Source organism: Schistocerca serialis, chromosome 2, assembly GCF_023864345.2.
Source record: "Schistocerca serialis cubense isolate TAMUIC-IGC-003099 chromosome 2, iqSchSeri2.2, whole genome shotgun sequence".
NCBI lineage: Eukaryota > Metazoa > Arthropoda > Insecta > Orthoptera > Acrididae > Schistocerca > Schistocerca serialis.
Window position 1 is genome coordinate 1,043,990,049 of NC_064639.1, and position 130,825 is coordinate 1,044,120,873.

General features: G+C 41.0%; 1 protein-coding gene across 7 annotated transcripts; it reads left to right on the plus strand.

The window, feature by feature from the left end:
• Positions 1 to 40,655: 40,655 nt before the first annotated feature.
• On the plus strand, positions 40,656 to 119,215 carry LOC126458472 (WD repeat domain phosphoinositide-interacting protein 2). 7 transcript variants are annotated; one of them, XM_050095551.1, is made up of 10 exons: positions 40,656 to 40,883; positions 41,383 to 41,465; positions 51,959 to 52,125; positions 85,778 to 85,972; positions 86,083 to 86,354; positions 94,736 to 94,909; positions 97,872 to 97,979; positions 106,522 to 106,643; positions 111,532 to 111,597; positions 118,181 to 119,215. In XM_050095551.1, the coding sequence occupies exons 1-10, from the start codon at positions 40,747 to 40,749 to the stop codon at positions 118,288 to 118,290; spliced, it is 1,434 nt and encodes a 477-aa protein (XP_049951508.1). In that variant the 5' UTR covers positions 40,656 to 40,746; the 3' UTR covers positions 118,291 to 119,215. The 7 variants fall into 7 exon arrangements, with proteins under 7 accessions (XP_049951508.1, XP_049951510.1, XP_049951509.1 ...); XM_050095553.1 differs by having other exon boundaries at positions 40,657 to 40,883; positions 111,532 to 111,588; XM_050095552.1 differs by having other exon boundaries at positions 40,657 to 40,883; positions 106,522 to 106,634.
• The last annotated feature ends 11,610 nt before the right edge of the window (positions 119,216 to 130,825 follow it).

Here is a 130,825-nt window from a genome sequence, read left to right on the forward strand (position 1 = left end):
TTCTACACTTCATGCAAACAGAGGATACTCATATGGAAGGGAAATACAAGGGAGGGCAAGCGGTATTGCAGTGTAGCGGACGTGCAAAGGAGTTAGAGGCGGCATGACATGCATAAGAAAACGTAAGTGGGTATTTTACAAACATAGCCATGTGAAACGTGCAATTTAGTCGTTACCCGTAGCTTTACTGTTAAGAAGACGTTCACAGATATTTACAGTAATTGCAGACACAACTGTACATAATACAGTCCATCGTTTGACATAATATTAGGGTCCTTCATTGTCAGCTTCTCCATACACAAAACACATTTAGAAAATGCTCCACTTTACATACTTTCATTTGCAGTAGCAGTGTCAGTTGGTTCACTTTCATCTTCGTTTGCGAAATCAATATTGCTCCCATCGCTGTGGCTATCACTTTTCGAGTCTAGACTGCTTCCCACTTTTATGATCGTCTCCAGAGCTTGGTCCAGTAAGCCTTCACCTGAAATATATTGGTCTTTATTTACGTGCTAACAGCGTATCTTTCAGTCTTCTTTCGTTATGGAAGCAATTTGTTCACCTATCAGTGTTAATAACATGTCCATTCTTAATTTCATATTACTTTCAGAAACGATGTTCTTGACTTTTGCCCTTATCAGCACTACAGGACTCAATTCCGACTGGTATGGAGGAAGTCGTAACACAATAAGACCACGGTTGGTTAAAGTCTACATCTACATCTACGTGATTACTCTGCTATTCACAATAAAGTGCCTGGCAGAGGGTTCAATGAACCACCTTCAAGCTCTCTCTCTACCGCTCCACTTTCGAACGGCACGCGGGAAAAATGAGCACTTAAATTTTTCTGTGCGAGCCCTGATTTCTCTTATTTTATCGTGATGATCATTTCTCCCTATGTAGGTGAGTGCCAACAGAATATTTTCGCAATCGGAGGAGAAAACTGATGATTGAAATTTCATGAGAAGATCCCGTCGCAACGAAATACGCCTTTGTTTTAATGATTGCCACTCCAATTCACGTATCATGTCTGTGATACTATCTCCCCTATTTCGCGATAATACAAAACGAGCTGCCCTTCTTTGTACTTTTTCGATGTCATTCTTCGGTCCCACCTGATGCGGATCCCACACCGCACAGCAATACTCCAGAATAGGGCGGACAAGCGTGGTGTAAGCAGTCTCTTTAGTAGACCTGTTGCACCTTCTAAGTGTTCTGCCAATGAATCGCAGTCTTTGATTTGCTCTACCCACAATATTATCTATGTGATCGTTCCAATTTAGGTTATTTGTAATTGTAATCCCTAAGTATTTAGTTGAATTTACAGCCTTCAGATTTGTGTGACTTATCGCGTAATCGAAATTTAGCTGATTTCTTTTTAGTACTCATGTGAATAACTTCACACTTTTCCTTATTAAAGATGAATATTGATCATCTGATGACTTTACAAGACGGTAAATGACAGCATCATCTGCAAACAATCTAAGATGGGAGATTGTCTCCTATGTCGTTAATATAGATTAGGAACAATAGAGGGCCTATAACACTTCCTTGGGGAACGCCAGATATTACTTCTGTTTTACTCGATGACTTTCCGTCTATTACTACGAACTGTGACCTATCTGACAGGAAATCACGAATCCAGTCGCAGGTCTGAGGCGATACTCTGTAGGCACGCGGTTTGGTTAGAAGATGATTGTGAGGAACGGTGTCGAAGGCCTTCTGGAAATCTAAAAATATGGAATCAATTTGACATCCCCTGTCGATAGCACTTATTACTTCATGAGTATAAAGAGCTAGTTGTGTTTCACAAGAACGATATTTTCTGAAACCGTGCTGACTATGTGTCAATATATCGTCTTCTTCGAGGTACTTCATAATGTTCGAATACAGTATATGTTCCAAAACCCAACTACAAATCGGCGGTAGTGATATAAGCCTGTAATTGAGCGGATTACTCGGAATTCCCTTTTTGGGTATTGGTGTGACTTGAGCAATTTTCCAGTCTTTAGGCGCGGATCTTTCTGTGAGTGAGTGGTTGTATATAATTGCTAAATATGGAGCATTTTATCAGCATACTCTGACAGGAACCTGACTGGTATACAGTAGTGTCAATTTTGTAATGATGTGGCATGATTTGTTCATTTTGATCAGTTAATACAACTGCGGTCTCAGCATGTCTTTCTGCAGAGGAATTCCCTTTCTGTTAACTGGGAAATCATCTTTCTCCTTATGGAGTCTGATGTTGGAGCACGAGTCAGTTGCTTATTGTGGTAGGGGGTGTTTCCTGTAACGAGGACAGTATTAGGTAGTAGATTAGGTATTAATCTCTCCTTGAGCCAATGTTTCACAATTTGAAAAGTGCATAACCTTGTGCAATCCCCTATTTTATGGCCAGATTTAAGCCTTACATAGGCATTCGGTACAAAACCACCTCCCGCCAGCACGGATGACATAATTCTTCTTCCTTTCGAAACAGGTTGAAACACACCCTGCAGAGAATTGTTATTCTATCCGTACGATGCTATGTGGCAGGTCTGAACATAAGCGCTTTAACATACTTTGTACTAATGGCATTTTCAACTTCGAATATGTTCTCCCAGTGTATTTTGTAGTGGAGAGCTCTGCCTGGCTCGATGGCAGCACGTACGACACTGGCGATCGTCTGAGCATAGTCTACTGCGCATATTGTTTACGGTGTACGCATCTGTTTGCACGAACTTTACCATGGACGAATTTCGTATGACTGTGTACCCTTTCAAGACAGCACCACCAGTACTGGTGTAGCAGGAAGTCGCTATGAAACTTACGCAGTGTAGCGGCAGCACCGTTTAGGATAGGGAAAGTCAGTTTTGTGCGATATTCGGAGCACAAGTTACAGCAAGGTGTGGGCCAGATTGCAGTGAGTTACCCAGACCAATGGTTGCGAAGTAGAATAGAGGCCACAGTGGTATAGAACTGCTGGAGAGGGCGCACACAGCAGTTTCCATGGCGCAAGTCACAGTCAGAAGGGGGCCACTGGCCAACCTAAGTGTTATGTATACATGACGTGAAGCGACGCACTTGACAAGACAGAGGCACACAGCCGAGTGTAAATAGCTGTTGTTTTCTAACGAGATTCATTCAAGTGTGGCAGCTCTCCTAGACAGCGGGGCGTATCACACCACTGGGCTACATGCAGCAACAGATGGGGCGACAGCATCCCAATCCACGGTGGGTCATTGGTTCGACCCTCTGTGGCCGACGCGGGCTCCACAGCCAGCCAGCGGCAGGCCACTCTTTGGCTTGCTACCGCAGGCAGTCATCTCGGCTCCAAACACACACTGGAGACTTCCAAGGCGAGGGCCGCAGATACAGACACTGGATAGTGGGCGCTTGTTGGTCGCCACGATCTCAGCCACACCGGCAAGGAGAAGGACGCAGCTGGCTGCCTGCTGCTCACATCGAGCAGCACAGAGTCGGCAGGGATGCAGAATGCCGAGTCAGTCGCGGCATCCTGACAACACCGCAACTCCACTGGCATACAAGGCTGGCACGACACAGCATTGCATTACACAGGCCGCTGGGGTGCTGCCTCAGCATTGTGGGGCCCAGTGACATGGACCGAGGTGAACGGAGCATTGTAGTGGAAACAAATAAATCATTTGGAAAGTTCTCGCCGAGTTTTAATACGGCACCTCCTGGTACCCATTCCCTACATTTGGTGTCAATAAGACACATTTGGCATCTGACGCCACAACAGCAGTTTACAAAGTGACGTGATATGCTTCGTTGAGCCGGGTGCTGTGGCCGAGCGGTTCTAGGCACTTCAGTCTGGAACCACCCTGGTGTTAGGGTCGCAGGTTCGAATCCTGCCTCGGGCATGGATGTGTGTGATCTCCTTAGGTTGGTCAGGTTTAATTAGTTCTAAGTCTAGGGGACTGATGACCTCAGATGTTAAGTCCCACAGTGCTTAGAGCCATTTGAACCATTTTTCACTTCATTGTTGTGTGACTGCATACTACGATCCTCGTGTTTCATCTAGCTACATACGTAAATATAGGGCTGTATTATATTTATTATCTCTGTAGTGATAGGTTCTTGGCTGGAACATTTATTATTGCCACAATCTAACATACACACTGAGGTGACAAAAGTCATGAGACAGCAGTATGCACTTATACAGATGGCTGTAGTATCTGTACACAGGGTATAAAAGGCCAATGCATTGGTGGACCTATCATTTGTACTCAGGTGATTTATGTGACAAGGTTTCCAACGTGATTATTGCTGCACGATGGGAATTAACCGAGTTTGAACGCGGAATAGTAGTTGGAGCTAGACGCATGGGACATTATGTTTTGGAAATCGTTGGGGAATTCAATATTCTGAGGTGCATAGCGTCAAGAGTGTGCCGAGAATACCAAATTTCAGAAATTACCTCTCACCACGGACAACGCGGTGGCCGACGACCTTCACTTAACAACTGGAAGCAGCGGCGTTTGCGTAGAGTTGTCAGTGCTAACAGACAAGCAACGCTGCGTAAAATAACAGCAGAAATCAGTGTGGTACGAACGACGAACGTATCTGTTAGAAGAGTGCGGCGAAATTTGACATTAATGGGCAGTGGTAGCAGTTGACCAACGGGAGATCCTTTTCTAGCAGCACACTGGCTGCAACGCCTCTCCTGGGCCGTGACCATATCAGTTGGACCCTATACGACGGGAAAACTGTGGCCTAGTCAGATGAGTCCCGATTTCATTTGGTAAGATCCGATGGTGGGGTTCGAGCGTGGCACAGACCCCACAAAGTCATGAATCCAAATTGTCAACAAGGTACAGTGCAAGATAGTGGTGGGTCCATAACGGCATGGGCTATGTTTATGTGGTACGGAGTGGGTCCTCTGGTCCAACCCAACCGATTATTGACTGGGAATGGTTTCGTTCGGCTACTTGGAGATCATTTGGAGCCTTTCATAGACTTCATGTTCCCAAACAACGATGGAATTTTGCGGATGACAATGCCCGATGTCACCAATTTGAAGAGCGTTCTGGACAATTTCGAGCGAATGATCCAGCCACCCAGTTTACCCAACAAGAACCCCATCAAACATTTATGAGAAATAATCGAGAGTTCTGTTTGTGCACAAAAAACTGCACCAGCAGCACTTTCGCCAATTGTGGACGGCTGTTCAGGCAGTATGACTTAGTATTTCTTTAGGGGACTTCCAGTCACTTGTTGAGTCCATGCCACGTTGAGTTGCTGCACTGCGTTGGGTAAAAGAAGGTCCGACACGATAGTGAGAGGTTCAAATGGCTCTGAGCACTATGGGACTCAATTGTTGAGGTCATTAGTCCCCTAGAACTTAGAACTAGTTAAACCTAACTAACCTAAGGACATCACAAACATCCATGCCCGAGGCAGGATTCGAACCTGCGACCGTAGCGGTCTTGCGGTTCCAGACTGCAGCGCCTTTAACCGCACGGATAGTGAGAGGTGTCACATGACTTTTGTCATCTCAGTCTACAGTCACGATACTCCAGATCATTTTGATATACGTCACGACCTCCTAATTGTCACAGCAGCGCTCCAAGCTGACAAAAAGCTACAGTTCTGAATACGATATCGGAGGAGCGCGAATAGTATCCTTTATAATGATTTGTAACATATTTACCGTAGGAAGCATATGCAGTGCCATAAAGATAGGAACTAACTGAAAAATGACATGACATGTTTTTTAGTTGCCTAACTACCCTGGGAGGTATTAAATTATGTATTACGGGACAGTTTATTTACGATTCTCTTGAAATCTGCAGATATTTACTGAAGATGTCTTTTTAATAACGAAAATAGGCTCATCAACAGCAGGATCTGATCTTTTGCAGAAAGACATTGTGTTGCTCCTCAACAGAGAAGATAGAGGAGATCCAAAGAAGAGCGGCGCGTTTCGTCACAGCGTTATTTGGTAAGTGTGATAGCGTTACGGAGATGTAGTGGCAGACTGTGCGAGAGAGGCGCTCTGCATCGCTGTGTAGCTTGCTGTCCAGGTTTCGAGAGGGTGCGTTTCTGGATGAGGCATCGAATATATTGCTTCCCCCTACTTATACCTCCCGAGTAGATCACGAATGTAAAATTAGAGAGATTCGAGCGCGCACGGAGGCTTTCCGGCAGCCGTTCTTCCCGCGAACCATACGCGACTGGAACAGGAAAGGGAGGTAATGACAGTGGCACGTAAAGTGCCCTCTGCCACACACCGTTGGGTGGCTTGCGGAGTATAAATGTAGATGTAGATGTAGAACAACGTGAAATTTTCTTCACTATACTACCAGTCAAATCAGTGAATGAGGGACGCTGGGTACTTGTATGGAATGCAATATCTACAATACTTAATATGCCAAATAAGTCGCCACAACTATAGCTGAAGCCAGGAAAACCACATAGACATGATGATAAAACGTCAAAAGCGATAAACCTAAGAAACCAATCCCACAATTGTTGATACATCTGCGCCACAAACGGCAATAATCTTCTACATATTCGCTTTTGCAGCAAAATTAATTACAGTTAGAATAATATTCGTGCAATAGAAAGTCGAACGAAGTGTATAATGCGTGAATCATTAGATTCCATACAAAATTGTTACATATCAAGAAAAGTGCCTATCATGCTAAGAACAGACAATAACAGAACTCAATGCTTCTCGTGCATCAAATAAGTGTTCAAATTCTTTTGCTTTCAGCTTTTTTTTTTCTTTATCGTATTTCAATGCCCCATATGGGGATGGCCGGCAGCACCATAGGCGCCGCTCTTCAGCTGAGAGATAGACAGTAGATACAGAACATGGAAACATTTAAAACAACATAAAGGAGGAAATACGGCGAAACAGATATATAAAAGGGGAAACGTAATGGAAGATAGCTTAAAAAAAGGAGCTGACTGTTAGAACGGCGATAAAAATCTAAAAACTGTACACAAAAAATTACACACTGCGACGACTAAAAGAAACACAAGGCGAAGTACTGCCGGAGCTTAAAAGAAGTGATGGGCGATGTAGCAAATAACAAACACTGACAGTAGCATTTGTACAAGTCGCGTACACGATTAAAATCACAGCTCTTGACGTCACGGGAGAACACCAAACACAACACTGACGTAGCACACCGACGACGATAAACAAACTAAGAGGATCTGCCAGGAGGATGGAGACGAGGGAGAAGGGAAAAAAGGGAGATGGGTGGTGCTAGAGGGGGGAGACAGGTGGGGGGGGCGTGCCGATGGGGGCCAGGGAGGGGAGGACATGGAAGGGAAACAGTCAAGGAGGGGGTGCAGAGACTCAGGGGAGAACGAGGAAAATCCGCTCTGGAATAAGGAGGGGAGAGGAAAAGGGGGAGCCCTTGGGAGGGGGGGAGGGGTGAACAAGGCCAGGCTACAGTTGGTAGGAAGGATAGATGTCACAGCAAAGTTTAACATCCGGGAGGAGGTGGTGCTGGAAATCGCCCTGATGGAGGAGATGGAAGGGTGTGGAGGTGGAGAGAGGGAGGGATACAGCGATAGAGGCATGGCAATGGGCGGGGAGTGGAGACGAAGGAGGAAACCAGGCGGTGGAGGGAATCAAGCCTGCAGACAGTGTAAAGGATGCAGAGATGTTGGAGGAAAAGGAGGAGGTGGGGGAAGGCAGGCAGATATGGAACGCAAGGCAGAGTTTTTGGCGTTCTAGAATTTGGAGGGCCTTATAAAAGTGTGAAGGGGGGGAGGTGGAAATTCAGGCAACACTTGCATAACAGAGGATAGGATGGATAAGGGATCTGTAGGTGTGGAGGCTGGTGGAAGAATGCAATTCCCATGTCCTGCCAGACAGGAGTTTCAGGAGGCGGGAATGGGCTTTCTGTTGGATGGTCAGGAGCTGAGGGGTCCAAGTGAGGTGACGGTCGAGGGTGAGGGCAAGGTATCTCAGGGTGGGGGTGAGCTGGATGAGACGACCATAAATGGTTAGGCAGAAATCATGGAGGCAGAAGGAGTGGGTGGTGCAGCCTGTGATGATTGTCTGCGTTTTGGAAGGGTTGATATGAAGGAACCACTGGTTACACCAAGTGGTGAACTGGTCAAGGTAGGTTTGGAAGGTGCATTGGGACCACTGAAGCGTAGGATAGAGAGCCAGGAAACTGGTGTCATCAGCATATTGGAGGTGGTGGAAAAGTTGGGGTGCTTTGGGCATATCTGTGGTGTACAGAAGATAGAGGAGGGGGGAGAGGACAGAGCCCTGGAGGGCGCCAGCAGTGGGATAAAAGATGTGGGAGTTGGTGTCATAGAGGATGACATAGGAAGGACGGCGTGAGAGGAAGGAAGCGACCAGATGGACAAAATTGATAGGCAGGGCATAGATTTGGAGTTTAAAGAGGAGACCGGGATGCCATATGCGGTCGTAGGGATTTTGGAGGTCGAGGTATGGCAGAGCAATGGGAGTTAAGTTGGAGGGAGAGAATGTGGATGAGGTTAAGGAGTTGGTCTTCAGTGGAGAAGGAGGGCCAGAAGCCACACTGGGTAAGGGGAGCAAACAGTGTTGATGAAAATGGTGATGGATACTTCAGGAGAGGAGGGATTCGAAGACCTTACTGAAGACAGAGGTGAGGCAGATGGGACAATAGGAGGAGGGGATGGAAGAGGGTTTGTTGGGTATGAGGAGTAAGAGGACGCAGGAAGCCTTCCACAGGTCGGGGTAGAAGCTGGTAGAGAGGATAATGTTGTATAAATTGTCAAGGACAGTCAGGAAGGAGAAGGGGCATTCTCTGAGGTGGTGGTAGGTGACACAATCACAACCAGGGGACACGTTGTGGTTTGACTGGAGGATAAGTTTAATGTCTTGTGCTGTGATGGGAGTGTTTATGTCAGAGTACTGTAGATTGGGAGCAAGTGGAGCCACCGAGGTATCAGTGTGGTCCATGACAGTGGAGAAAAGGGAATAATCAAAGTGGGGATCACCAGGGATGGAGAAGTCCTCAGAAAGGTGGGAATCAAAGTGGTTGGCCTTACTGAGGTTGTCGGGAAGGGGGCGGTCGTTATTGAGAAGGGGGCAACGGGGCGCGGAATGAGAACCAGTAAGGCGATGAGAGGCTGACCAGCACTTGGAGGAGTTTATAGGGAGGGTGGTGTTGAGTTGTGTACAGGGCTGGCACCAGTCCCAGCGTTTCTTTGCTGTAATAAGGTTCCGAATGTGTCACTGTATTTTCTGGTGGTGTTGGATTGTGTCCCTGTCAAGAGTTCACAGGAAGCAACGATAGAGGTGGTGGGATTCACGGAGGAGGAGGACAGCCTGTGGAGGGAGAGTGGGATGGTGGATGTGGATAATTTTAGTAGGAACATGGGCCTGCTCAGCATTACTAATGGCCTTCTGATGGAAGGACGAGGCATGGATGATGTCATCAGGATGGTGATAGGTAAGAGGGTGGCTTTTGACCTGGATGGCGATGGATTCCCAGTAGGAATCCCAGTTGGTGTGACGGTAGTCGTGGACTACCTTGAGAGAGAGTGTAGGGCAGGGAGTCAGAGGCGGGTGGTGAGCAGACACTATGATGAGAAGGACTGGGAGGTGGTCGCTTCCTGTGGGGTCAAAGATGTCGATGGCAATATGCCAAAGTTGGTTGTCAGAGGCAACAACAACATCAGGGGTGGTGTCACTTTCAGGATGCATGTGCTGGGGAAGGGGAATAAGGTCACCTTGGATCATGTGGAGGAACTCATACCACCATCAAAAGGTGGCAGGGGAGTGGCTATGGATGTTGACATTGGCAGTAATCACATAGGTGGAGAAGGTGCAGTCAATGTGGGAGATGAAGTCATAGGAGATAGGAGCAGTGGGGCGGACATAGATGGTGGCACAGGTAACGGTGAGAGAGGGGAAGAAGATGCTGAGGATAAGGTGTTCGGTGGGGTCATTGAGGAGGCGTTGTGACCAGATGGGAATGTGCTTAAGGTGGCTGATGGCAACTCCACCCTGCACTTGGGGACCAGGAGCAACAGTTCAGTGGAGGATGTAGGGAGATGTGCAGATAGTATGGTGGGATTGGAGAAAAGTTTTATTCAGGAGGAAGGTGTTGACCCGGTGGTGGGAGAGGGTGTTCATTAGTAGGTATTTATTGGTGCAGAAGGAGCAGATGTTCTAGAAGAGGATGTAACACTTGTGCTATGCCATGACAGGAAGAGGGGGGTGAAGAGAGGGGAGGGAAGAGGCTTGAACTAGAGTGTCGAGGTGGGTAAAGGTGAAGTAGGCTTGGTTGTGGGAGTAAGTGGCGAAGGTGTTGAGGAGAAAGATGGAGTGGGCAGCGAGGGAGATGTGTTGGAGGGTGTGGGCCATTGGAAAGGGTGAATGTTTTGGAGGACTATAGTGAAGAAACAGATGATGTCTCAGCCTTGGAGGTGGACAGAGTGAAATGTTGGGGTGGATGGGGGAATTGATGGGATGCACAGGGACAGTAAGCTCAGGGATGGCAGGAGTGTGTTTGGCTTTACACTTGTGGGAGTAGGTGGGATGGGAGCCATTGTAGTTGTTACAGGAAGGATGAGTGGTGAGGTTGGGGCAGTTTTTGAGAAAATTGGAGGCCTTGAAATGGGGACAGGTGGGGGGGGGGGGTTTGCAGTTGGGGGTCAGGTGGTCATTGTACATGAGGCAGCACTGGTGGCAGTAGGATTGGGGAGGGGATTTGGATTCAACAGGGTGGCAGCGGTGGAAAATCAAGGCTTCCTGGGTGAGGAGGTGGTTGATGGAGAGGGCAGACTCCAAAAAGACCCACATGAGATACGTGGGACCAGAGGCATTGTGGATACAGTGGGCAGAGTGGATTTCCAGATCAGGGTGTGGGTTCAGTTCAGCCAGCACCTCATCCTCCATGATCACTGGGCTAAGCTTGTTGATCACAGTGGTGTAGACTGGGGGGGGGTTCGATGGGGAGGCCAGGGCTGGTGAGGAGAGGAAGAAGAGAAGAAGGGTGTCAAGGACGCATGGGGGCTAGACATGATATGTGGGAGTTTACGGAGGAGGTCTGTATGAAAGGAGGGGGACTTTAAGAGGATGGAGTCCCTGCAGGGAATCAGTTGGCAGACAGGAGCACCAACGAGATACTTACACATACTTATCTCCATAGTAAGGGCACAGGCGTCGAGGAACTTGGGGTCCGGAGTTGACAGGACAAAGATGTGAAGGGTGAGGGCCAGGGTATGAGTGAAAGGAAGGGGGTTGCATCCATGGAGATGGCGGCAGGAGTGGGAGGAGGCAGTGTCTTTTTGTGGGAAATGGTGGGAGCAGAGTCGGCATTGATGCACTTCTGGGATTTTTTGGAGAAGGAAGGCTCGGAGGAGGGAAGAGGGATGGGGAGGAGAGAGAGGTGGCAGGCAGCAGATCCTGTTGAAACAGTGGAGGTGCTGGGAGATGTAGGTTCTAGAGTGGCAATGGTGGCCTGGTGTGATGTGATGCTGGTGGGGAAGGCAGATGATGAAGGGGGAAGCCGACCACATGAAGGGTTGCAGCAGAGGCGGCAGCAGAGATGTACGTGAGGGCGGGGGCAGGAGTGGGAGCTGTTGCAGGTGTGGAGGCTGGGGAAAGAGTGTAGATGTGGGGGTAAACAGCATGGGAAGAGATGGGGGCAGGGAGGCGAGGTTTAAGGGGGGAGGCCAGGGGCGGCACTCCAGGAAGTGATAGTGGAAGTGAGAGATGGGGAGGTGTAGATGACAGTGGAGGTTGGAAGGCTCATGATGGTTGGATGGGTGGGCAGACAGACGGATGGACAGCGACGACGTATGGCAGCAGATGGACGGATGGTGGTGATGGACAGCAGTGAATGGGAGCAGATGGATGGATGGCGATGGTGGACGGCGGTAGACAGACAGCGGCAGACAGACGGACGGCAATGGAAGGACAGCAGGTGGTGGTGAGTACTGGGCAGCGGCGTTGGCACCGGCGACCACTGGACACCGGTGGTGAGCACCGGGCGGCAGCAGCGAGCACCGGGTGGTATCTAACAGACAGGAAGGCAGGCAGATGGATGGACAGACGACAACAGTGGCAGGCGGTGGCGAGCACCAGGCAGTGGTGGCTGACAGACAGACAGCGGACAGCACCAGGCAGCGGTGACGACGGATGACAGTGGCCAGCCAGCAGGCAGGCAGGCAGGCAGATGGACGGACAGACAGGTGGACAGACGGCAACAGCAAGTGGCTCTTCCAAAGTGTAGACTGCACCCTGAGTGTAGCCCAGGCAGTGTAACTGAAAGTTATCATGGCAGGGTAGCCACAATAAAAGGTAATGCTGTAAGGAGTATATAAAAATGATTGAGAATGTATGCAAAACCTAGTTTACCGACATTTATTTTCCCAAAACAAAGATAGACATAAATTGCGCTAAACAAGTTATGACTGAATATCATAAACAACTAACAGTTGGTTTAAGACCACAATGGACAAGGATCCTTGGTGGCAGAAGTGAGTCAACTGCTCTGGCCCCAAAAATGTGGATGACGCAATCTGAATTGATCTGACACTGAGCGGACTTTGATTGTTCAAATCTACAGACGTTTATATAGGTGCAACTGAGAGTAAGTGGCGATTGAGATCTGTATGCCCTGACAAGGCCGGAGCAGCAGTGCATTACCCTGTTTGCTTGGTGCGGCAATGTAACTTGCAACTGGCGAGATGTGTACAGCGAAGGCGAGGCATAAGGCGACACCTGTGAATCGATCACGGCCACGAAACAAATGCAAAATCCCACCTCTAGCTATCAGGCAGACGGATCGCAATTTACTCTCTACCAGAGCCCTGAGATCATGGTAAATTTCAGTGTGTGACACACCCGTTCAATGGTCGTACCAAGCACCAATTTGGCTCACTTATACGACAGAGTGCACAAGGATACCAAACGTCAAGACTGGTAAACCAAAATCGAATAAGTGTGCCCTCGGCAGACAAGCAGTCCGAGACGTTTGAAGTCACACTGTCAGTATAGTAAGAACTTCACCACAGGCTCCCCAGACCAAACAACTCGCAAGTGAAGTCAGTCTCAGGACAGGTCCCAAGCACCAACCACACATCCAGAGCATCAACCAGAAGTACTCTTACAAGACCAAAGTCCAGCACTCGAGTGCCTCACACCTCTCCAGATAAAAAAAAAAAATATATATATATAAAAAAAATCGTTTTTCCGAAAAATGCACGAACGACACTGCCATCACCCTGTCTTGAGCCAATCACAGGGCTTTAGAGGTGCTAAATCTCCCCTCACACACGACAGCACAAACTCATGTCGAACCAGCTCAAGAGTTAAGAAACCTACGTCTCTGGAACAAATAAGAAAAAAGAAACCGCCAATTACTGGCATTTTTAAGTTTTCGCAGGGTAGAAGATGTTTTCCTCTGAAGTCATATCACTATCCACAGCAACAAGTGAACAGATACAATCTTAAAGATCTTTATCTAAATCGCCTGTGCCTTGGAGCATGTTAGTCCTAACTATGAGATGTAATAAAGATTCTATCTCTAAACGTTTCTCAGACGCCGGTGTTTCTTATACAACCGAGGCGCCCGATGTAAGTAAGTCGCAGGACTATTTGCAGTATCGGTGAACATGAAAACTTGCGAATTTTTATTGTATGTGACTCTACACACAATGCCTGGTTTACGACTCCACTGTGTAGACATGTCCCTTTGGTCCGTTGCCCCCAGCCCAGCCTTCGGCTGGCGCCAATGCAGGTACAGCAGTATTATCCGGCTGGAGGTCTGTCTCGGCTAGGGGCTGCTCTGTCTGTCTTGTACTGCTGTGGGCCTGTCCAGCAAGATTTCCTGAGGGATGGTCTTGCCGCCAATTGCTTTCAACTTCTAACATGCTGTTTCTGCGAGATAAGAACCTTAAAAATACCTCATGCTGTTAGCGCCCTACTGGGCTCCATCATTGTCTGCTCAGGCCGTTAAGTTTCTAGAGTCTCGCTCAAGGTGCATAATGTTGTAACAAAATCTTTAATAATTTTCCGTGTATACGAGAAATAGGTGAGAGAGTAACTTGTTGTCTCTCATAATCCTTCAACTTGGAATTGAGGGGATCCAACCGTCGAGATCTTGCTTTCAGCCTAGAGATTGGTATTATACAGATTTTCGAAAAGTACTTCTTCATGAATAAGTTATATCTTATATCACTGAATCACTGAGATTCGCTTGTTTCTGTACTTATTTCACAGTTATTCATGCCTCTCGATAATTTGCTGATGCTTGGGACGCAAAAATGTAACAACTATTTCGTTTATTAAGTAACAAAATATTTAAAAACAAGCTTTAATCTTACAGCTGGCTTTCTCGCCGCTAGAGGCTCTAGCGTAGTCCAAGCTGTCAAACTGTAATAATTTTCACAGCAGTGTGTGGCGTGACTCTGTACGTCAGACTGTTTTTCTAGTATGCAGATAATACGAGAGTTTGCTCAGGAACATAGGACATCGATTCTGGATTAGTGGTTATTGCATTGCTGTAGCTAGCTGTAATGTCAACCAGAGATGAACTCGATGGGTGAGATAGTATTCGTAATCTTTAATATACAGAGCTTCTATAAATGATTCATTCGTTTTCAGAGTTCTATATTTTCCAAAAGTATTAAATGTTCGGATACGAATGATGCATGAATAGAACCGTAAACTCACCGAATTTGTATTGCTACTACCAGATGACATTACAAGTGCAGTGCCTCGACAAAATGGTGACAAAGCAGGAAAGGATTTTTAGTGTATTAGAATGTACGATTCAGCGAAGAAGCAGCCCAAGGTTAACAGCCACAGTGTGAAAGTGTGGGGCAATGATCATCCACTTGAAATTATGGCTCAAGAACGAGATTTGGCGAAGGTGAATGTTTTCTGCGCAGTGTCACTGATGAAGCTGTATGGGCGGTTTTTCTACTGTAAGAAGACCGTGATGGGTACCAGTTACCTTTGTATGTTGCAGCTGTGATTTCTTCCACAACGGACCTGTGAGAGAATTTCATCTTCCAACAAGATGGGGCAAACCCTCACTTGAGCGTCGATGTTCGTGGCTACCTAAATGACGAACGACCACATCGCTGGATTGCGTGTGGTTTTGTAGATGATGTGGCTGTGTTTCCTTGGCCACGAGGTTGCCTGACCTAACCCCAAGTGACTATTTCCTTTGGATGTACTTTCCTTTGGATGTTTACGTCCCCCAATGCTAAGAACGCCAGAATAGCTCAGAGAACACATCAGTTCTACTGTGATTGCAATAGACAGAATGTAGCTACATAATGTATGGTAGGAACTTGACTACCGCTTGGACGCGAGTGGTATGACCACATGGCCAATCATCCCAAACGATATATATCGAACGTCGATCGGAAGTCGATCATGCGACCCCGGTGGCGGACGTTGTGATCAATTATCTGTGATCGACATTTTTTTCTGTTTTCCGTCGTTCCCTTACTTGCTCTAAATTACATACCTACGCGAATTATTTCTGAGTTTCTAGGGAAACCCAGACGATTTATGTCGTTAGTGAGTGGTATGTCTGGTGTTCTTGACGTTTCTTCGGCGGATACTCTCACATGGAAGAATATAGTTCCATGTTTATCCAGCGTAGAAAATTGTTCGCATTTGGCAAATATGGAGTACTACCAGAGGAGGAAAGAAGGCAATGTGTACACTGTGGTGGTGCGAAGTGTGGAAAACTTCGTAAGAACAGTTTCGGGTCTAGTTTAGCAGGGGATACAACCCGTCGGCTTTGAACAATGACGTCACTCCTTAGTCATAGATAGTAATGTCTTCACTTCGAGGCATAGATAATAAATGAGTTCTATGTTCCGGATAAGCGCTATCATTGTACATTAAAATAATTATTCATAATGATATTGAGGTAATTTGGAGTATTAGTTTGTTATTGTAGAACAATTTTTAGTGTCTTATTTTCATTTATAGAAATAGATTTGCCTGTTTGTGGGTATGTAATTTTCGTTACTGTCTGTCTAGACGAGCTTCGGTTATTCCTCGATATTTCCGTGTGGCAAGCTCACTTTTCCATTTACTTCTTTCACTGTATTTCACAATTTTGACTATTTCACAGTTTTATTCCACCAATATGTGTGTTTTCGTGTTGTGAAGTACGTAATAGAAATTTCTCAGCTGTCGATCTTCTTTCGTTTCCCAGCACTAGTATCAGTTCGACATTTTCGAATGTTTACTTGCTATATTACAGGCGAAACCCCCGACACTTCGCCTTTACACTGACGACACAACTATAATTTGTATCCCGTTCTTCATTTCGCCTTTACACTGACACTATATATGTCAATTGGTGAGCAAGATACAAATGTTGCGTATAGCTATATAGCTCAAGTAACGAATGGGATACTATTAACGTCCAAGGCAACACGAAAACTGTACCCCATAGTGAAGTACGGGATGCAAATTGTACATGTGTCGTCTTCTTCTCTCCGCCTTTCGTAGCGTCACAGCTGAACCTAAGACAGCCATGCATAACACCCACCCACCTCCCCAGGAGTCGGAACTCCCGCACCCATTAGAAGATACAGATGCTTCAGTAGCTGATAAGTGTTTTTTGGCTTTAAAAAAACATCTCACGAGATAGAATAAACTGATCCTACTTTATTAAGCAATCAATAAAAAAACTAAACTAAAACATTACAGCAAAAGCGAAAATGGTAAACTGAAAATAGAATAGATTACGAAGACAATACCAAAGTGACCAGGACAAGGCAGAGTGACCCAGAGAATCCCAGACTGTCCCAGAGAATCCCAGAGTGACCCAGAGAGCATCCCAGAGTGCCCCAGGGAGCTACAACACTAAGAAGCATCGCTTCTCGGCTTTTGACAAGATCAATGTGTAGTTCCCTTTCAACAAGTGAATCACAAAGGTTAAATAAACAATCAAAACATATAAAATGAAACAGGTTGCAAATTTAACGTACGTGTATTTCCATCTATTCGTTACCAGTGTACATATATCGAGGTCAATGGAAGTCTGGTATACATATATTACATACGTAGGTCCTTCTGTCATCAGTAATACTGATATGTACGTAAGAAAAGACTGTTAGTAATAGCGGAGACGAAATAAACAGCACATCTACAATTTGTATCCCGTGTTCCACTTAGGGTTTACTGAAGCGGAGGATACATCGTTCAGGTGAAGAACAGGACAGTAATGCTAGTCAAAACGAAGAAATCGCCTTACGACAAACTCGTATTCCGGACTGTACTTAAGCAACACACTTCGAATGAGCTTTTAATTTGTATCGGGTTTCATTTGCGTTTTAGTGATGCAGGGGATACATAGTTCAAGTGAACAACAGGACAGCAATGCTAGTTGAAATTAAGAAATCGATTACGCAGAAACTTGTATCCCGTACTGCACTTAAGCAATACAGTTCGAAAGACTTTCGAGATACAACTGACATACATGTAACGTGATGTATTCTTTGCTAGTAACATATTTCATTCATTTCTTTCCATTGTATTTTGCGGAGAAATACTAAGATACAAACACGCGATATCGTTAACGTGAAAATACCACTGGCCCTTATATATGTGAAGTACAGTTTTTCTCTCTGGCATTCCTTTGTTTCTGAACATTCTTCTCAGCTCTTTCATCTTTGTAATACATGCTCCCTGGCGAATTCTGACGTCATTGTTCAAAACCGACGGGTTGTATCCCCTGCTAAACTAGACCCACAGTTTCGATGCTGAAATACCGTTACAATTTCATTGCGGACAGCGCGGAAAACGAACGAGTGTCAGGAAGAATGGGTCTAGTGCAGCAGGGGATACAACCCGTCGGCTTTGAACAATGACGTCATTCTTTAGTCATAGATCGTAATGTCTTCACTTCGAGATATTGCTTAATAAAGTAGGATCAGTTTATTCTATCTCGTGAGATTTTTTTTTAAAGCCAAAAAAACACTATTGCTTAATAAAGTAGGATCAGTTTATTCTATCTCGTGAGATTTTTTTTTTAAAAGCCAAAAAACACTTATTAGCTACTGAAGGGAGCTACAACACTAAGAAGAATCGCTTCTCGGCTTTTGACAAGATCAATGTTTATCTCTCTCGCATTCCTTTGTTTCTCAACATTCTCCTCAGCTCTTTCATCTTTGTAATATATGGTCTCTGGCGACATGTGACGTCATTGTTCAAAGCCGACGGGTTGTATCCCCTGCTGCACTAGACCCGGAAGAATACATGGTTCGACTCTTCCAAATTATCCACCCAGACCACCGTAATGGACTTTCACATGACAACACCGACGACGAGTAAGGCAAGTCTTCTCCTTTGCAATTACAAGAATTTTTGTAACGCCCTACTTTTGTTGTTGCTGTAGTGACCAACGTAAACATACTCATAACACCCGCCACCAGAGTCACATGATCGATTTACGATCGCACGTTCAATATGTATCGTTTGGACCCAGCGACTTCGATAGGCATTCATTCTTGGAAATTACCTTTGTGGAGTACGGGAAATGCAAACTTGGCGAGTTTACCATTATATTCATGTATCAGTCATATTTGTGTATGTAGGCTAACAGCTCTGAAAACGAATAAATCATTTGTAGTAGCCCTGTATGCAGTGCTTACACATAATTTCTTGCCTTCTTCTTCCTGTTACTTAAACTATTAGTATTTGGAAACCTTGTAGATTTTATAACGGTAGTTGTTGTTATTGTTGTTGTACATCAGTGTCACTCATCCGTCACTTATTTCTTCAGTGTCACAGAGTGAGGTAGTGTAGAGGTAAGACACTGTGCGGTGTTACGCGCATCTTCACGGAATACTGTGTTATCATGAATTAATTTCAGCAGTCTTTCGAAGTATTGGCCCTAGCTCACCTTCGTAATATTAGGAGTCCAATGACAATCAATATTCAATGCCTCTGTTGTATGTTGTATCCTTATCCAACGATTATCATGCTGAATAATATTACGGAGCTGCTTTAGGTGCGTTATCCGCAACAAATACTCGCTGAATGCTTTAAAAACTGTTACTTGCTCAGTTCGTTCTATCAAATGGTTCAAATAGCTCTGAGCACTATGGGACTTGACATCTGTGGTCATCAGTCCCCTAGAACTTAGAACTACTTAAACCTAACTAACCTAAGGACATCACACACATCCATGCCCGAGGCAGGATTCGAACCTGCGACCGCAGTAGTCGCGCGGTTCTGGACTGAGCGCCTAGAACCGCTAGACCACCGCGGCCGGCTGTTCGTTCTATCATCAACAGGGATTAAAAAAGTTCGTATTAACATTTTTGCAGTTTCTTTTTCCACAGAAGTTACACTGCAGTGATTTTGTTCCACAGAATCTCCACAAACCAAGACACGAGGTTTTATTTACGAGGGCTGTCCACAAAGTACATTACGTTTTGGAATTAAAAATAAATAAAGTATTGGAAATTTTTTAAATTATGTACAGATGAAAGCCACACTTAAATACTACTTTTCTACATAGTTGCCATTTAAATTGAGGCACTTATCGCAGCGATGGACGACCTTGGAAATTCCTTCGTCGTAAAATTCGGCCGCCTGCGCCTTCAACCATGTGGTTACCTCCTCTTGAAGCTGTGCATCGTCATCAAAACGCTGCATAGCCAACCACTTCTCCATTGCTGGGAATAAGTGGAAGTCGCTCGGTGCCAGATCGGGACTGTACGGCGGATGAGGAAACAACTCCCACTTAAAAGATTCGAGAACTTCCACGAGTGGCATTTGCCGTGTGGGCCCGGGCGTTGTCGTGAATCAGCAAGATCTTTTGAGCCCAACATTCCCCTGCGCTTGTTTTGTATTGCTCTTCTGAGGTTGTGCAGAGTTTGGCAATACCTTTGAGAGTTTATTGTAGTGCATCTTTCCAGGAAATCCACAAAAATCACACCTTTTCTGTCCCAAAAGACAGTCGCCATCACCTTCCTTGCCGACATTGTCTGCATGCATTTCTTGGGTTTTGGGGGGGAATATGTGTGCCCCCACTGCATTGACTGCAATTTTGTCTCGCAGTTCACATGCTTAACCCATGTTTCGTGACCAGTAACGATGCGATCGAGTAATGAGTCGCCATCTTTGTCGTAAGCGTCCAAAAACGTCAACGCTGCAGCCATTCGCTAATTTTTGTGAATCTCTGTCAAGATTTCTGGTATCCATCTTGCACAAAACTTGTGGTAACCAAGCTTTTCGGTAGTGATTTCGTGCAACAAACTTCGTGAAATTTGTGGAAAACTCATAGAGAGTTCCGTTATTGTGAAATTACGGTTTTCACGGACCGCAGCATCGACTTTTTCGACAAGTTCGGCAGTCACTATGCTGGGTCTTCCACTTCGCTCTTCGTTGTGAACGTTAGTTCAGCCATTTTTAAATTTTATGACCCATTGACGCACTCCACCTTCAGTGATTATGTTGTCCCCATACACTTCACAAAGCTGCCAATAGATTTCTATCGGTGTACAGTTTTTTGCAGTCAGAAACCTTATTACAGCATGCACTTCACACTTCGCGGCATTTTCGATTAACGCTGACATTTCAAACTGTCACAGTAACTCAACCGAGTACAGCACGAACCTCTCACTAGCACGGCAGGATGTCGACTGAGCGGCGGAATGCCACGACACCAAGATGGCCGCACTAGCCCCGCCCCTAACGGACACAAACGAAAACGTAATGTACTTTGTGGATAGCCCTCATATATATTTGTTTCGCCTCAGTTATATACCATTCAGTCGTTTCATTGTAATAAAAAATATAATACAAAGATAATATCCGCTCCACATATAACTTCCCTTGAAATTGTGTATATGTGCTCTGTCATTAGGAAATAGTTACAACTAAATAGCACCCGATTGGAGCAGCATTTCAACTTCAACTCAAAGGCATACCAACATAACAGCATGGTAACGGAACATGGATACAAATTGATCATTAGATTTCATTTTCGTAACAGTTAAGTAATAATGCTGAACGATGGTTCAGTCGACCGAAGGCTACCTTCTCGCTCTCGCAGACTCGCGCCGTTCATTCATAGGAAGGCCAGCTTCCCAGACCGTGTTTGATTTACGCAGGATGGCCTTCTACCGGCCGTAGTCTCATTCCGTGAGCGTGAAACATAAGGAAACAAAGTGACAAATCAATACTCACACTTTACAGACATAAATAAAAATGTCAAATACATTTTATTCGTGGTGTTGAAGGAGGAGAATGTGGGCGACATTAGTCCACATTTTGTCACATTATTACTGGACTCATATCAGGGAAAACGGTGGTCCAAATCACCTTCCGGCCATCATCGTATTCCATGAACTCCCCAGATCACATAATATGAATGCCGGGATGGTTCGTTTGAAAGGGCACTACCAATTTCCTTCACCATCCTTCCACGGAGCTCTCTAATGACCTTGTCGTCGATGGGCATTAAACCCTTTTCATCCTACCTTTCTTTTTACTACCACACCTTAGTGCGGCAGAATGACCATCACGTTTAGCTGCAATTTGTAGGGTGCTGCAATGGACAGAATAGAACGAGCAAGAATGTGTTGACGCCGCTCGATGAAAAATATGTATACAATTAAGTAATGCATAGAGCGTAGGTTTTGCGTCGCGTACCAGTAAACGTTTTACTGAACCATAAAGCTACGCCTTTAATGACACCGATGTCGAAAGAGCGTTACTAGGACGTCAAATTCGTAACTTCCTGTCTTTCTTCTTTCCAGAAAATCGAAAAGAAAGATTTAAAAGATTTAATTATCTGCCGAGGATGCCTTAAAAATTCAGGAACTCAGAAGGGTTTATGAAGTATACTACCCGAATTAGTAAAATATGTAAATAACATGATACTGAACTCTCAGAGGGTAAGACAAAAGTGACAGGCCTATGGAGGTAAAGAACCAGCACAAACTAAATGAGTTTTACATGACCTGATTTTAGATCTAATGCATTCACTTCTTTATTTGGATTGCCAAGTTGATTATAGCAGTAATAAGTATTTAGTCTTGAGATTTGAAGGTATAACAAGTTGTCCTCCATGATACGTGTGTGAACAAGCTACTAAACTAAGTTCTAAAAACATTACCACTTTCAATACTGTAGCGCAGGCCAAGTGCGCATAGAAGAATCATTAGGGCGAATGTAGATTATGGAAATGGAGATTCTGAGAAGGAATTGAGAATACTCTAGAATAGACCTGTGAGAACTGAAACATCACAAGGACTCAGGGTAAAATAAGCAAGCATCACAATTAAATTATTTGGAATTAAATTCTAAATGTAACCTTTTTATGCGAAGTAGCGGTATCTCAATAAAGGTATCTGGATGGAACTGAAAAAAACTGTTGTAGCCACAGAAACTCCACTTACCACAGGTACGAGGGCTATTCATAAATTAATCTTTGATTGGCTATTAAAAAAGGAAAAAAATATATGCTTATTATATACATCTGTGCTTACATGTTGGCATTATTTCTCCACATAGCCACCAAAAAAATTAAAACGTTCGTCATTCCATGACAACAACTCCTTTATCTCTTCACAAAAAAAGTGTCGCCTGGAGTTTGAGCCATTTGTTGGCAGCATCCTTGAACTCATCGTCGGTCTTAAGATGCTGAGTAGCCAGCCAGATCTTCACCTTGGGGAGCAGATAATAGTAGCTTGGTGCTAATTCAGGACTAAAGGCAGGATGTTGAAAAATATCCCAGCCAAAGAGTCTGAGCTTCTCATTCGTTCTATTCGCAGTAAGGTTCGCGCACTGTCCTCGAGGAGAATGATTCCTTCTGTAGTACTCCTCCGCTGTTTGCTGTGGATAGACCGGAGTTTCGTAAGAGTCTCGCAATAAACCTTTGATGCCAAAGTATTCTTTAGCTTTCATTTCATGCAGTCGCTCATTAAGCCAGCACGGGGCCCGTGGCAAATGCTAAGAAAAGGCCCTTGGTTTGCTTTAGGCCTCAAAGTTTAGGATGTAAAGTAAACCAGCACTTTACCTTGGTCCCAAAACGATGTGTACATTTTATTGGACAGTTATCGTCAAACAAACATTACAAACATAAATTCTTTTTACACCATGAGAAAATATGAACGCTACCTTACTGCATCCACAATTTTCAATACAAATTCACTTCATCAAAGTTATGCAAAATAATGAAATTAGTATGAAGTTTGTACATTGATTGAAATGAACCATTTAACGATCAGAAACGAGATTTAAGAAAAGAATTGTATTTAACACCAATTAAAATGAATAAAAAAAGACCGCAATCATTCTGATAACAATTAAAAATTACTATTCTGTGAATACTCAACACGTGAGCTTTAGGTTGCGATCCTAAATCCTTAGCCATTATACTACGAAGCTACTGGGTAAACTCGTTATTTTTAATAATTTAGTGTCTCACGAGAAATTATTTTCATCACATTTTCACAAACGAGGATGCACTAGGGTGGATGGCTGCACACCGTTGAAACCTGGCAACCAATCCTATACCACTGTACAGACGGATTCAAAAAATCAGTCCCACCTCAGGTGTCTCAGTGGCACATAAAGCTTTACTTTATTCGAAAGTAAATGAATTATAATGATAACATTTTAGTATCATATCAAACACCTATAACTAATACGTACATTTTTACATACGTTGCACATAGAACCTACTTCTTTATGTAACTTGTTGGCATATACAAACAAAACAAATACGCTCACCCTATTCTTCAGAGCTTCTCATTTTCCTGTAGGCAAATTTCGCAATCACTAGATAAAATTATATTTCACTCTCTTAATATTTTCTACTGTCCTTAAACAGTAGTATTGTATCCTATTAGTTCACACTACCGGCAAAGAAACGATGACTCAAAAGAAACGCAAGAACCATGAAACAGCTTACAACACGTTATACAACAATAGTCTTATCAACAAGGAAACAACCTTCAGTCTAGCCGGCTCGTATCAAATGTTCTGGGAAAAAAAGTGAATACGCTATAGAACAAATGAATAACTGTAATGGTAGATTTACAAAAATAAATACGGTATCTAGTAGTTACTTCTTTATTGGTAATCAGCAGAACCCCATTCTTACTGATCGGGTTATTACGACCAGTTCCTTGCCGCGCGGGATTAGCCGAGCGGCCTTAGGCGCTGCAGTCATGGATTGTGCGGCTGGTCCCAGCGGAGGTTCGAGTCCTCCCTCGGGCATGGGTGTGTGTGTTTGTCCTTAGGTTAATTTAGGTCAAGTAGTGTGTAAGCTTAGGGACTGATGCCCTTGGCAGTTAAGTCCCATAAGATTTCACACACATTTGAACATCTTCTTCACGACCAGCTCCGACAATATTAGGGAATTCCGCTGTAAGTTTTGGGGTGTTGTCAACTTACAATACGCAACGTACGGTGTGGTCAGCACTCACTTTTAGAAATGAGCTAAGAATGTTACTGCTCATTCTAGATTTGGACACCACCGTCTTTTCATTGGCCGGTAGGTAGGACACCATTCATATCTACCTTGACAGGTTCTTTTTACACCCAGGCAAGTGTCACCCTAATTAGCAGAGCTCGTAACTCTTGCTACGGGCGCATCTTCAGAAAGTGTGGTAATTATTTACTGACGTCTCGCTCACACAATTTCAAGATGCTTCACAATTTCATCAGCCACATTTGAATCTCTTCCTCGACCACTTTTATCGAGCACATCCGCGCTTCCGGTCTTGAGTTTTCTGCGCCACTGTCTCATAACATTATCACTCATAACCATATCCGCATACACACGACATGATCGACGATAAATCTCGGTGGCATAGATCCCTCTTGCTTGCAGCAAGCGAATGACAGAATGTACCTCGCAATTGGCAGGAAACACAATAACATCTATGCACTTCTGTCGATTTCTAATTAGATACTTGCAAATGAAACAGACAGCTGATTGACGCAACTTGACGTTCAGAATATCCTTTTCCAATTATACAAGCGCCATAAAGCTACAGTCATTTGTTTCTTTTTAATAGCCAACTCAAGATTAATTTATTAATAGCCTTCGTAAAATAAGAATAGCATCTGTTGTCACGAGATTGCTCGAAAGATTCGAATAGGAGTTCAGTCATGTCTCTGAGCTGTGGTCAGATGACTACGTAACAAGTCGATGTAAGAGGCCACAGCAATCTTGGAAATATCCATAACGACTGTTTTTTAATTTCATAGTAGTGTTTTGTGACACCAGAATGAAAAATATTCCTACCATAGCACAAAAAAGGCGAATATACTCTGGGCACTATTAGGGACGTAAAAGAAAAGATCTAACTCTTCGACCTATCTGGCAGCTTCAAGGACAATTTCAGATAAATTGGATGTTTTATTCAAGAGAAAGATCTCACAAACTGAGCAAGTCAAGAACACATTGGCCCACCTCTGACCCTTACACCTTACCTCTGACCTTATTTGCCTTGGTATTGATTAACAGATTTGTCAGATGTCCTCCTGAGGGATACCGTACCGAATTCGACAGTTTTTTGGGAACACGATGTCCGTGAATAGCTGCAAATGGTCTACAAGTAGCTGAACATAGCCAATTCCAGCCAGTGAACGATTCAGTTGGACACGAGGACCCAGTCCATTCCGTTAAACAAAGCCACACAGTGTCCTGCTCAAAACTTGGGTCCATGGCTTTTGGGGTCTGCACCACTCTCGTACCCTACCGGCAGCTCTTACCAACAGAAATCGGGGCTCATCTAACCAGGCAACGGTTTTCCAGCCATCTGCAGTCCATCCAATATGCCCACTAGCCCAGGGACATTCAGAGGACCCAGTCCAGTCCATGCAAACACAGCCATACCATTATGGAGCCACCTCCAGCCTTCACAGTGCCTTGTTGACAACTTGGGTCCATGGTTTTGTGGGGTGTGCGCCACACTCGACTCATATCATCAGCTCTTACCAAGGGAAATCGAGACTCATCTGACCAGGCCACGGTTTCCTGGCCATCTAGGTCCAACCGATATGGTGACGAGGCCAGGAGAGAAGCTGCAAGCGATGTCGTGCTATTAACAAAGGCACTCTCGTTGGTCGTCTGCTGCCATAGCCAATTAACACCAAATTTCGCCGCACTGTCCTAATGGATTCTTTCGTCGTACGTCCCACATTGATTTCCGTGGTTATTTCACGCAATGTTGCTTGTTAGCCCGACAATTCTACGCAAACGCCACTGCTCTCGGTTGTTAAGTGATAGCCGTTGTCCATGGTGAGAGGTAATGCCTGAAATCTGATATTTTCGGCACGCTCTTGACAACGTGGATCTCGGAGTACTGAATGTCCTAACGATTTCCTAAATGTAATATCCTACGCGTCTAACTTCAACTACCATTCCGCGTTCAAAGTCTGTTAGGTCCCGTCGTGCGGCCATATTCGTGTCGGAAACTCATCTACATGAATCACTTGAGTACCAATGACAGCTCCGCCAATGCACTGCCGTTTTATAGCTTGTGTACGCAGTAATACCGCCATCCGTATATGTGCATTTCGCTGTTGTTGTGGTCTTCAGTCCTGAGACTGGTTTGATGCAGCTCTCCATGCTACTCTATCCTGTGCAAGCTTTTTCATCTCCCAGTACCTACTGCAACCTACATCCTTCTGAATCTGCTTAGTGTATTCATCTCTTGGTATCCCTCTACGATTTTTACCCTCCACGCTGCCCTCCAATACTAAATTGGTGATCCCTTGATGCCTCAGAACATGTCCTACCAACCGATCCCTTCTTCTGGTCAAGTTGTGCCACAAACTTCTCTTCTCCCCAATCCTATTCAATACTTCCTCATTAGTTATACTTTTGTCTCCTCGATGTAATGTCTTTCACTCTGAAGAAAAATTGCTGGTGAAAGAATTAAACATTTTGTCATCTTGCTCGATTATATTGCTGACTTTGAGTGAAACCTTGAGAGAAACATAGAAGCCTGCCTCCGCTACTGCCAATGTTGTGCTTCTTTTCTACAGGAAATCTTACAGTATCTAACAGTTAATATGTCTAGCATAAAGACAAAGAATAGGACGAAACACGTACTGGAAATCACAGCACTATACTGACCCATGAACAACGTACAGTTGATCTGGCTGGTGAATATTGGTCATGAATTGTACCTGTTGAAAGACGTTTTGAGTAAGAGCCTCCTAAACGCAACTGCAAAGAATAAACATCATGTCGGCCTGGATACGAAATATATCCTATTACGCAGCAACTGCAAACTGCCTTGTGTTCGGAACTCCATTGCCTTGTGCGTATTATTGTTCCATTTCATGTACGATACGTTCCAAAATTTGTGCATACACCCATTGTGGCAGCTTTCACAATAATATTCAACTGCAAGATTTTACTTTGCTGTACAGATGTATGTGAAACACTACATTTGTAAAATTTTCTTTGGTGGGGTATACTAACGTTTCTATTTGTAAAACATGTATCGTCTGTTCAGGAATGCATTCTCTGAAATTCTGCAGATATCAGGAATAAAATACAGTGAGTGAAAGGCATATAGAACTTGTGCAGAAAACAGACTGTACTTTTGGCACAGATGGCTAAAAATCGATGTACTGTTAGGACATTTCCCTATGCATCAAAGAATAGTTACACTCTGAGAAAAAAAGCAACACATCACGAAGGAATTTTCTGAATGGGGCCGAAATCGATAAATATGATGTGCACGCACAGACAAACAAATGATTACAATTTCAAAAAAAGTTTGGATGATTTATTCGAGAGACCGAGGGCCAAGAAAGGGAGGGAGTCAGTAACTGAGAAGGGAGTGAGCCAGGGTTGCTGTCTGTCTCTCATGTTATTTTAGTCTTTACATAGAGCAAGCAGTGGACGAAATTAAGGAGAAATTTGGAGGAGGAATTAAAGTGAAGGGAGAAGAAACAGAAATTTATAATTTCCCCATGACTTGAAATTCTACTGAGTTAGAATAGGAAATCAGACACTAAAGGTAGTACACGAATTTTTGTGTTTGGGCAACAAAGAAACTGACTGTAGCCGAAGTAAAGAACATATAAAATGCAGATTGACAATAAGAAGAAAAGCGTTAAAGTCGAATGTAAATTTGAGTGTTAGAAAGCCTAATATGAAGATATTTGCCTAGTGTGCAGCCTTTACGGAAGTGAAATGTGTGCGACAAACAGTTCAAACGTAAGCAGAATAGAAACTATTGAAATATAGTATTTCAGCACAATTCTGCAGATTAGAGCGTATATTGCGTACATAATGAAAAGGTACAAAATCGCATTTGAGGGAGGAAACAGCCTTATGGCACAGATGGCTAAAAATCGATGTATTGTTAGGACAGTTCCCAATGCATCAAGAAAGAGTTATACTCTGAGAAACAAAAAGAGCGACACACCACGGAGGTATTATCTGAAATCGGTAGATGTGATGTACTTGTACATACAACCACATGATTAAAATTTCAGAAAAATAGGATGATTTTTTCAAGAGATTCACAATCTGAGCAAGACAATAACATGTTGATCCACCTCTGGCCCTTATGCAAGCAGTTATTGGGCTTGGCATTAATTAACAGAGTTGTTGGATGTCTTCCTGAGGGACATCGTCTTAAATTTTGTCCAATTGGTGAGATAGATCGTCAGAATCCCGAGATGCTACGAGTGCCCTGCCCATGATGCTCCAAACATTCTCAATTGGGGAGAGGTCTGGCGACCTTGCCGGCCAAGGTAGGATTTCGCAGGCACAGAGACAAGCAATAGTAACTCTCGCCATGTACAAGCAGACATTATCTTGCTGAAGGGCAATAAAACGGGCATAGAATATAGTCGACGTAACACTGCTGCAAGGGTGCTCTGGATGACAACCAAAGGCGTCCTCTTATGAGAGGATCCTAGTTGTCAGGCCGTATGGCAGGCGACAGTCAGGTTGGTAGTCCACCGCTGTTCCCTTTAATGTGTGTCAGGGCGCTGATGACCTCGACGTTGAGCGCCCATAAGCCCCAACACACACACATCCAGGGCGACTCCAGGCACGTCTTCGTCCTGAAATCTCATTGACTGGAGTAGAACTGTCTTCAGTGATGAGTCCCGCTTCGAATTCAGCCCTGATGACCAGCGAGGATGTGTTTGGAGAAGCTCTGGATAGCGGTGCGATGCCAACCTGACTGTCGCCTGCCATACAGACCGACGACCAGAAGTGGTGAACTGGGGTGCCATTTCTTTTCATAGCAGGACCCCCTTGGCCGTCGTCTGCTGCACCCTTACAACACAGCGGTACGACGGCGATATTTTACGTCCCATTTTGTTGACCTTCATGGGAAGCAAATCCTGGGCTTACAGTTCAGCAAAATAACGCACATGTCGAGAATTTCCACTGCTTATCTTCGTCCTTACCAATACGTACCTTGGCCAGCAAGTTCGCCGGATCTCTCCCGGTTGAGAACATTTAGAGTATTATGCGCAGGGTCCTCGAACTATCTGGGGATTTTGACGATCTGACGCGTCAATTGCACAGAATTTGGAACGATACCCCTCAGGAGGACATCGAGCAACTCTATCCATCAATGCCAAGGCGAATAACTGATAACATAAGGGTCGGAGGTGGACCAGTGTGTTACTGACTTGCTCAATTTGTGAAGCTCTTTCGCTTGAATAAATCATCAGTTTTTTCTGAAATTATCATTTGTTTGTCTGTACATATAGATCACGTCTACCGTTTTCCGCCCCATTCATTCTCGCGGCAAACACTGATCGTTGCAGTTGATCAACGGATTCAGGTAACTGCCGAGTAACCAGGAATTTCACGAATAATATTGGACAGACACTGACACTGTGTGTTTTAATACACACTCATGCTCATAAATTAAGGATAATTGGAGAATGTGGTGCCACACAACGTAGCACTACACAAAACCGGCGCTAATAGCATATGCACATAGGGAACACACACGACACAAATCTGTAAGTCCACGGTATTGGTGATAAGTTGAGAAAACCGTCCCGAAACACGTGTTCCAAAACGCCACTGTTTCCTGCGCATGTACCCTTACATAAATATGGGATATAATCACGCCGCGCGGGATTAGCCGAGTGGTCTGAGGCGCTGCAGTCATGGACTGTGCGGCTGGTCCCGGCGGAGGTTCGAGTCCTCCCTCAGGCGTGGGTGTGTGTGTTTGTCCTTAGGATAATTTAGGTTAAGTAGTGTGTAAGCTTAGGGACTGATAACATTAGCAGTTAAGCCCCATAGGATTTCCCACACATTTGAACATTTTTGATATAATCACCATGCACAGGTACACAGGCCGCACAGTGGGTTGGCATACTCTGGATCAGGTGGTCGAGCAGCTGCTGGGGTATAGTATCCCATTCTTGTATCAGTGCCTGTCAGAGCTCGTGAAGTGTCGTAGGGGTTTGAAGACGAGCAGCGATACGTCGACCGAGATCATCCCAGACGTGCTCGATGGGATTTAGGTCTGGAGAACAGGTAGGCCACTCCATTCGCCCGATATCTTCTGTTTCAAGGTACTCCTCCACGATGGCAGCTCGGTGGGGCCGTGAGTTATCATCCATCAGGAGGAAGGTGGGAGTCATTGCTGCCCTGGAAAGGCGGACATAGTGGTGCAAAAAGATGTCCCGATACACTTGACCTGTTACAGTTCCCCTGTCAAAGACAATGCATGGGTGTACGTGCACCAATCATAATCCCACCGCACACCATCAAACCACGACCTCCATACAGGTCCGTTTCAAGGACATTAAGGGGTTGGCATCTGGTTCCTGGTTCACGCCAGATGGAAACCCAGCGAGAATCACTGTTCAGACTACACCTGGACTCGTCCGTGAACATAAGCTGGGACTACTGTTCCCATTGGAACAATAGTTCTGGACACCAGGCTTTACGGGCTCTCCTGTGACCAGGGGTGAGTGGAATGAACCTTGCAGGTCTCCTGGCAAATAAACCATGTCTGTTCAGTCTTCTGTAGATCGTGTGTCTGGAGACAACAGTTACAGTGGCTGTAGTAAGGTCCTGAGCAAAGTTACCTGCAGTACTCTGTGGCTGTCTGCGGACACTGATGGTGAGATATCGCTCTTCTTATGGTGTTGTACACGGTGGACGTCCCATACTGAAGCGGCTGGACACGTTTCCTGTCTGACTGAATCGTTGCCATAATCTTGAGATCACACTTTGTGGCACACAGAAGGCCCATGCTACGACCTGCTGTGTTTGGCCAGCCTCCAGTCGCCCTAGTATTCTACCCCTCATAACGTCATCAATATGTGCTCTTTGAGCCATTCTCAACACACAGTCACCAATAGCACGTCTGAAAACGTCTGTACACTTACTCACTGCACTGTAATCTCACGTGCACCAACATACCTCTGCGTATGTGGACTGCTGCCAGCGCCACCGTGCGACGACCGCAGGTCAAATGCACAGCATGGTCGTACCCCGAGGTGATTTAAATCCGCAAACCCCCCATCAGAGCGTTGTTTCACCATGTATCAGCATTATCCTTAATTTATGAGCATGAGTGTACTTTATGTATCATAGAAGAAAGCAAGTACGTTGAAGTTTATACAGATTCAGGGATTCTCTTTGCATTACCGATTTATCTGTTAATATCATCACATTTATAATAAAAATATTTTTTGTAACATATCTATTGCAGTATTTGTAGGTTGTGTAGACTGTCGTAAGCCACAGATGGAGGAATGTCAAACCTCCACTATCATTTAAATCGGTGCCTCAAAGAATACTGCGATGGCGAGGTGCCAAAGATATGAAGGAATTCTTGCTGTACGAAAATGATATACATAAAAGTTCCAGAAGATAACTGTATGCAAACTGATCGCAAATAGCTCATTGGTACAGAGCCCCCTCCCCTTCCCCCCCCCTCCCCCACATACACTTATACAAAAGTGTATGAGACTCTAGAGGTGACCAAAGGACATAAATTTTAACTGTATTTGTACAGTGGTGTGCAAAACTTAAAAACGAAAGTAACTTTCCCATGATGTATCACTGCCGACTAACATAGCTTGATGAAAGATGGACCACTCATAGAAAGAACCAGTATATTACAACATGTAACTACAGAAATACACAATGGCCCTTTTATTCAGTGACAATAATTAAACTGAAGTCACTGCGATTCATGATGATGCTCTGGACATTACAAAAGGTGTGGCGTGGTTCTTAATACAGCGTGTGTGATCACGGCGAATGGCAATGCATGCTTTGCAGTGTGAGCACATGCTTGCCACAAGACAGGCAAGGTGTTCTTATGGTAGGGTGCTCCATTCCTCCATCAACATGAGTGACAACTGCTGCATGGTCGTTGGTGCACGTGGACTTATATCTCCTCAACGCATCGCACAGCATGCTCAATGGGATTTAATCCCGGGGGAGTCGGGCAGGTCAATCCATTCGCCACATCTTTCGTTCCAAGAGCTCTTTCACATGTGTTGTTCGATGGGGTCGCTCATAGTCATCCATAGAAATGAAGTCCAGTCCAAATGCACCCCTGAAAAAACGCATCTATGGAAGGAGTCAAGTGCCAAGTCAAGTGTCACAAGAATGTTGACTGGTGAGTGTACCATGCGTAAAGATTTGAAAGTCAGTACACCGATGCAACATTATACCTCTGCACACCGTAACACCTAAACCACCAAAACAATCATGTCTGATGACACTGGATGCACCACTGCATGGCGAGAGATGGGAATATTTAATGCACTCAGGAACACTGTCGAACATGATCGTTATGATGGTGCAGGTGTCATGGTGTGTGAAGGCATAATGTTACGTGGGTGTACTGAACACAGTACAGTAACCAGTCAACGTTATTGTGACAATGTACTCTTTTCCCATGTGCGTAATTTTAGGTGTGCATTCGGACAGGACTTAACTCTTGTGGATGACAAAGAGTGACCTCATGGAACAGCACATGTGGAGAAGCGCTTGGCACTAGAGGATATTCGGCAAATGGATTGGCCTGCCTGTTTCCCCGACTTACACTACTGGCCATTAAAATTGCATCACCACGAAGATGACGTGCTACAGACGCGAAATTTAACCAACAGGAAGAAGATGCTGTGATATGCAAATGATTAGCTTTTCAGAGCATTCACACAAGGTTGGCGCCAGTGGCGTCACCTACAACGTGCTGACATGAGGAACGTTTCCAACCGATTTCTCATACACAAACAGCAGTTGACCGGCGTTGCCTGGTGAAACGTTGTTGTGATGCCTCGTGTAAGGAGGAGAAATGCGTACCATCACGTTTCCGACTTTGATAAAAGTCGGATTATAGCCTGTCGCGATTGCGGTTTATCGTATCGCGACATTGCTGCTCGTGTTGGTCGAGATCCAATGACTGTTAGCAGAATATGGAATCTGTGGGTTCAGGAGGGTAATACGGAACGCCGTGCTGGATCCCAACGGCACCGTATCACTAGCAGTCGAGATGACAGGCATATTATCCGCTTGGCTGTAACGGATCGTGCAGCCACGTCTCGATCCCTGAGTCAGCAGATGGGGACGTTTGCAAGACAACAACCATCTGCACGAACAGTTCGACGACGTTTGCAGCAGCACGGACTATCAGCTCGGAGACCATGGCTGTGGTTACCCGTGACGCTGCATCACAGACAGGAGCGCCTGCGATGGTGTACTCAACGACGAACCTGGGTGCACGAATGGTAAAACGTCATTTTTTCGGATGAAGCCAGGTTCTGTTTACAGCATCGCGATTTTCCCATCCGTGTTTGACGACATCGCGGTGAACGCACATTGGAAGCGTGTATTCATCATCGCCATACTGGCGTATCACCCGGCGTGATGGTATGGGGTGCCATTGGTTACACGTCTCGATCACCTCTTGTTCGCATTGACGGTACTTTGAACAGTGGACGTTACATTTCAGATGTGTTACGACCCGTGGGTCTACCCTTCATTCGATCCCTGCGAAACCCTACATTTCAGCAGGATAATGCACGACCGCTTGTTGCACGTCCTGTGCGGGCCTTTCTGGATACAGAAAATTTTCGAGTGCTGCCCTGGCTAGCACATTCTCCAGATCTCTCACCAACTGAAAACGTCTGGTCAATGGTGACCGAGCAACTGGCTCGTCACAATACGCCAGTCACTACTCTTGATGAACTGTGGTATCGTGTTGAAGCAACATGGGCAGCTGTACCTGTACACGCCATCCAAGCTGTTTGACTCAATGCCCAGGCGTATCAAGGCCGTTATTACGGCCAGAGGTGGTTGTTCTGGGTACTGATTTCTCAGGATCTATGCACCCAAATTACATGAAAATGTAATAACATGTCAGTTCTAGTATAATATATTTGTCCAATGAATACCCGTTTATGGTCTGCATTTCTTCTTGTTGTAGCAATTTTAATTGCCAGTAGTGTAGTTTAATTTTGTACTGGGAAACATTTTCGCTAGACGCCGCGGTTTGCGAGTTACTCGAAAACAAAGTAAAAAGAGACCTTTAAACACACCCCACCCCAGCGCTCACAGCCCACCGCTCAGTATTTCAGAATGTTGTTCAGGTGACTTCTTTCAAGCACTGCTCAAGAATTTCGACTACGCGATTTTTTTCCTCTAATTCACCTTTTCTAGTCTTTGTTGACTGGCCTACGTCATCAATGGACCAGTGGGCCAAACACAGACGCTGGGCAGCAACTGACTCGTGGCCTGTAATGTTGTCTAATGGATGGTGATTTTGTGACTTTTCCAATGATGCAAGGCATATAGTACTCTGGCGGCCAAATGAGGCAGTTACCCAGCATTGTGTAGAGGGTGTAGTTTGGGGCGGAGTGATTCTGTGCTAATTTGGGACTGTTGTTTTTCTTGTCATGACTTAGGCTCACTCGTTGAGGTTACAACGCACATGAATCGCTTATGGACACTCCCATCTCGCAAGTCGACAACTACTGTGTCCACGGGGCTACACACAATACATTCCTGGTTTGTGAAAAATTCGAGCACCCTATCGCTCTTATACTGACCAGATAAATCACTCAATTTTAATCTCTCAGAAAATGTCTGGGACTATTTGAAACAGTGGGTGCAACATATCAATAAAAATTCCCAGAATTTGTGTCCCTGCTGGGTCTAATCATTCATTGGCTTCGCCTGGATATGGCATGCCTGAAGAAATTTTTGGATTCTCTTCTTCGCCGAAATCAGGCCGTTATCAAGGCTAGAGGTGGTGTTACGTGTTGTGTTAGCAGCGTTATGCTTCTGTCCACAAATCAGCGCGGATTTAAAAAACATCGTTCGTACGAAATTCAGCTTGCCTATTTCTCACATCATATTCTGCGAACCATGGATGAAGGGCAAGAGGCAGATTCCATATTCCTAGATTTCCAGAAAGCGTTTGACACGGTACCCCACTGCATATTGTTGACGAAGATACAAGGATACGGAATAGGAAACCAGACATGTGAGTGGCTCGAGGTTCAAAATGGCTCTGAGCACTATGGGACACCTTCTGAGGTCATCAGTCCCCTAGAACCTAGAACTACTTAAACCTAACAAACCTAAGGACATCACAAACATCCGTGCCCGAGGCAGGATTCGAACCTGCGACCGTAGCGATCGCGCGGCTCCAGACTGTAGCGCCTAGAGCCGCTCGGCCACTTCAGCCGGCAGTGGCTCGAGGACTTCTTATGTAATACACTATTGGCCATTAAAATTGTTACACCAAGAAGAATTGCAGATGATAAACGCTTATTCATTGGACAAATATATTATACTAGAACTGACATGTGATTACATTTTCACGCAATTTGGGTGCATAGATCCTGAGAAATCAGTACCCAGAACAACCACCTCTGGCCATAATAACGGCCTTAATACGCCTGGGCATTGAGTCAAACAGAGCTTGGATGGCGTGTACAGGTACAGCAGCCCATGCAGCTTCAACACGATACCACAGTTCATCAAGAGTAGTGACTGGCGTATTGTGACGAGCCAGTTGCTCGGTCACCATTGACCAGACGTTTTAAATTGGTGAGAGATCTGGAGAATGTGCTGGCCAGGGCAGCAGTCGAACATTTTATGTATCCAGAAGAGCCCACACAGGACGTGCAACATGCGGTCGTGCATTATCCTGCTGAAATGTAGGGTTTCGCAGGGATCGAAGGAAGGGTAGACCCACGGGTCATAACACATCTGAAATGTAACGTCCACTGTTCAGAGTACCGTCAATGCGAACAAGAGGTGACCGAGACGTGTAACCAATAGCACCCCATACCATCACGCCGGGTGATACGCCAGTATGGCGATGACGAATACACGCTTCCAATGTGCATTCACCGCGATGTCGTCAAACACGGATGCCACCATCATGATGCTGTAAACAGAACCTGGCTTCATCCGAAAAAATGACGTTTTACCATTCGTGCACCCAGGTTCTTCGTTGAGTACACCATCGCAGGCGCTTCTGTCTGTGATGCAGCGTCAAGGGTAACCGCAGCCATGGTCTCCGAGCTGTAGTCCGTGCTGCTGCAAACGTCGTCGAACTGTTCGTGCAGATGGTTGTTGTCTTGCAGACGTCCCCAACTGTTGACTCAGGGATCGAGACGTGGCTGCACGATCCGTTACAGCCATGCGGATAAGATGCCTGTCATCTCGACTGGTAGTGATACGAGGTCGTTGGGATCCAGCACGGCGTTCCATATTACCCTCCTGAACCCACAGATTCCATATTCTGCTAACAGTCATTGGATCTCGCCCAACGCGAGCAGCGATGTCCCGATACGATAAACCGCAATCGCGATAGGCTACAATCCGACCTTTATCAAAGTTGAAACTTGATGGTACGCATTTCTCCTACTTATACGAGGCATCACAACAACGTTTCATCAGGCAACGCCGGTCAACTGCTGTTTGTGTATGAGAAATCGGTTGGAAACTTTCCTCATGTCAGCACGTTGTAGGTGTCGCCACCGGCGCCAACCTTGTGTGAATGCTCTGAAAAGCTAATCATTTGCATATCACAGCATCTACTTCCTGTCAGTTAAATTTCCCGTCTGTAGCACGTCATCTTAGTGGTGTAGCAACTTTAATGCCCAGTAGTGTAGAACCCAGCGCCTTGTCCTCGAAGCGAGTGTTCATTAGAAACAGGGTTATCGTCGTGAGTGTCCCAGGGGAGTGTGACAGGACCAGTCTTATTTTCTATATGCGTAAATGATCTGACGGACACGGTGAGCAGCAATCTGCGTTCGTTTTGCTGATGATGCTGTGGAGTACGGGTGGGTGCCGTCGTTGGGTGACAATAGGAGAATACAAGACGACACAGACAAAACTTTTAGTAGGTGTGATGAATGACAGCTTGCTCTAAATGTAGAAAAACATTAGTTAATGTAGGTGAATGGGAAAAACAGTCCCATAATGTTCGAATACACCGTCGAAAAAGTTCAAATAAAGGCAGCACATTTTGTATTATCGCGAAATATGGGAGAGAGTGTCACAGAAATGATACAGGATTTGGGATGGACATCATTAAAAGAAAGGCGTTTTTCGTTGTGACGGAACCTTTTCACGAAATTCCATCACCAACTTTCTCCTCTGAATGCGAAAATATTTTGTTGACACCGACTTACATAGTGAGGAACGATGACAAAGATAAAATAAGGGAAATCAGAGCTCGTACGGAAAGATATAGGTGTTCATTCTTCCCGCGCGCTATACGAGATTGGAAAAATAGAGAATTGTGAAGGTGGTTCGATGAACCCTCTGCCAGGCACTTAAATGTGATTTGCAGAGTATCCATGTAGATGTAGATGAGTAGTATACTGCGTGGCACAGTCACATCAGTTAAATATTTATGCATAACATTGTGGGCCAGTACGAAATGGAACGAGCACGTTAGGATTGCACTGGGGATGTATTCTTTACTACTCTTGGAGTGTTTGGGACACCCCCCAGCTCGAATTAAAGGAACATGTCGAAGCAATTCAGAGGCATGCTGCTAGATTTGTTACCCTGCCGGTAACGAGTGTTGCGGAGATGTTTCGTGAACTGAAGAAGAAATCTCTGATGGGAAGAAGGCGTTCTTTTCGCGGAACGCTATCAAGAAACTTTACATGTGAAGCTGACTGCAGAACATTTCGCGTACAGTTCGCGTAAGGACCACGAAGATAAGATAAGGTAAACTATGGCTCGTACGGAGGTACATAGGTTGTAATTTTTCCCTCGCTCTGCTTGCGAGTGGAACGGAAAGGAGTAGGAAATTTGTGGTAAGGACTATGGGACCAAACTGCTGGGCTTTCGCACTACTTAATCTAACTTACGCTAAGTGCAACACACACACCCATACCCGAGGGAGGACTCGAACCTCCGACGGGGGGAGCCGCGCATACCGTGACAAGACGCCCAAGACTGCACGGCTACACCGCACGGCGAGTGGAACGGGAAGAGAAATGATAGTAGTGGTACAAGGTAATCTCCGCCATTCACCACGCGATGGCTTGTGAAATGTGTATGTAGATGTATATTTTTTAAGGGGTGACTGATTTTTTTCACCGATGTGCTTACATTCTGTATATCTTGTTCATATTATCGTACAAAATGATGACAATATGAATAAATATTATCATTATTATTAACTAAAATGTGTCGGAAGCAATGCGTCGCTTACGTCGTAGGAAATTCATGTAAATAATTGTTGGAAAAGTGTGATTCTTCGTGATATTTAAACATGTCAGAGTGTTTGTCATTCAGCACTAATTCATAAAGAAGCTTCCCAACAAAAATTAAGTCTGAATATTTTTTTGCGGGCGCTACAATATAGTAAGTCTTGGTGGTGACAAGGGTCGAGCTACTGCGGATTCGAATACAAGAGCGCCAGAAATATTCGACACAGGACGAGGCAGGGTGCTCAGAAAGGCCACCATGGACCGTGAGCATTCAGACTCAAGGCACTCAGCACAGGTAGACGGATCAGGCGCTAACGACCCAACGTTCAAAGCGCCGTATAGCAAGGTCGTCTACAGCAGACAAAGCGTTAAGCAGCCAGCTACTACTGTCTGAGTGTATCCTGCTTCCAGTATAACAACTCCATTGTAATTCGTGCGGCAAATGAATGTCCCAACATCAGTCGCCTTCAGGTGTATTTTCCTGCTCTATGGCAACTGCTAACCTATAAACAAATAGGTCTTACTAAATTCTAAAATATGAAATTGTGTGCTCCATATTGATGAAACAGATGGAGCGAACTGCTTTAGTTTAAAGCGGGAAGGCAGGGTCGCACCCTAGTGATTAAAATACACGCTACAAGTATTTATTTTCCCTAGTTGTTTTATGTTAGGTTGAGCTCACGCCATTTTCGTGATTTGTTCCCCCCATTTATGGAAACCAAAGTAGTACATACAACTGACAACATTTGATATTTATATACATTTAGAATTATTAATAGCTGTTACCCCCCGTGCGTGTCAAAATGTTACCAACCCATTCATTAACATGCATGACAGAGGATTTTCTGAAGAATTCATCCTTCACCGATCCTGTTAGATAAACGAGTGACATGTTGCAATTCTGTTGCTTAATTTCGTCCAATTCACTACTAAATTCGACGAAAACATATCAACATAGTACAGAAAAAATGTTCTCGAAGAAGGATTTAAAATCGATTTATGTACCTTTTATTTTAAAAAAAATCTTTTGGATACTTTGATATTATTGCCCCTTTTATTTATTTCTGATTCCTTGCTTAAGCATTCGTGATGACTTTAAATCAATGAAGGTTAATGTCGGGATGATTCCTTTGAAACAGCCTATGCTTGTGCTTTCTCTGTCACGACCACGTCGTCCACAGATGCATTAAAGCCTAATCTTCCTCTTTACCCGCTAAACGTGTTGGTTTCTTTGTTGTTTTAATTCTTCAAGTTAAACGCGCTATTGAATCCAAATATGTTACAAAAGTGAATAAACACACGGTCAGTAGCTTTTACGAAACCTTTTCGTAGTGTTAGTTCGTATCCACTTAAACAATGCTTTGGAATTCGTGCATCTGAACATGTTACACACCTCCATAACAGGCAGGTACCAGTGATATACATTTACTTTATAATTTGTGTATTTCCGCAGCGGGAGACAAAGGGTGGTAGGGCGATTATTAAAAGGCCGTTAATTAAGAAAGCGATAACTTAAGTCGTAAAAACTAAGTGAGGATATGTACAGCTCCAAAACTTAAACTGGTTGTTTCCTAAAAAAGAAGGACCATAATGTGTTTCAATTAAAATGTTTGAAGGGTCACACTGCGCGTCGTCGAAATTCGTATGCACTAGAGACAATAGGAGAACATCAACACAAGATTGCAAATGTAAGGAGCTAAGCTTCATATAAATAAATAAATGAAGAATCAGACATAGGTGGCACAATAGGTTCGCTTTTTAATTTTTGACGCACAGGAGATATGAACGAACTAATTTACTAATGTACGCTGTAACATAGAATAGGATGTTGGGTCGTTAGGTGCGATTCCTACTCCTTTGCAGTACAATCTGTACAGTAACCCATGTTTAATCTTTCATATGTTGGTCGAAAATGTACTAAAACGGTTTAAACACTGCTCACTGTGCGCGCTTGCGCACTTTTACTGGCCCCGCCACTTGGTGCATTTCATGGACAATGTTGGATGCCCTGCTTCGCGTCATTTGTTGCTCAATGGTAAACAACTGCGCGGAGCCATTGTCAGCTGTTCGTTGTAGTCGATATGGAGTGATCAGACCAAGGTCGTTAATTTTACGCAATATTTATGCAAAATTTTGCTAAGAACGTGGATGTTTTGACGCAAGGCTTAAAAGCTGGCATATCAGGACTAATGAACCTCGCAAGCCAAGGAAGTGATCCTAATAGTGGGGTTTTCTTTGTTAATTTTAACCAAGACTGCACGTAAGTAATCAGTTACACTTCTGTCACTTAACGATATTTGGTTACGACAATTTTTGTCAAAGGCGCAATGCTGTGAAACGTTTTGTATATTCAGGACGAGATTTGTGTAGGAGACACCAAGTGCCTGTGTAAGACTGCAGCATTAACTACTAAACAGGAACTTGTGAAATTGGCGTTGACGTTTATTTTTGTTACTGTTTGCATCTGATTATTCGTATGCTGCTTTGTTATTACAAGTATGGTTTGTTTTCCGTAAAAAAAAAAAGAACGATTGGTCTTGCCCATGTTACATTCTAGTGAAAGTGAAAACATTAGAAGTAGGACAGTTGTGCAAACTGAACAAAGGGAAAAGGGATGACATCATATTTATGTTGCAATTCCTTAGTGACTATTATCAATAAGGTTCATTGAATTTTACGTCAAGGGTCATCATCTACTACATGTTATTGTTTTCATGTACTAGGGTTTCACAAAATAACTGTGAACACTTCTTTTCTAGGTCTCTAGCTGTTGGAACAAAAACTGGTTATCGCCTATTTTCTCTCAATTCGGTTGATCACTTAGAGCAGATATATGAAAATGGTAAGCAATCTAGTTCTTATTAATGTGTTTGAGCCCAGGATATAACTATGTTGGAAAACTTAACACTGTTACATTTCTCATTATGGATTCATTGCATCAGAAGTTCTCAAATTTGATACATTGTAGACAAAAAACAAGACACTGGAACTAACCAATGACAAGCCTCACAACTCTGTAGACTAACTTGGAAACATTAAACTGAATGTATTAGAATAGATTAATTATTCATACCATAGACCCTCAAAAGAGGGGATCCTCTGAGGTGTGGAACATGTCAGAGAAACACATTACAAAAATGTAATTAGAAAAACTTGAGTTTCATTACTTTTAATGATCCTCAGTCAATAAACATTAAAATTATGTACATGAATTAAAATTAAATTTCTAATATTTACAGGTTTAATACTTACATCTGCTTTCATTAAATCCATCATTCACACAGTAGCTAGTTACTTGGCTATTACAACCAAGTATTGTCAAAAATTAAAGTATAATAAATTTTCAATAAAATGGTCTACTGCACTTGTTGAGAAATTCTTGGATGGAATAGAAGGAGTTTGCCACTGAAAATTCTTTTAAATTATGTTTAAATTGTGCCTAGTCAGAAACTAAACTCTTAGTAGTTGCTGGTAATTTTTAGAAAATATGCGTTGCTGGATACTGGACTCCTTTCTGGGCAAGAGAAAGTGATTTTAAATCTTTATGTATATTGTTCTTATTCCTAGTATTGATAATGTGTACTAAGCAGTTAGTTGAAAAAATTATTTACAACAAACTTCATTAAGGAATAAACATACTGAGAAGTAGTGGTTAGTATGCCCAATTCTTTGAATAGGTTTCTACATGATGTTCTTGGGTTTACACTACACATTACTCTTATTATATGCTTCTGTTTGTGGAGTTACCCCAAAATATGATACCATATGACATAATAGAGTAAAAATAAGCAAAATATGCCAGTTTTTTATATTTATATCTCATATGTCTGACATCACTCGCATTGCAAACACAGGCTTGTTTAGGTGCTTTAGCAGTTCGTTAGTATGTCGCTCCCAACTAAATTTATTATTAAGTTGTAATCCCGAGAATTTTACACTCTCAACTTCTCCTACCTCCATGTCGTCATATTTTATACACACACTAGAAGGAAATCTCTTGGAAGTTCTGAACTGCATATAGTGGGTCTTTTCAAAGTTTAATGACAGTGAATTGGCTATGAACCACTTATTATTTTTAGTAAAAATTTGATTAGCTGCTCTTTCTAAATTTATATTTGATTTACTGTTTATTGCAATGTTTGTATCATCTCCAAATAAGACAAACTTGGCATCTGGTAATATAACAGATGACAGGTCATAGATATGCACAAGGAAAAGTACTTGGCCTAGTATGAAACCTTGGGGAACACCACATGTAATTTCTTCCCAGACAGATGATGTCTGATTGCCTACTGCTGAAGTGTTACATAATGACACCTTTGTTTTCTATTAGTAAGATATGACTGAAACCACTTTGCAGCACTACCAGTGATGCCATAATATTTTAATTTACTTAAAAGAATGCTGTGATTCACACAGTCAAAAGTCTTTGACCAGTCACAGAATATGCCAGTTGCCTCTAATTTGTTGTCTAATGAATTAAGAACATTTTCACTGTAAGTGTGAATAGCCTTCTCAATATCAGAACCCTGAAGAAACCCAAATTGTGACTTTGACAGTATGTTATTTGCACTAAGGTGCTTAAGTAGACACTTGAACATAACCTCTCAAAGATTTTTGAAAAAGCTGGCAAAAGTGAGATCGGTCGGTAATTTGACGGCATTTCTTTGTCCCCTTTCTTGTGGAGAGGCATAACTTCAGCATATTTAAGCCAGTCCGGAAATGTTCCTGTGATAAATGATTGAGTACACAAATAACTTGAGATATGACAAAGCTCACATGAACACACTTTTATTAATTTTGTTGATATGTTATCATAACCACTAGAATGCTTTGATTTCAAGTACTTTATGATGGATTCTGTTTCTGTGGGTGAAGTAAGTGTCAATTCCATTTTATTGAGTTTGCTTGTGTGCACTGGTCTCAGATATTCCATTGCATTATTTACTGAACCTGACAACCCCATGCTATCAGTAACAGAGACAAATTACTTGTTTAAATAGTTTGCAACACAACATGCATTTGTTACCAGGATTTCATATATTTTTAGAGCTATTTGTTCCTCTTCATTTCCGGTCCTATCTGTCTCTGACTTAACTATATCCCATATTGTTTTTATTTTATTGCTGGATGTATTTATCTTCTTCTCATAATGCAGGTATTTATATTTCTATATAACCTTCTTCAATATTTTGGAAATACGGAAGCGTTCGATCCCACCCGTCTGCTTTGACCCATGACGTCACAAATATAGCGGAAACGACCATAAACCACGATTCCAATATGGCGCATATAAAGTGGTTACGTACACATTACGAGGACGAAAATCAATCGAAAAACAAACACACACACGTTCCACAAAAAGCCTAATGACACTAACGGGACAAGCGCGGGAAATAGGGGGTTTTTGAATGGGGACAAACTAAATATAAACAAATTTAGACACCCACCCCCACACAAAACCACACAAGATGACGAAAAAAACGACATTACAAAACTCCCCAAATACCACTAAACACAATATCATCTGGAATCGGACACTTCCCTTGACCTATATAGCTCAAAAAACATCTTCCGATACCAATACCAACATTCACATCCACACCTTGGGATCGAACACTTCCCTTGACCTGTTATCCTTACGACATCTCCACATACAGCCGTCCCTGGTCCGAGACGCCAGAACTTTAAGTAAGCTTCATTTCTTCACAACATACTGAACACTTCACGACTTCATCCAAAAATCCAAATAATTGAAGAAATTTTATTAGAGACAACACACTGTCCCCCATCATAGCCGACAACCGAAAACTGTTGACCCTGTCAGTCATATCCATACCTACCAAAGACATAAAAAAAGCAATTTACCAAAATACACACACGACGCCACACTCGCAAACTAAACCAAAGACACCACCTAACACACCACCAGAGAGCACCACCGACCACATCAAAACGACACCTACAAACACGCCACTCTCCAAACTAAATTCCGCGCCGTCGTGACGTCACACACCACAACAGCCTTACGTCACGGGTCAAAGCCGACGGTTGGGATTGGACACTTCGGTCGACCCAATATTTTGCAGTAATAGTTTTAGAGTATTTATTTAAAATTCACAGTTGTGCATCATTATCTGGTTGTTGTTATCATGACTCTTTGTTGAGTAATATACAACTATTGAAGGTAACATTGTGTCAGAATGATATATGAAGAATATTCTTTTTGGCAGTGAAACTGTGCAATATTTTTCAGAGGGCACATGCCTTTATGACCAGTCTACAAATGTGAATTTCTGCACCAATGTTGGGACTGAAATCTTCTAAGTTGAGAAAACAGACCATTGCAATATTTCATGAGTTGCAACGTCGTTGTGTAGTAGAGCTCGTGTTATGTTGGAAGTGACAGGCAACATTAAGAAAAGTAGAAATTTTTATTTTATGTTTTGATTGTCATTTTTGTGTTTCATGTTCCTCGTATTGTCATTTAAAAGCTTAGCTCAGTATTTTTGCTCTTTTCTTGTATGATGTATTTATTGCTTTATCTCATGCCAAAAATGGGTTTTGCAGTATCATCTGTAACCCTAGATTCATTACAAGTATCTGATCAGGTATTAAGGACTGCTACTTCAGATAACTTTTTTTTTTTTTTTTTTTTAAATATAGATGTTGAACCCGTGTGGCTTGGGGACTATGTGGGTAAGTGTCAGACTAAATCGAAAAGTCTGGTTTTCGATTCCTGGTTGGCCTTTTTTTTGCAGTTAACAAGACTTTTGCCACTGGAATTGTCTTCTTATGTCCCAACATATTTTGAATCCCAAGAACAACTTTATGTTGATCCCCATAACATCTGAGTGGCACAGTTCTTTGGTTGACGGGAGGCAGGTCATACCACTTCCATCAGGACTGGAGAGTAAAACATTTTGATGATGCCATTCTTCATGTTGGTGAGGGTTTTACGTATGTTTAAGCTGACAAGGGTTGCATAATATTTTGAAGATGCTTCAAAAGTGCTGGGGACATTCTTTTGAATGAGTATATGCATTAATGCACTTTTTCTCCCTGTTACTGGTATATGAGGTAGGTAGCCCGGCAATATTTCTTTAACATTTAATTTACCATCTGTTAAATAGTGATATTTTCATGTTGCAGTATCTTGTGTGATAAACATAGTGTTAAAATTTACAAAATGACTGCAAAGTAAATCATGGAAGATGAACCAGTAAAAAAAATCTGGATTTGGTGTACTATTTTAAGCTAACATTCACACACAACCATAAACTATATTGTGTAACCAGAGGAGGTGTTGCATAATTTTTTTTGTCAACTTATTTTATGAGACTCATTCATAACCAGTTTAGTACAAGTAGTGTAGTTAGCCAGTCACTTCTAGTTCACTGATTGATTGATTGATTCATTCGTTCATCATTCTCCATAGATCCTACCGAGAAAATATGACATTATTAACAATAAACAATCAGTACGCTACTCAATGCTATATGTGCTCATGCTGCTTAAATTTAATTTAATAAATTAGAAAGAAACCTACTATTACTCTCCTGTATTAAATCAAATAAGTTCTGTTCATATACTTTTGGCAAATAAATATTTGAGTACATCAATATTTTTCAAATAAAATAGTTACCTATGTATACTGATGCAATGCCAATGAGGTGCAAGCTGGTGCTATACAAGACTTACTTCACACCCGTTCTAATTTATGGCTCAGAGACTTGGACTATGACTAGAAGAGAGGAGAGTAGGATACAATTCAGTGAAATGAAGTTTCTGAGAAGTATGCTAGGGAAGACAGGAGAGGCAGTGAAAAATGAAGATGTTAGGAAGGAAACTGGAGTGGAGAAGTTGACTGAGAAAATTGAAAAGAATAGATTAAAATGGTTTGTGCATGTCAAGAGGATGGGAGAGGGACGAATACCAAGAATGATGGAGTTCAAGATTGAGGGCAAGAGGCCAAGAGGAAGACCGAGAACAAGATGGATTGATACAATAAAGATGAGTTTAAGGAGGAGAAACTTGCTATGGAACCACAGTTTGGAAGAAGAATGGTGAAGACAGAGTAAAGCGGTGAAGTACCAACCCAACCAGATATTGGATAGAGGGGAAACGAAGATGATGATGAGTGGTGCAGAGTCTAGTTTACAGTACATGAATACTTATCATACAGCTTTACAATGAACGCTGCTACTTACCTTGTTGCAAATTTTCAGTCTTTGAGTCTAGACAGTCAGATAATTTGTAAGAGCAATGACTGATGTAAGGGGGGGGGGGGTTAATTTTCTTTTGAAGTGCTAGGGATTCTCCATTTCTTGTTTTATGTTAGGCGGGAGCTTGTTGACTACGTTAACACCACAGTGCATAACCCAGTCTGTACCCTAAACGCAAGGCCAATTCTGTGTGAAACATATTTCTGTGTTTTGTATTGTGATTGTGTAGCTCATAGTTCAGCTGAAACTAATTCTATCATCCACAAAAAGATAATATTTTTGAATAATAAATTTGTTAGAGAGTGAGTGTAAGAGTTCAAAGAGCTTTAATGAAGCTTCTACAAGATATTGAATAAAACAACAAATATACTTGTACTAGTTACTTGCTGTTTATTTCCACAGTGCATTTTGGAAGTTTAAACATCAATCAGGTGGATTTATGTGTGTTAATGTGGTATGTGTGTATTGTGTTATGACTTTGGAGTAACCTCTTGCACTGTCTCCAGTGATTGCTGGCTCCATTTTCTGTCATGTTACATCACATAAACCATCATACTTGTTGTGTTTCTTATGTGATGTACCATGCTAGAGAAATGAGCTTATGACCTCTGGAGACAGTGCCACAAGTTACTCCAGTCTCGTTACACAATACCCACATGCTGCTTTAATCCACTTAAGTCCACCGGATGATGGCGGTGGAAACCTTCAAAATACAATGAGGAAAAAAATAAAGTGTGACCGGTTACGTAAACTTATTGTTTTGTTCGATGTCAATAATAGTCATGGTTCATAGTAAAGCCTAACCAAAAGTGTTCACATTGAAAGTTCTCAAAGTTGTAAGATTATCTGTGTTTTGTGATATATAAAAGCAGAACAATTCAAGCATGAATTAGGGGAGAAAACCTCCTGCCACATACTACCTATTACCAATATTACCTATATTACCAATTAAAAACCATCTCAGGGGTTCCCCGGCCCACCTTCCTCGTACAACAACAGTGCTGGGAATTTGTAATGTTATTCATTATGGACACCTAGAGACGATATTGATCGTGTGGATACAGTTGTGTACGGTCTGGATTATCTCAGCCCTGCCAGTTGTCTCCAAAAAAGGGCAGAATGAGTAAGTGTGCGTGCGTGCGTGCGTGCGTGTGTGTGTGTGTGTGTGTGTGTGTGTGTGTGTGTGTGTTCACTCGAAGGAGTGTGCTATAAGGTAACAGGCTGAAAATTTATGTCTTAAAAGATGAGAAATTATGTTTGTGCACTTTCCTGCATAGAGAAACTGCAGGGACTATTGAAAATTAGAAGCCATTTTGAATAAGGTTACCTGAAGCAATCCAGGTGTGTTAGAGAAACTGTCAAATATACTCATCTAAACAACCAAGCAATAACAAACACTGAAATAAGCTGCTAAAATAAAGTTTTGCTACACCTTGTGATATACATAGCTTGTAGTTTTTTTGCTTGGTAACATTTTTCTCAGTATTCTTTTGACCACAGGAAATCACTACATACAACCATCTACGTATAAGGGGCAAAAAGAATGTTTGCATTCTTGGTGCAGTTCAGTAGAGTGTACAGTCTTTTCGATATGCCTTGAAGATTCATGTCAGTGTTGACCATCTCAAAGTTGTCACTTTATGGAAAGGAGGGTTGTCAGCCCAACAGTTCCTAGCTCACTTCACATAGACGACATGACATCATTCAGACATTTAGCTCGTATTGTGAGAGACAAAATATTGACTGACTGCCCTGTAGTCATCACTTGCAGTCCCCAAGATCAGCTAATGACTGCTACATACAAATTATGGCTGGTAGGTATGCCAAGGAGAACACAACAGAAATATGTGGTGCCTTTTTTGGAGACTACTGGGAGGGCTGAGATGATCCAGACAGTACACAACTGTATCCACACGATCAGCATGGCCTCTAGGTGCCCAGCACTGTTGTTGTACGAGGATGGTGGGCCAGGGAACACCTGAGGTGGAACCTGGATCAGTGGTATCAGTTGTCTTTGTAGATTAGTGCAGGATTTGTCTAAACCCTGATGATTGTTGTAAAAGTGTGGAGCCAGCCCCAGGTATCAAATGCATGTATCTGGTGTTGTTCCACAGGTTTAGTAAGGGGTTGGGTATGTGGTATTTTGGCTGGCATCCTGTCTGGTCTTTGGTTGCCTATCACTGCTTGTGAGGGTGATGTGAGGGCTGTGTAGAGTTAGGACAGGATCCTCCAATCTGTTGTCTAGCTGGCCCACAAATCATCATTCCAGAAATGGGTCCATCTTTGAAGTCAGTAATGCATGAGCACACCCCCATGCCCACCTCATGAATGCTTTCTTGCAGGAGACATGAGGCAAGAATCAAATGAATGGAATGACCAGTGGTATCTGCTGACATCAAACTGGTAGGGCGTGCTTGGGACCAGCTGAAATTTGGAGTGCATCGTAGGAGGAACTCTCCTCTCACACTGAATGACCTGAGGAAGGCCACTGTCAAAGAGCAGGACAGGCTTGAAGGGCAATGTAATGACCACATTGTGGCCAGTGTGCCAAGGAGGATTCAAGCATATTACAATACAGTGTATTAAGCAACACTGTATTGAATATTGCCAACAACAGATTATGATTTCACTGAAGTGCACTTTCAAACAGACTGGCTTTATTTTGGTTATTGTTATGCTTTTGTTTCGTTATGAAGATTTTTTTTCCCCCTTCCATGAAGCTCATTCTTTCATTCTGTGCTCCTCATGGACAAACACCAATGTGAAATTATATGTTTAGGTGGTGCAAAACTTATTTGAGCAATTTATATTAAGCATAGTGCATAGTGAGTATTTTAGCTGTGTGATCTTGTTATAAGTTGTTGTTTTGATTTTGCTCTGTGAGACGTATTAACAATGAAACATATACTTCACGAAGTATTCTTTGTGTGTTTTATAATGTAGCCAGTCATTATAGTAGGGTTAGATTTTGGAATTTTGCTATTACTGCCAGTACTGCAGAGTACATTTAGCATACAGTTACACACTTGTGTGATTCTTATTTTAAACAATGCTAATGTTAATCTCCACAGCATGTATTTGGAAATACAAATGTAAGCCATCTGACAATGTGCGCTAGAAATAGCAATAGCCAAAAAAATTGCTTAAAGAAATCAAAGATTAAAATAGTAAAATATGTATTCACTACTCATTGAAAGTTATCTAAATGTCCATATAATTAGACTGGGAAATCTGCAAAAAGAATTTAATTAATAGTAGTTAAATGAAGGTTAAAATTTAATGTTCCACTGGAATCATGTTAATTAGGGACAGATTATTAGTTGAGATTGGAATACGCCCTAGGAAAAATGTGGTCTTCTCCATGTTTAATCTTCTTGAAGACCCGAAACTGGATGGCTAGATGTTGATTAGATCCCCCCCACCCCTTCTTTCAAATAAGAACCACGTGTCATAATTGCCGAGCCGACCAACTCAATACCTGTCACTTCAGGGTAGTCTTAACTTTACTGAAATGTACAAGAGGATGCTATAATGTAATGCCTTCAAATTAAAAAAAAAATTAAGGTAAATGTTATTAGCATTCCACATCTTTATTCTTCATGTCTTCATAACTATTTCTCTATCGTCCTGGTGACACACACATCTTTCCTAAGAGGAGACCAGTTTCTTGATATCACCACTGTAGAATGTTTGACTTTGTTGATGCAACACGAACAATGCCTCTGCTTGCACCACTTCAGCACTATCAAAATGATGTCATCATCAAAGGAGTTCTTCATGTTCTGGAAACAGCAGAAGCTTGGATGGGGCCAAGTCAAGACTGTATGGAGGATGAATGATGACAGTGAAAGCATTGGACCATTGCAGATGTCGCAGTGTTCGTGTGTGGCCTGGCTTTGTCATGCTGAAGGAGATAGTGCTCCATGTGGAATGAACTCTTCGAATTTGAAACTTGATTGCTGTGTGCTGTTTCTCATGCACTGACATAGTTACGTTACACACTACCGTGTTACACAGTAATTCAGAGCCCTTTAGTGGCAGAGGGCTGCAAATGTGTAGACATGAAGAATAAAGATGTAGAATGTTAACAAATTTTCTTATTTAGAAAAAGCATGAAGAGTTTTCACATAAATTTGGAGGCATTATGTTTCAGCATGCCCTCTTAGTACGACTGTGACATCTGTGTTTGATATTTGTGATGAATTGAACACTAGGAATTAGGAAACCCAACTTACTGAAAGAAAAGACACCACAAGCATTTGACATGAATCAGAGAAACATTGAGAGTTGGGCAGCAGATCTGCTTAGTAGTCGATAAATTAGCTGACGCTCTACTGACTTATGGAGAATACATTAAGAGCAGCAGAACTCACCCAGAACTACAATTCAGTAACTACAAATCCACAGTTTTTCATTAAAAAAAAAGGATTTGACACTTACCTTTGTGGTCAATAACATGAAGATAAAGCACTGCCCACTATCTTCCGAGACCATAGTCACAAAATGAAGTACCTAAAGTGAATTATACACATCGTACTAGATGGACATTTCAAGGATGTGATATTACCTCGAGGCCATTTAGGCTGGTTTGAAGTCCCCTTGCTCCTCAATTGATTTGAACAACTTTGAGACTCCCACTGAAATGGTGTAAAGCTCCTATGTGGAAAAACTGCTTAGCAACCATATGAGATCTGATGCCCCCCCCCCCCTCCTCTCCAAACACACACACACACACACACACACACACACACACACACACACACACACACACAAGATTACATTACACATAGTCAACAGGAACCCTAATAGAGCACACTGGACTGTGGAATTGCTTAGTTTTCTATTACCATACACAATTGAGGTGTATATAGCAAACTTATGCTACCATAGATTTTAAGTAGTATGGTGCAGTGCTTTGTGGACCCAAAAGTTGACAACAGTGTGAAATAAAATGAAATGCTTTTGTTCATATTACTTAGTTCTGTAGTGAAAAAGTTGTGGTCAACAGTTTAGTTTTTTTACCAACAGATATATCTTTCTTTTACGTCTTTTGTGTATGTTGTGCAAATGTTTTATTGTTTGATAATTATTGCTCCCCTTGTTGGAACAGATGCTGAAGACATTTGCATTGTTGAACGGCTCTTCAGTAGTAGCCTGGTTGCGGTTGTCAGCTTGTCGTCCCCCAGGAAGTTGAAAGTGTGCCATTTCAAGAAGGGAACTGAAATCTGCAACTACAGTTACTCAAATACCATTCTTGCAGTGAAGTTAAACCGCTCTGTAAGTATTCATTTAATGCACCCTGTGCCAACAAACCAGTATTATTCTGTTGCTTTAATAGCAACTTATTACTCTTCTTTTCCTGAACTCATAATTTAATAAGATGCTCAGGAGCCCTCTCATTGATGCTATATTTGTCACAGGAAGTACCAATCTGGTAACTGTTTTGATTTCCACACTCTTCTTACATATATAATGGCATTTCATTCACTAAGTGAGTGGATCCTACAGAGAAATGTATTATATAACTGTTAGATCTGGATTTATATCGTGTACGTAGAATTTTGAAAGGTCAGCCTTGGTCTTAGATTCCATGTGATTCTTTTGGAAGAAGTTGCAAGTAATTTGTGAATAGGATTGACAATGGAGATGTTAGGGCAAAAGCTATCTGCACCGTATGATGCGGCTATTCATATATGTAATTTGGAAATACGTGTAAGAAGATAAATAGAACAATGCATCAGCCATATTATTTGTGATTTCTAATATCCTGTCATTATTAACAAGTGCTTCACAAATAGTCATGTTTTTATGCACAAGTTCAAATCAGTTTCTAACTATGGGTTAACAATAGACATACCGAGCAAGGTGCCGCAATCATTAGCACACAGGACTTGCATTCAGGACAACATTTCAAATGCTCACCTGGATATCTAGATTTAGATTTTCTACAGTATTCCTGAATCACTCTAAGCAAATTGTAGGATGGTTCCTTTGAAAGGAGCATGGCCAATTTCCTCCCCCATCTATTCATAATCAGAGCTTGTGCTTCGTCTCTAATAACTTTCCTTCTGTTTTGAGCAATAGACATGTATGAAAGAATGGAGTGTGAAATCTGAGCTCTCAGAGTTCTGTGCAAGTTCTTGCCATGGTCTGTAGTTTGACAATATAACACATCCATGCTATATCTTTCTGACGTGATATCTTCTGCCATGACAGAGGATCAATGTGTATTGTTTTATATTCTTAGCTCACATTTTGGATGTCTCTCTTGAAGGGGTCATCATGAAAGCAATGTAACAGATTCATTTGTTTACCAGTTGCCCTGTGCTTGAGGAAGGGCTCTGTTTATGCTTATAGCAGCAAGCAACAGTATCAATGTGGTGCTGAGTCCTTCACAACCATCAGGCTGCTGAGAATCAGTAATGTTTTATTCAAGTTCCTCATCTTTGTACTTGAGTGTGGCATTTGCAGCCGCTTAGGATATACCTGGAAATAATGTCAAGACTTTCCTGAATTTCATGTCTCTCTTAACTAGGAAGAAGTAGTAACAGCTTTTAGAGGGCCCATTCACATTCACTGGAATAATCATTTGAAGGGGTGGAAGGCTGCCGATGGTGGGTGCTAGATTCTGTTGCACTGACAAAATAGAGTGAACAATATAAATAAAAATTGTGGATTATTTCTTCATTAAGGCATGAATATGAACTGTAATGTTTTGGGTGTTAAATGATGTGTGGGGTGTATTTAAAGTTTTTATCACCTAAAAAAAAGTTACATAATTAAGTTTTTGTTTGTTTACAGGTACATGTATGCATTCCTGGCACACATTAAAATCCACATGCTGCTAAAAGAGCCAAAACAAAATAGTGCACACCATTGATAAAGTAGAGGTTGACTGTTTTCTTTTGGCTTGGCTCCTCTAAAAGCATGGTAGTGTGGCACAGAGATATCGATATGTATCAGGACTGCAAAATAATAATAATAATAATAATAATAATAATAATAATAATAAAAAACCTTGTGGAGGCCTGGGAAAAGAATAGGCCTCCGGTATGTTCTGCCAGTCGTAAAAGGCGACGAAAAGAACAAACCACTAATAGGGCTAACCCCCCTTTTAGTGTGATTAGTTGGTTAAGGACAGAACTAATGAAGCCTCGGACAAGCGCTGTCATGGTCGGGGACGACGCTTGAACCCTAGGCCCGTCCACAATGGTAACGACACTGCTAGCCACACGGAAAAGGATTTAAATCCAAATAGAGGTGTTTTGCAGGATATGCTTCCTGCAACCACTCTAGAAGGAAAACAAAGACAGAGGATGAGATGGTCAGATGAAGTTAACCGGCACCTCATGTTCTGTTATTACCAAGCAACAAACTTAGGAACCGACACAACTGGATACAGATCACAAGTATACACAAAATTTGTTACCAGATACCCAGAATTAAAATTTTTAACAGGACAACAACTAGCTGATCAGATCTGTGTAATAATAAAAAATGACAGGATACCCCAGTCAGAATTAGAAAACATCAAACAACGAGTACAACAAATACTGGAACAAAATAATGTGCAATCAGTAGAAGAAGAAAATACAGTAATGGACACAAACATCCCAGAGCAAACAAACAAAGAACACCACACATCAATTAAACAATCAGAGGAAAACGACATCTTAAGACGGCCACCAGAACAAGCACAAATAGAACATGAAGTGACACACATGTTAGATATAGAAGAAAAATTTCAGCTAATGTATATAGAATACAAAGACACAAATACAGACATTAGACCATTCTTGCATAGACCACCAAATAACCCACAAGTCGAAACAACAATAACAACTATCAACACAATCATACACAACAAAATAAATGAAAATACAACTATGGAAGAGTTACAACTACTGGTTTATGTAGGAGCACTCACTACACTAAATATACACACTAGGCAGAGATCAGAACAAACCAACACACAGAAGAAACCCACAAAACCAGCATGGCAACAAAGGCTACAGATCAGAATAGAAAAACTGAGAAAAGACATCGGACAGCTAACACAATTTATAAGAAATGAAATATCAGACAAAAAACGAAAAAGATTAGGTAAAATCTCACAACAAGAAGCGGTAGAGCAATTAGATGAAAAGAAGCAGAAATTACAAGCATTGGCCAAACGACATAGAAGATACAAAAAAAGTGAAAATAGAAGGAAACAAAACCAAACATTCAACACAAAGCAAAAGAAATTTTATCAGACAATAGATAACACACAAATTAAAATAGACAACCCACCAAACATAACAGACATGGAACACTTCTGGAGCAACATATGGTCAAACCCTGTACAACATAACAGGCATGCACGGTGGATACAAGCAGAAACAGACACATACAAGATGATACCACAAATGCCCGAAGTGATAATTTTGCAACATGAAGTCACCCAAGCAATTAATTCTACTCACAATTGGAAAGCCCCTGGAAAAGATAAAGTAGCAAACTTCTGGCTAAAGAAGTTCACCTCAACACATTCACATCTAACTAAATTATTTAACAGTTACATTGCAGACCCATACACATTCCCTGATACACTTACACATGGAATAACTTATCTGAAACCTAAAGATCAAGCAGACACAGCAAAACCAGCAAAATATCACCCCATAACATGCCTACGAACAATATACAAAATATTAACTTCAGTCATTACACAGAAATTAATGACACATACAACAAAGAACAAAATTATAAATGAAGAACAAAAAGGCTGTTGCAAAGGAGCACGAGGATGTAAAGAGCAACTGATAATAGATGCAGAGGTGACATATCAAGCTAAAACTAAACAAAGGTCACTACACTGCACATACATTGATTACCAAAAAGCTTTTGATAGTGTACCCCACTCATGGTTACTACAAATATTGGAAATATACAAAGTAGATCCTAAATTGATACAGTTCCTAAACATAGTAATGAAAAACTGGAAAACCACACTTAATATCCAAACAAATTCAAATAATATCACATCACAGCCAATACAGATTAAGCGTGGAATATACCAAGGAGACTCATTAAGTCCTTTCTGGTTCTGCCTTGCTCTGAACCCACTATCCAACATATTAAATAATACAAATTATTGATACAATATTACTGGAACATACCCACACAAAATCACACAATTGCTATACATGGATGATCTAAAACTGCTGGCAGCAACAAAACAACAACTCAGTCAATTACTAAAGATAACAGAAGTATTCAGCAATGATATAAATATGGCTTTTGGAACAGACAAATGTAAGAAAAATAGTATAGTCAAGGGAAAACACACTAAACAAGAAGATTACATATTGGATAACCACAGCGACTGCATAGAAGCGATGGAAAAAACAGATGCCTGTAAATATCTAGGATACAGACAAAAAATAGGAATAGATAATACAAATATTAAAGAAGAACTAAAAGAAAAAATAGACAAAGACTAACAAAAATGCTGAAAACAGAATTGACAGCAAGAAACAAGACAAAAGCTATAAATACTTATGCTATACCAATATTGACCTACTCATTTGGAGTAGTGAAATGGAGTAACACAGACCTAGAAGCACTCAATACACTTACACGATCACAATGCCACAAATATAGAATACATCACATAAATTCAGCAACATAAATATTCACATTAAGCAGAAAGGAAGGAGGAAGGGGATTTATCGACATAAAAAACCTACATTATGGATAGGTAGACAATTTAAGAAAATTCTTTATAGAACGAGCAGAAACTAGCAAAATACACAAAGCAATCACTCATATAAATACATCGGCTACACCACTGCAATTTCATAACCACTTCTACAACCCTTTAGATCACATAACAACAGATATGAAGAAAGTAAATTGGAAGAAGAAAACACTACATGGCAAGCACCCGTATCATCTAACACAGCCACACATCGATCAAGACGCATCCAACACATGCCTAAGAAAGGGGAATATATACAGTGAGATGGAAGGATTCATGATTGCAATACAGGATCAAACAATAAACACCAGATATTACAGCAAGCATATTATTAAAGATCCCAATACCACAACAGTTAAATGCAGACTTTGCAAACAACAAATAGAAACAGTAGACCACATCACAAGCAGATGTACAATACTAGCAAATACAGAATACCCCAGAAGACATGACAATGTAGCAAAAATTATACATCAACAGCTTGCCTTACAACATAAACTTATAAAACAACACGTTCCCACATAAGTATGCACCACAAAATGTACTGGAGAATGATGAATATAAATTATACTGGAACAGAACCATTATAACAGATAAAACAACACCATATAACAAACCTGACATCATACTCACCAATAAAAAGAAGAAATTAACACAACTAATCGAAATATCCATACCCAATACAACAAATATACAAAAGAAAACAGGAGAAAAAATTGAAAAATACATCCAACTGGCTGAGGAAATCAAGGACATATGGCATCAGGATAAAGTTGACATTATACCAATTATACTATCAACTACAGGAGTCATACCACACAATATCCACCAGTACATCAACGCAATACAGCTACATCCAAACTTATATATACAACTACAGAAATCTGTAATTATTGATACATGTTCAATTATCCGAAAGTTCCTAAATGCAATGTAACATATACCGTACAGTTAAAAGGAAGTCACGCTTGATCAAGGTCTGCGTCACTTTCCATTTTTGACCAGACATAACGTCTGAGGAAAGAAAGAATAATAATAATAATAATAAATTATTATTGTTGTTGTTATCTAGCTTTATTTTTTGAGGTAATAGTTGAAACCTTATGACTACACCTCGTGTTTACAACATAAGGATAACTGGGGAAAATGTTGACCATTGCAGACCTTACTAATTGTAAAACGAGTCTGCAAAGTCATAATTCATTTTAAATAGTGTGATGTGGCAGCACAGCCTGGTAGTCTATGCATGTCTGGCAGCCTTTGGCTTGGTGTTCCATATCTCAATCAGTGTCCAGTGTGTATGGTGGTATGCTAGGTTTTCCCCCCGTGTCAGTCCTAGATGGCTCCAGTGGAGTAGGTCCATCATGGGTTTTTGCACTGTGCGGCAAATGACTATACAGAACTCATTTCTCTTAGTACTTAACAGAACGAAATTGTGCACTAGGGACAGGCAGTGGCAAATCACTAAAAACAAATACAGAAAGTACCAGACACAATGTGAAAGCCTTGTGCATCACCCATGCATGATATACCGTGAGAGTTGATGTGTAACATGCTCTTACCTAGATTAGGGGCTAAGGTATTGAAGAAATAGGGAAATTCCCTAATGTATCATACATCCCTTAATATGTGTAGCTATTTCTTCACTGTTATTGAGTATTGAATCGAAGACTATCTGTAGAAGTGATAAAGTGTCCTCATTTTCATGGGGCATTGTGGGTTTGGAGCTAAAGTGACAAACACACTTTGTTGTCCCGACATTTATAGTTATTGCACTGTTTTGTTGAGATTGTTACGTCTAGGTCATAATATGACCAAAAGTGACTTGTGGTGTATCAAAAATGGAAGAGCGTGCTACACGTGTAGGTATGGAATTAGTGCATCGTGCAAATAATGGCTAGTACATCATTCTCAACATGTGCACAGTTATTTTAGCGCTAGGTTAAGGTTTATGTACTGTATGTTACTAGCCGTTCCAGGCCATCGGGATTGTGCTGTGATACATGACACCCATTCCATATTGTGACATGTTTGCTGCCATTATCAGAGGCCAACTTGGAAAATAATTTGCCCAAAAGGATGCTGAGTGCAGTAGCCTCCTTAGTTTGGTATATACTCAGTCACATACTGGTTATCACATGAGTAGAACATCTTCCTCAGTTGGTTGAGAGGGTGGCAAATAGTCGCTCCATGTGGAAGAAATCTCGTATAATGTAACGATCAGTCACCTGGAATAGTCAGATGGAAAAAAGTAAATAAACTGTTTCAGAAGTAATTGCCATAACTTTTCATACATTTATCCCATTGTGAGACAAGGTGGTCAATGCCTTCATGCAACAACTTTTGATGTTGCCTAAGGGACCATGATTGTACCGAGGTGTGCACCTCTTTGTCTGAAACTAGTTCACAGCCACAACTTTCTTTCATCAGGGCTCCAAAAATATGGAATGGGGAGAGATTGGGACTGTATACAGGAAGTGTAAGGGCTTCACGATGAAAGGTCTGCAGCATACTCGAAACAACCTTGGCAACATTTGGGCCTGCAGCATACTCAAAACAACCTTGGCAACAAGTCGACCTGCAGCGTTCTTGAAACAATCTCAGCCACATGTTGGCCTGCCCATATGCTGCCAAGGTTGCTTTGAGTACGTTGCATATGTTTTGCTGTGAAGCCCTTGCACATCCTCCATACAGGCTCACTCTCTCACCATGCAATTTCCATACTTTTGGAGTGCAGAAGAGAGCCATTTATGGCTGTTGACTTGCTTTAGAGAGAGAGATGCATGCCTGGACACAGTTGTGGTTCCATAGTCTGACCTGCCCTTTGCTCTGTTGACTACAGTAATTGTAGTAATAAAGGAATTGGAAAACTTCACAAACTACTGATGTTGCATGTGTTTGTACACTAAATGCATATTAGTATGAGCAAGTGTAGGTAGAATAATCAAGGTTTGTCATTTCTGTTTAACTTCGTGCTCATTGAAATTATTTGGCTGTTTGACTAAGTGGTAGGTTCTCCTTCCTGTGAGACATAGTTGGGTTGTAACTTGAAAATGTGTGTGTTGAAATAATATTGTGATGCAGGCTTCTTTCTTCACAGCATTTTTTAAATTGATGTCAAACTTGTTTTAACTCCAGGTATCACCCACTGTAACTTTAGGACACTTTCAATTTATAGGCTAAACATATGGCTCCATTGAGCATCCACAACAGACACCGTATTACGTGAAAATCCATAACCACACAACACACACTCCAACTACTTGTTGACGATTACAAAGACATATGAAATTCACATAAAAAGAGATGTATGTTAAGTCTTTATAATTGATGTTTCTTTAAACCAAAGAGATGGAGCCAATTGATGTTTCACAAACAAGAGCTTTTTTCCTATCCATTTTAACTTTTTGAATAATTATGGGAAGCAATAACTATGATTATACTACTGAAGTTAAATATTCATAACTTTTAATTGTGGTTTATCAGCTACTTTCATACTCCACAGAAAAAAGATGTGTGTTAAACATCTCCATTAGAGTAGGCAAGTGCAACATTTTTCCATGAAGTCATTGACCAATATGTTGTACAGTGGGATAAATGTATTAGCAGTTGTGGCAATTAGTTTGGACATAGTAAATGTATTAGCAGTTGTGGCAATTACTTTGGACATAGTAAATAGATTAATTACATTTTTTTCGACTGCTTAATTTTTGCTTGACTATCCCTTATAATGAATTTTTCCCTGTAAAGACTTATAATTATTTGATTCTATGAGGCAGGTAGTTTATCAGTAGCCACAAAGTGGTGCCCATTATAGCCAATGCCTTTTTTCCCCTTAAATGATCCATCTCTGTCTGAAAAGAGACATTTATGGTGGTTGCACCTAAGGCCAGCACCCTGAAGCATCTGGAATAATACACATAAATTTATTAAATGCTCTTTCCTTGTTGCCACTATAATAATAAAATAGTCCAAGAAATGAGTAATTTCTACAAAGTACCAGTTGCCCCTGTGGGCTCGTGGTTCTTTTGTGAGTACATGCCTATCAAGCATAGGGGCCTGAGCCATTGCAGTAGTCTTTCCTTTTCTGTACTGCAATTTCTGCCGCTGTCCTATTCTCTTACTTGCAGTACACTTGGCAGCCACCTTAATAACTATCAGTTTTCTACCGGGGTCCTGCTTTGCATCATTACTGTTCCCCTTTATCCTCTTTCACACTTTTCTTCAACTTCTTGTTGATCACCATCATGATTTGACCTGCACTTTGCTACCAATTTTTCCAAACTGCTTGCTGCAGAAGGAACTGCACCCTATGTACCACACAGGTATCAGTCTGAGCATGGGCATCTGGGCACCCATCTCTTAGCAATTCACCATGAAAACCAGCATGGTAGCTCTATCTGCTCTTACACTGCACTTATCAGTACCACTGAGTTTAATTCCCCACGCCAAACCAGAGAAGCAACATCTTCCTCATGTGTCATCCAGTAAAAAGCACATTCTGGAGAATTCTCCTCTGAGACCGTATAGCTCTATATTGCAACACTGGGTAGTGTATAAAGGAGATGTAGGATGTAGGTCATAGGGTGTCCGCCAAACTTGATCTTAAAATGGGTATACCAGGTGAGGTTTCAAAGTGATGAGTACATTGGACTCATGTTCAGGAGGACAGTAGTTCAAATCTGTATCCAGCCACCCAGATGTATGTTTCCCATGATTTCCCTAAACGCTAAAGCCAAAAGTTGGTATTGTTCCTTTGAAGGAACACAGCCAATTTCCTTCCTGGTCCTTGGAAACATTGAGCTTGTGCTACATCTCTAATGACATCAGTGTTGATGGGACATTATACCCTAATCTTCCTTCCTTTCTTTATTGTTTCTTTATGAAAAAAACGTCTCACTAGACTTGAACGCTTCAAAAGACACAAGGGAAAACAAGAAATCTTAAGGTAAGGGCAATTCCAGTGACTTCTTTGGCACCGGAAGCCACTCACTGTCTGACTCTGAACCCATTTTCATAGATACCGTACCATATCAACTGGTGATTCTAGGGCCTCACCTAATACTCCGAAATCTTCCCTTCTCCCCAGGGCTCCCACAGAGTTATTGTGTAATGGAACTTTATCGGCTATTACCACCATCTCTCTGAACTGCAACATTTATTTTCAGCCTGTTTGGCAGTCTGCCTAGCTGTACAAAAAACATTGTTCTGTGGGGGGTCACTAGTCTACTCAAAAACATTACTGTGCCTACTGTAGAAACTGTGCCAGCCATGGGAAGGCATTAAGAGGAGTCTTTACAATTGTTCACATGGATGTTTGTAATGAATGGGTGCCTCTTCATACAGCCTTAGAAGAAATAGCTGTGCAGGCTCCTATGACAACTGTTGACACCCGGTGAATATTTATTTACCTCCTGACGGTGGAGAAGCAAAGGCTGTATGGAAATGATTGTCTAATAGAACAACTACTTTCTGATTTCAACATGTTACCTAAAAGTGAATCCCCTACCCACTTTAGTGCATTTCACAACTGCTTCCTGGCCACAGGCCTCAAGATTTGCTCTTCCAGTTTTATTACTTTGCTAGAATGATGCATGTACAACAATATAGGTAACTGTGGCTACTTTATGATGATGCTGATGCTTCTGGGGCACTATCAATCAGACCACCCACCATGCAGGACACTTTGGAGCATGAAATGGCTGAGATGTACCTCCAACATAACTTTCACAGTGTCCTATTCAGGAATCATCAACATTGTTCACAGATACATATCTGCTGTCATCATTTATATTGCTCAAATGGCAGCCCCCTCTCCAGTGACAGGTGCTATGGGGGTCTGTAGAAATTGTGGTGACAATTTGGAACTGTGGAAGAACTTCTGTATGGTACAAGCATCATCCTCAACTGCCAACTTCATAAACTTTACTATCTGTGCATGGTTGTGAGACAGTAACTTAATCTCAGTTGCTAAGCCAAGCAAAACCCAACTTCCATTGACAGCTACAGACGACGAGTCTTCCTAACTTACTTGAGACGGTGGTTGCTTATTGATTGGTGCTGAGCCATTTGATCATGACCCCTGTTGTCCACGTATCATTGAGGATTTTGGGGCGATTGGCGTTTGTAAATGGCAGTCCCACAGGCTTTTGCCAAGCTCCAGCACTATATCTTGACCAAGCTCAAAGATTTGTTTATATGAGTACTTATTGATTTTTTTTTTTTTTATCTGCAATTTTTTTCACCTTGATTGTTTTGGGTTAGCATGTACATCTCACAGCTCACCACAGATCCAAGAGAAAGGCATACCTTGGTGTTTTGTGTTACTCCTTTCCTTACAGCCATCAGTGGGCTTGTGGACTCATTTGGTTCAGTACTTACACAGCTCTTTTTGTTGACTCCAAGAAGCCATATGGAGAGTCTTTTCTTGGGCACTCTATCAAGCTTGCAATCTCCTCGTGTCAGAATGTGGGTCTTGCATTTTTGTCACTGCATCATGGTCCACCTAGACCTGCAGCTCTACTTGGGGAACCAGTACCTTCAAGAAATCCCATAGTTGTATTTTTTTAAAAAACAAGAGCACTCTGTGTAATCAAAAACAAAAGCCTCAGTTGTTTGGGTAAGCAGTTACTCTGAGTAGTCAGCAGATGATTGACGACTGACTAATGCTACCCTCACCATCAACAGTGCTCTGGTGGTAGAGCAGTTGTGGAAGGTTTCCTTGCCACTGCATGCAGAGTCCACATGTGCCCCTTTGATAGTGCATGCCCCACTTGCCAGCCCAGTCATTCTCCTTCTACATTGCATGTCTTGTCTTTAATGTCTTTTCCAAATATTTCCTCTGTCCTTAGTTTTTTTTACCCCCTTTGACTTGCTTTGCCGTCCCCTTTGTCTGGTTTGAAGTGTTGTTCTTTGTTTTTCATTGTTTTACATGTGTTCCATATTAGCTGAGGTTTTGGCATAGGGATGGATTATGCCTCTTGCCACCGACAGAATAAAGGAAGAATAGAGTTAATGATGAGGTCCTTAGAGACAGAGCACAAGCTCAAATTGAAAGAACAATACAGAAGGAAATTGGCATTGTCTTCTGGAAAGGCACCACCTTGGCACTTGCAAAACTTAAATTTGGGTGGCTGGATAGGGATCTGAATTCTCTCCTCCCAAATGTGAATCCTGTGTCTGACCTCTGCTCTGAGAGGGAGGGGTAGGTGGGGGACGGTAAAGTGTGGTTGTGGGAGCCTACAGGGACAAGATAGTAAGAGGATAGGGCAGCTAGGTGAAGTCGGGAGGTTAAACAAAGGGTTGGGGGAAGGGGGGAGGGATGAGGGAGTGGGAAAGGAGAGAAGTAAAAAGACTGTGGTCCATTGGTGAAATAGAAGTCTGTGTAGTGTTGAAGTTTGACCAGGGAAACAGATAGGTGTGTGAAAGGCAGTGACTAGCGAATATTGAGGCCAGGAGGGTTATGGGAACACAGGATATATTGCAGGAAGAGTTCCCACTGCGCAATTAGAAAAGTTGGTATTGGTGCGAAGGATCCAGATGGTCCAGACTATGAAGCAGTCATTGAAATCAAGAATGCTTTAATGGGCAGTGCGCTCAGCAACACGATGGTCCAGCTGTTTCTTGATCACTGTTTGCCAAGAAACAGCAGGACCACCCTGTTGCTGAGAGCATCCCTCAACACGATGTTTCTCATTTCATTGACTGCTTCACAGACTGTGCTATCTGGATTTTTCCCACCAACACCAGCTTTTCTTAATTGTTCTGCCTGCAATATATCCTGCATTTCTAAAACCCTCCTGACCTCAACCTCTGTTAATCATTCTTCTTTCTCATCTCTCTGCTTCCCTGTTCCTGTTCCAACACTACACAGCTGTCTATTCCACCAACACTTCCTCCATCTTTTTACATTTTACTTCTCTCCTTTCTTCTCTATACCCCCTCCCTGCCCATGCACTCTGTCTAACCTCCCAACTGCATGTAGCTGCCCTACCCTCTCTCCATCTCGTCCGTGTACGATCCTAAAAGCAGCACTTTACTGTCCCCCACCCAGTACACCGCCATGTGCCCTCTCTCTGCCCCATCCTACTTCTTACCCCCAACACCCTGTTGCCTCTTCCAACACTCGCTGCTGCTCACAATCTGGCCTCAGTTTCCAGAGACTGTGGTCATATGTGTGTGTTGCATTTGTGTGTATGCAAGTGCGTGTGTGTGAGTTGTCTACTTTTGATGAAGACCTTGTTGGCCCAAAGCTGACTTTCTGACAGTTTTTTTGTTGTGCCTATCTGTGACTCAGCATCCCTGCTATACGGTGAGAGTCAACTATCCTTTTTGTAATGTTGTTAAAAATGTATATTTATTGTAACCTTCAGAAAGCAACAATTCAATTAAACATTTAACCCATTGAGCCACTAATATTTTTCACAATGGTCGACCCTATATTTACCACTTAAACTATGAAAATCAGCATATTTTGTCTTTTCTCAAAATATAATTTTTTATAGGAATTCTTTATAAATCATTCTGTACTATTTATTGATGTGACGAGGAATGACGATATCCTTAGAACTTTTTATTGATGTGGAATATCCAGAAATCTTGGGTATGTGCAACACCACAAGACATTTCTCACACCCATCACTTTTCTTCTTCCTTGCTTTGTGCCCTACACAATTTCTGGCAGTTGTCTTCTTGCTGGAAGTGGGGGGTGGGGGAAAAAACTAACAAAATGTGCCCAATTTGCTGTTTGCAGTCATACAGGGGAAATTCCAGATTGGGGCCACCAATGTCCTCAGCCAACTGAATTCTAAACTGATTAAATAAGATTTTTTCCTGTCAATTTGTTTAGTAGGACATGTGAATTGAAAATCCCAGTGTCCATCAGGTAAATGAAAATTTTCTTATATCCTTTGGCACATCTGACATTTTTATTCAGTAGACTTCTGAGTTCCTCATCTTACAGAAACTTTTTATGGTACGGCATTGCTTGCTACTACATAGTTGGACTTTACTGCACAATATGGAAAATTAACTGTATGGAAGTATAGAAACACAGAAAACACGAACCGAATGCAAACTATACACGTAAGATACTCTTCACAATAAAGCTACACAGACACTACCCGGAAATTATTGAATAATCACAAAACTTGCTGTGGTCAATAACGAAAACAAACCCATGCCAAAGGCTTGCACTTTAGGACAGTTATCTTTGCACGAAAACTACACAAGTAAAAGTGAAACCTTCAATATATAGGTCATAATAGACACTAATTTACTTATTTAAGCTATAATATTGCCTTAATAAATTGTTTTTCCACGAGAAAACACCTATATTTATGAGCGCACTGAGGAAACAAACACGCCTGCTCCTGTACCAATCACCCTCCCCGGCTGAAGAAGAGCACCCCCTGCTTTGGCACCCCCTGGTAATGCCCTGTGGGGGAGTGCCATTTCGATGGGTGAAGAGTTTTCTAATTGACCAACTTACTACAGACTTTGATTTTTCTCCTCAGTGTCATTTCCTCTACCCACTTCAGCATCTGGCCCTCCTGGAGGTGGCTATACAACAGGCTTTCCTATGCCGGCATCACCTTCTAAGAATATTTTTTGACATCAAGAAGACCTAGGATACTACTTGGAGGCACCTTATTCTGGAGCAGTTTCATGAATAGGGTTTCCATGGTCGTCTTCCTCTCCCCATGATATTTTAGATACCGAGTCAGTGACGTGCTGTCTGATTGTGTTGAGCAGGAGAACAGTGTCCCTCAAGGTAGCGATTCAAGTGTGACTGTCTTTGCCGTAGCTATTAATAGGATTACATCCATAATGACAAGTCCTGTCCAGTGCTCTCCGTTTGTAGATGTCTTCTCTGTGTTTCATTCTTCTTCAAGCTTCGCAACGACAGTACATCAGTTACAACTAACTCTGCGACATTCGGATGAATGAGTGCAGAAGAGTCGTTTTAAGTTTTCCACCGAGAAGTTTGTGTGTGTTCTTTTTAACCGTTCCCGATCCATTTTAAACTATCCTTTGTTGAGGATGACGGACATTGCTCTTACTTTTAAAGACACAGTGAGGTTTCTGGGCCTCATATTTGATTCTAAACTTACATGGCTACCACATCTAAGGACCTTAAAAAAAATGGTCACTTAAGGCTTTAAGTATTTTAAAATGTCTTAGCCACAATACATGGGGAGCAGACAGGACTTCTCTGCTCCAGTTTTATGGGGCATTTGTGTGATCTCGGCTCGATTATGGGTGCATAGTGTGTGCGTCTGTGAGACCCTCTTATTTAAAGATGTTGGATGTGGTGCACCAGGAAGGGATTCGGTTGGCCACTGGGGCATTCAGAACAAGCCCATACCACTCCTCTGTGCAGAGGCCGGTGAAGCGCCACTTCACATCAGGCGATGTATGAAACACTGTCCAGACACCCACCTACCATACCATTGCTCAGCCTCCACTGGGAAGTCTTTTTCATAACCAGCAACAGGCAATGAGACCCTATGGGATTCCTGCACAGGATTGCCTTCTAGAGATGGGTGTGGCCAGTTTTCATATTTTACATCACGGTGGGAGCAGATTTCCACTTGGGCTTCTCCGGAGGCCCAGACTTTTTTTAGACTTGACGAATTTTAAGACAGATCTTATGTCAGATTTTACATTTCAGTCACTGTTTTTTAACATTTTTGCATCACAGTTTCGCAATAGTTTACACTGATGGCTCCAAGCAAGGGAGTTCCTTCGACTGCTCTGTTGTGCTCCCCAACCATGTCACCAGGATTCGCCTTCCTGATGAGTATACTGTTTTCTTAACAGAGTTCTATGCGGTCCTGAAGGTACAACAACAGATGCGCCGTATTTGGGGCAGATGGTTTCTCATTTGCTCCGAATCCCCTAGTGCCTTACAATCATTCAGAACCAGTAACCTGCTGAGGAGTTGGTCCATCTGATATATGACCAACTGTACTTACTCCAACAGCAGAGTAAGCAGGTGTCATTCTGTTGGGTGCCAGGTCACGTAGGGATTTGGGGAAATGAACTGGCTGATCTGGCTGCCAAGGAGGCCTGCAGAGAACAGAATGTGGCACAGCGCCCTATTCCCTTGCAGGCTGTCGTTTCTGAACTACACAGGAAGTGCAGGCAGTTGTGGGATTGGGAATGGCTGGTGGTGATGGCCAATAAGCAGCCGTTGATGAAGTCAACAACCCGGCTGTGGCATTCCTCCTGCCAGTTGCTTAGGTGGGATGAAGTGACTCTCATGTGTCTTAGACTTGGGCGCCGCCCCCTCACACATTTATACTATGCCGAGATGATCCCCTGTTTTGTGATGCTTGTGGCATGCACATTTCTATCTGCCATATTTTAACGGAGTGCATTTTATATTCTGATGCAAAGGCAGAACCAAATGTTGGTGGGGATCTACTCTCTATTTTAGCTGATGATAAGACGAGTGTGACTAAGGTTTTAAAGTTTTGTGATGTGTGTGGACTCTGGCCTGAACTTTTAGGCTGGAGGTTTTAGTGTGTTGCAGAGTGGCTGGCTTCTCCTTTTTATTCTTGTGGTCAGCCAGTCACGCCCATCTGCTATATTGTTTTAGTTCCTTATACCACTTTCTTCCTGTATCATTAATGTTTTATCACTGACGCAATACTTCGTCCCATGGTTCTGTGCGGGCACGCTCATAGTTTTCCAACTTTTGTTACCTGTGTTTTATCTTCCTGTTTTGTGTATTTTACTGACAATTGTCTCAATCTGTTTTCGCTCGGGCGCTAAAGACCTTGCAGTCTATGTCCATTCTGCCCTTGGCCATGCCACCTACTCCATTGTCTTCCTCTGGATCCGAAGTATGTGGGATCCCATATAGTGAACTGGCTGACCATTTGGCTTGAGAGGCAGATACTTACCCCAAATTCCCATTCATGATTCCAAGTGCAGATATATTGGATACACATCAAAACTCTTTTTGCCCAAAAGTGGAATGACATGTGGTGCACTACTGCTCTCAGTAATAAACTCTGCACAATCACGGAGACTACTGCAGTTTCGTGCTCTTCCCTCTGCTCCTCTCGGAAGGAGTCCACTGTCTTATGCCGTCTATGCATCGGTCATACTTGGCTCAGTTATTGTTTTTTATTGTGTAACAAGCCACCCCCACAATGTGGCTGTGGAGCCAGACTGACGTGAAAGTGGTTTTTATTTTCAATTATAATGTTTTACTTTACTGCTGGAGAAGGGGCAGGGTGATTGTGTTTGGGGCTTCTCTTCACGTTTTCTAGGTCTGAGACCCATGACCACTCTCCCATGCAAAGTCCGCCCGTTTATCCCTCTGTTTTTCCAGTTTTTAGATTTGGCCTATTCTTTTATGCCTTCTACTCTGTGTGTTTTAACTTCCTCGCTTTATAGTTTGACCTCTCTGACTGGATCCTTCCACTTTCAGCAGACCCTCTATCTTACGCAAGTAACTTTTGAATCATGAGACTGATGACCTCACCATTTAGTCTCGTAATCCCCCCTCAGTCAGCCAGCCAACCAACCAACCAACCAACCAATCAATCAGTTGTGCACAAACACCATATAAATTTGCATCTTCATGTTTTCGTGGCGTGAAGATTGTTCCGTAAAATGTCGGGCATACAGCCGCATAAATTCAACTTCTTCTTCTAATATTTGGCTGAATACCATCCAGTCATATTCAGAGTGAGCCGAGGTGACTAACACTCCAGCACCTGCTCCGTCCATGCAGTTGTTCGGTCCTCAGGTTTGAAAGGCCAGAGCAAGTGCTGGAGCGTTAGTCAGCTCGTCTCACTCTGAAGATGGCTGGACGGTATTCATCCAAAATATTAGAATAAGAAGCTGAATTTATGCGACTGCACACCCGAAAGTTCATGGAACAACCACATAAATTTGCTTAGAATTATCTATTCTTAATCAAAACGGGCATCAATTAAAAATAAATTATACCATCTTGAAGTTGAAGGATAGCCTTTGAATAGTGCAGTTGTATGCATTACAGAGAACTGATGTAGAGACAGTGAAATACTGCATATATATAGTTATCATCTTATGAATGTGCAAGTTGTTATTGTAGAACCACCTTAGAGCGTGAGGGACCACATATTTATGTTAGACGTGGCACACATTTTTAAGCTAGAAAATAATGTGGTCATAATTAGTGTAGCAACTATATTATGTTAAGCATTCTGTACATGTTACCACTCACCTAAAGATAATATGAACACCTTTTCAACACATTTACTGAAATCCAGCTACTCAGCCCCCAAAACTAACATACTAAGCTGTGGAGGCATAAGCATTAACAGAGGTGTTTAGGATGAAGTTAATAACAATGTACTAAACATTTTGAACACCTTTGGCATGGCACAAATGGTAAATACTACTTTGAGAGTATAAAAAATTCAGCATGGTCTTGGACCTCATAAATACGGATACTGACAGGGAAAATTGTAAAGTATTTATAAAAGATCTTGGCTTCTCTCATCATTACTGTAGGATAGTAAAGCTAAAGACAGGTTCGATAAAACCAGCACAATTGCAGCCCTCAAAATAATCCTCTCGGAATGTAAAATACATTCTTTTTCTGGGGCAATGACAAATCAAACCTGGATGAAGTGTATATGGAAAACACTGTGGATACTAAGTTCTATAAATTCTACCTGTTGATTAAATTAATTTTTAAGGAAACATTTCCAAAAGGAACCACTTCAACGGCAGCAGCTAAGGAAAATAGATGGATAGCTGAAGTTTCTTTGTTTTTTACAAAAGTGCTACACTAATCTACAGTCCTTGATTAGTATGTAGGTATAAAAAGATATACAGTAGGATGCTGTTTGCTGCAAAAGAAAGAAAGAAAAAGAAAAAAAGAAAACCTCGTCCAGTGACTAAATAATGTATAATGCAACAAATAAAAGCATAGTAGTATGGGATGCCGTAAAACATGAAATTGGAAAAGGCAGACACAAGTTTAATAACATAGTATTGAAAATTACAGACCAGTTTCACTATTCTCTGCATTCTCAGTGACAATCAAATGAATCCAGAAAGATAGATTGAGTTTCATGAATAAATACATCCATTTAACCAAGCACAATTTGATTTCCAAAGTGGACAAAGTACAAGAGCAGCCATGACAGAGTTTACAAAAATGGTACTTGAAACTCTTTACAAGAATGATCATGTTACAGGCATATTATGAGACTTGTCCAAACGGATGCTCATAAAATACTGGTCAACAAGCTGTAAGCTTTAGGTGCAAGAGGAATAGCAAACGAGTGTTCCCAGTCTTACCTGGAAAGCAGTATGTAAAAGATATAGTTCATGTGATTGTTTGATTTTTGTAAAATAGTTAGGTGTCTCTCAGAGTAGTGTGTGGTGTCCAGTTCTGTTCTTTATATATGTGAATGACTTTATGAACAGAATAAGGCATGAAGACAAAGTTCTATTTGCCGATGACAGCATCATCATAATCTCTGATAAAATACCAGCACTCCAATTAGGGAAAGCAAATGATAACACCAAGGAAGTTTACAATTGGGCAGTATGTACTAAATGCACATTGAACTTAAAGAAAACTGACTGTATACACTTCAGCATAAAGAGGGAAAATAACTATTGCATTAAGCATATAGATTGTGTTACAGAGAAAGTTTTGTAGGAATGAGTTTTGAATCTCATTCAACATGGAATGAACAAACAAAGACAATGGCAAAAAGAATATCAGCATGTTATGTTCTTAGGGTTTGTGTCATCAGTTTGTAATAGGCAATGTTTTCTGGTGGCATAATATTCCTATGTGCATTCAGTTCATAGCTGTGGCCTGAAGAGGTGGAAAAAATCAGGCAAAAAATTGCAGATAAAGGTTTGTTGGAAAGCTTGATCTCCGTTCTTATGATGGATGTCAAATACAGCGAGCCCATTTGGATGTTATTGAATGTACTTAATCAGCATCTAATGTAACAAGGTTCTTTATACCTTCTGAAGAAGAAAATTTTACAGTTGTTGAAGCCTAGTCCAAGGGTTGCAATAAACCTTTATTTCCAACTGGTTGCCTGATTTTTTTTTTTTCCAGCCTTTCCAGGCTTACTGACACACAGTTGATGGAATTACAGCCATCTTTAAGATCATCGCTACGGGATTCTTTTCTGGGGATCAAAGGCACAGAACATGAATACAATTTTTAAACTGTATAAAAGGACCATAAGAGTAATAACTAGAAGTAGCAGTCAGCCCATTTTAAACAATTATTTAAAAAACTGAGCAGCCGTACTGCATCTAGTGAGCACATATACCTATCTATTGTCCAAATCAGGGAAAACATAACCAAATATTTTCCTGATAGGTCTATACATAATTACAGAACTTCGAACTGCTTGCAGTTACCAAAGAAAAACAAACAAAAATTGCAAACAGCATTTTATATCAAGGAATAAAATTGTGTAATAAATTACCTAAGGAGATGAAAAATATTACTTAAATAACGACATAGAAAGGGTAGACTGCACTGAGTCACAGACAGGCACAGTGAAAAAAATGGCTAAAATATTAAGCTTTCAGACAAAGTGTTTCTTCTGAAACAGAAAACACACACACACACACACACACACACACACACACACACACACACACACACACTCACTCACGTTCACACTCTTTCACACAAGCATAACTCATAAACATGTGGTCACTGTCTCTGGGCACTGGAGTCCAACTTTGTCTGAAAGCTTAATATTTTAGCAGTGTTTTCATTGTACCTATCAGCGACTTACAAGGTGTACAACTTTGCTTCCGCTGTTTGCCGATAGGTGGTGACAACGGCAAGTAGCGGTCGAAAGAAACAGATCGCAGATGTCAGGCAGTTAGCTTGGACCTCGGTCAGCATAACCTCACTCAAACATTAGTGGATTTGTGTCTCCATCTTAAAGTTGTTCTTGATTGAAAATGTCAGTTTACGAGCCTAATTCTTGTCATTTGTGGGAGGTGTTATTGTTTTGTTTCAGTATGAAGAAAACAGTGGCTGAGTCTCATAGAATGTTCTCAAGTACGTATGGTAAGGTCGCTATTAGTGAAAGAACCTTCAAGAACGTAGACCAGCATAGTGGTGGAAGAGAGAATGCTTTCGAAGATGCAGAATTGGAGACATTGCTGAGTGAAGACTCACATCAAACTCAAGAAGAATTGGCATGATTAGTGGGAGTGACACAGCAAACCATTTCAAAACGTCTCAAGGCTATGGGCATGATTTAGAAAGAAGGAACTTGGGTCCTGTGTGAGCTGAAACCAAGAGATGTAGAAAGGCATTTGTGTGTTTGTGAACAGTTGTTTCAGAGGCAAAAACAGGAGGGATTTCTGCATCGCATTGTAACCGGGGATGAAAAATGGGTTCATTATTATAACCCTAAATGCAAAAAATCATGGGGATATCCTGGCCATGCCTCCACGTCGACAGCCAAACCGAATATTCACGGCTCCAAGATCGTGCTCTGCATTTGGTGGGAGCAGCTTGGCGTCATGTACTATGAGGTGTTAAAACGAAGTGAAACAATCACAGGTGCTCCTTATCGAACAGAATTAATGCATTTGAGCAGAGTATTAAAAGACAAATGGCCACAATACAACAAAAGACACGATAAAGTGATTTTGCAGCATGACGATGCTTGAGTCCATGTTGCAAAAGAGGTCAAAATGTACTTGGAAAAGTTAAAATGAGAAGTCCTACCCCACCCGCTGTATTCTCCAGACATTGCCCCCTCTGACTATCACCTGTTTAGAACAATGGCACATGGCCTGGCTGACCAACACTTCCGATCTCATGAAGATGTCACAAATTGGATCGATTCGTGGATGGCTTCAAAAGATGAAAAAATTTTTCAACGCGGGATTCGTACTCTGCCCGAAAGATGGGAGAAAGCAGTGACCAGCGATGGAAAATACTTTGAATGATACATGTGTAACAAATTTGTTTCATTAAAGCCTCAAATGTTGAGTAAAAAACGGCGGAAGCAAAGTTGTACGCCTTGTAATACCTCCTCTCTGTAGTGAGTAGTAACCTGTCCTTTACCTATTATTATTCCAGCCATGACTTTCCATTGTTAGACTGCTAAAATACATCTGTTAAAGAAAAGTGACTAAAACATTCTTCATAAGCAATGCTTACTAAACAATTAAAGATTACATACATGACTCACTGTAGTGCTAAATAGCAGATGGGGATAACTAAAACTCTGTCACTTTAAAATACATGTTGATGAAGTAATACTTTTACTAGAAAATCGTGTCAAAATCTATAGTGCATGATTGTACGTCTTGTCATTCTCCTGAGCTTAACATCTCATTCATCATGAGGGGATGTTTACTCAGTTTTTCAGGTGGACTGAAGGAGGGACGTGACATGCGTGGGGTATAGTTGGATGTTTATGGGCATGGAGTCATTTTACAAACAGACTGGAAGGAGTCCAAAGGGCAAAATAGCATGTTTGTAGTCCACAAGTCCCCGGCAGGATGTGTATGCAGTGAGATAGTACAAAACCATTTGTTATGTCATATGTTATCTGGTGCAAATTTTGTGTAAATCGTACAACATTGTACAATTTGGGGCCACCCGAATGATGCATTACAGTTGTTATAAACTGACCTCGTGTATGAATGCTTGGTCTCATGGTGATATTAATTTATAAAATCTTCTCAGCCTTCCAGCTGTGGCAGGTGGTTAAAATCCCCCAAGCTTTCAGTCGAGCTCTCCTTAACCATTGTCAAGTGGTAAATGACTGCTGTGTCATTGCTGTTATAAAGCCATGCTGCTGGCTGTCATGTTGCTGGTGTTCTCTTCCTTGCCAACTATGGTACTGTTTATGTCCTGTATACATCGCACCCACTTTAACCTCGCAGTGGCTTGGTCCCAGCCTATACTGAGATGCAAACTGCCATCTTTGTTGATGGTGTTTTCCCATCTATTTATTTCTACCTCTTATTTTATGAATTTATCCCAAAATCCCTTTGACAAGTGTTTTGCTGAATAAAATGCAGTGTCAATTTTCTAAAATGTGTCCTGCCATTGCTAATTTTTCAGGACAGCACAGGGATAAGCACCTCTCATATTCTGTCCGGTGTCACTCCACTGTGCATACTGTTTGGTGGACACAGAAGTAGCCACATTGACATGGTATTTTGTACATGCGCATTCTGAGCCCTCTATCATTGTTCACAGGCCTCGTGAGCAGTCGTATTCTTGCTGCTGGGGGGCCTGAACACTGAGACGTTGTTATCTTCAGGACCCGGCTAATCTTTCCTGACACTGTGCCACAGAAAGGCAAAAATGCAAGTTTCGTGTTCTTTTCTTTGGTGGTGTTTTTCATGCATCTCTCACCAGAAATGGCCTGTGATACTTGGCAGTGACTGGAGCCATTTTTGCTGAAGACTTTTTGGAACTGGTTTAGTTCAGTGGCAGATTTTCAGTGTCTGAGAAGATTTTAGCATGATGGATGAGGGTGTTAAAAATGCTACATTTTTGTGCAGGATGGTGGTGACTTAAGTGCATGCCGGTACTGATCCTTGTTTGTGGATTTCCTGTACACAGAATGAACTATCATTAGTATGACAGACAGAGATACTGACGCAGATGTCGTCTTGCCACTGAAGAAAGGTTTTAACTTCTTACTAGTGCCTTGGAGTATCCTTATCTGTAATATTATAAGAGGGGTTGAACAAGTTATCCGCAAGGTGCCTAATGAGAGTGCAGACAAAATTCGTTGTGAGACTTGCTGGATTATTTCAAAATCTAAATCATCACCATCTAACTTGGCTTGAGCTGAACGTAATGGACTTCACACACTCTGCGGCAACCCTCTCATAGTGGTTATGCCAGCTGACAAGGGCAATGCACAAGTCATTCTGAACAAAGCTGATGCTAAAATTCAGCTGTTTCTGTAGGAGGTTACCTATTGGAAACTGCAAAGCACCCAACGCCAAGAGTAATGAGGAAGACCTCCTGAAACAGTCATCATTGAAAGGCATTGAGCCCATCTACGCTTTATGAGCTACCAAAGATCCACAAAACATATTCTCCTCTTCACCCTACTGTGAACACTACTGGGTCAGATGCAAAACATCTGGTCAGCCTCCGTACACCATGTGTTAGTCCGTGTGTGCATCGCATCAGGAGCAATGATTTTATCATCCAAATTGAACTCCTGCGTCTTGTGCAAGGTGATATAATGGTCAGTTTTGATGTAGTCCCCCTGTTTACGCATGTTCTTGTCAAGACTACATAGATTTTCTCTCCCAGTTATTTGATAGTAAAATTGTGGAATTGTCTAAGAACATGTTGACATCATCATATTTCGTATATGGCGTCCAGTATTTTCATCAGTGATGCCATCCGTAGCCAAACTTTTTATAGAGAAATTTCAAGACATCACTTTGAGCACAGCTTCAGATAAGCCAAGTTTCTTTTGTTGTTACGTTGATGGCACTTTTATCATCTGTCCCCACAGACATGAGAAAACGGAAGAATATTTAGAAGACCGGAATGGCATTCACGATCTCATTAGGATTACGATGGAAGTTGGTGTAGGTGGTGTATTGCCCTTCTTTGATGTCCTCGTTAATTGGAAAACCAATGGCCACCTCAGCCATGGTGTGTACAGGAAACCTACACACTCGGATCTGTATCTGGACACTCTTAGCCACCACCATCTGGCACAAAAATGTGGTGTTTTGAACACCCTCACCCACCATGCTAAAGTCGTCTCAGACACTGAAAAATGTGTCACTAGAACTAAGCCACTTTCGAAAAGTCTTTCCAGAAAATGGTTACGGTCACCACTAGGTATCACAGGCTATTTCTGGTGAGACACGCAGATAAAACACCACCAAAGAAGAGAATGGAAACTTGCATTTTTTCCCTTTCTGTGGCACAATGTCAGAAAGATTAGTAGGCTTGTTCAGTCATTGTTCAGGCCCCAGGCAAAAATACAACAGCTCATGAGGCCTGAGAAGGATGATGTAGGGCTTCGAATGCTTGGACAGCACAAAATACTGTTTCAATGTGCCTGCTACTAAGTTGGCCAAACAGTAAGCACTGTTGAGCAACACTGGATGGAACACTAGAAGTGCTTATGCCTAACTACCCTGAAAAATTAGCTTTGGCAGAACACGCATTAGAAAATCAACACTGAATTATATTTGACAAAACATCTGTCATTATGAGAACAAAGGGATTTTGGGATAGCATCATAAAGGCAGGGTAGGAATAAAAATATGTGAAAACACCGTCAACAAGGATGGCAATCTGCAGCCGAGCACAGTCTGGAACCTGGCCATCATGAGGTTGAAGCATGTGTGATGGATGCGGAGTGTAAACATTACCACAGTTGGCAAGGAACAGAGTACCAGTGACATCATAGCCAGCAGCGTGGCTGTATAACGGCAAGGCCGCTGTGACACAGCAATTATTTACCACATGACAATGGCCAAGGAGAGTTTCATTGAAAGCTCATGTGGTTTCAACCACCTGACGCTGCTGGAAGCCTGACAATATACTATTTATCCAACCACATGTTTGCAGGAGACTATAGTTGCTCTGTCCAGCTATTCTGATTTAGGTTTTTGTAAATCTTCTCAAAGAAATGGCAGGATAGTTCCTGATCATCAGTCCCAGCCTCATAAAAACATATTTTCCATATATATATATATATATATATATATATATATATATATATATATATATCCTTCATGAAATTCTCCCCACTCCACCAAGAGCGTCTTTCCGCCGTCCACCTAACCTTCGTAACCTCTTAGTTCATCCCTATGAAATCCCCAAACCACCTTCCCTACCCTCTGGCTCCTACCCTTGTAACCGCCCCCGGTGTAAAACCTGTCCCATGCACCCTCCCACCACCACCTACTCCAGTCCTGTAACCCGGAAGGTGTACACGATCAAAGGTAGAGCCACGCGTGAAAGCACTCACGTGATCTACCAACTGACCTGCCTACACTGTGACGCATTCTATGTGGGAATGACCAGCAACAAAATGTCCATTCGCATGAATGGACACAGGCAGACAGTGTTTGTTGGTAATGAGGATCACCCTGTGGCTAAACATGCCTTGGTGCACGGCCAGCACATCTTGGCACAGTGTTACACCGTCCGGGTTATCTGGATACTTCCCACTAACACCAACCTATCCGAACTCCGGAGATGGGAACTTGCTCTTCAATATATCCTCTCTTCCCGTTATCCACCAGGCCTCAATCTCCGCTAATTTCAAGTTGCCGCCACTCATACCTCACCTGTCATTCAACAACATCTTTACCTCTGCACTTCTGCCTCGACTGACATCTCTGCCCAAACTCTTTGTCTTTAAATATGTCTGCTTGTGTCTGTATATGTGTGGGTGGATATGTTTGTGTGTGCGAGTGTATACCCGTCCTTTTTTCCCCCTAAGGTAAGTCTTTCCGCTCCCGGGATTGGAATGACTCCTTACCCTCTCCCTTAAAACCCACATCCTTTCGCCTTTCCCTCTCCTTCCCTCTTTCCTGACGAGGCAACAGTTTGTTGCGAAAGCTTGAATTTTGTGTGTATGTTTGTGTTTGTTTGTGTGTCTGTCGACCTGCCAGCACTTTCATTTGGTAAGTCACATCATCTTTGTTTATATATATATATATCAAAAAACATCATCTTTGTATATATAATATATATATATATATATATATATATATATATATATATATATATATATATATATATATATAATAGAGGGAAACATTCCACGTGGGAAAAATATATCTAAAAAGAAAGATGATGAAACTTACCAAACAAAAGCGCTGGCAGGTCGATAGACACACAAACAAACACAAACATACACACAAAATTCAAGCTTTCGCAACAAACTGTTGCCTCATCAGGAAAGAGGGAAGGAGAGGGAAAGACGAAAGGAAGTGGGTTTTAAGGGAGAGGATAAGGAGTCATTCCAATCCCGGGAGCGGAAAGACTTACCTTAGGGGGAAAAAAGGACGGGTATACACTCGCACACACACACATATCCATCCACACATATACAGACACAAGCAGACATATTTAAAGACAAAGAGTTTGGGCAGAGATGTCAGTCGAGGCAGAAGTGCAGAGGCAAAGATGTTGTTGAATGACAGGTGAGGTATGAGTGGCGGCAACTTGAAATTAGCGGAGATTGAGGCCTGGTGGATAACGGGAAGAGAGGATATATTGAAGAGCAAGTTCCCATCTCCGGAGTTCGGATAGGTTGGTGTTAGTGGGAAGTATCCAGATAACCCGGATGGTGTAACACTGTGCCAAGATGTGCTGGCCGTGCACCAAGGCATGTTTAGCCACAGGGTGATCCTCATTACCAACAAACACTGTCTGCCTGTGTCCATTCATGCGAATGGACAGTTTGTTGCTGGTCATTCCCACATAGAACGCTTCACAGTGTAGGCAGGTCAGTTGGTAAATCACGTGGGTGCTTTCACACGTGGCTCTGCCTTTGATCGTGTACACCTTCCGGGTTACAGGACTGGAATAGGTGGTGGTGGGAGGGTGCATGGGACAGGTTTTACACCGGGGGCGGTTACAGGGGTAGGAGCCAGAGGGTAGGGAAGGTGGTTTGGGGATTTCATAGGGATGAACTAAGAGGTTGCGAAGGTTAGGTGGACGGCGGAAAGACACTCTTGGTGGAGTGGGGAGGATTTCATGAAGGATGGATCTCATTTCAGGGCAGGATTTGAGGAAGTCGTATCCCTGCTGGAGAGCCACATTCAGAATCTGATCCAGTCCCGGAAAGTATCCTGTCACAAGTGGGGCACTTTTGGGGTTCTTCTGTGGAAGGTTCCGGGTTTGAGGAGATGAGGATGTGGCTCTGGTTATTTGCTTCTGTACCAGGTCGGGAGGGTAGTTACGGGATGCAAAAGCTGTTTTCAGGTTGTTGGTGTAATAGTTCAAGGATTCCGGACTGGAGCAGATTCGTTTGCCACGAAGACCTAGGCTGTAGGGAAGGGACCGTTTGATGTGGAATGGGTGGCAGCTGTCATAATGGAGGTACTGTTGCTTGTTGGTGGGTTTAATGTGGACGGACGTGTGAAGCTGGCCATTGGACAGGTGGAGGTCAACGTCAAGGAAAGTGGCATGGGATTTGGAGTAGGACCAGGTGAATCTGATGGAACCAAAGGAGTTGAGGTTGGAGAGGAAATTCTGGAGTTCTTCTTCACTGTGAGTCCAGATCACGAAAATGTCATCAATAAATCTGTACCAAACTTCGGGTTGGCAGGCCTGGGTAACCAGGAAGGCTTCCTCTAAGCGACCCATGAATAGGTTGGCATACGAGGGGGCCATCCTGGTACCCATGGCTGTTCCCTTTAATTGTTGGTATGTCTGGCCTTCAAAAGTGAAGAAGTTGTGGGTCAGGATGAAGCTGGCTAAGGTAATGAGGAAAGAGGTTTTAGGTAGGGCGGCAGGTGATCGGCGTGAAAGGAAGTGCTCCATCGCAGTGAGGCCCTGGACATGCGGAATATTTGTGTATAAGGAAGTGGCATCAATGGTTACAAGGATGGTTTCCGGGGGTAACAGACTGGGTAGGGATTCCAGGCGTTTGAGAAAGTGGTTGGTGTCTTTGATGAAGGATGGGAGACTGCATGTAATGGGTTGAAGGTGTTGATCTACGTAGGCAGAGATGCGTTCGGTGGGGGCTTGGTAACCAGCTACAATGGGACGGCCGGGATGATTGGGTTTGTGAATTTTGGGAAGAAGGTAGAAGGTAGGGGTGCGGGGTGTTGGTGGGGTCAGGAGGTTGATGGAGTCGGGTGAAAGGTTTTGTAGGGGGCCTAAGGTTCTGAGGATTACTTGAAGCTCCGCCTGGACATCAGGAATGGGATTGCCTTGGCAAACTTTGTAAGTAGTGTTGTCTGAAAGCTGACGCAGTCCCTCAGCCACATACTCCCGACGATCAAGTACCACAGTTGTGGAACCCTTGTCCGCCGGAAGAATGACGATGGATCGGTCAGCCTTCAGATCACGGATAGCCTGGGCTTCAGCAGTGGTGATGTTGGGAGTAGGATTAAGGTTTTTTAAAAAGGATTGAGAGGCAAGGCTGGAAGTCAGAAATTCCTGGAAGGTTAGGAGAGGGTGATTTTGAGGAAGAGGAGGTGGGTCCCGCTGTGACGGAGGACGGAACTGTTCCAGGCATGGTTCAATTTGGATAGTGTCTTGGGGAGTCCTTGTAACCATTGATGCCACTTCCTTATACACAAATATTCCGCATGTCCAGGGCCTCCTAAGGATCCAACTCCCCAAGACACTATCCAAATTGAACCATGCCTGGAACAGTTCCGTCCTCCGTCACAGCGGGACCCACCTCCTCTTCCTCAAAATCACCCTCTCCTAACCTTCCAGGAATTTCTGACTTCCAGCCTTGCCTCTCAATCCTTTATAAAAAACCTTAATCCTACTCCCAACATCACCACTGCTGAAGCCCAGGCTATCCGTGATCTGAAGGCTGACCGATCCATCGTCATTCTTCCGGCGGACAAGGGTTCCACAACTGTGGTACTTGATCGTCGGGAGTATGTGGCTGAGGGACTGCGTCAGCTTTCAGACAACACTACTTACAAAGTTTGCCAAGGCAATCCCATTCCTGATGTCCAGGCGGAGCTTCAAGGAATCCTCAGAACCTTAGGCCCCCTACAAAACCTTTCACCCGACTCCATCAACCTCCTGACCCCACCAACACCCCGCACCCCTACCTTCTACCTTCTTCCCAAAATTCACAAACCCAATCATCCCGGCCGTCCCATTGTAGCTGGTTACCAAGCCCCCACCGAACGCATCTCTGCCTACGTAGATCAACACCTTCAACCCATTACATGCAGTCTCCCATCCTTCATCAAAGACACCAACCACTTTCTCAAACGCCTGGAATCCCTACCCAGTCTGTTACCCCCGGAAACCATCCTTGTAACCATTGATGCCACTTCCTTATACACAAATATTCCGCATGTCCAGGGCCTCGCTGCGATGGAGCACTTCCTTTCACGCCGATCACCTGCCGCCCTACCTAAAACCTCTTTCCTCATTACCTTAGCCAGCTTCATCCTGACCCACAACTTCTTCACTTTTGAAGGCCAGACATACCAACAATTAAAGGGAACAGCCATGGGTACCAGGATGGCCCCCTCGTATGCCAACCTATTCATGGGTCGCTTAGAGGAAGCCTTCCTGGTTACCCAGGCCTGCCAACCCGAAGTTTGGTACAGATTTATTGATGACATTTTCGTGATCTGGACTCACAGTGAAGAAGAACTCCAGAATTTCCTCTCCAACCTCAACTCCTTTGGTTCCATCAGATTCACCTGGTCCTACTCCAAATCCCATGCCACTTTCCTTGACGTTGACCTCCACCTGTCCAATGGCCAGCTTCACACGTCCGTCCACATTAAACCCACCAACAAGCAACAGTACCTCCATTATGACAGCTGCCACCCATTCCACATCAAACGGTCCCTTCCCTACAGCCTAGGTCTTCGTGGCAAACGAATCTGCTCCAGTCCGGAATCCTTGAACTATTACACCAACAACCTGAAAACAGCTTTTGCATCCCGTAACTACCCTCCCGACCTGGTACAGAAGCAAATAACCAGAGCCACATCCTCATCTCCTCAAACCCGGAACCTTCCACAGAAGAACCCCAAAAGTGCCCCACTTGTGACAGGATACTTTCCGGGACTGGATCAGATTCTGAATGTGGCTCTCCAGCAGGGATACGACTTCCTCAAATCCTGCCCTGAAATGAGATCCATCCTTCATGAAATCCTCCCCACTCCACCAAGAGTGTCTTTCCGCCGTCCACCTAACCTTCGCAACCTCTTAGTTCATCCCTATGAAATCCCCAAACCACCTTCCCTACCCTCTGGCTCCTACCCCTGTAACCGCCCCCGGTGTAAAACCTGTCCCATGCACCCTCCCACCACCACCTATTCCAGTCCTGTAACCCGGAAGGTGTACACGATCAAAGGCAGAGCCACGTGTGAAAGCACCCACGTGATTTACCAACTGACCTGCCTACACTGTGAAGCGTTCTATGTGGGAATGACCAGCAACAAACTGTCCATTCGCATGAATGGACACAGGCAGACAGTGTTTGTTGGTAATGAGGATCACCCTGTGGCTAAACATGCCTTGGTGCACGGCCAGCACATCTTGGCACAGTGTTACACCATCCGGGTTATCTGGATACTTCCCACTAACACCAACCTATCCGAACTCCGGAGATGGGAACTTGCTCTTCAATATATCCTCTCTTCCCGTTATCCACCAGGCCTCAATCTCCGCTAATTTCAAGTTGCCGCCACTCATACCTCACCTGTCATTCAACAACATCTTTGCCTCTGCACTTCTGCCTCGACTGACATCTCTGCCCAAACTCTTTGTCTTTAAATATGTCTGCTTGTGTCTGTATATGTGTGGATGGATATGTGTGTGTGTGTGCGAGTGTATACCCGTCCTTTTTTCCCCCTAAGGTAAGTCTTTCCGCTCCCGGGATTGGAATGACTCCTTATCCTCTCCCTTAAAACCCACTTCCTTTCGTCTTTCCCTCTCCTTCCCTCTTTCCTGATGAGGCAACAGTTTGTTGCGAAAGCTTGAATTTTGTGTGTATGTTTGTGTTTGTTTGTGTGTCTATCGACCTGCCAGCGCTTTTGTTTGGTAAGTTTCATCATCTTTCTTTTTATATATATATATATATATATATATATATATATATATATACCGTCCGGGTTATCTGGATACTTCCCACTAACACCAACCTATCCGAACTCCGGAGATGGGAACTTGCTCTTATATATATATATATATATATATATATAAAATGAAAGTGCTGGCAGGTCGACAGACACACAAACATACACACAAAATTCAAGCTTTCGCAACAAACTGTTGCCTCATCAGGAAAGAGGGAAGGAGAGGGAAAGACGGAAGGATGTGGGTTTTAAGGGAGAGGGTAAGGAGTCATTCCAATCCCGGGAGCGGAAAGACTTACCTTAGGGGGAAAAAAGGACGGGTATACACTCGCACACACATATCCATCCACACATATACAGACACAAGCATATATATGAGCTATTTGTTCCCATTGTGTTATGTAGTACGAGGGTTGACTGAAAATTAATGCCTCCACTTTCGTAACTCTTCAACAGTTGGCAGCATTGGTATGTGGCAGGTACTGACTTGTTCCGTAGCCTCTTCTCTACAGCTCCAGTTGGCAGGAAGCCTTAGCATTGAACAGTTATGTTGTTACAATGTAAAGAATGGAACCCTGTGCAGACCATTGGTAAATGCGATTTAAGCAATGTGCAGTCATTGAATTCTTGACAGCATAAGGTGTCACTCCAAAGGGGATTCAGCAGAGAATGAAAGCAGTATATGGTGATTGTGTTGATGTGAGTACTGTGCATCGTTGCGTGAGTAAGCTTAAAGATGTTGAGGCGGTAACATCTGACTTGCGTGACAAACAAAGAGTTGGACATCCTGTGACAGCAACCACCAAGTTTCACAAGCAAAATGTTGACAGACTGACTATCGTATCACTCAGAGAGAAATTGCACGCACGATCGGCATTTCACAAGAACATACGGGTCACATTATTGCTTTGCTTGGCCATCTGAAGATCTGTGCACGATGTGTACCCCGGATGCTGACTCCTGAAATGAAAGTGCACAGTCATGAAATTTACCAGGAACTCCTCTCGCATTACGAGAATGAAGGTGACATCTTTCTCCATTCAGTTGTGACAGGAGATGAAACATGGATACACTATTATGACCCGAAGACGAAACGTCAGTCTATGAAATATCAACACACTCAGCCCAGAAAAAGAAATTCAAGACGCAGCCCTCAGCTGGAAAAATCTTGGCCACAGTGTTCTGGGATGCAGATGGTGTTATCCATGTTGATTTCCTTGATCGTGGAACAGCAATAAATTCAGAGCATTACATCACAATGCTGCGAACTCTGAAACGACGGCTAACAAAGGTCCGAAAGGAAAAGGGAAATGTTTTCCTGCAGCATGACAATACCATACCACACACATCACGTGCCACCACAGCAGAACTTCAGAGACTGAATCTCACCACCATAAAGCATCCTCCATACAGTCCAGATTTAGCACCGTCTGACTTCCTCTGTTGCTGATAATGAAAGACGATTTGCAGGGTTATCATTATGCTTCTGGTGAAGACATTGAGAGAACTGTGAGACTGTGGTTGCGTAAAAAGTGTGTCGACTTCTTTCGTGATGGCTTCAAAAAACTTGTTCATTGTTGGCAGAAATATATCCAGTTGGCTGGTGATTATGTGGAAAAGTGAATATTGGTAATTAAAGATCACATTTGAAGGATTATTTCTGCATTTGGTTTATTAAAATATTCCCATCCAAACCCAATTAACGAAGGTGGAGGCATTGCTTTTCATTCAACCCTCGTAAATTCTTTGAGATGCGTAGCTGTGTACTTCATATGGAAATTATTTTAAAATTATGTTGGTTTGTTTCATTGGAAGTTGCATAAATATTACGATAGTTGAAATTACAAAGCAAAAACTGTATACAGAAATGAAGAACAGCAACCAATTGCCAACAGATTAAATTTGAATGCTGTATAAGAATTCACAGTTTTTGAGTTTGACGCAGTAATTTCATTGGGGCAAATCTATACCAAATTATAAGTTGAAACCCAGCATTTGATTACTCCCATTACTGTCTTTATCAAGTGTAAAAGTGGATTCTGGTATCCTCCATGTACAAATAGAGGTCTCAGGAGCTTCTGGAATCCATACTGTTTCCAACCCTTATTCTGTTGTTATATCCTTGAAGCTTCCAACCGGTTTTCTGTGCACAGAGGACTCTATGCCAATCAGTCAGTAACTTGCAGCTATGATGACAACAGCTATGAGTTGGGATTCTAATTCAGTTTTGTGTCCCGTAAACACTGAGTAGGTTTTATGGAAATGGAATTACATTCTGCACATAATTTCACAGGAAATATCGGTATTTAGCTTGTCTGATTATTCCCTTGATTCTTCTTACTTTATGTAAAAATCATTTTTTGTTTTTTACAGTGTTGCATGATATTTTAATTTACTAAGAAAGGATTTTTTCATTGGTTGTAGCGACTTGTGGTATGCCTTGAAGAATCTCTGTATATACATAATATTCGTGATATGAAGGTACTACACACAATACGAGATACTCCACCTAACCCTTCTGGGCTATGCACGCTCTCTGTTAACAGTGACTGCTGTTATTTGGCATATCCAGGTTCGAATACAATTGGAGAGGTTCAAATTTTTGATACCATCAATTTGGTGAGTTTATCCTGTTATTTCTGCTGTTATTTCTGCTATTGTTGATATTTTTGCTTTTTAATTGCTTAGAAGTACAGCAGACTTAATTGACACATTTTGTCTGTTGCCAGCATGCAAAGACCATGATTCCAGCTCATGACAGCCCACTAGCAGCATTAGCATTTAGTACATCAGGTACCAAAGTGGCAACTGCATCCGAGAAAGGGACTGTCATTAGAGTTTTTTTAGTGAACGATGGGACAAAGCTCTATGAATTTCGGCGTGGAGTGAAACGCTGTGTCAGCATATCAAGTCTTGCTTTTTCAATAGATTCCAACTTCCTCTGCTGTTCCAGCAATACTGAAACTGTTCATGTGTTCAAGCTGGAAGAACCACGAGAAGAGTTAGTATTTACTTTGTTAAGGTATTGTTTTATAATTTTAAAGATAATTGTAACTCACTGGAAAACCACTCTTTTCAGAGGTAGGTGTGATAAGCTAGTTACTGTTAATATATTTGTCTTACATAAATAGCCTATTATCTCACAGTAATTGAGATCGTGGTGAATATTCATTTGGTTTTGCCTATCAATTGTGTTGTTCACAGTATTTCTTGCATAAACAAATATTATTACTTGGTGTAGAAGAAGAATTGTTACAGTTATTGATGTACTGTTGCTTCTTTATTATGTAACTACAACTTATCGATATGGCATTTTGGAGCATTATTAGGCATGAAACAGATTCTGTTTGGCAGTTGAAATTTAACTTTCTGATGACAGCAGCTGTGAGACATACGATGTTTTATTCAAATCATTGGTCACTAAACACAGTGATTTTTTCCTAACAGTAGCAGAAAACACTTCCTCCTTGTGTGGGATGGTGTCATTTTTAACAGCAAAAACTGTGGATCACATTAAAATTAATGCAGTGGGAATGAAACTGAATTCAGAGTGAGGAAATGTGAAATGTGAAGTCCTGGTAAGTTAGATAGCTGGTCCACTTCTGTTCTTTACGTACATAAACTGTTTGTCATGGACATTAGATAACTGTTGCATATCTGTGATATTTGCCATTGGCAAAGATACTGATAAAGAGCCAATACACATCCATACCAGAAGTAGCCAAGTGGAACAGACTTAAAACTGACTGGCAACAAAAAGTTTAATGCACAATGTTACAAAAACTGATACTGTGCAGTTCCTTGGGGGAAAAAATGGCTTTTGGATGCCAAAACTTTAGATCAATGAATGAAACTCCATATGTGAGGCATGCTGTTGGATGGCAATCTGATGTGTCACCGTCATGCGGAGAATGCCAACAGAATTTCTAGCTCACTGTTGTTCTGTGCCATCGTCTCGTGAGACAATTGAGCTAAAGTAAAATAAAATAAAGTATTTCTAATGAAATGTGCAGTAAGAATCTTTGTGACATCAATAACCAAACATCAAACAATGGAAAATCCAAGATGGAGCGTAAAAATATTATGAGAAGGAAAGTTGCTACTCACCATACAGTGGAGATGCTGAGTCGCAGATAGGCACAACGAAAACAACACTCACAATTAAAGCTTTCAGCCATTAAGGCCTTCGTCAACACACACACACACACACACACACACACACACACACACACACACACACACACACTCACTCTCTGCAGTCTAAGGCAACTGAAACCACACTGTGCTGTGTGAGAGTTTTGTGTGTGTGTGTGTGTGTGTGTGTGTGTGTGTGTGTGTGTGTGTCTAGTGTTGACAAAGGCCTTAATGGCTGAAAGCTTTAATTGTGATAGTCTTTTTGTTGTGCCTAGCTGCAACTTTCCTTCTCATAATGTTGTTACAATAACCAAACATTTTTCACAAGTCTTTTTAGGGATTCTTATACTTGTGTCCCAGTACCCTTATTCCGTAATGGTGTTTCTGATTAGCAATAAGATTGAATGAGGGATGAATTGTGAAATTCACAACAGAATACAGGAAATAAAAATATTTTCTGTATAGAATGTGCATCCCTGAGTAGGCTTCAGGATGGAATTTTATATTCTGGTGGAAAACCCTAATAGACACATCAGGCAAGAAATGAAATATCTTGATAATTAAAATTAAACTAAAAGAATTCCTTACTTAATAGTCACTTTTACTTTTTTTAGAATATTTGGACTCAAGAATGTTCATTTTAAACAGATTTTTAACTTTTTCAGTATTTAGGCAGCTGATAGCATTCGTTATATGTAGGGACAGGGAAAAATCATTTTAGTTTATAGCCAACCTTGGTGGTATTTTCTTACAAAATTTGGTTTTATTTTTCGTCAAATTCGAGGTTATTTTTTGAAAATTTTTTGCCAAACTTATTGTTATTTTTGTGAAATTTGGTGGTATTTTTTCCAAATTTGATGTTATTTTTCGCTAAATTCAGTGGTACTTATGACTAAATTTGGCGTTACTTTTTGCCAAATTTGATGTTTTTATGCCAAACCTAGTGTTATTTCTCAAATTTGATGTACATTTTTGCTCAATTGGAGCTATTTTGTCAGTTCAATGTTTATATTTTTGGCAATTTAACTGTTATTTGTGCCAAATTTGATGTTACTTTTGTTGCAAAATCCTGTTATTTTTTGGCAAGTTTATTGTTACTTTTTTTAATCAAATTTGGCGTTATTTTTTGCCACATTCAGTATCATTGATTGCCATGTTCATTTTTTTTTTGTTTGCCAAATGAGGCGTTATTTTTTGCCAAATGTGTCATTATTTTTTGTCAAATTCATTCATATTTTTGTCGAATTTATTATTGTTTTTTTTTTCAAATTCATTGTTCATTTTTGCTTCAGTGGGTGTTATTTTTTGGCAAATTTGAGGTTAAAATTTTGCCAGGTTTGATGTTACTTTTTTGCCAAATTTGATGTTACTTTTTTGCCAAATTTGATGTTACTTTTTTGCCAAATTTGATGTTACTTTTTTGCCAAATTTGATGTTACTTTTTTGCCAAATTTGATGTTACTTTTTTGCCAAATTTGATGTTACTTTTTTGCCAAATTTGATGTTACTTTTTTGCTAAATTTGATGCTACTTTTTGGCCAAATTTGATGCTACTTTTTGGCAAAATTTGATGCTACTTTTTGGCAAAATTTGATTTTATTTTTGGCAAATTTGAGTATCCTTTTTGTCAAATTTAGTGTTTCTTTGTTCAAGTTTGGTGTTTTTACTCAAATTCAGTATTGTTTTTTTCTAAATTCAATGTTTTTGGCCAAATTTTGCATTATTTGTGCTAATTTTGGTGCTATTGTCGTCACCACATAAAAGTTTGTTAAGCAGGAAATGAACTGTCAGCTTAATGTTGTACTTGAACCTAAACCTTCAGGAAATTAGAAATCAAAATGCTGTTTTAACATTCAGCAACTATCAGTTACGGATATTAGTAAACACCGGTCCTGAGATTTGTAACATTTTTATATGGTAAAATTACAAATATTGCAATAGCTTGTAAAAATTGCTTATTTCATGTTATTTTGCTATAAACTGCTTATTTTGCATTATTTTTTGCGTTATCATTTTCACAAAATTTTCCAGTCCCTTGTTACATTCGGTAAAATTACTTAAATTCCCGGTATGCAATAGCAGCTGAGTAGCGAAAGTGGAGAAGCAGTGGCTTTTATAGAAGCAGTCTGTAATGGTTGCTTCTCTTAACATAAATCTTCACTCATTCCACATCCTTAAGGAGTGTCCATGATGAGGTTCACAGAAAACAGTGAATGAATGTTGCAAGACCTCAAGTTTTTATGTGATTCACAATGCACTGTTTTAACTTGTTGTTGTTATGGGCATATAGCATTCTTTTCCTGATTCAGTAAGGTAAATGTTGACATGTTTGCATCCATCTCCATTATGCTTCATTAAATGACATTGTGTTGACTTTAATGTACTATATATTTAAAGCAATAATTTTGCATTTGTGATCATGAAACTGATATTTCAAATATAGTGTCCTTGAAACTCTTCAAAAGATAAATTTTACAGTGACTGTGTGGAACTAAAGCTTAAAAAACAAATTGATATTGGTAATTAGTTACAGTGACTCATTAACATGTTACTGTGTATTTCATGGTGTTAACTTACACCATTAGGTAATTCTCAGTATGTTAATTTGCATCCATTTGAGTGATGACATTATACACACTTATTTCTCACCATTACATGCACTCAAACATATAGTAACCTCACTTCAGAGTTCAGCTTTTATAACACTGGCACATCTAACAATAACTGCCAAGGTATGACTAAAATGGACACTAATTTTGCATATAAGTGTTTATTTGCTTGAAAGTGAGCAGGGTAATTAAGAAAAAATTAATTAGTGATTTGAAAGAAAATTTTTGTCAATTTAAAAATCAGTAATGGGGAAAGAACAAATGGGCTGTCAGATTGACGCGTGTGAGGTCTAAGGTTGAAACTCATCAGGATAATTAATAAAAGCCTAGTGATTCGAGGGAAAAATTGAAAAATTTCGCGAACAGTTGTTGCTAGCTAATGTAAATGAAGTGTCAGAAGTCCATCTCTTCAAGGCCTCTTATTTTGCAAATAAAAAGTTACATTGGGGTGATATTTAACTGCCAAAAGGTTTCCTTTGAGTGAAGTACTATGTTTAGAGTATTTCAAGAATAGCAGACAGTAGGAAGTCAAATGAGGTATCAAAAAATTACTTTTCAAGGCTAGCTATTTTGTCCTTAAAAAGGCACATTGGTGTGGTACTTAACTGTCAGAATGCTTGCCTTTGAATCGAGTAGTAAATTTAGAACATTTTGAGAACAGGGGATGCAAGGAAAGCTAATGAGGTGTCAATAAGATCATGAACAAAACAAGTAATCTGCCAGGTTTTTTGTGAAATGATTTACCAAAAAGTAAGAAATAAAATAGAGAAACATTTGATGTGCCTTTGAATAATGCTCAGAATCATGTACAGCAGATGTTATGCATCAGATAATTCTTTCATCTGTTTTATTTCTTACTTTTAGACAAATCATTTCACAAAACATTTGACTGATTTCAGTGTTTTTAAGTACTTGATAATGGCCATATGCCAAATCAGCTGATAGTGCACAGTTGAATGATGAAATAGACAAAGGTAGCAAAAATGGTTTTAACACTTAAAAGATCTACTGTAGCTGTGGACAAACACAAAAGATAATTGATAGTAGTGGTATAACCATTTTTTCCTGCTCCTTCAAATTTGAAAAAAGAAATGTTACTGAATTAAAGTATTGCTAAAGTTATTCATTGTTAATTAAGAAAGTAAGTGGAATAAAGGAGGTTAGGCATAAGTGGTTCTTTGAACTAAATAAGTGATAACAAAACTGTGAGGAACACATTCATGTAATGTCTACTTGTAACACTAACTTTATTTTCTGTGGTTTCTACAGATTGCAGTTATACATATTTTAGTTGTTTATTTCATGATAAATCTATGTAAGATCTGAAATTTTAATGGCAATGACTGATACGTTTTTATTGGGTGGATACAGAATTATGCAGCTCTAATTTCCAGGTGCTCAGGAGACAGGATTCAGTGAGACATTGAAAAAGAACTGTTGCGCTCTTCTCTCTCTGGAAAACATTTCCTTTGTGCAGATAAAAAGTTCTCAGTTAACTTAACATGTCAAATTTGGATAAAATCCAAAGCTTTTGATGGCTACCCCAATAATTGTCATTAGGGCTAAGTATGACTTTCATGAAACAGATAAGGTCCGCACTTTTATGCCATAAGGATAGTATCTGATTGGCTAGAATTTGCCAAGGAGATGGAGCAAGCTGAAGTGGCACTCTCTGAGTATCCGTGCAGAGCAGCCTGTTCCATCTCTGTGACATAATGGAGCCAGTCAGATGAAGTCCTCAAGTCCTCTCACTTTGCAGCAGTTTCCCATTAAGGCTCACTATCTAATTAAATACAATAAGAAGGAATGCTGGGATTGCTGTATCTTCTTCTTGGAAATATATCTCTTCAGGCGTGGGCCAACCAGCAACTGTTCCAGATCTCTTCCCCCATGGCGGTATTTGTACTGATGTATGTATGCATAAAAGATAAATTGAAGACGTCTCACTGTCTTTCATCCCTAGTGTTGCCAGATTATATAATGAATCTTTCACTGATTGGCAACTCTTCAGGCTCTTGACTCATTACACGACATGGCCTCCAACCCTGTTCTGGTTCATGATCAGATGACCCAACATCTGTCTGTTACACAGACTGCATCTACTCAGGAGCATCAACCGTATGTGGCTAGATGGCTTTCCCTTCACAGTGGGAAGGTAGGTTCATCATCCCAATCTTTAAACCAGGTAAAAACCCCCTCACCCATTGACAGATACCAACCAGTCAGCCTCACCAACACGCTCTTCAAACTGCTTGAATAGATGGTAGTGCGATAATTATACTGGGCTCTTGACTTGCAGGGCCTTTTATTCCATTATCAATGTCGTTTCTGGAAGGGATGCTCCACAACCTCCCATCTGATTAGGCAGGGAACAGCAATCCACCAGGCTTTTTCTAAGCGACAACACTTCATTGTGGTCTTTCTTCGTCTACATAAGGCGTATGTCACTACTTGGTGCCATAACATTTTACTTACCCTCCATCACTGGGGATTGGGGCTACCAACCAATTTTTATTGGTCAGTTTTTTTATTCCACTGGTTGCTTTGGGTTGGAGTGTGTATATCATTTGGCTCTCCGTGGATCCAAGAGAGTGGTGTCCTGCAGGATTTTGTGCTGAGTTTCTCATTTTTCTTCTTCTTCTTCTTCTTCTTCTTTTTCTTCCTCTTCACCACCACCACCACCACCACCATCAGTGGATTAGTGGTAGCTGTTGGACCATTGTTCACCCTCACACTGTATGTTGATGAATTTTGCGTTTGATATAGCTCGCAATCTGCAGCCTTGGCTGAAAGTCAGCTCCGAAGTGCCATCTGCAGGGCCTCCACCTGAACCCTTTTCCATGGATAGCAGTTCTCTCCCACAAAAACAGACATACATTGATGTCATATCACATTCCACCCTTACTCAGGACTCTACTTTAGTACCCAGCACTAGGAAGTTGTTTTGCACTCCTGATTTTTGGGCCTGCTCTTGGATAAAAATCTATCATGGCTGCCTGTATTTGTCAGCTAAATATTAGCTGCATGCAAAAGCTTAATATTATCTGCTTCCTTGCCCACATCTCTTGGTTTGCAGATTACATTACTCTCCTCTGTATTTACTGTGTTGTGGTCTTGTTGTGATTGGATTCTTGGTTGCCAGGTCCATGAGTCAGCAGCAAGTACAGATTTGAAATTATTGGACCCAGTCTGTCGATGAGAAGTAAGACTGACAAGTGACATCTTCTGGACTAGATCCATAGAAAGTATCATTGCTGAAGTGGGGATCTTTCTCCCTCTTCAGTTCTGACAGTACTAGCTCTTGGTCACTTATGTAATCACCATCTGACAATTTGCTAATCATCCAACTTACTGAATTATTTTTTCAATGCAAGGGGCATTAACCCTCTGATACTTGTCCTTGTTTAGGATTACCAGCTGAAGTGCACGTTGAGGCTGTCTGCCAGGAGCTTCACCTAACCCCCTTAGAATGTGCCCCCTCCACTGCTCCCCCACCCCAGTTAGTACCCAGTTCACTATTTCAAAAGTTTGTCATCCTGTAATCCTTTTGGCATCTATTCCTCTCAGTTCTGATGAGTGTCAGGGTACTTCTGTCATTTACATTGGCGGCTCTAAAACCATGGACAGGGCGGGATATGCTTTTCATCTCTCACCAGTCAGGAACCTATTGCCAGAAACAAGTGGTGTTTGTACAGTGGAGCTGACAGCCATTAGCAGAACCATACATTTTATTAAGCAGACCTCCTGTGACTGTGTTTTAATTTTCGGTGCTTCAGTGAACAGTCTCCAGGCTGTTAATTGCTGTTACTCTTGTCACCCTGTGATAGCTTCTATTCATGAATTTCTCTCTGACATTAGTTGAACTGCCTACTCAGTTGTCATTCTCTAGGTCCCAAGTCCAGTGGGTACCCCAGGGAGTGAATGGGCCAATCATTTAACTAGAGAAACAGTTAGTGCCCAATACTTGTTTTGATGATACAAATAAAGTCCTTACCCAGACAGGGAACAACATCCAGTGGGCTGCTGTCCCTTCTAGTAAATGTTGCAGTATAAGGAGACTACGGCTGCATGGTGCTCCTCCTCCTCCTCCTCCTCCTCCTCCTCCTCCTGGAAGGAATCCGCCCTCTTATACTGTCTCCATACTTGTCATACCAGATTCAGGCAACCAACTTTTTTTTTATCCGATTACTGCATCACAAAAATGCAACAATTTTTTGTGGACAGTTGTAGAGGGGCTTGATAAAGTGTCATAATATGCACTTTAAATTTCTTCAAGCTGCATTTAGAAGATATGAGAAATCTTATTTAGTCCTATATTCTCAGAGTTTCTTAAAGTTATTCTGTGTCAAAGCTGTAAATATTTTACATTTGTAAGTCAGATTTTTCTTAAAGTTACAATTAAAATATGTATTTCTTGCCAAACATTGTGATTCTTCTCAGTTAAGTTACCATGACAATTAAATCTGTTATACTAATACTGAATAGTGCATGAGTAATCAAATGAGAGACTAATGGATTTCCGATGAATTCACTGTTTTTCCTATCATAAGATATTGTCACCAGTCTCTGAAGCAACTATAATTGTGTGAGTAGTTGGTTTAATTTGTTTTGACTTGCTTTTCCCCCCTTGTGTGCTTAGATTGCGACGTGTGCCATCAGAAAATCAAGGCTGGATGGGTTACCTGTCAAAGGCTGTGTCAGCATCTGCCAATTATCTACCGTCGCAAGTAACAACCGTGTTCAGCCAAGGTCGAGCATTTGCCACCGTTCATCTTCCTTTCCAGGGACTCAGAAATGTTTGTGCCATCACAGTGTATGTATATATTTAGAAAATTTTAATGAACTGGTGTTAAATTCATTTTTTCTCAAATTATTTGCTGAAATTTGGTTGCTTATGTGGTTAAAGAAAATATTTGTAGTGCACTGTTTCTGTTGTGAACTGACAATGTAGGTGGAATGTTTACTGTCGGAGAGTTTCTGGAGAAAAAAGGAATAATTAGTGCTACTTCACAGATGAGGTTTCTTTAAATAATAATAATCATCATTACTGCATGTGCTGGTAAACTATTTTCTATCGTAGATTACAATGAAAAAACTAGGTTAGTTAGTCACCTGAAATGTGTTTACAAATATGGTTGTCTAGAAAGGAAATCAGTCTGTATTTGATAAGCCTTTTGTATCCCAGAGTTAATGATTAAGAATGAAATTTCTGAAGCCTTTACTTTGCTAACTATGGTATTGAAAATTACTACAGTAATACTTCATTCATTTGCTCACAGTCTGTACAACTACTGCAGTGATTTCTGTTTTTGTATGCTTTTAACCCTCCTAGCCACATGTCACTCAGTTCAATCGATAAAACATAAACACAATTTTCATTTCTGCAGAACTTGCAATATGTGATTTCCTGAATGTGATGCAATGAATCTTTCATAAAATTGACCTTCAGCTTAATTTGAAATTATATAAAAGATAATTTGAGCTAAGACATTTTGTAATAATATCGTGTTTCGTGGTCGACAGCACAACAATGTTCTCACAAGCCACTATTACAGAAGTAGTTCTGGGATGAAGGTGGGAAGAGTAACAGCAGAACATTGAGAGTGACAAACGGTGGTTGGTATTGACAGCAAGTGTGTCACTTCAGATAGTATTATATATTTGTTTCCATTGATGTGGTGTCGTGGCAACACTGATGATGACAATATTGGAGCAATGTTTCTGTTTGTGTAGGAAATTAAGAATAGACAGACACTGAATAAAATTTTTGTTTGTTTTTGAAACCTCAGCATCATGTAAAACATCACATGAAGCTGTGGACGTGTAACTGTACAAACTTCATCACCTAAATACATACATGGGAGTTTTGAATTTTGGTATCTGCTATTGAATGCTCAACTAAATGCTGGAAAATAGACATAAGTAAATCAGTGTCTCCCCCACATTTGGGATCATGTGGCACACCCATTTCATAAAGAGGTCACATGAATATATTCAATATGGAAGGTTCGTGTTTTAAGAATGAGCCTTGACTGAACGGAAGGAAAGAATTTTGCGTTATCTTGCACTTTTTCCGAAGCCTATTTACATAATATACGATGTTGGTCAGTCTTGGGCCTGCCTACAGTTGAATGTTATTTCATTTAACAAATTTTACTTGTAGTAGTTTCCACTCCCCAGTGCTACGGACTGATACTGATTTTCAGTCAGTTCGGAGTTGAAGGTGTGTTAGACACAATACTACATTTAAATTTTTGCAGCACTGTTCAGCTGTTGCGGCATGGGCATTTGGAGTGCATTGAGTACTCTTTCGTTTATGTTGGACTAAATTAATTTTGTATGCTCCAAAATTTTCATTTGTATATGTCTTGCTCTTATTGTGTAAAAATGTGGTAAAAGTTATAATTTATGTGATATTTTTGTCACAGTTGCACTGATCTTGTCTTTTCTCAGAGTGTTTTAAGTAACTATTCTTTGAAAAAATTGTAATGGTAGTTCTGAAAATAAATTTCACAAATTCATTATGTGTTGGACTTTTGTTCAAGAAATCAAAACACAGTGAAAATAGAAACACATCTATTTTACCAAGGATTCCATAGCTGTTGAGACATTTATTATACTTTTAACAAGTGTTTTTAGTACTGCTCTTGTAGAACTCTTGTGTTCTATATCTCGACAGAAATGGAAACTACTTTCCTCATCACAATTCCTTCTGTAATGTTTTGTAACTAGCTCCCTGTTTATAGCTTGGAACAAGTTGATTTTGGTGGAGTCAAGATGAACAGTAAGGAATGGTAGTGAACCTTACATGGCCAACTGTCTCCAGAAGAACTGCTGCTACTGTTGCTCTTGTGTAGGCCCTTGAGTTGACTTGAAGAAGCAAAATACACAACTGAAGTAGTCTTGTCCCTGCCTCTCTCTCTCTCTCTCTCTCTCTCTCTCTCTCTCTCTCTCTCTCTCTCTCTCTCTCTCTCTCTCGTCACTTCAGGAAGTAAGTAAAAGTTGAACAATCAAATTATTTTGTATCCCAAAACACAATGTGAACTGGCTATCAGACAGGGTCACTTTGAAACTCCGTGTGGTTGGTGACAGATCCAACTTTAATACACTGGAGGTTGATTGATTTCCTGTTTGTAATGAAGGAGATGTTGCTGACTGACACTTTAAAAAAATGTGATAGGGAATAATGTTTCAAGGCACTCACCTTTTCTCTGCTTTTTCAGTAATCTAGCACATGGCTGTCATCTTGGTAGTCAATTGTACTCGGTGTCTCTATAGTCAGTGCCATTGGCACTCCTCCACAAACTCATTCATCACAAGACAACTGGTACCATCATCAAACTAATTATTGTGACATCATGTCTGGGCCATATACCTGAGCAAGCTTTATAAGACTTCTCCACAAATTATGCCATGTACTCATTTGTAATGGACAGTCACCAAAGCCTCTTTCATTCAGGAGTGCAGCAAATATATATCACACATTGTGATGCTGTGTGGTGCACACACTGTCAAAATTGCCGGTTTCATCATAACTCCATTATAAGTGCCATAATGCTTCCATCAGATGATATGCAACCTGTGAACTGCAGACAGTAAAATTTCCTCTTGTATTTATTACTGTTGGACATATGTGCAACTTATTTCAGAACTACCCTTCATCTATAGATTTTGTGTTTGATAAATGAATTCAGCAAGTGCCATATGTTCTCTTTCTTATTATGTTGCAATACGTTTCAGTATATTAATATTCAATTAATGGTTTTATTCAACAGCATACAAAAAGTCCTGAGGTTGCTTGTTGCTTCTGCTGATGGTTATTTGTATGTTTACAATCTGGACCCAAATGAAGGTGGTGACTGTACTCTATTGAAGCAACACAGGTCAGTATTATTAGTCCACTATTCATGTTTTGGATGTTAATTACAGCAAAAAGGCAGTCAGTTATGTCATAAATGGATAACTGCATCATGTTACATTCTGTTTTTATTATAGTGTTCTGCAGATATTGATCATATTGCTGTTGTGCACTCACCCCCAAAAGGCACCACATATTTTTCATCTTACTGATTAACAGCATCTGTTGTTTTAGAATATTTCATTACTATTTAGCAGACAGAAAAATACGCGGTAGCACAATGACATAAGAATATAGCATTGTTTAACAACAGTAAGTACATAATGTTATTAGAAGTATTTAATGAAATTCTTATGTGCAGTGCAGAAAGATATTCATTCATGAAAAGTTAGGTTCTGTGGATGGGATGTGAAATAAGTTACCTACAGACCCTATTTACATCCTCTGTTCAGAGATTGCTTTCTGGCCTGAAACAGTTTTGTAAGTTTTATCTCCCTCCTTCCCAGCCCGCTTTTCTTGTGGTGATAGAAGAATAAGTTGCTGAAGATAGTGAAAAATAAGATGTAGTTTCCCAATCCTACTAATCATCCATGGTACTGACACATGCCTATCCCACATGTTTGTGATGTGTGTGCTGATAGTTTCATTACATATTTTAACTGAATACCTTTTCAATTTTGATGAGAGAAGATCTGTAAGTGTGTCTGGGTATTTTTGCTCTTATTTTAAATGTTTATTATTATTATTATTATTATTATTATTATTATTTAAAAAAAAAAAAGAGGTGAAGATGTGGCTGTTTTCAGAGTAGTTGATTTCCTGCTAATAAAGTAATCCAGAAAGAATTCCCATAATTATCAGTATGAGAAGATGAGCACTAGTCATAATTTGTCTTTAATATACTCCACAGAAAGACCTAGCAGTGGTTGCTTCTGTCTGTTGATGTATAATGCCACTCACTCCATATCTCTAAATGCTGTCCTTCATGATGATGCTTGCAGAACATGATGTGTGAATGAATGAATTTCCCCAAATCATTAAGCTGTAGGTTTTAGCTAATTTTGATGGGTTGAATCAACTAGTTTGTACAAAATCAGTCAGATACAGTAATCTGAAGTACTGTATCAGATTCTGATAGGTCATATTAACTGTTTTTGTTGTATTCTCCTTAGCTGCTTTTATGTCGTCTTGTCTCTGTAAAGCTGTACCATGGGAAACAAGAAGAGGATGTTGGTTGGTGGCCAGTATCCTTGCTCTATAACATAAACTGCTCGCAATTAATAACTGGGTTCTTTATTCATAAACAAAGAGATATTTAACTCAAGTTCAGTGTGCTGTGGTACAAGCTCTCTTCTGTATAGTCCAATGCAGTTGAAGCAGAAGTTTGTTATGTTCACTATGAGGTTGTTATGTGCTGCCTGTCTCAGTGCTGGAGGCTAAGTCTGCAGATCCATTTCAGTGACACGCTGGAACTCCACGGCATACAACCTCCAACTAACTCGGCGTAACTAACTAAACTGACTGGCTTAGTAACTGGCTAAACTGGCCCTTTGGTCTGTGCAGCAATCCTAAATACTGGCAGCTGAGAGGGCGTTGGCGGCATGTTTCCAGCAAGTCTTGTCATTGGCCTCTATTGATACTCTTGTAACCTCTATGCCGCATGGTGTGCTGGCGCCAGTTATGCCAGCACAGTTTTTTGCTATTAACCAAAATTTAGCTTTAAATGCACCTCTTACGTGTGTGTGTGTGTGTGTGTGTGTGTGTGTGTGTGTGTGTGTGTGTGTGTGTGTGTGTCGAGGGGGGGGGGGGGGGGGTTGCGCGTGCATATCCAATACCTTCTTTATTTTATCATAGCATTTATGTGGAATTATTTGACTGTCATATTTAATTTATACTAAAAGCTGTGTAACTGGACTGTGTAGTTCTCCTCTCCACCATCACGGCTCTGCTACATACAGCGGACTCAGACTGATGTAACCTATTGCATAATAGAACCCAAAGGAGCCATCAAAACCATGAGTAGTTCACACGTAATGCCAAACATCAGCATTGCAGTGCATCATATGCCGCTGATACTAGATTAAATTGTCATAGTCATGTATTATAAAACTTCACTCTTTCCACTCCACCCCACCCCCACCTCCATAGCTAACTTGCAAATTTGCCACATGGAACTGGGCTCATGTTGCCAATGCCAAAATATTGGGGTAAATATACCATTTTCAATCATTGCCACTCCCATGATAATACTCCTCCCATACAAATTGCCATTTTTCTGTAGCAATCTAGATCTTCATGAAGTATGTATTTCTTTATGAACTTGTACGGGGAGACACATTATAGTGACACCATGTTGACCTGAAATAGAGTTGGAGTGCTAAAATACACTTGAAGATGAAAAAAAGCACCATGAAGGAATTTTGCAAATGAGGTGGAAATTGGTAGATGTGATGCACGTGTGCAAACAAGCAAATGATTATGATTTCAAAGAAAATAGGATGATTTATTCAACAGAGAGAGCTTCACAAATTGAGCAAGCCAATAATGCATTGATCTGCCTCTTGCCCTTGTGCAAGTAGTTATTTGCCTTGGCATTGATTGATAAAGTTGTTGGATGTCCTCCTGAGGGATATCATCCCAAATTCTGTCCAATTGGTGCATTAGATCATCAAAATCCCAAGCTCGTTGGAGGACCCTCCCCATAATGCTCCAAAAATTCTGAGTTAGGGATTTGCTGACCTTGCTGGCGAAGGTAGGGCTTAGCAAGCTCAAGCAGTAAAATTGTCACGGTGTGAGGGTGGGTAGTATCTTGCTGAAATGTAAACCCAGGATAGCTTGCCATGAAGAGCAACAAAACGAGGCATAGAATATCGCCAATGTACCATTGCTGTAAGGGTGCCATGGATGACAACCAAAGGGGTCCTGATATGAAAAGATATGCCACATTATTCCTGATTGTCGGGCTGTATGGTTGGTGACAGTGGAGGTGGTATCCAACCGCTGTACAGAGCATCTCCAGACAAGTGTTCGTTTGTCATAGGGGCTGAATTTGAGGTGGGACTCATCAATGAAGACAATTCTACTCCACTCAGTGAGATTTCAGGCCAAAAACGTGCCTGGAGATGCCCTGGACAGTGATGGGATACCAACCTGAATGTTGCCTGCCATACAGCCTAACAACCAGGAGAAATGGTTGTAACGTGCCATTTGGACAGAATTTTGCATGATATCCCTCAGGAAGACATCCAAAAACTCTTTTCAATCAATGTCAAGCTGAATAACTGCTTGCACAAGGGCCAAAGGTGGACAAATGTGTTATTGATGTGCTCAATTTGAGAAGCTCTTTCTCTTGAATAAATCATCCAGTTGTTTCTCAGTATATGTACATCATATTTACCAATTTCTATCCCATTCGGATAATTCTTTTATGGTGTGTTGTTTTTTCTTGTCTTAGAATGTATAGTGAAAAGGAGGTAAGGTATCAGTCAGTATCCGACTGCCCAAGAACAGTACTGTCATTCGTGTGAAGTAATTTAACAGAGAAAATTGCATCCAAGATGCATCTGCAATCATGTTGAGATCAAATCTTTACTTGCAAGCTAGAATCAAACAGTGGCACAAACTAAAACATAGTATAAGCATCAGCTATTGAAACCAGAGCTTCATTCATTCAGCAAAGGAAAGAAAAAGTAGTGAGCAGGAATGAAAATAATAGGCTCAGTAGGAAAGTAATTCAGAACGTGTACTAGAGGACAAGATCAGGACAGTCAACAGTGAAATTCTAGCAGCACATGAGCTTCGAAAATTGAGAAGTTTCGTAACTAATGTCTATTTGAAAGCAACCAATTTTGTCTTTACACTCGAACCAGTTTCTTACTCGTAATAATCAGCACATGTTTGAAGAGATTACATGCAAACATGTCAGTCATATAAATTGTGCATTTGGATGGATACCAAATGTCAGGCTTTCCATGGATTTTTTAATGAGGGCATTACTGAAGGCTGTAAACTTCTGGCTCCTAATCTGCTTCTTATATATTGAGGATTCCCACTTAGTTTTAGAACAAGGCAGTTGACCGGACGTTAAACACTTTGTATTAAAGGCTGATATTTCTGTTTCAATGATTATCTAATACACACAGCATCCTTTTTCTTGCTTGGCCTCTTGAGATTTGTAATTATATTTTTTCATTTATATGGATGTCAAACTGAACCAAAATCAAATAAACAAATTAACAATAGGCAGACTTGAAGTACAACAAAGGAGTGAGTTTCTCCGAACTCAACACATTCTTTGTCTGGAATGTGTCAGCTAGTTTCTCCAGTGCAGCAGAAAATCATATGCTGAAATGATATTGTCTCTAAATCATATGGAATAGCATTTCATTGCATCTCTTCCCCTCTTACGTACACAAGACTCTATGAGCATCACACACTGCTTTGCTATGTAGTTCGTAACTTTGACAACCCCTGCTGTGAAACTTTTTCTGCTGCCTAGGTGTTCTCCGTAATTAGCAATATCTTGAGACCAGGTACATCAGAGGGCAAACTATGCGGACACTGCGATAATCTGGGTCATACACATACTAATATGCAACTGTTGTATACATTTGCATGTACACCTATACTCAGCCAGAAAACTGAAGAAGCATAGCTGGGGCTATTTGATGTACCACAATCACCTTCGCTGGTGACCACAGAGTTGAGCACCCCACAAACCAACTAACCGCAATCAGCTTCCCTCCCCTATCCTGTTTGTCATGAATAATATGTGGGAAGGAAAACTGTTGGTAAAGCTACCATGAAAGTTGATTGTCTCTGGTGTTACTGTCATTGTCATTTCATGAGATATTTTGAGGTGGAAGTAATATTTTATGGGGGAAGTAATATTTTGCTTCGCCCTTCTTTAGCAGAACACGCTACGTGATGCGCAAAATTTATGTTGTAGCATGTGCCTTTGGATGCAGATGAGCATCCTATGATGCTGCCACACTTGCCAAATGAGCCTTTGTGGATACACATTGCTTTTCCTTAGATGGCCCTTTATTCTCATTTGAGAAAATCCCAGACTGTCAAACAATTTGTACTTGGTGACCAGTCAAACCGTTTTGTAAACTCTCCCCCTTTTGTTGGGAAAATTACACATTTCCTAATGATTTTTCTGACATGCCACTTGAAATTGCTTTCAACACGCATTCCTAGATGTGTTAGAGTTGTGATTGTTTCAGTGGTTGTTTCTTAAAGACTTATTTTGAGACACATTTTTCAAATTGTGTTCCAGCACTGTCAACTTATTTAATTCCATCTGTTTTTAATGTTTTTTGTGTTCTGCACTCTGTTCATTTACAGTTTGCATGGTTTGGGTGATATTAGCTAAAACAGTTGGTGCACACTATTTGTCAAACAGTCAAGAACAGTAAAATTTGTGAACCAACATGAACAGAAGTGTGTCATGTTACTACACTGCCATTTTCACATTATGACACTTTGTTCTAATAAAACACTCAATAATAGCATTTAAAGCTACAACTAGTAATAAGTAATGAAAGAAGGTTTAAATAAATATAGCCTAAAAGGAAAACTCCCAACTACATTTAAGTATAACTCATAGCCAAAGGAAGTAATTTCATATATTCATTCGACCACCTTGAGTTTTTCATTGCCCATAGACCATCACCAAGTTAAAGAGAGACAGACGATCCAAATAAGTGTTCACCACATTTTGTCACAATACCCCATTCTTGCTGTCCCTTTTACTTGTCACTTGCACATTTGCACGACAGCCTCCACCCCCTCCTCCCCCGCCCGTCACACACACAGGTGCCATACATGCACAACAAGAAGATGAATAACACAATTATTTTGCATCAGGATTCAGAGAAAGAATATATATTGCATTTTATGCTGATGGAATGAACATCTACTCTTGACTACTTTGTATGGTTTGCCACCGACCAAAATCTTCAATCCTTAGTGTGAAGTAGATTTCAGATTTTGAATAATTTTAGCTTTGAAAGTTCCTGACAAATTTAAACCTGTGCTGGACTAGGACCCAAACATAGAACATTGCCTTTGCAGGATTGTTCATACTGAACTATCCACAACACACAACCCCTCCCCGCAACTTCAGGCCTTGCAGAACTTCTGGGCAAGGTACCAGTTATAAGTTCCAGCCAGGCACACAATTTTAATTTGATAGGAAGTTTCAAAACACTGGGCACTGCTGCAGGATTAAAAACTCCATATTCAATTTTAGCATGGTGTAATGAATTTTTTATTTATTTTACCTTGGTTCGTGAGACTTGTGTTAAAATTTACTTCATCATCAGCAATATGAAACTCTGCAAAAATTTCTGTCTCAAAGTTAAGAAAATTTATGAAATCATTTAAACTGCATCAGTTGATTGCCTGGCAACTGGCATAATTTAGTTTTGTAAATCCTTAAAGGGTAATCAATAACTGCAAAATAAAATTTTGATTAAAAAGAAAATGAACAACTTTGATAGCAATGGTTGTGGTCTTACATTTTGGTATTTCTGAATGTTTTCAGTGTTGAAAGGACTATGATACATTCAGTTAATTTTGCATTAAAAAGAAAATGAACAACTTTGATAACAATGGTTGTGGTCTTACATTTTGGTATTTCTGAATGTTTTCAGTGTTGAAAGGACTATGATACATTCAGTTAATTTTGCATTGTTTCTACCTCTGTGTGTCCTCCTCCATTTTCCACCTCTCTTGGACTGGGCCAATATCACAACTTAAATATTCTTTTTGCTATTTTCTTCCTAATCTGTCTGAAAGAATCCTGGAAGTTTTTCATACCTGCAATGAAATGGTTACTTTAATAGAGCATTTTGCATTGTTTAGTGTGTTGTGGTGACTAATCTTCTTGCATGACAGATATAATTGAGTATATTAACTTTATAGATTTCACTGTAATGAATTCTTTGTTTGAATTGAGTTGTGTTACTTACATTTTATGTTTGGTTACTAATTTAGTTTCCAGAAACTACTCACGCCAGAAAAATGCAAATCTTGGTTTTCTGTTAGCTGTAGTATTTGATTGTGTGTCATTTCTTATATGTAATTTTAATAATATTTTGTAGAACACTAGAAGCATGATTATCAGGTTATTGTACATGAAATGTTGGAATTGGTAGTGGACCTCCAGATACTCTACTTGTTGCAAATGATCTGTCATTAATCAGTATGAGCGTCATTTGATGCTGTATATTTCACCCAAGAAGAATAAGAGCATTACTGCCACTTTTGTTGAAGTTTGACATTATAGGCCGAAGAAACTCCTCAAAGGCATTTTACAGGTGTGATTTTGGTGACCCTTCTCCCTGCTAAAAAATTGCAGACATTTTAAACTATTGCAGTCAGCTAGGAAGAAATCTGGTGAGTATGGTAGATGTGGAAGTGTTTTGTTATGCAGGCGGTGCATCTTTTGGCCTGGTTTTTCCTTCAAAACACAATATCTTGTATAATTCCATTTTCATTGACCAGTCTTACTTTAATACATCAGATTTCAATACATTTCATTTGGTTTTTGTGCTTCTTAGCTTTTTCTATCATCAGATTTCAGTGAAAAATAATCATTCTCTTTTATTTCACTCATGTCAAGGTTGGTACTGAGACAGTTAGTGCAGTTGTAACCGCAGTGGAGTTGCATTGAGAAAGAGCAGGGTTCGTATTTCTATGCAGCCTTCCAGGTGAAAGCTCTCTGGAGTTTCACTAAATTATTCATGTAAATGCAGGGATGATTCCTTTGAAGGGGCCACAGCTGATTTTCTTTCACATTGTTGTCCCTTTTTAGATTGTACTCCATAACAGATCACTTTGTCACCAGGACTTTAATCTGTTTTTCAGATGTGAGCCGGGGTTTAACATTTTATTTGCTGATTAGGAAATCTAATTGTTGTATTGAGTGCAAGTAATTGTCATATAATACATATTTCACGCACATAATAATGAAAACAGTCAATTTTTGACCAAATAATGTAATTGGATAGGTAAAAAAATCTACTCAGCAAGTGGCAGCGGAATACACACATAATTATAACCATATTTCATGCACAGATATAGGATGCTCTCATATCCAAGAGGACATATGCTCTGCATTATCCTCTTGAGCAATCCACATACAAATGTTCCAATTCTACCATGAGATGGGAAACCTGAAATAAAGTATACCTGGTATCACTAATTTCATAGTGACAGTGTATCATTTTTTTTTATTTACAGCATCAAGTGAAAATGAATTCCTTTCTGCTAGTCTTTGATGTCTTTTTTGTGTTGTAAAACATCACAAAGATTATGAAGGAATTCTTGACTCAACAGTTATATCAGCATTTATATGGTTGTGAACATGGGCCATCACTTTACTAACACCATTTGGAATACAGGTCTCCTATTTTGAGACAGTATTGATGGCATTTGGAATTATGGAAATAATAGAATTCTAGAATCAATATTTCATGTGCAATGAGCTGATCACACATTACAGTGTTTTGTGTAATTTCCATTAACAGCTAAATGTATTGCAAAACTCATGGTTTCAGACTGGATGGGAAACTGGAGCAGCCAGCAGAACAGGCAGCTGGTGCAACTTGTATAAGCCCTGAGAATGCTCACTCTGCTTCCAAACCTGTTACTAATGCGTCTGCACCACCAGGTGATCACTGTCAGTTATAGCAACACTCAGCAAAGTGCTTATTATCTGTCAACATCCTTTGACTTTCTTGGCATTTCTTAACGTCCTTTAACACTGCTCTGTCTTTCTGTGTGTGTGTGTGTGTGTGTGTGTGTGTGTGAGCATGCTCCCATGGCGAGAGCCATTGTTATTCCATAAAATCTTCTGGGCAGTAGATCATACCATACCGTAAAGTGAACCACCTTTTTTACTCATTACAGTGGTGGTCAGAACATTATTTCACCTTACAATATGATGTGATCTGTGACCCAGAAGGATTTTATGAAACTGTGTGTGTGTTATTACATTAATATTTGTTTAATCATAAGTTTATTTACATTGCCAAAATAAACGTAACAGCAAGAATCTGTTTCATAGCTGATAGAGTAGGCACCTCTGTCAGCTACAGACTTGCTGCACACAACATATTGTGTTGTTAGACTTATTATTAAACAAGTACAAAAATTTGTTCCTCAGTTGGCAATTTCATGTGAATAGATTGATGAATTGAAGAAATTATTAGGTATTGATGAAATACCAGTGGAACACTTTCAGTTGTTATGCCAAAGGATAAACCAAGAACCATAAAAGCTCATGAATGAAATTTATGAAATTGAGGAAGTTCTTTCAGATTTTGAAAAATAAAATATAACTATTGCACATCTGAAGAAAGCAACAGTAATTAGGCATGAAAGTTATTACACAATGAGTCTAGCATCACATGTGCAAGAAACACTCACAAGACTAGATGATCGAAGAATGCAATGGAAAATTGAATGTAGGTTAACAGAGGACCAGCTTGATTTTGGGAGAAGGAATTTCAGCACTGTGTTAATTAATAGAGCATAGATTTAGGAAAAATGCGGAAACATACATGGCATTTGTTGGTTTGGAAAGGTCTTTTAAAAGTGAGGAATGAAATAAAAATGATTTCTATTCTTAGGCAGTGTGGTATCAGATACAGGGATAGAAGATAATCCATACTCTGTATTCAATGCATACAGTCATTATTGTTAGAAAAATAGAAGAAGCCAAAGAAGCTGCTAACTGTAATAAAAGAAACATAAGGTAACGATACACGCAGAAGGTGGATATTTTGAATGGCTAAATGTTAAAACTGGAAAGATTCAGACAAGGACTGCAAAAAGCAAAAGAAATTTCTGCTACATCCAAAAGTATAAACTTTGGAAAACAAATATTCATGATAAGCTATATCTGGAGTACAGCTCTGTGTGGGTGTGAAACATGAACAATTGAGAAAACAGGAAAGAAATGGTTATAAGCGTTTGACATCTGACTGTAATTTTAGTATGGTGCATAAAAAACTAAAAACTTGGGTTGTGATGTTGTGACATACTCCTTTGTGGTAGAACACTATTAAAGAAAGTGTTAATGTTGTGGATTACACTAGCACTCTGGGAGATAATTAATCAGAAAATGTATCCAAACAGTGGAAATGGGTAGACAGAGAAAATGCAAGAGTCAGAGATAAAGCGGAGAGAACCAGTGACAACTTAATCAAAAAATAAGGAAGAATTATTTTATCCATGTGTTTGTGGGAGCTGCTTCATTTAGAAAGTGTTCTATAGTGCCAGGATCATATCTAAAATATGCTGACAAGGCTACAAAATAAAAATAACTTTTGTGTTGCCTACAGCCTTGAGCAGGTACTCTTTTATTGGACACCTCTATGTGATCTTGTGTTTTATTTTGTGAGCTTGTGTGCTAATTTTGCTGTTTTTGGCTACTTACACACCTTCTCATTTTGTCTCCTGGCTTAGTAGACTCTGTTCCAGAACTTCCAACCCCAGATAAATCCAAGGTGGTCCCTGGGAACCGAATCTTGAGCTTATGTGCCAGTTGCCAACAACATTGTTATATTACTAAGGGAGTCTACATTTCCATCCTGCATACTTTCACCCTGGAAATGTCTGGTTATCACCATGCTAAAAAATATTAGTTTTTTTTCTTCCTTGCTGTAACAACTGATAAATTGTTAGTGCAGTCTGGAAGCTACACTTTGGAGTAAAGTGTAACAGTTAAGGTTTCAAGAGATTGTTGTTAATTTGTACACAAATTTTGCAGGATAACACTTAATATAGTATGTGATAAAGAATATTCCTACTTATTTTATTTTTAATAGTATGAACATGTTGAGAGCAAATATGATGGAAAAATGCCCATGATAATTCTTTGAACCATTACAGCTTATATCACAGACACAATTGTGTAGAAAATAATAATCACAATTATATAAAACTCCCATAGTGAGATGTTTATTGTTCCTTTTGATTTGCTGAAATAAGCATCAACACAGCATTTTTGTACTCTACTCATTCTGACAGACATATTCTCAAAACTTCTTAATAAGAATATCGAATTTTTCAGAGGCCATATCCTTATGGCATTTAATAATAAGACAGTTACAGAAAGAAAAATGCTGTAATTTCTCTATAATGTTTAAAATAGGACTAGAGGTATTATTAAAATATGTGTGTAAATATCCATTAACATGTCAATCTTAGTCTGAGGAGATACTTGAAGGAATGTTAATGCCCATTACGTACACGCTGGACAGTTTCTTCGCAGACTGCATTTTTCAGTAATAAGTACAAATATTTGATTTGTTTTTGAGGAGAATCGAGAAGCAAGATTTCGAAACCATGTCTGTTGTAAAATTGTTGATGCCTACTTTACTGATTAAAAATATGAAGTGTAATTTTATCAAAAGTATCTTCAAAAAAGTTATTATTTTGATAGTCAGGAGTTATAATCCTCCAAGTGCTGCAACTAAGATGCTGTTTGTTTACTTATCATATGCAGTTGGAGTCGGCCTATGGACTGAGGTGAGAAGTTGTCGGCTGGACAGGGTCGAGGGAGAAAGAGTTGGGAGGTGGGAAGAGAGATTGGAAAGAGAGATTGGAAAGAGATAGCTAGCAGTTCTTTTGTTGTGCCTGTCTGTGACTCAATGTCTCCACTGCGAGTGAGTAGCAGTCTATCCTTTTCATAATATTGTCATATCATAAAGCAGCTTAGTGTTTCACAAAATGCAAATAGCAACATGCCCAATATACAAAAAGGAGTATGTGAATAATACCTGACAATTCTTTAAAAATCAAATCTTATTCAGCTATTAGAAGCATTGAGTTGTTGACAGGCACATAAAAAGAATGAATACTTTACTAGCTTTCAGACTGGCTGAAAACACGCAATACCAGGATGGCACAGGTGGATAGGCTAGAGGGAGAAAGAGATGGGAAGTGGGGAGAGAGCTTTGGGAGGGGTAGGTAGCAGCTCGAACAGAGCCTGCTGGTGTGTGGTTTAGGAATGCCTGAGGAGAGGCAGTATGTGCCTGGGATAGGAATGTGACACACTATCCTGGAGCCAAATGTTCATACAATACAGGTTCTAGGTTGTAGCATAATAATTGTGTTGTTTGAAGCTTTGTGGGGTTCAGAGAAGAAAAATCTGTTAACTGTAGATGTTGAGCATACTTTGACCCACACTGTAACTGAAGAGTAAAAAAATGTGTTATCTTTGGAGATCTTTTCCTAGTGAATTTGATAAAATGCATAATAAATTATGAGAGACTACCAGTCAGTTTTGAGATTAGCTACCGAGTGGCAGCTAGGTACATAGTACAGTTTTCAGCTTATTTAACTCTCAAATTGTAGTTAATGCTTATTGCATCTGAAGTTAATGTTGGGGTGGACTAGATAGTGCTCACCTTCAGGAGGCCAATTTTCATAATACACTGCCAGTAGACTCATTTAAATGTACAGGAAAAAAGCTGTCTGTCATTCAAAATTCTAAGCTCAGGGAGGTAAGAGGCATATATTTGGAAAGTATGGAAATGGGTTCAGATCACTCAGGTCCTAGGCTGAGAAGGACGCACATGAAAACAGAAGGGTGTATCCCAGTCTAGGGTCTGGTTGACCTGCTCATCCTTCCGAAGTAACCATTGCAATTATTCTTTAATTTATGCCCAGATTTTTTATTATTGCACAGATCAAAGTAATTGGTTGTTCAGTAACAATTGTAGTAACTCTTTCTTATCCATCAGAATAATTGGATGTATATTCAAAAGGAAGTGATTTTCTGAAAAGTATCATCATAATTAAATACTAGTACTTAAGTTTACTAGTTTTATCTTGTACTCATGAAAGATGACAGTGATGCAAGAATATGAACCAGAAGAAAAATTTAGATGAACCATAGAAATGACTTGAGGGCATAAGGACAAAAATGCTTCCTTAGGAATTGAAAGTGAACATTTAATTACAATTAATGAGGTAGTATAGTCTTCTTCATTACTCACTGAACAAGTTTATTGTGTTTATTGCACTTTGGGCGAGAGAATTGGTTAACTGTCAGTGAGAGTTAATATCAGTGCTTTAAAAACAGGCTGGGTCAGATTGCACTGAGTAGGAGTATAAATTTTCTTGCTTTCTGCTTGATAAAGCAGGAAGTAATTTTACAAGTGGGTATGCTGACCTTTAGACATGTAGTGAATATTCTCTATAGTACTTCACTATGTAGCATTTTAAATCATTTTTGGAATCTTGCTAGTAGAGAACCCATACCCTAACACTAACCTTTGCCTGAGAAATACAGGTGGGTTGGTTAGAGTTTCTTCTGACTAGTAGTTATCCATTTAGAGCAGTCTGGAAAGTACTTAACGGGCATATGTAATCGGTAAATTTCTTCCAGGTCTACTTTTTGCATGTAATAGCTGTAGTTATAGTTTTAGTGACCTTTTTATTTTTCTTTTTCTATGAAAAGGCATGAAATCCTAATCCTCTTTTTGTTAACTCCAATCCTCCTTACACCAATCCTTTTGAAATTGACTGAGCATGTTTTTTGTTGCCCTTTACTCCAGGCGCCATAAGTAGCTACGCTGGGATATTGAAGGGCTGCTCTCCAGGCTCCATGTCAGGTACTGTTGGTATGTCTGGAGCTTCAGGACAATTAACAAATTACTTTATGAACCACTAGTTTATGAATACAACAAAATGGAGGCAATTTAGTTTGCATGCAGCCATTTGTTGTCATAGGATAGCACTGTCCCATAAAAATGCCCATAATATGTTCAGTTAAAGGCACTAATGTTCACAATTAGTAATTGTTTCACTCTGACATGATGCATGTATAGCAGAACTCTGGTAAGACAGCCAAGAGTCAATACTGATTATGTTTATTTTAGGGATGTGGTGTGCTAAAATGTTAATTTCCTAAGTTCATTATACCTAGTTTAATGAGTTGTGTTTGTGATGTGGATTATCTGTAACTATTTTTGATATGTATAACTGTATTTTGGGAATAGACTACACAGCTGATGAGTATGTTCAGAAAAGTGATATATATATATATCATCTGTGTGTGTGTGTGTGTGTGTGTGTGTGTGTGTGTGTGTGTGTGTGTGTGTGTGTGTGTGAGGGGGGGGGGGGGGGGAGAGAGAGAGAGAGAGAGAGAGAGAGAGAATGAAACTGATAATCATTGTAGGCCAACATAAAATACTGTTTTTTTTTAAAAAAAGATAAATATGTGACTAGGATTTTTCCTACATTAACAGTATAATGCAAAAGGATAAGTAAAAAAAAATCACTCAGCAAGCAGCAGCGGCAGGAGAACACGCACAGACACATAAAGGTTTAACTTTTACAAGCTTTTGGGGCCAGTGGCTGCTCCTTCTGGCAGAAGAGTTGAAGGGAAAAGAAGAGGGGTGAAGGAAAAGGTTTAGGGAAATGGTATACTTCAGAAAAGTCACCCAGAAACCCGGGTCAGGGGCAACTTACCAGGCAGGATGAGAAGGAAAGACTGATTGTTGGAGACTACACTGGATGAGATTTTGAAATCCTGCCCAGTGCAGTCCCCAGCAATGATTGTTTCCTTCTCATCCTGTCCGGTAAATGGCCCCTGACCCGCAGTTTTGGGTGACATTTCTGAATTGTTCTCCTTTCTGTAAACCTCTCCAGTCCTTTTCCTTCACTCCTCTTCTTTCCTCTTCAACTCTTCTGCCAGGAGGAGCCACTGGCTCTGAAAGCTTGTACAAGTTAAACCTCTTTTGTGTGTGTGTGTGTGTGTGTGTGTGTGTGTGTTCTCCTGCCATCACTTGGTGAGTAGATTTTTCTACCTATCCATTTACATTATATTATCAGTAATGGATTATTTTTATTGTAATATCTTAACAAAGTATGGGAATTATACACAGATGAGAATGAAAAAATGTGCATGCACTGTGTGTTTACAAAGAAGTGTAAATTAGCAAAGAGAGATACTGAAGAAATGAGAGGGAAACTGACAGCGATAGGGAAGGAGAGAAAATGGAAAGAAAATATAATCTGTGTTCATTCTGAGACAAATAATGAGCTGATGGAAACAAGTGCTCAAATCATAACATTCAGTGTTGCTTTGTGTCTTCAGTAATGGTGCAGTGTCAACTCATACTTATTATTGTACCATCTTATTAGTTATATCCAACTCCATCATACAATAAATAACTGATGTACGAAAAAGAACATTTAGCAGGTAATGAGGTCCCCCCTCTCCCTCCCCTCTCCCCCTCCCCTCCCCTCCCCTCCCCTCCCCCTCTCCCCCCCATCTCACCCTCTCCCCCCCATCTCCCCCTCTCCCCCCCATCTCCCCCTCTCCCCCCCATCTCCCCCTCTCCCCCCCATCTCCCCCTCTCCCCCCCATCTCCCCCTCTCCCCCCCATCTCCCCCCTCTCCCCCCTCTCCCCCCTCTCCCCCCTCTCCCCCCTCTCCCCCCTCTCCCCCCCTCTCCCCCCTCTCCCCCCCTCTCCCCCCCTCTCCCCCCCTCTCCCCCCCTCTCCCCCCCTCTCCCCCCCTCTCCCCCCCTCTCCCCCATCTCCCCCTCTCACCCCCATCTCCCCCTCTCTCCCCCATCTCCCCCTCCCCGTGTGTGTGTGTGTGTGTGTGTGTGTGTGTGTGTGTGTGTGTGTTTTCATTGAAAAATGAACCACATATGCAGCTAGTTGATGTTAGTATGTAGTTGTGTTAGGAATATACATTTCTGAGTAAATAAGCCTACCCTCATCTATATTATTTTTATTTTGTGTTTGCATATTTGATCACAATGAGTCCTGTTTATCTCAATAGCACAAGTTTGTCTCCACTGTACCATTTGTGTGAGTTCTGTTATTATATTTGTTTGTAACTGTATCGGTTGTATTCATAAACTGTGGAAGTTACAAGCAGAAATGAAAAATCCAAATGTTAATGAAATCAGATTCCTGCTAAGATTGTATTTAACAACGGACCCATGTGTCGGTAGAGTGCAGGAATAAAAGTGCATTTAGAATCAGTTTCCTCTACTTTTCTGACTATTGTTTCTTTTTCCATAAGAATAAATTTTGGACTTCCAAGACTGCAAAATTCTGTAATGACAGGTTCATTTTGCTGTTGGGTTCTACCATATTTCAGTTTGTGTTTTTATGTGAGGGAGAGGATTTATTTGTGTGTTTGCAGTTGGGGTGAAATGACTTCTCTGTTTGAAGCACAGTTTGTTGCAGTTTCTCATGGTAGATATAGTTAAAGAATTAAGTAACAAAGTTTAATAATTCTAATGCCTTGACCAGAACTCAAACATAAATATTGAGAAAATTAAATAATTTCTGAGTTCTTCTAAAAGGATAAATCATTACCTGTCAGATGAAAAACCAGTGATATAGAATGCATCGATTAACCTCAGTACGGTCCAGCTAATGTGCCTAGAATCCATCTTAATGTTTCTCTCATCTGAAATGTGAATACAGTGTATTTGATGAGTCTCTACAACTGAGCAGTGAGCACTGTTTAAAATGACTGACATTTAAGCACATGTACTTTACATTGTTAGTTGATAGCTCCAGTGTATTGCTAACAAATTGGTTCTATAGATGAAAACTTTCAGCAGTCAGAAATTCACTGGTAAGTAATATTTCTGGTATCATAATAAGTCCTTCAGAGTATAGTTACTGCTCTGTGCAGCTAACACAGGTAGCTGCCACTGGTATCATTTTGTCAGACAACTCACAACAGAAGTTTTTACCTGACTATTTCTCCTTTCTTTAATAAGGAAGTACCTGTTTCACACTTGTTGGTCCTCGAGAAGACTCCAGTGTGTTGAATTCTAGATACATGCTTCCTATTTATAATTTCTCTTTTTTTCTGTGACCTTAGTGGTGACACATTCCTGTGTGCCATAAGGGGGATATTTGCTTGATGTATATTTTTTTAATTTCATTGTTTTATTGCCTTAACTGAAAAGTCAAGAACTAAGTGACAGGTAGAGAAATGCACAAGCGTTCAGATTTCACGCCAGTTGCATAAGAATGGCAGTAGTACCAATACTATGAGGACACAAATCAGGTTTGCTTTAAGTTCCCAATGTAACGATTGCAAGTGTTAGTTATCTTTGACATTAGGCATGTTGAGTTGATGTTAGTCAAGAATTCCGTTAAGGCTACAAAGATGCCATTATCAGCACCTCACTGAGTTTGAACGAGGTTGTGTAATAGGGCTACTAGAAGGTGGATGTTCCTTCTGTGATATTGCAAAGAGGCTTGGCAGGAAAGTAGCTACTGTAAATGAGTACTGGCAGGGCCACAGAAATGTGTGGTAGAAAGAAAACTGGGCTACGGTCAGCCACATGGCACTACTGAGAGGGAAGACCACTGTGTTTGGCATATGGCTCTGGCACATTGAACCGCATCTGCAGCAGCAATTTCAGCAGCAGTTGGCACCACAGTGACACAACAAACTGTTAAGAATTTGTTGCTTCAAGGACTGCTCCAAGGCAGACATGCTGTAGCATGCATTCCACTGACCCCAAACCATCACCATTTACGACTTCAGTGATGTCAAGCAGGAGCTCATTGGAGGACAGAGTGGAGGTCTGTCATCCTTTCTGATGGAAGCTGGTTCTACCTTGGTGCCAGTGATGGCCGTGTATTGTTTAGGTGGATGGCAGTTTGAGGGCCTGCAACCAATGTCTGTGTGCTAAACACACTGGATGTGCACCTGGAGTTATGGTCTGGTGTGTGATTTCACATGACAGTAGGTGCACTCTTGTGGTTATCCCAGGCACCCTGATTGCAAATTTGTACATCAGTCTGATGATTCTACCTGTTGTGCTGTCTTTCATGAACTCAATTTCAGGGATATTTACCAACAGGATAACACTCACCAGCAGACCACTGTTGTAACCCAACACGCTCTACAGACTGTTGACATGTTGCCTTGGCCTACTCAATCACCACATCTGTCTTCAGTTGAGCACATATGGGACATCATCGGGTGACAACTCCAGCACCATCCACAACGAGCATTAACTGTGTTGACTGACCAAGTGTAACAGGCATGAATCTCCATCCCACAAATTGATATACACCATCTGTACAATACAATGCATGCAAATTTGCATGCTTGCATTTAGTATTCTGTCAGTTACACTGGTTATTACTGTACCAGCATTTCATATTTGCTCTGGCTTATCTCAGGCTTACATTAACCAGTGATCTTTCAGTGTGAATCACTTAAATATGTTATCTGGACAAATGTGTTCCCAAAATATCATTACCCTACATTAATTATTTTTTGCTGTTGCAATTTTTTTTTTCTATCAGTGTACTATAGTTAATAAATGTTATAATTTCAAAAACAAAAGTGGTATGTTGTGAGGAAAGTGAGAGAAGTGAAAACTAAACTTCAGATAGCCAGTACTGTTCATCAGTCTCTGCTAAACACTTTTTAATAGACTGCATTGCTGTATTCGTGCAAAGAAGTTATCAGGGACATTAAACAACTATTACTATTTAAGAAAACTCACAGTGTGTTGCTGTGAATGATAAACATTAAATTCTTTGTGTACCTTATTTGCATATTTCTCCTTAGTAACATTATGTAACCATGGTTGCATAAATTTGTTTTCTCATACATGTTAGTTCCTTGGGTGCCTCATAATTCTCTCCTTTCATTCTTTTCTTCTGTTCCTCCTCTTATTTCACCCAGATGGCCTCTGCTACCTAGTTCTGCATCTACTGACCCTTCTGGATACTGATTGCTCAGTAATGTGACACAGTTGGAAAAAGTCAGTTTAACTTCTTGGAGATTGTTAGATGTTCTGGGAACAACTTGTCTCTAATCAGGTCACACTAAACTTTTTTTAAAAATAAAATGGATTTTCACAATATTGTGCATAAGAAAGGTACTGTTAATCTAATGGTTAAAAAAAAAAAAAAAAAAAAGGTTGGAGATGGTATTCAATCACTTGTATTTCTGTCCTGCCCTGTCTTTGAAGTTTAAACTAAACTAGTTTTCTTTCTAACATGCAAAGAAAGATGAGAGAACATAACAATTTAAGCCTTCATCATTTTAAACTTAGAGTGTAGATGATACAAGTGCATTAGAACCCCAGCTTTGTTGCATGTTAATGATGAAATTTTTTTCGTGTGAATTATCAAACTGATTTTATTCATGTGCTTATAATATAGCTAACTATACAAGTGCTATTTCTCAAATGACTTTTGAAACAGTTAAAGGGAATAAAAGAAAAGAGTTATGTAAGGTGCGAATAAGGTGAGAGTACTGTATGGAGATAGAATGTGCCATCATTTGTTGATAAAATGATAGTTACAGGGAAGTTAACACTATGGCATATGAACTGGAACAGAAAGAAAATCCAGCTATTGCCAATGTTCAGTATGATCACATAAACAGCTTACCTATGGATACAGAAGCAAGAGCAGGTTTACTTTTGTTACATGGCATATTATGTTAGCATAATAGTGATTATTATGTAAACTCAGAGGGATGATGATAATTCACATCATTTGTTGCTTCACATGCAAACTTGCCCAGGATTGACCCTAGCTTGGCTTCAGAGCTTTTGAATTGACTCACTCTTTTGATAAATGCCAATATTTTTCTGTTTTTTAATTGACTGTAAATATTTTGTCTTTCGTAGCTTTTCCATTTGTAGGGGTGTTAGTCCACCATGTGTCAAACAATAGTGTTCTGATGTGTTATTGCATATTTTTGAAAACTCTATTGTAAATGTTTGGCAATCAAATCCTTGAACACTCTTTTTGTGAGCTGTGTTCATGGTGTCTTAGACTAAGTGCACTTTATGTTTAACATTCAGTATTTCAGGATGTAGTATGTTATAAATTTTTGTGTAAATGGGAATTTGGCTTGTGATAGAGCATCATAGGTAACAAATTAATTTATTTTATCATAGGAGTAATCTTACTATGTGGTAAAATAACTCCAGATTTTTTAATTTTCGTAAACTGTAGATAAACAGTGTTCCAGTTGAAAATGTGAATAACATTAGCAAGTAAGTGTTCTATAAAATAACGCAAACTGTGCATACAATATTCATTTTTTAAGAAAGTTGAAAATGAGTTCAAATTATTGTAAATCATCTACCTAGAAATATTAAATTATGATACTACGCTTTTATGTTTACTATTTTGTATTTAATTCTGAAATATTTTCATTCATTTTTTGGTTTTCTGGTGTTTTCAGAATCTGAAAAATTCCATGAGATGGCAGCTGCAACAGAATCACCCCCAAAAGGTGGTTTTCGATTTGATGATGAAAGTGAATTTCCACCAGTCACCCAAAAAACAGAATAGTGATAGTTCTGTTTATGACGTGGCATATCGACAAAGACCTCTTACAGAGTGTAGAGGCATTTTCATTGTACTGTTTACTATGTGTGTGACACAGTTATTGCAAGGTGCATAAGTTCTTTTCCTAATTCGTGATGTATGAATTATGTAAATAACTGGTGCATACGTACAAGAATAAACACAATGAACGTTACTGATCTGAGAAGAAGTGCAGAAGCTTGTTGTGCACATGCATTTGAGATGTGTGTATCCTCATAGCTGCATTATGCAGAGTGGTAGAATTGATATGTTATTGACTGAATTCAGTTTACAGAATTATAATCACATTGTTGGCAATGGTGGTATCTTGAATAGCAGTTGTTTTACACATTTTAGAATTTTGTATTTGATAATTCCATCATATTCAAATGAGACAGAATTTTGATTACCACTGACATTTATAGCCAACACCTGCTTGTGTGTAAAATATTTTAATGTTTGACACTGAGCATTTACATTAATGATGATGGAGAACCTGTTCTCTTTTTGTGATAAAGAATTTTGCTTGTGCTTCCATCCTTGATGTCATGCCTCTCTCATTTCTTTTAGCAGTGGTATGATTGAGCTTGAAGAAAAAAGTTGCACTTCTTTCTATGAAAATTGAGTAAAAAAGTAAGATTTTGTAATTTCAGCTCATATTTATCTTTATTAATAGAGCATAAACAGTGAGAGTCCTGCAACTCAAAATGATACACACAAACTATTTTTAAACCAAAAGTGCATACATTTCAATGATTTGTGTGTTTTGATATTGCAAAAATGTACATTGTGGCGCTGCACTTGTACACTCCACCGCAGTATTTTCCCACATCTGATACCATTTTATGTGCTTTGTATCTCTCACTGTTAATAAATTAAAGAACTTTCTTATTGGAAGGTCTTACCTGTACCTTTTTTATGTTGTCCAGTTTCTCACTATTACATGTTTTCAATTTGTTTCCTTATGGATTTTGACAAGAAATACAATTTCAGCTGTGAGCTTCTGCATGTATCTGAAAAGTTTATATTGTTGTACATCATTCCAAATTTTTCCATTTATTTAACTAAAAGACAGTGTTTGTACTGATAACTTACAAATGATACCATTGTTTTAAAATAATTCCATTATTTTGTTGACAGTATGAACAAGTAATTACTTGCTGTGATTGTAGTGTTGCCATTATTAAAGCTCAGTGTCATTTTTATATGTGGGTGTGTATGTGTGCGCACTTGGTTTACATTTCACAATTTTATGAAGTCTGCACAATTCTGTACCCATACTAGCTAAAGCAAAATTATACTAACTCGTTTAATTGTGACAGTGATTGGTGGGCATATCCTCTTTGATCTCTGATGCATTTTTAAAATTTCTGTTGTATCAACAGTCTGTTATATACATTTCATTCCTGGTAATATTATGCTGATCTTGCTTAAAGTATTTTTTTTTTTTTTTTTTTTTTTTCTTAAAATGTATGTCAGAATTGTGAACCACCACCAGGCAATCAGTTTTCAGTTTGTATTCAAGGAAGGTGTGTGTGTGTGTGTGTGTGTGTGTGTGTGTGTGTGTGTGTGTGAGAGAGAGAGAGAGAGAGAGAGAGAGAGAGAGAGAGAGAGAGAGAGAGAGAGAGAGAGATGGGTGGGTCACATGTCAATGCTTGTGATGTCTACCATTTACTTAATGCTTTATAGTTAACATTTTTATGCAGTTGGCAATAAGCAATTTAAATTGCCTCTGTGCTGGATTCATAAGTAACTGACAGCATTTTTGTGATTAATCACTGATGAAAGTACAAACATAGATATATGATTACAAAGAGATTTTTCTGTCAGCTTGCACAATGATGCTGAAAGGCAGGTGCATATGAGTGGCTATTTATTCTTATCTGATGTTCTCGTACCTTGCTAAAGAAATATTGATCAATTGATCATTTTCTTACTTTAGAGGATCAGACCTTTTTTCAGTGATTGTGTATTCACCTGAGTTTTGAGAACAAGTAGAGGAATCAGCAAATCAAAAAAGCTCTCTGTCATACTTGCAGAATTCTTCATTTTGTGTTTTTCTTGTTTGGCTTAGTGGAGTAATGGAATTACTGTCATTATCAAATGACTACTGATTAATAATGAGGTCTGTATAAGCACCGTGATAATTTTTTTATTAAGATTGAAACTCATTATTAATTAGCTGTCATCTGAAGGCAGCCAGTCTCATTACTGAAAAATCTACCTTATGCTCCTGAACACCAGAGCAGAATACAAATGCTGTGAGGAGAGAAAAGTCTTATTAGATCTGCTTATTTCTCTCTGTTATGGTGTTACACAGGAAAGAAATGTGTGTATGGAAATTGCTGAAGTGATAATTTGTTACAGAGCAGAAACTTGTCAAAAGCAGCCAATGAAAAGTTGTTTAGAAAAGATATTTTCTTCAAATGATTATTGTTGCATGGGCATTTTTTTATTGCCTGTTAGTACATGGTCACATCTTTGCCTGGGACTGGTTATTAACAGAAAAAGCTTTGAGTGTCTCAAGTCATTGTAAATCTATTGAGTGTGTCAAGTCGGGTATCTTTACCAAATGAGATTAGATGAAAGTGGACCACATGAAACCATGGACAGAGTTGGTCTCTTTATTATGACCATTCACTCGAAGTACAAATATTGTCAGAATTTATTATGTGTTTATGAATGAAATTGTAGTGTTTCGTAAGTGGCTTTTAAATGTCATTCATAGCATTACGTGAAATTATGCAATGACAGCATCATTCCTAATTCAGTTTTGAGTCTGTGTAAACAATTCATAAGAGTTCATAAGAGGGATGAAACTGATACAAAACAAAATTTTTAATAAAGTAGTATTAATCACCAGTATAGTATTGTTTGTTTTATTGTTCTACCACTTAAATTCTATTTAATTTTACTCATTCAGATACTGGAAAAAAATGTAAATAAATATCATAAGCTTTATACAGTTGCATCCCAAAAAAATAAAGAACACTTTCTCAAAACAGGATGTTAGAAATGTAGAACAAGATAAATCTTAATTACAAGGTATTTGGTGTATTAGATTATCCAGAACATGTAAGTAGTAAGTCCAGAAAATAGAGGGACATATAGTTCTGTAAAGTCATTTTTAGCAGAAAATTACTTTCAACAAAAAGACTATACCTCTAGCCACCACACATGTGAACAAGTGACTTGTCACACTGTCTATGAGATGGTTCAATAACTGTATTCCTGTGCAGAAATCTGGGAAATCCTTGGGGGTACCAATATATTCCAAATGTGCTCTATATAATGCAGGTCCAGAAATCTCACTGCTCTTCCCATATGATGGTTGTCTTCATATGAAAAATATGTGAACCATAATAATGCTGTTGTGATATTTATACGTGAAGAGAGACTGGACCAACTAAATCTCTGAAAATAAAAAAGTGGAAAGTCCAGGTCCAGGTCTATCCTGCAAAGGATAGATTGGGACTCACCTTAAAATTGAGTTGCAGACGGGCAGAACGAAAAAACTGTTACACAGTGACTTTCTGGCCGAAGCCGTCCTCAAAAAAGTAAAGGAAACACACACATTCACACAAGGAGGCATACGTCATGACTGCTATCTATAGTGGCTGTTGCTACCAGAATGCCGCCACAAATAGTGGTGCCATGTGTGTCTCTTTGTGTGTGTGTGTGTGGGGGGGGGGGGGGGGGGGAGGGGGGGGGGTGCTCTTGAGGGTGCATGTGTGCCCTTTGTGTGTTTTCTTTTCTTCTCTGAAGAAGGCTTTGTCGGAAGCTCAGTGTCTTAAGTCTTTATGTTGTGGCTGTCCGCAACTCAATGTGTCATCTTTACAGTGAATAGCAGCCCATCCTTTTCATAATATTGTTAAACTGTCAAAAAGTCACACAAATGGTTGCTACACCTCAGCTTTCCACTTCTCAGCATTTTGCTGACCATTTTATGAAGATCTGGAAGCCTTGGAAGCACTACCTTTTCACTCCAGGGCCCCAAACCTGTAGCTTGGTCTCTTTCCACAATGTTCTTGTGATTGTACTGGCCACCACTTTCACTATAGATAAATGTGCAATGAGCAGCCCACTTCAAACTGTAGTGAGCTTCATGTCTTGTTTCTTCAGTTGCCCGCGGTTTTGTGATTGGACAAACCTGTAGATTAAATTTTAAAAATTACAAAAAGTAACTGAATGGTTGAAGTAATCAGAAAACAGTTCATTGTTGTAAGAGGTGTGCAAGAAAAGTAATGAGACTGACCTTTTTATCTACCAAAATTTTTATTTATTTATTTTTTTCAAACAATAATATTGTCCCCTTGGGTGTAGTTCCTTCAGGCAGCTATACACCAACAGTCAGTGTTCTTAGTCATGGTAGCAGCACTAAAGGCTTCAACCGGTAGGGCCCTGTAACATGGTCACATTCTTTTGAATGTTCTCCAGAATCCCAAAATGACGTCCTTCTGAGACATTTTTCAATTTTGGAATAAAAAAGGTCATGAGAACGCAGATCATGTGAATAGAGAGGCTGTGGAAAAACAGGGATGCCTTTTGAGGTAAAAAATTCATTGATGGACATGTTCATGTGACATAGGGTGTTGTCATAATGCAGCATCCACATGTCTGCAGTGTCCAGTCTCACTTGATAGGAGATATCTCATTGTGCCACTCTTCACTTTGCAGCTTTGACCCAGGCTCGTACTCAAAAATCCAGGCTTCATAACCTGTGATCACACAACTCAACCTTTCATGGTCATTGGCTATCATCTCAAGATGATCAACGCACATGTTTCGTCAGTTGTCCTCTGCTCAGTTGTCAGGTGTTTTGGCACCATTTTGGCACATACCTTTTCCATGTGCAAATCTTTGGTCAAAATTTGATGTATGGTGAAGATGTTTAACAGGTCACCCATCGTCCTTACTGCTAAACGCCAGTCTGATCTGAACATGCACTCATTTGACATTTTGGTCAGTTTTTGAAGTTGAAGGTCTCCCTGAGTGAGGTTCATCTTCAACATGTTCTCAGCTTCCAAAAATGATTTGTGCCAGCAAAAAACTTGTGCTCTTAATAGGGAATGTTCTCCATAGACCTGTTTCACCTTATCAGAGGTAACGCTCGCAGATTTCCCAAGCCTAACACAAAACTTGATTGCATAACATTGGTCTAAATTCCAGTGTCCCATTTTTGTACCTCACAACTTCACTGATGGTCCTCTCAAAAATTACATGGTGGCTGTACAGAACTGAAATTTGGACTGAGTATGTGGAAGGAATGAACACGTTGGCCTACACAAGCAGAACAACACAGCATTGCCAGATTGCTGTCAGTTTCATTACTTTTCTCTCACACCTTGTATAGAGTGGGTGTCCTGTGCGTGTACACTCAAATCTTTGAGTTTAAACAAAGAAAGCTACCAAAAAGTACTTCAGCAGTCCCAGTAGAAGTCCTCCTAAGATCTAATAATAGTACATGTTGTCAGCCACCAGAGCTATCTGGTTAATGTGTAATTTCTTCCACAGCATAAAGAGGTGTAAATAAAGTGACAGTGGTCACTGTCACTGGCTGTAAATGCCTGTAACATGCAAAGAGCATGGCTTGTGTCCTTGGTGTTAGCCTCTGAATCAATGATGCTGTCAATGACAGTCTGCTCTTTTGGGGGCACCAATCTCTGGTTTGCAGCATCTCTTGTTCAGTGTTGTCATTTTTATTATTTCCAGGCACCAAATCTCTTCCTCCTAAGTGACAGGTAAGTGGCCAGAAGCATATCAAGTGGTGTTGACCCCAGGGGATAGCAGGTGGAGGCAATCGAGTGTCCAGTGAAGATGATGTTGGCCTTCTACCACAGCATCGTTCTGGGTGGTGTCATCTGTATAGATGGTGATATCGTCTGAGTAGTCAGACCACTGCTGGGGCAGCTGCAGTGGGAGGCAGTCATGTAAGAAAGGCCCGAAGATTTCTATCACTGACTGCTTGCTGTCACTATCTGAGTCACCTGTGCTGCCCTTATTTGAGGTGAGACTGCTTGTCCCTGACTGTCGTATCTGCTGGCACAGAGTCCTGCTGTCCTATAGATTGTAATAGGTGAGTTTTCTGAAGCTGGTCCTCTTTGGCTCATGGAGATTACTGTGGAGTGACTGGAGATCAATTAGTGGCATCAAACAGCACCATTCTTGATGACATTAGTGTACATTATGTGACCATGTGTGAATCTCACTTTGGCTGGTGCCTAGCCCAGTGATCTCTCAAATTTGCATGCACTTAGAGCCAGAGGCCAAAATAGTAGAGATCTGGCAGTGTCCGATGGTGTTGAGGATGTAAGAGATCCAATAAAGTTCGTGGTTGTCTTCCATGGAGTATCTATGAAGGACATTTTCCTTTCTGAAAGGTGTCGTATCAGATGGTATCCGGTCAAATGCGCTTTCAAATACATGTGCCACCAGTTAAGCTGCCGCGTTTCCTACAGCCTCTACAGTGGCATGGGGGCACAACCATGAACAATTAAGCCAGTGCCAATAATATGCAAATATCCCCTTTCCTGAGCTCCATCAGTGTGTGTATCAAGTTCGAACATTCATGCATTGAGCCCATTTTGTGTGTTTGCCAGTTGAATGACACTTACAGACTTTCATAGTGGCCAGGGCTCATGATCTACTGAATGGTTCATTTAATGAAGACTGACTGATTTGTAAATCTGCAATACCTATATATTTTCAACATTCAAAACTACTGTTACCAACTGACACTGCAACTACAGCACCAAAGTTATGTACTATTTTTACTATTTGATATTAGATGTAGAAGAAATTAATACCTGATTTCTCTGTTCATGAGCAGCATCTTTTCCTTGCTCCTGTATCCAGTAAAGAACCACGCAGCATGCAAGGAAGTTATAACAAAAGGAATAGATTTTACTGCTGCCACTGTTAGGTCAGCCCCAGCTGTTTTCATCATTTGCTGCTCGCATTGCTCTGTGTCTCTGCAGATGGTATGGTGCAGACATCATTTGTTTGACAACCTTGTGAAAAATTCCTCTAATTGCTTTGGCATGAGTCGGAGTGTGAGTTGTTCATTAAATCTACTGTACGAGCAAGGTGCATGACACAGAAGTTTGGCATTCAACAGTTGTGGCACCACTCCCATCCACCACAGCAAGGTTTTACCACATTGGATGGGTAAAATCAGTTTTTAACTGCCCCGAAGCCAAGAAGTGCGTAAAAACCAACAATGGCATGAGTCGCGAGACTGGTGCAGGACCTACTCAGTATGCTGTCTGCCGTTTTTTTCCACAATTTGAAATTGAGAAACAGTATGTACCACAACAGGTCAAAGTGTCACTGGGTTCACATTCAGAATGCATTGTGCAATGCATGCCTCCAATTACTGACATGTACCAAAATCCACATGTGCAGCCATGGGTAGGCTAAGGCCTGGCCTGTCTTGGCTTTGCTTGTTCCTTCCCGGAAGTACCCAAAAGAGCATACCATTTCATCGAATATTGCACTGTCGTATTTTCCGATCAGCAAAACTCTCTTCAGTTTGGCAGAACCATAGAGACAGCACTGTTTACCCTTCACTATTTGTTTGTGGTATGAAGGACGTTCACAAGTCCGTGACTTTGCACAAAAAGAGGTAGTCTGGCTATCTGTTGTCACATGGCTGTAAAAATTAATGAAAATGACAGAAGAGAGGAATGAGAAATTTTGATACTTATTGTGCAGTCACATAAGTGACAGGTACTCCAAATTTGCTATGAAATGACATTACAGTAATGTGCAGAAAGAATTTAAAGATTTACCAGCAATGTAGGAAAAGACAAATTGCTACTTACTATAAACAAGACATGTTAAGTTGCAGATAGGTGCAATTAATACACACTTACATAATGCTATTGGCCACAGCCCTCATCAGTAAAAGAGGTACACACACAAGCAAGCACCCTCATACACACATGGCTGCTAACTCCAGCACCTCGGGCCGGAATGCAACTATCACGTGGGATACAAGCAGCAATCTGGAGTTGGTGGGGAAAGGGAAGGGATAGTAGTGTATGGGTGGGGAGAGAGATGAATGCTGTCTGGTGGGGTGTGCTGGTACTAGAATGCCAACAGATGCAGTGTCGGGAGGTTGTGGGACAGTGAGGTGAGGGAAAAGGAAGAGGAACAGAGAAAGACAGGCAGATGTGTTTGCAGAGGACAGCAAATAAACAGGGTGGGAGATGAGACTAGGCAGGAGATGACAGGACAGCAGGGTTGGAAACTGTTGTGTGAAGGGTGTGGAGACAGTAGTTACTGTAGGCTGAGGCCGGAATAATTAGGGGGATGGAGAATGTGTAGTAAGAATAACTCCCATCTGCACAGTTCAGAAAAGCTGGTGGTGGAGAGAAGGATCCAGATTGCTTGTGTAGTGAAGTGGCCACTGAAATCAAGTGTATTATGTTCTGCTGCATTTTGCGCCACAGGGGTAGTCTCCTTTTTTCTTGGCCACAGTTTGGCGGTGGCCGTTCATCCTGGTGGACAGCTGGTTGGCAGTAATACCGAAATAAAAGGCTATGCATTGAATGCAGCAGAGCTGCTAAATAGCGTGATGGCTTTCACAGGTGGCCTAGCTCCTGATGGGGTAGGATAAACCCGTGACAGGACTGTAATAGGAAGTGCTGTGAGGGTGGATTGGGCAGATTTTGCTGGATCTTCCACAGAGGTATGATCCTTGTGGCAAGGAGTTGGGCTTGGGAGTGACATAGGGATGGACTAGGATGTTGTGGAGGCTGGGTGGGTGACAGAACACTACTGTAGGAGGGGTGGGAAGTATCTCGGGAGTATGTCCCTTGTTTCAGGGCATGGTGATAGGTAATCAAAGCCCTGGTGAAGGATGTGGTTCAGTTTTTCCAGTCCAGAGTGGTACTGAGTGATGAAGGGGACACTACTTTGTGGCTGGTTCTTGGGGTGGTGGGAGGATTGGCGGTTTGTGGGAAAATGGCACGGGAGATCTGTTTGCAGACTACGTCTGGGGGTACTGTGTGTCTGTGATGGCCTTGGTATACCCTCTGCAGGTTGAGCAAGGGAGCTTTTGTCACAGCAGATACTCTGTCCCCAGGTGACCAGGATGTATGGGAGGGATTTTTTTGGAGTGAAAGAGTTGACAGCTGTTAAAATGCAGGTACTGTTGGTGTTTGGAGGGTTTAGTGCGGACAGAGGTGCAGATGGAGACATCAGAAAGGAGGTGGTCAACATCTAGGAGGTGGCACACTGGGTTGAGGAGGACCATGTGAAGTGAATGGGAGAGGTGGTGTTGAGGAGGCTTGGAAAGTCTTCTCTAGACGACCCATAAAAAGGTTGGTATAGGAGGGTGCCACCCAAGTGCCCATGGCTGTGCTGCAGATTTGTTATATATCTTCCCTTCAAATGAGAAGTAGTGTGTTAGGATAAAGTTAGTAAGGTGTACGAGAAGTGAGGTATTTGGTTTGGAGTGTGAAGGACATTTGGAAAGGCAGTGTTCAATAGCGGTAAGACCAAGAGCATGAACTGGTGTATAGGGAGGTGCTGTCAACAGTGATGAGTAGGATGCATGAGGTAAAGGGGTAGGGATGGGGGAGATGGAAGTGCTTGGTGTGGAGGAGGAGGAGGAGGAGGAGGAGGAGATGAATGTTTAACATCCCGTCGCCAACGAGGTCATTAGAGACGGAGCGCAAGCTCGGGCGAGGGAAGGAAATCGGTCGTGCCCTTTCAAATGAACCATCCCGGCATTTGCCTGAAGCGATTTAGGGAAATCACGGAAAACCTAAATCAGGATGGCCGGAGACGGGATTGAGTGCTTGGTGTCTTTGACATGGGAGGCTAGAGTGTGGGCAATAGGTTGGAGGTGTTGGTCAATGAAAGCCAAAGTACTCTCAGTGGGGGCACAATAACGAGCCAGAAGGGGGCATCCAAGGTTGCTGGGTTTGTGGATTTTTGGTAGCATGTAGAAGGTGGGTGTGCAGAGTGTCATAGGGCTGAGGAGGGAAATGGATTCTAGGGAGATGTTCTGGGAAGGGCCTAAGGCTTTAAGCAGGGATTGGAGGTTGTGTTGGACTTTTGGGATGGGATCACTCTGGCAGAGCAGTTAGATAATTGGAAGAGGCCTTCTGCCAGGTAGCCACTGTGATTAATAATAGTGGTGGAACGTTTGTCTGCAGGTAAGATGATTAGGTCGGGATTTGTTTTGAGGTAGTGTATAGCTGTTCTTTCTTCTACTGAAAGGTTGGTGTTCTGTGGAAGGGGCATGGAGAAGGATGGTGTGGCTAATTTGGAGATAATGAAATCTTGGAAGGTGACCAGCATATGGTTAGATGGGATGGGGGGGGGGGGGGGCAGATGGGCAGATCATGGTTGGATGGTGATATGAACTGGAAGAGGCAGGGTTCAATGTTGGAATTAGTGTGTTTTAGCTGGAGGTATTGGGAGCAAAGAAGTGCTTCCATTGCAAGAATTAGGGGAAGGAAAGTAGGTCACTGATAAGTTTAAATTTAGTATTCAGTGAACTGTGGGTGAAGCCCGATCAGCAAAATGTACACAGTGCAACTGCAACAGTGCAACAGCAAGCTCACAGGTTACCCCCTCCTCAGCCTCAGGCTGTGTGGTATGTTGGTGCGGGAAATGTGCCAGCTAGGTTGAGTGCTATGGCACTCGTGCCAGGTTGCAGCTCACTAGCTAAGTTCTTTGCCACCTCTGTTGTAGTGTAAAAAATGTTTGCAGCAGAGGTTCCTTTGGGATACAAATGAGTCAATGAGTAGGAGCCATACAGCCACATTCACCAACATTCCTTAGTGTAATTCTTGTTGGTGGCTTTTGCAGTTTGTGTGGCTACTGGAAAACTAATGATAACTTTCTGAAGCTTGGTACAACAACCTCATTATTATCTAATGCTTAGGGTCCTATCCTATTGATAGTTAGGAGAATGTATCTGCAACAGTGTAATGGGTGGTTTGTTTGTATGTTATCTTGTTACATAATAACCCTAGAATAAAGCTCATCACTTGTACCACTGTCTTATCTTTTCTTTGATTTCAGGGTCCAAATACGATTATTAAAGGTATTTGGTTTGTAATGGCAAGACACTTATTACTGCACATATAATGGCAACAACATAGGAAAAGATAAGAGTGCTAATTACTGTAAAGATGGCATATTAAGTTGCAGACAGGCACAATGAAAAAAACACTACACATTAGTTTTCTGATGAAGGCTTTGGCCGAAAGCCAATGTGTAAGTCTCTTTTTTTGGTGCCTATCTGCAACTTAATGTGACATCTGTCTTTTCTTATATTGTTAATATTCTAACCTGGAGTTTGCATTGGAGATGAAATATATCCATATCTATTGAAGAAATGCAAACATGAACTAATGAAACCGCTAGTTCATCTAATGAAGACGATGTGTTCCCTGACAAGTTGAAACTGACTGTAGTGACACTAATACACAAAAATGGGGAATAAAGCACGTGCAGAATGCCAGACCCATTGCCCTAATTTAAACTTTCAGCAAACTGATAGAGAAAATAATATTAAAATAAATCCTGGAACATTACAACAATGCTGATATATTAAGTGATTTCCAGCACGGTTTCAGAAGAGGTCGAAGTACCATGTCAGCAGCAGTACAATTTCTCCATCATGTACTCGAAAATAATTAAATGAAAAATCCCAAGCAGCAGGAATATTCCTGGACCTCTCACGGCTGTTGATGGAGTACCTCATGACGTGCTCTTATCAAAAATTGCAAAGAGTGGTGTCACTGAAAAATTCATGCAATTGCTACAAACATATTTGAAAGGTAGACAGCATTGCACGGAGATTATGTACTCTGTGGGAGAAATACTGGAGAGGAGAAGGTCAAGTATAAGAAATATACATTTTGGTGTTCCTCAGGGCTCCATTTTAAGTCCAGTCCTATTCATATGCTGCGTAAATGATTTCCCAAGGTCTCCTGATAAGCAATTGATCACCATGTATGCACACAATATATCTGGTGTCTGCTATGCAGACAATGAGCCCAGCCTAGGTAAAGAGATACATAACTTTGTTGAAAAGGCAAGAGCTCACTTTGAAAGAGAGAACCTAAAAGTAAACACAGAAAAAACTAACATTATTAATTTAAAACCAAGTGGTCCAAACAGACAAAATACTGTGATCGATGAAATTCTACCAAAAACCTATATAGATTGTAAATTCTTGCGTCTATGCATACATGATCGACTTTCATGGAAGCTGCAAGCTGATTATGTCTGTAAAAAAATAACACCCAGTCTATATGTATTAAGAAGATCATCATCATATCTTAACTCTGAAACCCTACAGACTGTATATTATGGATTAGTATATCCTTCCTTGTCTTAGGGAATAGTACGGTGAGGTGAGATATGCCAAACTAATATGAAAAGCGTTTTCATACTGCAGAAGCGAGCCTTGAGGATCATAGCAAAAGTAAAACCAGGAACTTCTTGCAAACCCCTATTCATTAGACACAATATTCTCACAGTTTATAACCATGTA

Coding starts and splice junctions, on each gene's coding strand:
- LOC126458472 (XM_050095551.1), top strand. CDS start 40,747: ATGCAAAATTTTGCTAAGAACGTGGATGTTTTGACGCAAGGCTTAAAA. Junction 86,355..94,735: donor CTGGAAGAACCACGAGAAGA/GTTAGTATTTAC, acceptor TTGTGTGCTTAG/ATTGCGACGTGTGCCATCAG. Junction 94,910..97,871: donor AATGTTTGTGCCATCACAGT/GTATGTATATAT, acceptor TTTATTCAACAG/CATACAAAAAGTCCTGAGGT.